General features: G+C 49.4%; 1 long non-coding RNA gene and 1 pseudogene across 1 annotated transcript; both read left to right on the forward strand.

Moving 5' to 3' along the window:
* The first annotated feature begins 19,810 nt into the window (after positions 1 to 19,810).
* Positions 19,811 to 110,435, forward strand: LOC140429748 (uncharacterized). Its single transcript, XR_011949181.1, has 3 exons — positions 19,811 to 20,214; positions 99,217 to 99,320; positions 110,177 to 110,435. It is a non-coding gene; the product is annotated as an uncharacterized lncRNA (long non-coding RNA).
* On the forward strand, positions 79,319 to 80,335 carry LOC140429741 (ras-related protein Rab-32 pseudogene; annotated as a pseudogene).
* Positions 110,436 to 144,179: the final 33,744 nt, after the last annotated feature.

Here is a 144,179-nt window from a genome sequence, read left to right on the forward strand (position 1 = left end):
CGAATGACATTTAAAAATGGTGACCACCCGCACCCACGCCAGAGGTTCAGTATTATACTCAGCATATATAAGTCGATCCCTGTTTTTGGAGGGATTTCTTGAGGCGTCAGTGGTCGATATATATGCCGATATCTATGATAGTCATAATTTCCTATTTATCTTTCTGTGCCAAATGCCAAAGAATGTCTTCATTATTTCATGCAATTTTAAATTTGACTGATCCTAGTTTAATTTTAAAATGAAAATGAAATGAAAATAAAAATCACTTCTTGTCACAATTAGGCTTCAAATGAAGTGACTGTGAAAAGCCCCTAGTCGCCACATTCCGGCGCCTGTTCGGGGAGGCTGTTACTGGAAAGATCAGGGGCGAAATTCTCCCCCAACGGCGCGATGTCCGCCGACTGGCGTCCAAAATGGCGCCAATCAGACGGGCATCGCGCCGCCCCAAAGGTGCGGAATGCTCCGCATCTTTGGGGGCCGAGCCCCGACATTGAGGGGCTAGGCCGGCGCCGGAGGGATATCCGCCCCGCCAGCTGGCGGAAACGGCGTTTGTTGCCCCGCCAGCTGGCGCGGAAATGACATCCCCGGGCGACGCATGCGCGGGAGTGTCAGCGGCCGCTGACAGTTTCCCGCGCATGCGCAGTGGGGAGAGTCTCTTCCGCCTCCGCCATGGTGGAGGCGGAAGGGAAAGAGTGCCCCCACGGCACAGGCCCGCCCGTGGATCGGTGGGCCCCGATCGCGGGCCAGGCCACCGTGGGGGCATCCCCCGGGGTCAGATCGCCCCGCGCCCCCCCAGGACCCCGGAGCCCGCCCGCGCCACCTTGTCCCGCCGGTAAATACCTACTTTAATTTACGCCGGCGGGACAGGCAATTTCTCGGCGGGACTTCGGCCCATCCGGGCCGGAGAATTGAGCGGGGGGGCCCGCCAACCGGCGCGACCCGATTCCTGCCCCCGCCCAATCTCCGGTACCGGAGACTTCGGCGACCGGCGGGGGCGGGATTCACGGCGGCCAACGGCCATTCTCCGACCCGCTGGGGGGTCGGAGAATGACGCCCCAGATCTGTGCAACCTGCGATCTTTTACAGACTTGGGTAACCTGACTGAAATTTATCTGACAGTGATGCCGAATGTTTTGCTGGTGTTATCGCTCCCAAGGTTCTCCAGCACTGGTCAATTTATTTTAGTATACATTGTGGGTACTTACAGCACTAAAGGTCCATCTCCGATGTCCAATAGCTCTCTCAGGCAGTTACATCAAAATGCTGCTACTGTCTGAAGTGGGTGCTATATACCCAGAGGATTCCAACAAAGCCCTTCATAAAATCAGTCCCCTATCAATGGAAGAAAAGTTTCAGGTAATCTGGCTTTGCCGATCCTATGGGATTCGACTTGTGCAAAGGTAGTAACCTTTGAATTGAGCATACTGCCTGTCACTTCAAGACAAAAGATGTCAAGGAAACTCCCATCATGAAATCTTTAGCCAGGTCCCTTGCTAAATGCTGAAGGCCCATTACAAAGGCCCAACAACTACTGGCAACATAGATTGAACCTAGCATATCCAAGTCTAGTTTGGTTTTCCAGTATTTTTGCTGTAATTCTGCTGAATTCAGGGGCATCCAAGCACACATAGCTATACTTATTCTTTGCAACCATACTGTGTGGACTATCAATAGCTTTCTGACATGGAGGTAGCTACAAGTTGCTGTTCAATTCTTGGACCTTCAGATCTTGGCATTTTTAGAGTCCAAACTAGTTTTTTTCTGTAAAGTGCTAATGACATTTAAAATATAATCTCGTGTGTTGTTACAAAGAAGAACAACAGGGAAAATTAGGAAACTCTTCGTTCACAAAAAAACAAGCTCATAATTGAAAAGTGACTAACAACAGAAAATTTAGAAATACTGGAGGCAAAGATACAATCAGCAAAATCTGAGGAATTAGAAAACAAAATGTTGCAGGTGCTTGGAATCTGAAGTTAAAATAGAGAAAAATGATAAACTTGAGTTAGTTGGCCCTTGTTGAAGACTACATTTTTAAAACATTTATGAAGAAACCTAGACACTTATTGAGCTGCTGTGCATTTGCAGAATTTAAAGAATGCTTATTGCTTTAAAACAAATACCTCGAACCATGGTTCCAACTATTTATTATCTGATTGGACTGTGAGCTGTTGATGTGCATTTCATAGATCATAGAATTTACAGTGCAGAAGGAGGCCATTTGGCCCATCGAGTCTGCACCGGCCCTTACAAAATGCACCCTACTCAAGCCCACGTATTTACCCTATCCCTGTAACCCCCACTTAACCTTTTTGGACACTAAGGGCAATTTAGCATGGCAAATCCACCTAACCTGCACATCTTTCGACTGTGGGAGGAAACCGGAGCACCCAGAGGAAACCCACGCAGGCACGGGGAGGACGTGCAGACTCCGCACAGACAGTGACCCAGCCCGGAATTGAATCTGGGACCCTGGAGCTGTGAAGCAACTGTGCTAACCACCATGCTACCGTGCTGCCCTTTTAAAAATGTATATTCTTTTTTTTCATTCTTTTTAAATGTAGCACTGTAGAGAGACCTTTTCCTCAGGAGAACCGTATTGGTGCACTATTTTAGAGCCTGTAAAAATTTTCTGTTTTTCAGAAAGAAGGAAAACAGCTCTTGAGTTCTGTTTATGTAAAACGTATCTTTTGGGAAAGCAGGCACTTGGGTTTGAATATAATTAAACAAAGCGAAATACAAAGTCTGCAATTCCAATTTTACTCATTATGGATAAACACATGGAGAGAAAAGTTGAGTAACTATATAAATGACCGCTCCTAGAAGCCAGCTACTCCTGCAGCATCTCTGTGCTTTGCTTTGTCCAAGTGCCTTGATAAGTGCAGCTCTCTCCTGCCACGTGTTTGATAGGTTCCGCTGTCTCAAATTTATATAAACGACAGATGAGTATGTGGAGTATCAATAGTTTTGAGGATGACACAAGGATTGGTGGTTAGCAGTGAGGTTGAATGTCTTGGGTTACGGGAAGATATAGACGGGATGGTCAAATGGGCAGAAAAGTGGCAGATGGAATTTCACCCTAAAAAGTGTGAGGTGATACACTTTGGAAGGAGTAATTTGACAAGGAAGTATCCAATGAATGGCCTGGGAAGTTCTGAGGAACAAAGGGACCTTGGCCTGTTTGTCCAGAGATCTCTGAAGGCAGAAGGGAAGGTTAATAGGGTGGTGAGTAAGGTATGTTGGACACTTGCCTTTATCAATCGAGGCATGGATTATAAAAGCAGGGAGGTTATGTTGGAGTTGTATAGAACTTTGGTGAGGCCACAACTGGAGTACTGTGTGCAATTCTAGTTGCCACATTATAGGAAGAACGTGATTGCCCTGGAGGAGGCGCAGAAAGGCTTCACCAGAATGTTCCCTAGGATGGAACATTTAAGTTATGAAGAGAGGTTGGGTAGGCTCGGGTTGTTTTCGCTGGAGCAGAGAAGTGGTGACCTGATCGAGGTGTACAAGATTATGAGGAGCATGGACAGTGTGGATAGGGAGCAGCTGTTCCCCTTAGTTGAAGAGTCACTTATGAGGGGACACAAGTTCAAAGTGGAGGGCAGGAGGTTTAGGTGGGATTTAAGGGGGGACCTTTTTACCCTGAGGGCACTGCCTGGTAGAGGTGGGATACTTCACATCCTTTGAAGGTACCTGGATGAGTACTTGGCACGTCATAATATTCAAGGCTGTGGCCAAGTGCTGGCAAATGGGATTAGGAGGCAGGTTAGGTGTCTTTCATGTGTCGGTGCAGACTCGATGGGCCAAAAGGCCTCTTCTGCACTATATTATTCTGTGATTCTGAAGATTATTCCCTTTTGCAGAACAATGCCATGTGTTGCACCCAGCTTTCAATGTAATTATGGAATTGCTATCTACCCTCAGTGCTGTGTGAGATCAGAAGAGAGGCTTGAAGGTTAGGGAAACAATGAGAAAGATTAGAAAGTGTCCTACTGAGCACTAGCACGTCCAAAAGTGCCAACCTATGTCCCTTATGGGATCCTGTAAGTACACTATTCCTCTGTTTTATACTTTGTAAATATTGCTAAGAGGCAATGGAGCACCCTGCATTTATTTAATATTTCTGTTGCAACATTGCAAAAGAAATATAAGGGCCTTAACATTATCCTGCACACATACACCACCCCCCAACAAACACTGTGTGGGTTAAAGATTTAAGTATGAGGTATATTTTCCCAGCACATGTCCACAGCCACTCTATACAGCAACGGATATTGGGATATCAGCGTGCCCTGCCTTGAAGAATTGTGATTAATATATTTAATTTGGTGTCTCACAGTGGAATTAGCTGCGTGATGTTGAGTGAAGCCTAAATCGCTGACACCAGGGAGAACCCCCTCACCTTTCCTTAAAAGTAGTGCCATAGAATCTTTCATGTTAATTTGAGCGGGTAGGTGAAACCTTGGTTTAACGCCTCATATTTTTTTAAAAAACACCTCTTGGAGTCCAGTGCTCCCTTGGTACCAGGCTGGCATATCAGCCTGGATTTTATGCTGAACTCTCGAGTGGAACCTCAAACCACAACCTTTACCTAAGCCTGTGTGCATATCATAGAATCCCTACAATGCCAAAGAAGGCCATTCGGCCCATCAAGTCTGCATGACCTTTTGAATGAGCACTGCCCATTTACGAGTGTCCACCCTGCCCTATTCTCATAATCCCATAACCTAACCTGGACGGACATTATGGGACAATTTAGCATAGCCAATCCACCAAATCTGCAAATCTTTCTGTATCGGCATGTATATATGGAGTAAACAAGTTATCTATTAATTTTTAAATAACATGCATGCACACAAATATTTTGTGCCAAATTGTCCCTCCACTAAATAAATTAACTTTTGTGACATCAACTAATATCATTTGGAACGGTCTAGAACTGCCAGTACACGGATGAATAAAATTATAATGGCCCTTAGCAGTGCAAACAATGCAACAACTCTACAGGTAATTTAACCTACAGTCACCAACAGCTCTTGCACATCAACATTGCCTTTTATGTTATACATGGGGCCATGTAAGCACCTGTGACCCATTACTAGAAAGGGGACAGCAAGTGTTAAGTGAGCTGCCAGTAATATAATGACATTACTCTCCAGATGGTGTTGCACTTGGTGGTGTGTGGGGCAATTTTTGCGGATCTCTGAAACAGGAATAAGCAGGTAATATTTTCAACTGAACCTAATACAACGACAGGATGTAAGATACTTTGCACAGCAATAAACCTGCAAATCCAAGGTAGTTGTTTTGCAGCTGAAGGATGACTTTCCTTTATTTGGGGCCTTAACATGAATGGCATCAGGTACAAAGAACTATTGAGCTCCTGTTGCAAAAGGGAAAATGCTGGAAAATCTCAGCAGGTCTGGCAGCATCTGTAGGGAGAGAAAAGAGCTACCATTTCGAGTCCAATGACTCTGACAAAGCTTTTATTTTTTGTTTCAGATTCCAGCATCCGCTGTAATTTGCTTTTTTTGAGCTCCTGTTGTAAAGTGGACAGTCGACAGTTTTGCATACAACAAAATTGCACAAAAATCATAAGTTTATAATTTGACGTGCTAATTTGTCATAGAATTTACAGTGCAGAAGGAGGCCATTCGGCCCATCGAGTCTGCACTGGCTCTCTGAAAGAGCACCCCACCCAACCGCACACCTCCACCCTATCCCCATAACCCAGTAACCCCACCCAACACTAAGGACAATTTTGGACACTAAGGGCAATTGAGCATAGCCAACCCACCTAACCTGCACATCTTTGGACTGGGAGGAAATCGGAGCACCCGGAGGAAACACACGGGGACAACGTGCAGACTCCGCACAGACAGTGACCCAAGCGGGAATTGATTTCATGCTAATGATCAGTTTTCAATAGCGTTGAATGAAGCAAGTGGCTAATTAGTAGAATGCCCAATCGTGCCTCAGTTCAGGTGAACATTAAAACTCCTGTGTGATTGAACAATTACCTGTCAGTCAGACAAATGCTAATTCTTCTTGAACATACGGAAGAGAAATTCCTGCATCTTCTGATTGCAATTTAGGTACAAGACGAGTAGTGGGGCTACTATCCCCACTTTTCACATCCCTGCTGCTGTCAAACAGGTAAGAAATGAGATGGACTACATAAAATCTACGGCACACCATTTAGCCCAATTAGTCTATGTCAGGGTCTAATTGTCTACAATTCTGCTCCTACTTCCCTATTCCTTCCTCATGAAGCCTGCCCTCCCTCCATTGGATCAGTGCTGTTCAACCACACCATGTGGCCGTGTGTTCCACGTTCTCAATAGTCTCCGTGTAAAAAAAATTCTACCTAAAATATTTATGTGCACTGTTAGTAACTCTTGTATTTGTGTCGTCTTCTGGTCTCAACCACAAGTGAAAAAAGTGATCTGTCCGTATTTACCCTGTTGAACCTCTTCATAATTTTTAAAGCTCTATATCAGTTTTAATCTATTTTGACAGTTGCATCCTCTCAATTCTGGCAACATCCTTGTACATTTTCCTGCATTTTTTCTCTGCCTCAATATCCTTTTTGTAATATGGAGACCAGAATTAAACACAGTACATGTGTGGCCTAACCAAGGTTCCACATAAATGTAATTTGACCTCCCTGCTTTTATATTCTATTCGTCCAGCAAAAGACCATCAAGCAAGGGAATGAGGAACCACAATACGTCCTATTTGACATACCCTGAGTATTAACTAAGTTGCAACTGTACACATGTTCAAACTGTAGAAACATATTTTATAACTTCAGTTACGTTTGTTTCTGACTTCCGGTTGCGGCGATGCACTGCTAAGCCGCACGTTTCGCCAGCTCCCGTTCTAACGGATTTTTGGGAGCCCCAACGGAATTTTTTTCGGACCAAACCCAGTGTGGGGTGACGAAGTAAGGAGTCCCCACTGGTGTGTATGGAAAGGATCGGTGGTAGTGGCCAGATTGCAAAGGATCCTTTGGAGCAGCGGCAGAGAAGGAAGAAGCAAGATGGTGGCGGATGGAGCCCAGACGACATAGGGCCCGGACCAGCAGGAATTCCTCCGACGGTGTGTGGAGGAATTAAAGAAGGAGGTGCTGGCGCTGATGTTATTGGCAATCGAAGGGCTAAAAGAAACGCAAAAGGCCCAGGCGATAGAGCTCCATGGGGTGAAGGCGAAGGTAGCTGAGAACAAGGATGAGATTCTGGGTCTAGCGGTGAAAATGGAGACGCACGAGGCGCTACATAAGAGGTGTATCGAAAGGCTCGAAATCCTGGCGAACAGCTCGAGGAGAAAGAACCTCCGGATTCTGGGTCTCCCCGAGGGAGTGGAGGGAGCTGACGGGGCTTATGTGAGCATGATGCTCCATTTGCTAATGAGAGCTGAGGCCCCCTGGAGGTGGAAGGGGCTCACTGGGTCCTTGCGAGAAGACCAAAGGCTGGAGAACCACCAAGGGCGATAGTGGTGAGATTTCACCGACAGAGGCTGTTTTGAGCTGGGCCAAGAAGGTACGGAGTAGCAGGTGGGAGAATGCGGTGATACAAGTGTATCAGGACTGGAGCGCGGAGGTGGCGAGAAGGAGAGCGAGTTTTAATCGGGCCAAGGCGGCACTTCACAAGAAGAAAATAAAGTTTGGGATGCTGCAGCCGGCGCGATTGTGGGTCACGCACCAAGATAGACACTACTACTTTGAAACGTCGGACGAGGCATGGACCTTCATCCAAGAAGAGAAATTGGACCAGAACTGAGGGACTGATGCTGTGGGGGAGATGACGATGTTGATGTACAGAAATGTAAATTGGGGAATGGGAGGTTCACAGTATCGGGACGATAGACGGGGTTTTTTCTCTTCTTGACGGGGGAGACACTGAGAAATGTGGGCGCCGGTGGGGAAAGGGACTGAGATGGGGAATGGGGGAGCTGCGCCATAGGGGGCGGGGCCGATCCAGGAAAGCGCGGGTTTTTTCCCGCGCGAGGGAGATGATGGCGGGAAGATAGGTGCAAGGAGGATGAGAGTTCCACACACGGGGGGGGTTCAAGGAGAGAGCGGGGGAAACGGGTCAGTTGGAGTCAGCTGACTTTCGGAAGCAACATGGGGGGAGTAACCATGCTAGATGGGGATCTAGCGGGGGAGGGGGGTCAACTGGGTTGCTGCTGCTGGGAGCAAGAGGGAGCTGGCAAGGAAAGAGGTGGTCGGGACGGGAGTGCACTGCCTGGGGGACGGGTGGGTGTGCGGGACCTGGGCATGGGACTGGCCTAGAATAGGGGATGGCTAGTCGGCGGGGGGGGGGGGGGCTGATCACGTGGAATGTGAGAGGCCTAAATGGGCCGATTAAGAGGGCCCGAGTGTTCGCGCACTTAAAAGGACTGAATGCAGACGTGGTCATGCTTCAGGAGACGCATCTGAAGGTGGCGGATCAGGTTAGGTTAAGGAAAGGATGGGTGGGACAGGTGTTTCACTCAGGGTTGGACGCGAAAAATAGAGGGGTGGCGATATTGGTGGGGAAACTGGTGTCGTTCGAGGCTGGGAATATAGTGGTGGACAACGGTGGTAGATATGTGATGGGGAGTGGTAGATTGCAGGGAAAGGAGGTTGTGCTGGTAAATGTATATGCCCCGAACTGGGACGACGCGGGATTTATGAAGCGGATGCTGGGACGTATCCCGGACCTGGATGTAGGAAGCCTGGTAATGGGGGGGATTTCAATACTGTGCTGGATCCAGGGTTAGATCAGTCTAGATCCAGGACCGGTAGAAGGCCGGCAGCGGCCAAGGTGCTCGGGGTTTATGGAGCAAATGGGGGGAGTGGAACCGTGGAGATTTGCCAGGCCGTTGGCCAAAGAGTTTTCCTTTTTCTCCCATGTTCATAAGATATACTCCCGGATAGATTGCTTTGTTTTGAGCAGGGCACTGATTTCGAGGGTGGCAGGAACGGAGTATTCGGCCATAGCCGTTTCAGACCATGCCCCGCACTGGGTGGATCTGGAACTAGGAGAGGAGCGGGAACAGCGCCCACTCTGGCGACTGGATGTGGGACTATTGGTGGATGAGGGGGTCTGTGGAAGGGTGCGGGGATGTATTGAGAGGTACCTGGAGGCCAATGATGATGGTGAGGTCCAGGTGGGGATGGTATGGGAAGCGCTGAAGGCGGTGGTTAGGGGAGAGTTGATCTCCATTAGGGCTTACAAGGAGAAAAAAGAGGGCAAAGAAAGGGAGAGATTAGTGGGGGAGATTTTGAGTGTGGATAAAAGATAGGCCGAGGCCCCGGACGAAGGACTATATAGAGAGAGGCGAAGACTCCAGACGGAGTTTGACCTGCTGACCACAGGGAGGGCAGAGGCACAGTGGAGGAAGGCACAGGGGATGAGATACGAATATGGGGAAAAGGCGAGCCGGCTGCTGGCCCACCAGCTTCGTAAGAGGATAACGGCGAGGGAAATAGGGGGAGTTAGGGATGAAATGGGAACTACGGAGCGGAGTGCAGGGAAGGTAAATGAGGTGTTTAAGACCTTTTATGAGAGGCTATATAGGTCCCAACCCCCGGAGGGAAAAGAGGGTATGCAACAGTTTTTGGACCAACTAAGGTTCCCGAGGGTGGAGGAGCAGGAGGTGGCAGGTCTGGGGGCGCCAATCGGGGTGGATGAGGTGACTAAAGGGCTGGGTAACATGCAGGCAGGGAAGGCCCTGGGACCAGACGGGTTCCCGGTGGAATTCTACAGGAAATATGTGGACTTGTTGGCCCCGCTGCTGGCGAGAACCTTTAACGAGGCCAGAGAAGGGGGGACTCTACCCCCGACAATGTCGGAGGCGACGATATCATTAATCCTGAAGCGAGATAAAGATCCGCTGCAATGTGGGTCATATAGGCCTATCTCGCTCCTGAATGTAGACGCCGAGTTCTGGCAAAAGTGCTGGCGATGAGGATCGAGGATTGTGTCCCGGGGGTGGTGCATGAAGACCAGACAGGGTTTGTAAAGGGGAGACAATTGAATGTCAATGTGCGACGGCTGTTGGGGGTGATAATGATGCCCCCAGCGGAGGGGGAGGCAGAGATAGTGGCAGCGATGGATGCAGAGAAGACATTCGATAGGGTAGAGTGGGTGTATTTATGGTAGGTGTTGAGGAGGTTTGGGTTCGGGCAGGGGTTTGTCAGTTGGGTCAAACTCCTCTATGGGGCCCCAGTGGCAAGTGTAGTCACAAATCGGCAGAGATCGGAGTATTTTCGGTTACATAGGGGAACAAGGCAGGGGTGCCCCCTGTCCCCATTACTGTTCGCGCTGGCAATTGGAGGGGATGACAGAGGTTATGCAGATATTGAGGGAGTTTGGAGAGTTTTAGGAATATAGGCTTAATATGGGGAAGAGTGAGCTTTTCGTAGTACACCCCGGGGATCAGGGAAGAGGGGTAGATGGCCTGCCGTTAAGGAGAGTGGAAAGGAGCTTCCGATATTTGGGGATTCAGGTAGCCAAGAGCTGGGGAACTCTACACAAACGCAATCTGACGCGGCTGGTGGAGCAGATGGAGGAGGATTTCAAGAGGTGGGATATGCTGCCGCTCTCACTGGCGGGCAGAGTGCAGGCGGTCAAGATGATGGTCCTCCCAAGGTTTCTTTTTGTGTTTCAATGTCTCCCTATTTTGATTATTAAGGCCTTTTTTAAGAAAATAGATAGGAGTGTTATGAGTTTCGTGTGGGCAGGGAAGACCCCGAGGGTAAGGAGGGGGTTCCTGCAGCGCAGCAGGGATAGAGGGGGACTAGAGTTGCCGAATCTGGCCGATTATTACTGGGCCGCCAATGTGGCGATGGTTTGCAAGTGGATGAGGAAGGGAGAGGGGGCGGCGTGGAAGAGGCTGGAGATGGTGTCCTGTAAAGGAACAAGCCTAAAGGCGCTGGTGACGGCGCCGCTACCGCTCTCCCCGAAAAGGTATACCACAAACCCAGTGCTGGTGGCAACCTTAAGGATCTGGGGGCAATGGAGGCGACATAGGGGGTGACGGGTGCCTCGGTGTGGTCCCCGATCAGGAATAACCATAGGTTTGCCCCAGGAAGGATGGACGGAGGGTTCCAGAGCTGGCATCGGGCAGGAATTAGGAGATTGAGAGACTTGTTTATTGACGGGGAGTTTGCGAGCCTGGGAGCGCTGGAGGAAAAGTATGAGTTGCCCCCGGGGAATATCTTTAGATACATGCAAGTGAGGGCGTTTACGAGGCAACAGGTGAGGGATTTTCCGCTGCTCCCGACACAGGGGATCCAGGATAGGGTGATTTCTGGGGTATGGGTCGGGGAGGGCAAAGTGTCCGAAATATATCAGGAGATGAGAGACGAGGGGGAGGCGCTGGTAGAGGAGCTGAAGGGAAAATGGGATGAAGAGCTGGGGGAGGCGATTGAGGAGGGTCTGTGGGCGGATGCCCTAAGTAGGGTAAATTCCTCTTCCTCGTGTGCCAGGCTTAGCCTGATACAATTCAAGGTTCTACACGGAGCACACATGACTGGAGCAAGGCTGAGCAGGTTCTTCGGGGTGGAGGACAGGTGCGGGAGGTGCTTGGGAAGCCCGGCAAACCACACACATATGTTTTGGTCGTGTTCAGCACTGGATGGGTACTGGAGGGGAGTGGCAAGAGTGATTTCAAAGGTGGTGAAGGTCCGGGTCAAGCCAGGCTGGGGGTTAGCTATATTTGGGGTAGCGGAAGAGCCGGGAGTGCAGGAGGCGAAAGAAGCTGATATTCTGGCCTTTGCGTCCCTGGTAGCCCGGCGAAGGATCTTACTCATGTGGAAGGAAGCGAAACCCCCCCCACGGCGTGGAGGCCTGGATAAACGACATGGCAGGGTTCATAAAACTGGAACGGATGAAGTTTGCGTTGAGAGGATCGGTTCAGGGGTTCTCCAGACGGTGGCAACCGTCCCTTGACTATCTTGCGGAACGTTAAGGGAAAATAGATTGTCAGCAGCAGCCCAGAGGGGGGGGGGGGAACCTGTTTTGTTCTGGAAGGGGGGGGAGCACTATTTTTTGTTACTTTGTTAGTTCACTATTTTATTTAAATAATGTTACTTATTAGTTATTGTGTTATCTTTTATGTTGATTTGTAAGGTGGAAAAATTGTGTTTGAAAACTTTAATAAAATAGATATATTTTTTAAAAGTTACATTTGTTTCTGAGTTTATTTCAAAATTCGACAATGATTTTTTGGCCATCATTAGACTTTTAATTGTAGATTTTTATTGAATTCAAATTTAAATATCTGCCATGATAGAATTCAAACCTGGGTCCCCAAAGCATAACCCTGGGTTTCTGGATTACTAGTCCAATGACCATACACTACGCCACCGAAGTGTCGATTGCTGCTGTGCTTTTTACTGAGACTACACTTCAAAGATATTTAATTGGCTCTGAAGTACTTAGGGACATTGAGTTCGAGTAAAGAGCTATACAGTGTAAGTTTCTTTATAAGGTGAGGTGGGGTACAGGGATAGGGTGGAGGCATGGGCTTAAGTGGGGTGCTCTTTCCAAGAGCCAGTGCAGACTCGATGGGCCGAGTGGCCTTCTGCACTGTAAGTTCTATGATTGGGTTTTCAAGTTGCTGTAGTAGGACATGAGCCCACCAACTCAGAGGCAAGAATGTTACTGTAATGACATATGTACATAGGTACGCCAGTGAAGGGTTAATTATTACATCTCCGTGTAATTCAAACACTAGAGGGCACCACCAGTATAAATATCAGACCTCAGGGTATGCTGGGTAGTTGGTAAAGGAGAAGTATTGATCATAGCACGAGGAGTAGTTTAGATTAGAGAGAGTTAACATGAGGTCATTAGTTAATACTAGATTATAGATTACTGTTTAACAGATTCAACCTTACTTTATTAGTAGTTATAGCTCAGTAATGTGCAACTTTATTTAATTAATTGTTATTCAATAAATTAGTTTTGCTTCAATCTAAAGATTGGTGGTTTCTTTATCATAACTCAGACCATTCTGGGTCAAAAGGCAAAGGATAACGACATATTACCACAAAGTGTAATAACAGTTACCACTGAGCCAAGACTGACAACTGGAGAAGGAATTATATACATAGACTGAGGGAGAGAGATTAGCAACTTGAATGACACCCTTGATGCTACATTCATTGAACATAATGAGAGTGTAAAGAGAAACAAGACTAGGTCATTTAACCCCTCAAGCCTGTTCTACTTGTAAAGCAATTCAACATTAACACACCTAGGACTGTTAGGAAAACAAAGGTAGTGTTAAGTGATTTATTAGTAAATATTAGAAACAAGGCAGTTTTAAGTGGGTTTAATTTAATGTTTCTAGGCCTGGAAGGGTAAAACCTATAGTTAGATTCATGCTGAACAAAGGTGTTTGTCTGTGTGGGGGTTGTTTTCAGTTCCAACTTTTTTTATTTGCTTGGAGAGGGTGAAGTAAAGGATAAGCAGGCCAGCAGAAATATGCGGGCGTTGCTTAGCAACTGGAGGCCCTTTTAAGGCAAAAAGCTTTTTTTGTTTTAGCTGGATATATTGCAATCTTCCTAAGGAACAAGTTACAGTCCAGGATATTGGGATGAAAAGAATGTCAAAGACGACTGGAGTTGAGAGAGACTAAGGTATTCAGATGAAATCAAGGAAGATTAAGCAAAGGGTTCTGAGTTAAAGAAACAATTGCAGTAACCAGATTTAAAGTGGGACAGCAGACTTCAAGGGTGAGAAATCGACAGACACTAACTTGGATTCAGAGTGGAGAGTATTTGACCACAGCCATCTTGTGTCTTTAACGGGTGTAGTGTTTTGAGACCATTGTAGTTTAAAATATACTTGGTAATCCATGTTAATCTTAAAATCTGTGTGTGTCTGTTAAACTAAAGAGGAAGTAATGGAGTATTGTATCATAATACAAGTTTTTATATGTTCAATCATTTTTTTCTTGTTGAAACTAATGGCCCTGTGACTGTTCCCTCACATGTTATAAAATAAAGTCTTTTGAGCCAGGGATCCATTCTGGGATTTTCCCGTCCAATTATATCATCAACTGGGATCATAACCCAACGTAAAAATAGAATAAGACTACTGGTGTAGCTAAGTTTATCTTGCTGTAATCTGATAATGGAACAAATTTCAGAGACCAATTATAGTGTCCTGTACTGTGATCCATCAGTTTTGCAGAGATTACATTTACCTGAAATGCACCGACAAGGGATTGTACCTGAAGTCTTCCTCATCTTGCATTCGCAGCCTGAAGGCAATCCGATCCGCAGAGAGGTAGGGCAAAGAAGTAGGTCCCTCAATCAGCCCTGGCCAGAACAGGGATCAAACGTCATGCTATTGTTGACACCAATCTAATCCATGTAGCTTCATGGGGGTAGCACAGTTGCTTCACAGCTCCAGGGTCCCAGGTTCAATTCCCGGCTTGGGTCATTGTCTGTGTGGAGTCTGCATGTTCTCCCCCTGTCTGTGTGGGTTACCTCCATGTGCTCCGGTTTCCTCCCACAGTCCAAGGATGAGCAGGTTAGGTGGATTGGCTATGCTAAATTGCCCTTAGTGTCCGAAAAGGATAGGTGGGGTTGCTGGGTTACGGGGATATGTTGGAAGTGGCTTTAAATGGGGTGCTCTTTCCAAGTGCCGGTGCAAATTTGATGGGCTGAATGGTCTCCTTCTGCACTGTAAATTCTATGATCTGGAGCTTTGAATAGTGATGGTAAAGGCTATAATTTTCTTGTTTGAGCAGGAACTTCTCCCATTCTTTCCAACTGCCATTGGGGCATGATTAGAAGGATTTACAAGTTGATTGAACCTGTTTGGCTGCATTATAAACTCACCTTCCTCCGTGATCAAGTCCTGGAGTGGGGCCTGAATCCCAAACATCTGGCTCAGGCTCCTGCGTCACAAAACCTCTCCTCATCCTTATATCTCGTCCAAGTGAGTCTTTGGGAGAGTTCATTCCAACAGTAGCTTTAATTCTGTACGTTATTTTTAGGATTAACTGTAGTTTATCAGAATAACGCAGCGGATCCACCTTTAGAGCTCAGTGTTAGCTATGCACCATCCACTATATCTCTCAGCTGAATCCGTTAGCATAATTGTAATTTTAGTGCAGCAACCATCATTAGGAATTGACATGGTTTCACATTTTCTTGGTGTATAAACTGAGAAATCATAATGCACATTACAAACTACTGGACAGTATGGATAAAACATTACATTCATTTTGTAAAGATTCTAGCAAAACTTTAGTGATTAAATATCTAAAAAAAAACTTGGGATTAAAAGATATTGAAGCCACTTCAGCAACAGCAGCCCCAAGAGCTCTAAGATGCTTATTGAATCCAATGCAATCTATTTCTCTCGCCCTGGAACTGAATTGAAAGAATATTCAATCCAGGACATTTTAGTTTCATCTGTTGTAGACAATGTGCCAGTGCCAGATTGTGAAATCGGAGCTGTTTGCTTTCTATGTATGTATGCATGTGCATTATATAGATAGAGAGAGAGAGAGAGAAATGATTATTCCCAAATAAATCTTTTGTGACATCTGAGAGGATTCATTATATTTGTTCCTCTCTTAAAATATCAGATTGCTTATTACATAGGATCGTCTTTTGTGCAGAATTCCATTCAGTAAGACTAGTTTGTTACAGTTCTATAAAATACGGCTGGTTGTGTGCCCGATTACAAACAAAGAAGTTAGTTGGAATTATTCAAATTGCTTGCCTTAATGAACTATATTTTGTATCTCTCCGTGAATGAGACATAATACAGTGGCGATGATAAAGCATGCAAACGAAGTTCAGGAGAAAGTAGAATTTGCCACATTTCACCGAATCTCAATTTGATTTAACTCGCCACTTGTAAAGACTTTTCAGAGTCCAATCGGTCCCATCTACTTCAAGAAGCTGAATTTAATGCATGTACTGTAACTACCCCCCCCCACCCCCGCCCATTGAATAAGGCATAGGCTGCATTTATTGATGCTGCAATACCAGGGGAAGGATTTCCTGCACATGTTTAGTGGTATAGTCAGCAACGTCCTACCTAGCTGCTAAATAATTGATTCCCTAATTCTTTAAAGATAAATAAAAAGTAAACACGGTACCATTGCGAGAAATAAAATGTAGCGGAATCACATTTGAAGGTAAATAATAAAGTAAGAAAGCTATTTAAAAATCAATAAACAAACAGATCTTGGATTGATCTTGGAGCTGGTCCTGACAAAGTGGGATCTCGCCTCCACCTCAGAATTTTAATTTATCTGATTTATGAGGTATTTTGGTTGAAAAATCACTTCTCCCTACCTTAGCTGCCCAGCTACATGACTATGGTATCTTGAGTACAGGTTGCTTCCACCAAATAAATACATAAAGTTAGCGAAATGGCAACTAGTTAATTTGTCAAACCGTGAAGTGTTCAAACCCTTATAACATTGGTGAATAAGTTACTTACTAAAAGCTTTTAAATTGAAAGTTTGAAATAGAGTTGAAATCTCTTTTTGCCAGCACCAACTTCAAGATAGATCTGGAAAAGTTCCAAAATTCATTTGTTATTGATTCGAAATAGCTTTCTAGTTTAATTATTTATCTTTGAATATAATTCCACTACTCTCTTATTTCTCCCAATATTGACAGATACACTTTTTTGTTATCTTTTTTTAAAATGGCACACATCAACCATCCTAGTGGAAGCAACACTGTGTGCACTGGTGAATGCAGGGCGGGCTGTATGCACATGTACAAATGGCCCTGGTGCCTGACTGGTCGGCTCAGGTGTTACAGTGAATCTGACATTTAAAGATAGACCCATGTAATTAGGATTTGGGGTGTTTAATGTGGTGGAGCGAGTACATACAAACTGTGAATCAGAGTTCATAAAATATTCTCCCCTCCTAAGCCTTCCTTAATGAACTGGCATTTATTTACCTCAGTACATCTCTACAGGCATCAGCAATCCTCTGGAATTTCCCCAAAGTAACCATTATTCAGCCTGATTGAGATTGCCAACAGGCTAATTGCCAGGATCCCTGTATCGGAATATGTCCTCGCGTGTTGTCCAAATATAGGTACAATAACTTTCCAGCAGGGATCACTGGACAGTAACCAGGTGCACCAGTCGCCCCCTTGCTAGTCCGGAGATAGTCCGGCCAATTGTAACAATCCTCTTGTTAACAGTGGAGGTGGCACGATGGCACAGTGGTTAACACTGCTGCCTCACAGCATCAGGGACCCAGGTTCAATTCCGACCTTGGGTGACAATTGATGCACGATCAATTGCACAGAGACGAGAGTTGAATACAACTGAGGCTTTATTATTCTAGATGTGTGGCCTCCTACAGCAGCTGCCGAAATGGCTGCTGTTTAGGGAGCACACATATTTATACTCTGCCTACTGGGCGGAGCCAGCAGGTAGGGACTACCACCGTACCTGTAGTACAGGGTCTTACCACACATCTTCTAATATGTACAACAGTGGTGATTAACCACATTCACCCCCTGTTAAAATTGAGTCCGGCGGGGGTGGTGGAGAACTATATATAGAGCAAGTTTAATATACAGAAGCGGGAAAAAAATATCTCTTTCTGAAGTTCAGTACGTGGCGTTGGGAGCGACGCAGTGGTGGCGGCGATTCCGGTGTTGGTCTGGTCCTCGGTGACTCCGGGAGTGTGCCAAAATCCTCTTCATCCTCGGGCATGGGCAGAGGGTGGACGGATGGTCCTGGGGAGGTTGCTGCTGGGTGTGCCGGGGGAGGGGAGGGGGGGGTGTTGGAGGAGCCGGGCCAGAGGGGTGTGTGTGTGGAACCTACTGGTGCCAGGTCTCTGAGGGAGACAGTATCCTGGCGGCCGTCGGGGTACGCTACGTAGGCATACTGGGTTAGCGTGGAGTAACTGCACCCTTTCAACCAATGGGTCCGCCTTCTGGAGTCGGACGTGCCTACGGAGGAGTACGGGTCCTGGAGCTGAGAGCCAGGTCGGGAGCGACACCCCGGATGTGGACTTCCTGGGGAAGGCAAAGAGACGTTCATGGGGTGTGTCGTAAGTGGCGGTGCATAGTAGCGACCGAATGGAGTGCAGTGCATGGGGGAGGACCTCCTGCCAGCAGGAGGCCGGGAAATTTCTGGACCGTAGGGCCAGTTGGACGCCCTCCAGACCTCCTGTTCTCCCTCTCCACCTACCCGTTTCCACGGGGGGTTATAGCTGGTCGTCCTGCTGGAGGCGATACCCCTGCTGAGCAGGAACTGACACAGCTAACCACTCATGAATGAGGATCCCCTGTCACTGTGGATGTAGGCGGGGAAGCCGAACAGAGCGAAGATTGTGTTGAGGGCTTTGACGACGGTGGCAGACGTCATGTCGGGGCATGGTATGGCGATGGGGAATCTGGAGTATTCATCGACCACACTGAGGAAATACGTGTTACGGTCGGTGGAGGGGAGGGGCGCTTTGAAATCCACGCTGAGGCGTTCAAAGGGACGGGAGGCCTTCACCAGGCGCGCGTGGTCCGGCTGGTAGAAGTGCGGTTTGCACTCCGCACAGACCTGGCAGTCCCTGGTGATTGCCCTGACTTCCTCGACGGAGTAGGGCAGATTGCGGGCCTTTATGAAATGGTACAACCGTGTGACTCCTGGGTGACAAAGGTTGTCATGCAGGGTCCGGAGTCGGTATACTTATGCGCTGACACATATACTTCGGGATAGGGCATCTGGGGGCTCATTGAACTTGCCGGGGCGATACAAAATCTCGTAGTTGTAGGTGGAGAGCTCGATCCTCCACCTCAAGATTTTATCATTTTTGCTCTTACCCCGCTGTGTGTTATTGAGCATGAAGGCTACCGACCGTTGGTCAGTGAGGAGAGTGAACCTCCTGCCGGCCAGGTAATGCCTCCAATGCTGTTGTTGCTTCTGCGATTCCTGAACCACACAGGAGTTCCAATCTGGTTTGGAACCTGTAGTGCCATCCAGTGGAAGGGGTAGCATTTTTCTACATTCACAGTTAGTTTCAGCACAGAAAAACTTGTAATAATGAAACATTCCAAGGTGCTAATTCACAGGAGCATTACTTTTTAAAATATTTTATTGAAGTTTTAATTTTATACAATACAAAATAAACAAATCTGTGTAGACCAGATCCAATTTACAAAAGCCAAACCTTATAAATAACCCCAAAACCCAAACTCCCTTACCCAATAACCCCAAACCCCCTTACCCTCTCAACCCCCTTTGCTTTTTTATTAATTTGAAGTATTTTTATTGAAATACATAGTTTGCAAAAGGTGATTGTCATGTATTTACATATGTATAGTTATTCCCCCCCCCCCCTCCTTTCCTCCCTCTTCCTGTTCCCTGGTGTCTTGTTGGCTGGCCCCTGTGTGTGCCCCCCCACCCCCCTCACTCTATTCGCTGTTGGCTTCAAACAGTTCCTGGAACAAGTTGGTGAATGGCTTTCGTGTCTTGTGGAAGCTCTCCTCTGACTCTCGGATGATGAATTTGATTTTCCTCAGGAGGGAAAATTCCGACAGGTCGGCCAGCCAGGCTGCAGATTTAGGTGTTGCTGCTGGTCGCCAGCCCAACAGGATTCTTCGGCAGGCAATTAGGGAATCAAAGACGATGGCATCAGCTCTCATCCCCATAAATAGTGTTGTGATCTTTATATGTGTATGCACACAATGGGTTAATGGGAAATCGGAAGATCACTAGTGGGCAGCACTGGCGGGTATAAAAGCCAGACGCAAGCAGCTCTCTCTCTTGGTGACTAGACTGATGAGAGCAGAAGCATTGATCTAGCTCAGGGCTACTAGTGTGGTCAGACATAGCTGCTATATATAAATTTTGTAACCTTTTTCCTGGTATTGATCTTAAAGTAAGAACTCATGCAGTTGTTAATTTGGTTACTCAATAAACCTTTCAATACCTCTGGACGATTTCGAACCTTCTTCACCAAGGTACAGAAAGCCTCTTCAACAACTGGATTGAGTAACGAATGTTACGCACAGTAGTTCTACCAAACACACTCCAGTAAGGTAACAAAAGATGGTACCAGGCTGGCTTTAAACGAACAATACTAGCTAGATTAGGTTAGAGAAAAATACAGAAACTAAAGTACCAACTGCTCGACTGTGGAAGACTTTGCAGCATTTGGATCCTCGACAAACAACCAATTCGATGGAACACGTTCAAGCTCCACGGCAGCTGAAAACTACCGGTAATTTAAATAGTAACTGGACAATGTTTAAACAACAGTTTCAAATATACATGGCATCTACTGACTTAAACACAGCCTCTGATAAGAGCAAGATTGTGCTGCTACTAGCAATGGTAGTTCAGCAAGCTGTAAACATTTATAACTCTTTCAATAATGTTGAAAATGAAGACAAGGGGACAGCACGGTGGCGCAGTGGGTTAGCACTGCCACCTCACGGCGCCGAGGTCCCAGGTTCGATCCCAGCTCTGGATCACTGTCTGTGTGGAGTTTGCACATTCTCCCCGTGTTTGCATGGGTTTCGCCCCCACAACCCAAAGATATGCAAGGTAGGTGAATTGAACACGCTAAATTCCCCTTAATTGGGAAAAAAATGAATTGGGCACACTAAATTTATTTTTTTTAAAAGAAAATGAAGACAAAGCTAAATTTAAAGTGGTACTTGCAAAATTTGAAGAACACTGTAAAATGCAGTCTAATGAAATGCTGGAAAGATTTAACCTACGCAACAGGTTCCAGAGAAATGGCAAGACAATCTCTAATTTTGTTACAGATCTCAGATTAATAGCACAAGGCTGTGATTATGCTGACTTAACAGACTCTATCATCAAAGATCAGTTTATCTATGGACTTTCCGATAAACACTTAAGGGAATCACTAATTCAACAAAATGATTTAACTCTAAAAATCACCATAGCAAAGTGCACAGCGCAAGACAAAAGAAACAGCAGCACCTTGAGTTTCTTCAGAAAATAAACGGGGAGAAATTCCTCCATGAGACGGAAGAAATTAAAATGGTGTCCTCTCCTCACAGGCATCTTCTTCCCGGCGCCGGCTCCGGTTCAAATATGTACCCGCATGCGCACAGTCAGAGACACGACCCGGCGAAATCCCATTCTGCACATGCGCAAGAATCTGCGCATGCGCACTTCGCAAAATACCGAACTCAGCCAGAGGAGAGATTCTTGCATGCACAATCGCTGCCTACGCATACGTGCTATCGCTGTGGCAACGCCCACTTAAAAGGGAAATGTCCTGCACAAGGGAAAAGACGTTTAGTGTTCCAAACTGAATCATTTCGCCTCCCAGTGTAAGTCAACAGCAAAATATCACTCTCCAATACAGAAACATGCAAACTTCAAGGTTCGCACAGTGGACACAATGGAAAACCAAACACTCGAAGAAATTTTTTCCAACCACAAAGATTTCCACTCCTGGGAGAACACATACTTCGTCGGAATAATAAATTCGGCAGAGGAACTTCAAGCGCCAACCACGAATCCTCAACATATTAATACCATTAACTCCAACAGTGACTGGAACGACACGGTGCAAGTGAACAACTTCCCAATTACGTTCAAGCTTGACACGGGAGCATCCGCGAACGTGATGACAAGAAAAGATCTCGCATCCATCCCAGGGACACACGAGATGATATCTGCTGCATGCAAGTTAAAAGACTACAATGGCAACCAGATCACCTCAAGAGGATCATGCCATCTACGAGTTGTCAATAAGAGGGTCACGAAAGGACAACAGTTCAAGATCGTGGATGAGAAAAAGACATCGCTGTTAGGTGCTCAAGCCTGCAAGGACTTAGGGCAGCACGGTGGCGCAGTGGTAGCACTGCAGTTTCATGGTGCCGAGGTCCCAGGTTCAATCCCGGCTCTGGGTCACTGTCTGTGTGGAGTTTGCACATTCTCCCCGTGTTTGCGTGGGTTTCGCCCCCACAAACCAAAGATGTGCAGGATGGGTGGATTGAACACTCTAAATTGCTCCTTAATTGGAAAAAATGAATTGGGTACTCTAAATTTTTTTATTAAAGTCTGCAAGGACTTGCGGCTGGTCCAGAGAATCTTCTTTTTAAAAAAAATATATTTATTAAAGTCTTTTAACACAATATTTCTCCCTTACAAACAATAACCCCCGCCCCCCACCCTCGTAACAAAAAAAAACGAGAAAACAGGCAGAGCAATATATATACATGGCAAAATGATATATTTACACAGCTTTGTACACTGGCCCTCACCCGTACGTGCCAGTTTCCCCAACACTTCATGTTATCTCTTGCTCATCCACCCTCCCAGGCAGTCCCCCCTTTCCCCGCCCCCTCAAGGTTGCTGCTGCTGCTGACCGACCTTCCTCTAACGCTCCGCGAGATAGTCTAGGAATGGTTGCCACCGCCTGTAGAACCCCTGCACAGACCCTCTCAAGGCGAACTTAATCCTCTCCAACTTTATGAACCCAGCCATATCATTTATCCAGGCCTCCAGGCTGGGGGGCTTCGCCTCCTTCCACATTAGCAAGATCCTTCGCCGGGCTACTAGGGACGCAAAGGCCAGAATGCCGGCCTCTTTCGCCTCCTGCACTCCCGGTTCGTCCACTACTCCAAATATTGCTAGCCCCCAGCTTGGCTTAACCCAGACTTTCACCACCTGAGATATTGCTTCCGCCACTCCTCTCCAGAACCCCTCCAGTGCCGGGCATGACCAAAACATATGGACATGGTTCGCCGGGCTCCCTGAGCACCTTCCACATCTGTCCTCTACCCCAAAGAACCTACTCAACCTCGCCCCCGTCAAGTGCGCTTTGTGGACCACCTTAAATTGTATCAGGCTGAGCCTGGCACACGAGGAGGAGGAATTAACCCTACCTAGGGCATCAGCCTACAGATCTTCCTCGATCTCCTCCCCCAGCTCCCCCTCCCATTTACCCTTCAACTCTTCTACCAGCGCTTCCCCCTCTTCTTTCAACTCCTGGTGTATTTCCGACACCTTGCCCTCCCCGACCCATACACCCGAGATCACCCTATCTTGAACTTCTTGTGCCGGGAGCAACGGGAATTCCCTCACCTGTCGCCTCACAAAAGCCCTCACCTGCATATATCTAAAGGCATTTCCCAGGGGTAACTCGAACTTCTCCTCCAGTGCCCCTAAGCTCGCAAACGTCCCGTCGATGAACAGGTCCCCCATTCTTCCAATCCCTGCCCGATGCCAGCTCTGGAACCCCCCGTCCATCTTCCCCGGGACAAACCGGTGGTTACCCCTGATCGGGGACCACACTGATGCTCCCATTGCACCCCGGTGCCGTCTCCACTGGCCCCAGATCCTTAGCGTTGCCGCCACCACCGGGCTCGTGGTATACTTTGTCGGCGAGAGCGGCAGCGGTGCCGTCACCAACGCCCCCAGGCTCGTTCCTTTACAGGACGCCATCTCCATCCTCTTCCATGCCGCCCCCTCTCCCTCCATAACCCACTTGCGGATCATCACCACATTTGCTGCCCAGTAGTAGCTCCCCAGGTTTGGCAGCGCCAACCCTTCTCAGTCCCTACTGCATTCCAGGAACCCTCTCCTTACTCTCGGGGTCTTATTCGCCCACACAAACCCCATAATACTCCTGCCTACTCTCTTAAAAAAGGCCTTAGTGATCACGATGGGAAGGCACTGAAACACAAACAGAAACCTCGGAAGGACCACCATTTTGACCGACTGCACTCTACCCGCCAGCGAGAGCGGTAACATGTCCCATCTTTTGAAATCCTTCTCCATTTGCTCCACCAACCTCGTCAGATTCAGTTTATGTAGGGTCCCCCAACTCCTGGCTATCTGGATCCCCAGATACCGAAAGCTCCCCTCCGCCCTCCTCAGCGGTAGGTCCCCTATCCCTCTTTCTTGGTCCCCCGCCTGTAATACAAAGAGCTCACTCTTTCCTACATTGAGCTTATAGCCAGAAAACTCCCCAAACTCCCTTAGAGTCGGCATGACCTCCACCATCCCCTCCATTGGATCCGCCACGTACAGCAACAGGTCATCCGCATATAGCGACACCCGATGCTCTTCTCCCCCTCGGACCACCCCCCTCCATTTATTAGACTCCCTCAATGACATGGCCAATGGTTCGATCGCCAGTGCGAACAACAGGGGGGACAGGGGGCACCCCTGCCTCGTCCCTCGGTACAGTCGAAAGTACTCCGACCTCCGCCGGTTCGTCACTACACTCCCCGTCGGGGCTCTGTAAAGGAGCTTAACCCAATTGATAAACCCTACCCCGAACCCAAACCTACGCAGCACCTCCCAGAGGTACTCCCACTCTACTCGGTCAAAGGCCTTCTCCGTGTCCATAGCTGCCACTATCTCCGCCTCTCCCTCCTCCGATGGCACCATTATCACGTTTAAGAGCCGCCGCACATTGGTGTTTAGTTGCCTGACCTTTACAAATCCCGTCTGGTCCTCGTGGATTACCCCCGGGTCACAGTCCTCGATCCTCGTGGCCAGCACTTTTGCCAGCAACTTTGCATCCACATTGAGGAGCGAGATCGGCCTGTACGATCCACATTGCAATGGGTCCTTGTCCCGCTTTAGGATCAAAGAAATTGTCGCTTCTGACATTGTCGGGGGCAGGGTCCCCTCCTCTCTTGCCTCATTAAAGGTCCTCACCAGTAGCGGGGCCAACAGGTCTGCGTACTTCCTGTAGAACTCCACCGGGAATCCGTCCGGTCCCGGGGCCTTCCCCGCCTGCATGCTCCCCAAACCCTTGCTCAGCTCCTCCAACCCAATTGGTGCCCCCAAACCAGCCACCTCTTGCTCCTCCACCCTCGGGAATCTCAGCTGATCTAGGAATCATCTCATCCCCTCTTCCCACGCTGGGGGCTGGGATCTGTACAGCTCTTCATAAAAGGCCTTGAATACCTCGTTTATTTTCGTTGCACTCCGAACCGTGGCTCCCCTTCCATCTTTGACTCCCCCTATTTCCCTCGCTGCCATCCTCTGACGGATCTGGTGTGCCAGCATCCGACTAGTCTTTTCCCCATACACGTAGGTTGCCCCCTGCGCTTTCCTCCACTGTGCCTCCGCCTTCCCTGTGGTCAACAGGTCAAACTCCGTCTGGAGCCGTCGTCTTTCCCCAAGTAATCTTTCCTCCGGGGCCTCTGCGTATCTCCTGTCCACTCTCAAAATCTCCTCCACTAACCTCTCCCTTTCCATACCCTCTGTCTTCTCCCTTTGAGCCCAAATGGAAATTAGCTCTCCCCTGATCACCGCCTTCAACGCCTCCCATACCACCCCTACCCGCACCTCCCCGTTGTCGTTGGCCTCCAAGTACCTTTCGATACACCCACTCACCTTCCCACACACCACCTCGTCCACCAGCAGTCCCACATCCAGCCGCCACAACGGGCGTTGGTCCCTCTCCTCTCCCAGCTCCAGTTCCACCCAGTGCGGGGCATGGTCCGAAACGGCTATAGCCGAATACTCTGTCCCCTCCACCCTCGTGATGAGCACCCTACCCAGAACAAAGAAATCTATCCGGGAGTGGGCTTTGTGTACATGGGAGAAGAAAGAAAATTCCCTGGCCTGCGGCCTTGCAAACCGCCATGGGTCCACTCCCCCCATCTGATCCATAAACCCCCTAAGTACCTGGAATGCGCCCCAACATGCGCTTCATGAATCCTGCATCATCCCAGTTCGGGGCGTATACGTTTACCAACACCACCCACGTCCCTTGCAGCCTACCGCTCACCATTACATATCGCCCTCCATTGACCGCTACAATAGTCTTGGCCTCAAATGACACCCGCTTGCCCACCAATATTGCCACCCCTCTATTCTTCGCGTCCAGTCCCAAGTGGAATACCTGTCCTACCCATCCCTTTCTTAGCCTGACCTGGTCCGCCACCTTCAGGTGTGTATCTTGGAGCATGGCCATGTCCGCCTTCAGTCCCTTTAAGTGCGCGAACACTCAAGCCCTCTTCACCGGCCCATTCAGGCCCCTCACAGTCCACGTTATCAGCCGGATTGGAGGGGCTCTCACCCCCCCCCCACGCCCCGCCGACTAACCATCTCCTTTTCTGGGCCAGTCCCGTGTCCACGCCTCCCTCACCCTCCAGTCCCCCAGAGGGGGGACCCCCGTCCCGACCACCTCTTCTGTGTCCCATTCCCTTTCGGCCAGTGCAGCAGCAACCCTTTCCCCCCCCCCTTCCCCCCCTCCCCTCCCCCCCCCCCCCCCTCCCGCTAGACCCCTGTCTAGCTTTTTTGCTCCCCCCATGTCACTCCCGTAAGTCAGCTGACGCCTGCTGACCCCGGCTTCCCCCGCTGTCCCATTGACCTCCCCACGTGGGAGTCTCCCAATCCATATGCATTCCTTCGTTCCCCTTCCCGCCTTCCCGCGCGCGGGAAAACACCCCGCGCTTTCCAAAGCCTGCTCCGCCCCCTCTGGCGCAGCTCCTGTCGTGGCCTTGTCTCTCTCCCCCAGCCCATGTAACATTTCCTGCGCGTGATTGACCCCCTATATACACCAACCATCACACATCAAACCCCAAAACATCCCCCCACCCTCACAAACCCTCAGTTAGAGTCCAACTTTTCGGCTTGTACAAAGGTCCACGCCTCTTCAGGCGTTTCGAAGTAATAGTGTTGTCCCTTGTATGTGACCCACAGTCGCGCTGGCTGCTGCATTCCGAATTTCACTTCTTTCCGGTACAACGCCGCTTTGGCCCGGTTGAAAACCGCTCTCCGCTTTGCAACCTCCGTGCTCCAGTCCGGGTATTTTCGGATCTCTGCATTGTCCCACTTACTGCTCCGCTCCTTCTTGGCCCATCTCAGGACCCACTCTCTGTCCGTGAACCGGTGGAACCTCACCACCATCGCCCTTGGCAGCTCATTTGCCTGGGGCTTCCTCGCCAGCACCCGATGTGCCCTGTCCAACTCCAGCGGCCTTGAAGGGGCCTTCGTGCCCATCATCGCCTCGAGCATCGTGCTCGCGTATGCTCCGGCATCAGCCCCCTCCACTCCCTCAGGGAGACCCAGGATTCGCAGATTCTTTCTCCTCGACCTGTTCTCCAGGTCTTCGAGTCTTCCCGCCCACCTCTTGTGTAGCGCCTCGTTCTGCTCCACTCTCACCGCCAGGCCCACGAGCTCGTCCTCGTTCTGACTGACTCTTTTCTGTACCCCCTGGATCTTAGCTTTGTGGGCCTTCTGGGTGATCCCGAGTCCTTCAATTGCCGAAAGCATAGGCGCCAACATTTCCTTGCACATCTCCTCGCGCTGCTCCTCGAAGCAGCGCCTGATGAACTCCTGCAGCTCCCCTTTGTCCCTGGCCGCCGCCATTTTGTTTTCTTTCCCTCGCTTCTCCCGTTGCTCCAGTGCCGCTCCTTTGGCCGTTACACTTCTGGTCCGTTTCATAGAAGTTGGAGGGGGACCCATGGCCGCCACCGGAAGCCTCGTCCCTGCTTCTTCAATGGCCTTGGTAGATCTTTTCACAGTTGTTCCCTCTGCTGCTAGAATTCACCTTTGATAGAGTCAAGTCAGATTGCAGCTTTAAGCTTGCCCTTCCCCCGCCTGCATGCTGGAAGAGGCTTTTGTCTAAACCTGCAGTTCAAGCCAAATCTTTTACTGTTTCTGCCGGGTCTGGTAGCCAAAAGACATAACATTCCTGGGGGACACTGTCAGGGGAATGCTGCAGTCTTCTTCCCACACCGGGAAATGTCAAACAAATGCCGTGGGGGCCCTGTAAAAGAGCCCAAAAGTCCGTTCCAAGCGGGAGCTACCGAATATGCGACCTAGCTCTGCATAGGGGCGGCACATGGCACAGTGGTTAGCATTGCTGCCTACGGCGCTGAGGACCCAGGTTCGAATCCCAGCCCTGGGTCACTGTCCGTGTGGAGTTTGCACATTCTCCCCGTGTCTGCGTGGGTTTCACCCCCACAACCCAAACATGTGCAGGTTAGGTGGATTGGCCACGCTAAACTGGCACTTAATTGGAAAAGAAATAATTGGGTACTCTTAAAAAAAAAAAAATTTAGGCCACTTTAGCTCAGTGGGCTAGGCAGCTGGTTTGTAATGCAGAACAAGGCCAGCAGCACGGGTTCAATTCCCGTACCGGCTTACCCGAACAGGCGCTGGAATGTGGCGACTAGGGGCTTTTCACAGTAACTGCATACTTGTAACAATAAAAGATTATTATTAAATACGATCAGCGAAGCTGGATATAGAAGTTTCCTGACCATCTCAGACCAGTTCCAAACCAACAAGAGGTTGTGAGTGCACAACAACAACTTAGCTTTATTGGGCAGCACGGTAGCCTTGTGGATAGCACAATTGCTTCACAGCTCCAGGGTCCCAGGTTCGATTCCAGCTTGGGTCACTGTCTGTGCGGAGTCTGCACATCCTCCCCGTGAGTGCGTGGGTTTCCTCCGGGTGCTCCGGTTTCCTCCCACAGTCCAAAGATGTGCAGGTTAGGTGGATTGGCCATGATAAGTTGCCCTTAGTGTCCAAAATTGCCCTTAGTGTTGGGTGGGGTTACTGGGTTATGGGGATAGGGTGGAGGTGTGTACCTTGGGTAGGGTGCTCTTTCCAAGAGCCGGTGCAGACTCGATGGGCCGAATGGCCTCCTTCTGCACTGTAAATTCTATGATTCTATGATAGCCGCACCCGGAAGTCCGGTCCAGAGAATCTTCATGCACACGAATCACACATCACGACTAGACGATGACATACAGCTGCTGCTCAGCGAGTATCCTGACATCTTTCGTGGCATGGGTACGTTACCTTCCAAATACAAAATCCTGCTCAAGGAAGATGCAAAACCTGTCATTCATCCACCTAGGAGGGTACCAGCTCCCTTGCGGGAAAGGCTAAAATCAGAGCTCCAACGCCTACAATCTCATGGCATAATATCAAAGGGCAGTAGATGTTGTCTATATGGACTTCAGTAAGGCCTTTGACAAGGTCCCTCATGGTAGACTAGTACAAAAGGTGAAGTCACACGGGATCAGGGGTGAACTGGCAAGGTGGATACAGAACTGGCTAGGCCATAGAAGGCAGAGGGTAGCAATGGAGGGATGCTTTTCTAATTGGAGGGCTGTGACCAGTGGTGTTCCACAGGGATCAGTGCTGGGACCTTTGCTCTTTGTAGTATATATAAATGATTTGGAGGAAAATGTAACTGGTCTGATTAGTAAGTTTGCAGACGACACAAAGGTTGGTGGAATTGCGGATAGCGATGAGGACTGTCTGAGGATACAGCAGGATTTAGATTGTCTGGAGACTTGGGCGGAGAGATGGCAGATGGAGTTTAACCTGGACAAATGTGAGGTAATGCATTTTGGAAGGGCTAATGCAGGTAGGGAATATACAGTGAATGGTAGAACCCTCAAGAGTATTGAAAGTCAAAGAGATCTAGGAGTACAGGTCCACAGATCACTGAAAGGGGCTACACAGGTGGAGAAGGTAGTCAAGAAGGCATACGGCATGCTTGCCTTCATTGGCCGGGGCATTGAGTATAAGAATTGGCAAGTCATGTTGCAGCTGTATAGAACCTTAGTTAGGCCACACTTGGAGTATAGTGTTCAATTCTGGTCGCCACACTACCAGAAGGATGTGGAGGCTTTAGAGAGGGTGCAGAAGAGATTTACCAGAATGTTGCCTGGTATGGAGGGCATAAGCTATGAGGAGCGATTGAATAAACTCGGTTTGTTCTCACTGGAACGAAGGAGGTTGAGGGGCGACCTGATAGAGGTATACAAAATTATGAGGGGCATAGACAGAGTGGATAGTCAGAGGCTTTTCCCCAGGGTAGAGGGGTCAATTACTAGGGGGCATAGGTTTAAGGTGAGAGGGGCAAAGTTTAGAGTAGATGTACGAGGCAAGTTTTTTACGCAGAGGGTAGTGGGTGCCTGGAACTCACTACCGGAGGAGGTAGTGGAGGCAGGGACGATAGGGACATTTAAGGGGCATCTTGACAAATATATGAATAGGATGGGAATAGAAGGATACGGACCCAGGAAGTGTAGAAGATTGTAGTTTAGTCGGGCAGTATGGTCGGCACGGGCTTGGAGGGCCGAAGGGCCTGTTCCTGTGCTGTACATTTCTTTGTTCTTTGTTCTTTGTTCTTTGTCACACAGCCGACTGACTGGATCTGCTTATTGCTGTGTGTCAAGAAGCCATCAGGTGACCTCAGAATCTGTATAGATCCCAAAGATCTGAACAAAAACATTCGCAGGGAACACTACCCCATCCCCGAGCGATAATGTGTGAAATGGCAAATTCTCGCATCTTCACCAAACTTAATGCTTCCCAAGGCTACTGGCAGATGCAGCTCGAGGATTCCAGCAGACTGCTGTACGTTCAACACGCCGTTTGGACGATACTGCTGTAACCGCATGCCTTTTGGAATCATCTCCACATCCGAAATCTTTCACAGAGACATGGAGCAGATGACGGAGGGTATTGAGGGTATATGTCGATGAGTATATGGTCAACGACAGAGGAAGACCACATTGCTCGACTAAGACAAGTCTTCAAAAGAATTCACCAATTTGGGTTGAAACTCAACCAATCCAAGTGCGCCTTTGCACGCTCATCGCTGACCTTCCTGAGTGACACTATATCAGCGCACGGGTTGAGGCCGGATAATGAAAAGACCTCGGCAATCCAGAAAATGCAGCAGCCAAGAGACAAGAGAGCTGTGCTCAGATTTCTTGGATTCATTAACTTCCTAGGCAAGTGTATACTGAACTTATCGACGAGGACGTCAGCATTACGAAACGTGATAAGGAAGAACACAGAGTTTGACTGAACTCCAAGGCACCAAGAAGAGTGAGTGGATCTAAAGCACCAATTGATGATAGCTCCAACTCTAACGTTCTTCGACCCAACGAAACACACAAAGATCTCCACTGACGCCAGTCAAGATGGAATTGGTGCAGTACTCCTCCAACAGCATGATCAATCAGACTGGGTACCAGTTGCATACTCGTCAAGAGCGATGACCGCCACAGAGTGCAGGTATGCACAGATAGGGAAGGCGTGTCTGGGGCTGATCACAGGTATAACAAAATTTCTTCACTATGTGTACGGTCTTCCCACGTTCCTCGTTGAGACTGATCGTAGACCGCTGGTCAGCATAGTTGAAAAAAATCTCAATGATATGACGCCTCGCCTACAATGCATGATGATGAAGCTGAGGCATTATAACTTCACACTGGTCCACACTCCTGGAAAAGACCTCATCATCGCTGACACACTGTCCCGATCCATTGACAGCTCACCACCTGCGTCCATTGACGATGTAGAAGCTCAAGTACAGTTGTGGAGAGAGACTCTCCCAGCATCTTACGAGAAGCTGCAGCAAATTCGTCTGGCAACACAAAAAGATGCAACCTTGCTCCAGGTCATGCATAACCTTCAGCAAAGAACGGTGCCGCAGTTCCAAAATATCAGAACTGAACTGTCAGTAGTGGATGGATTAATATTGAGAAATGACAGAATCGTCATTCCACTAACGCTCAGGTCAGATATGCTCCGCAGGATTCACGAGGGACATCTCGGAATCGAAAAATGCAAAGGAAGAGCAAGGCAATCCGTGTACTGGCCTGGGATCAATGAGGACATTACAAACATGATACTCACATGTGACACGTGTCAAAAACATCAACCGGCACAATGCAAGGAGCCACTCCAGCAGCATGGGATGGCTACGTCACCGAGGACCAAAGTTGGCATAGATTTGTTACACTCCATGGGTCAAAACTATTTTCTTATCATTGACTATTACTCCAACTTTCCGGAAGTAATGAAACTCCCGGATCTCACTCCTGCATCAGTTATCAAAGCCTGCAAGGAAACAGTCTCGAGGCATGGTATTCCACAAATAGTCATGTCCGATAACGGTCCTTGTTTTGTGAGCTCGGAGTGGACCGAATTCTCCAATAAATACAACTTTAACCACGTGACATCGAGTCCACACTTTCCCCAATCCAACGGCAAAGTAGAGAAAGGTGTGCACATTATCAGACAACTCATAAACAAGGCCACTGACTCGAATTCCGACATACAACTTGGCTCTATTATCATACAGCTCATCACTGTTAAGCTCAGGGCTATCACCAGCTAAAATGCTCTTCAATCAAGATGTGAGAACAACACTACCAGCATTATACTTCAGCAATCCGGATCACTCAAGTGCTTGACAAGCTACGACACCAACATCACAAACAAAAGCAGCACTATGATCAGCATGCAAAACCGCTGCAACCATTAGCAGTCAATGACATGGTCCGACTGCGACACCCAGGTGAGGTTGGTCCAACGCGGCAACATTTATACAACAAGCAGCGCCACGATAGAGAAAATGCTGGAAAATCTCAGCAGGTCTGGCAGCATCTGTAGGGAGAGAAAAGAGCTAACATTTCGAGTCCGATGACTCTTTGTCAAGGCCATCAGACTCTCAACGTTAGCTCTTTCCTCCCCTACAGATGCTGCCAGACCTGCTGAGATTTTCCATCATTTTCCCTTTTGTTTCAGATTCCAGCATCCATAGTAATTTGCTTTTAAGCAGCGCCACGATCATACATTATAAAGTCCGACGAAGGTGGGCTGTCTCCTGTACCCAATGTTCCTGGTCTCATGTTCCTGTACCCAGTGCTCCTGTACCCAGTGCTCCTGTTCCCAAAGTTCCTGTACCCAGTGCTCCTGTGCCTAATGTTCCTGTACCCAGTGCTCCCGTACCCAGTGCTCCCGTACCCAGTGCTCCCGTACCCAGTGCTCCCGTACCCAGTGCTCCTGTACCCAGTGCTCCTGTACCCAGTGCTCCTGTACCCAATGTTCCTGTACCCAGTGCTCCTGTACCCAGTGCTCCTGTACCCAGTGCTCCTGTACCCAATGTTCCTGTACCCAGTGCTCCTGTACCCAGTGCTCCTGTTCCCAAAGTTCCTGTACCCAGTGCTCCTGTGCCTAATGTTCCTGTACCCAGTGCTCCCGTACCCAGTGCTCCCGTACCCAGTGCTCCCGTACCCAGTGCTCCCGTACCCAGTGCTCCTGTACCCAGTGCTCCTGTACCCAGTGCTCCTGTACCCAATGTTCCTGTACCCAGTGCTCCTGTACCCAGTGCTCCTGTACCCAGTGCTCCTGTACCCAGTGCTCCGGTACCCAGTGCTCCCGTACCCAGTGCTCCCGTACCCAGTGCTCCCGTACCCAGTGCTCCCGTACCCAGTGCCCCTGTACCCAGTGCTCCTGTACCCAATGTTCCTGTACCCAGTGCTCCTGTACCCAATGTTCCTGTACACAGTACTCCCATACCCAGTGCTCCTGTAACCAATGTTGCTGTACCCAGTGCTCCTGTACCCAATGTTGCTGTACCCAGTGCTCCTGTACCCAGTGCTCCTGTACCCAATGTTCCTGTACCCAGTGTTCCTGTACCCAGTGCTCCTGTACACAATGTTCCTGTACCCAGTGCTCCTGTACCCAGTGCTCCTGTACCCAGTGCTCCTGTACCCAGTACCCCTGTACCCAGTGCTCCTGTACCCAGTGCTCCTGTACCCAATGTTCCTGTACCCAGTGCCCCTGTACCCAGTGCTCCTGTATCCAATGTTCCTGTACCCAGTGCTCCTGTACCCAGTGCCCCTGTACCCAGTGCCCCTGTACCCAGTGCCCCTGTACCCAGTGCCCCTGTACCCAGTGCTCCTGTACCCAATGTTCCTGTACCCAGTGCCCCTGTACCCAGTGCTTCTGTACCCAGTGCTCCTGTACCCAGTGCTCCTGTACCCAATGCTCCTGTACCCAGTGCTCTTGTACCCAATGCTCCTGTACCCAGTGCTCCTGTACCCAGTGCTCCTGTACCCAGTACTCCCGTACCCAGTGCTCCTGTACCCAATGTTCCTGTACCCAATGCTCCTGTACCTAATGCGCCTGCACACAGTTCTCCCGTACCCAATGCTCCTGTACCCAGTGCTCCTGTACCCAATGTTCCTGTACCCAATGCTCCTGTACCTAATGCTCCTCCACACAGTTCTCCCGTACCCAATGATCCTGTACCCAGTGCTCCCGTACCCAGAGCTCCTGTGCGTAATGTTCCTGTACACATCTCCCGAATCCAGTGCCCCTGTACCCAGTGCTCCCATACCCAGTACTCCCGTACCCAGTGCTCCTGTGCCTAATGTTCCTGTACCCAGTGCTCCCGTACCCAGTGTTCCTGTATGCATTAGGCACAGGAGCACTCGGTACAGGAGCACTGGGTACAGGAACATTAGGCACAGGAGCACTGTGTTCAGGAGCACTGGGTAAAGGAGCACCGGGTACAGGAGCACTGGGTACAGGAACATTAGGCACAGGAGCACTGGGTACAGGAGCACTGGGTACAGGAACATTAGGCACAGGAGCACTGTGTTCAGGAGCACTGGGTACAGGAGCACTGGGTACAGGAGCACTGGGTACAGGAACACTGGGTACAGGAGCATTAGGCACAGGAGCACTGTGTACAGGAGCACTGGGTAAAGGAACATTAGGCATAGGAGCACAGGGTACAGGAACATTAGGCACAGGAGCACTGGGTACAGGAGCACTGGGTACAGGAACATTAGGCACAGGAGCACTGTGTTCAGGAGCACTGGGTACAGGAGCACTGGGTACAGGAGCACTGGGTACAGGAGCACTGGGTAAAGGAACATTAGGCACAGGAGCATTGGGTACAGGCGCACTGGGTACAGGACCATTAGGCATAGGAGCACTGGGTACAGGAACATTAGGCACAGGAGCACTGGGTACAGGAGCACTGGGTACAGGAGCACTGGGTACAGGAACATTAGGCACGGGAGCACTGGGTACAGGAGCACTGGGTACAGGAGCACTGGGTACAGGAGCACTGGGTACAGGAGCACTGTGTACATGAACATTAGGCACAGGAGCACTGGGTACAGGAGCACTGGGTAAAGGAACATTATGCACAGGAGCACTGGGTACAGGAGCACTGGGTACAGGAACATTGGGTAAAGTAACATTAGGCACAGGAGCACTGGGTACAGGAGCACTGGGTACAGGAACATTAGGCACAGGAGCACTGGGTACAGGAGCACGGTACAGGAGCACTGGGTACAGGAACATTGGGTAAAGGGACATTAGGCACAGGAGCACTGGGTACAGGAGCACTGGGTACAGGAGCACTGGGTGCAGGAACATAAGGCACAGGAGCACTGGGTACAGGAGCACTGGGTACAGGTACATTTGGCACAGGAGCACTGGGTACAGAAGCACTGGGTACAGGAACATTAAGCACAGGAGCACTGGGTACAGGAGCACTGGGTAAAGGAACATTAGGCACAGGAGCACTGGGTACAGAAGCACTGGGTACAGGAACATTAGGCACAGGAGGACTGGGTACAGGAGCACTGGGTACAGGAACACTGGGTACAGGAGCATTAGGCACAGGAGCACTGTGTACAGGAGCACTGGGTAAAGGAACATTAGGCATAGGAGCACAGGGTACAGGAACATTAGGCACAGGAGCACTGTGTACAGGAGCACTGGGTAAAGGAACATTAGGCATAGGAGCACAGGGTACAGGAACATTAGGCACAGGAGCACTGGGTACAGGAGCACTGGGTACAGGAACATTAGGCACAGGAGCACTGGGTACAGGAGCACTGGGTAAAGGAACATTAGGCACAGGAGCACTGGGTAAAGGAACATTAGGCACAGGAGCACTGGGTACAGGAGCACTGGGTACAGGAGCACTGGGTACAGGAACATTTGGCACAGGAGCACTGGGTGCAGGAGCACTGGATATAGGAACATTAGGCACTGGGTACAGGAGCACTGGGTACAGGAACATTAGGCTGGTAAAGAGACATGGAAAACAGGCAGAAAGTGAATTAATGCTGATGGGTAATTTGTTGACTTTTGTATGCAGTGTGGCATCATTTATAACTTTGTATTTGAATGGTTATCTTTGTGGTGGCTTTTATTTTTGCATTTTGGGTGGACGCACACTGTGATAATCAGTAACAGAGGGAAGGTAAGGTATATGACTATTAGTGAATGTGGAATTGGCCTTGTGGTGCTGAGACAACTGGGGATGAGTTCTTCATGGACAGTGCAGATAGAAAGGGGCTTCTGTTGGTTGGCTCCCCCTACCTCTTCTGCTTTTCCTCGTACTCCTGCTTCCCAGCCTCTCTGAGTATAGCTGGTGGCAGGAGCTGCCCGTTGAGTCATGGAGCATGTAGCAGACCACCATGAGTCACTAGCTGGAAGTTGACACTCTAGAATCTCTTTCCGTTCAGTAGGGGACACAATAGCCATGTGACATCCACAAATCAACGTGCATCTTTTCAAGATAATAAGGGGTGGTTGATGTTTGGAACTCACTTGCACAAATGACAATCGATCCTAGATGCTGCACAAATGTTCATTGCTGCCATCACCTTCACAGCACTGGCAATGTGATCCTTACACTGAGGTTTTGTTTTTTCTTTCCATTTAGTGGAATATACTTTTCCTTCACTCTGTTGAACACCGTTCTATATTTTTCACATTGCCTTTCTCCATTGTTGTTCACCATATTGTTGTCCATTTATTTCCCCAAGTTGTTTCTCAGCCCTTGAAATCAACTTACTAACCTGATTTTTTCATTCTTATGTTCTTCTCTATCATTACCTTAAAGGGCATTATATTATGATCAGTATTGCCTAGATGTTGCCTCCTTTTACTTCTCTTAATTGCTCTAGTTTATTCCCCTTAATGCAGTAGCAAATCTTCCATTGTTGGGCTTTTTATATATTGGGTTAAAAGGAGTCCTGTACATTTGGGTTCAGGTCATGCTATGGTTCAGGTCATGCTATGGTTCAGGTCATGCTATGGTTCAGGTCATGCTATGGTTCAGGTCATGCTGTGGTTCAGGTCATGGTTGCCTGAACATTTCTGTTCACTATCCACTATTGAAAAGTGCACCTTTCTTTTCAGCTGCCTCATGCACCAATTTTCAGCTTTTCTAATTGAAGAATTGTCTACAGGAAGAGCAATTCGTGTCAGCAGCCCACTTGCATATAAATTAAGCCTGGTTATGAAAATGCCACAAGCCCCCTTCACAGCCTCTCCAACACAACCGGTGAGTGGCACATACACCCTGCTCACTGTCCCCACCTGATACCTGCCACATTCAAAAACCTCCTTTAGTGCAGCTAACAAAACCTATAACAATGCCATGTATTAAATGCCAAATCCTCCCATTTTGAGACTAATTGCGGCAGTAGGCATATTCAGCAGCGTCTTTCCCGCTGGCCTGAATGGCAGGATTCCTCACCAGATTCCACGCTTTTGACCTAATTTATTATGCAGAGGCATGTTCCCCTCTGAGTCACCTGGTGGGCTGACAGCTGATTTATCCGCCCGCCATTATCCTAGGATTCTCTGGGAAGCTAGGGAGGAGATTGCAGAGCCTTTGATCTTTGTGTCGTCATTGTCTACAGGAATAGTGCCAGAAGACTGGAGGATAGCAAATGTTGTCCCCTTGTTCAAGAAGGGGAGTAGAGACAACCCCGGTAACTATAGAACAGTGAGCCTTACTTCTGTTGTGGGCAAAATCTTGGAAAGGTTTATAACAGATAGGATTTGTAATCATCTGGGAAGGAATAATTTGATTAGGGATAGTCAACACAGTTTTGTGAAGGGTAGGTCGTGCCTCACAAACCTTATTGACTTATTTGAGAAGGTGACCAAACAGGTGGATGACGGTAAAGCAGTTGATGTGGTGTATGTGGATTTCAGTAAAGCGTTTGATAAGGTTCCCCACGGTAGGCTATTGCAGAAAATACAGAGGCATGGGATTGAGGGTGATTTAGCAGTTTGGATAAGAAATTGGCTAGCTGTAAGAAGACAGAGGGTGGTGGTTGATGGGAAATGTTCAGCCTGGAGTTTAGTTACTAGTGGTGTACCACAAGGATCTATTTTGGGGCCACTGCTGTTTGTTATTTTTATAAATGACCTGGAGGAGGGCGTAGAAAGATGGGTGAGTAAATTTGCAGATGACACTAAAGTCGGTGGAGTTGTGCACGGTGCGGAAGGATGTTGCAGGTTACAGAGGGACATAGATAAGCTACAGAGCTGGGCTGAGAAGTGGCAAAATGGAGTTTAATGCAGAAAAGTGTGAGGTGATTCATTTTGGAAGGAGTAACAGGAGTAACAGAGTACTGGGCTAATAGTAAGATCCTTGGTAGTGTGGATGAGCAGAGAGATCTCGGTGTCCATGTACATAGATCCCTGAAAGTTGCCACCCAGGTTGATAGGGTTGTTAAGAAGGCGTACGGTGTGTTAGCTTTTATTGGTAGAGGGATTGAGTTTCGGAGCCATGAGGTCATGTTGCAGCTGTACAAAACTCTGGTGTGGCCGCATTTGGAGTATTGCGTGCAGTTCTGGTCGCCGCATTATAGGAAGGATGTGGAAGCATTGGAAAGGATGCAGAGGAGATTTACCAGGATGTTGCCTGGTACGGAGGGAAGATCTTATGAGGAAAGGCTGAGGGACCTGAGGCTGTTTTTGTTAGAGAGAAGAAGGTTAAGAGGTGACTTAATAGAGGCAAACAAGATGATCAGAGGATTCGATAGGGTGGACAGTGAGAGCCTTTTTCCTTGGATGGTGATGGCTAGCACGAGGGGACATAGCTTTAAACTGAGGGGAGATAGATATAGGACAGATGTCAGAGGTAGGTTCTTTACTCAGAGAGTAGTAAGGGTGTGGAATGCCCTGCCTGCGACAGTAGTGGACTCGCCAACACTAAGGGCATTCAAATGGTCATTGGATAGACATATGGATGATAATGGAATAGTGTCGATGGGCTTTAGATTGGTTTCACAGGCCGGCGCAACATCGAGGGCAGAAGGGCCTGTACTGCGCTGTAATGTTCTATCAGCTGGCAGGTTCAAAGGTCCTGGCGCCACATTCAAATACCAATCCAGCACACTCATGCCACTCCCTCCAGCCCATCTGTCTTCACCAGACAGTGCAGGATGTCAGCAACCCAGAAGGAAAAGGCCAAACAGCCTCAAGAAGGAGTCTGTTCCTCAAATCAATCACCCTCCACCCCACCCCCAAACCCAGCACCTGCCCCACTTGGACCTTTACCCACTGCTCTGGACTCTTTGTCCACCCCCTTCCAGTGAACGATGTGGTATCCCTTAGCCCCCCTGTGCCTGTGAATTTTTGATGCAGCCTTGTCGGGGGCCAGCTTCCCTCCCTTCAGTCTTCCCTCTGCCTTCCATTGTTCATAATCCTTATCCACCTCCTTGCCATCATGAGCCTTCACCTTCCCCCACCACCACCCCTGTCCTGGCCCCCACTCTCCCTGCATAGCTCTCTCCTTCCATATTGCCCCCTTTGTCTTCGACAGGTCCCCATGCACCGCGCTGGCCCCTATCCTTCTCCAGTTTCTCAGATGAATAGTCTGCACGATGCAGCAGAGTATCGCCAATACCAATAGGCATTTTATCAAGTAGGACAGGGAGTACCAGGTTCTAAACCAGGCACACCAAGATGGTGTGGTGTCGCTTGTGACTGGGCTCTGGGTACTGTGGGGAAGTGAATCATTAACGGCTGGGGGGGGGGTTGAGGTCAGGGGGTTCGCGTTCGCGCGCAACCAAATGTCTATTAGGGTTATGAGCCATGAGGTGGATGTCCTCATGGTTCTTCTTCTTCTCTTCTCTTCTCTTCTCTGGTCCTGGAGCTTCTGGAATTCTGTGGAAACAAGCATAGTGTCTGTTACTATCTTGGTTTAATATCTCGTACGATAGCCTGTCTGTCCTTTAGTGCTAATTACTCCCTTTATAATTGGTCACTATGTGTGACACCCACGATTTTTTCCCAAAAACCGAATTTCAGGACAAGACACACTTACAAATACTGAACCAGTGCGAGCCGTCTCGCAGACTGTGCAATTTACCATCCAAATGTTTGAGGATGTAAATAGCAAAGGTTGGCAACCTAAGGGTCACTTGAAACAAAACAAAACTTTTTGAACAAAACGTGCCGAAATGAGGTGCGTATGGGCCGCGACGGGTACGATTTGGATGGAATCCCCGGGTAGGACGGCGACCAATGCCGTGTGTGCCCTACCCGAGCGTAGCTGACCAGAGGGGGGGTTCCCAGGCAGGGCGGGTCCCAAGCCGTTTCTCCACTGCCTGAGCAACCGACGAGAACGGGCAAGAAATGTAGTCATCGTGGGGGGCTGCCGTATTGGTTCTTCCTTCGCACCAGAAGGGCAGTTACGAACGGGGGTCTGTGTTTCTGTCGACAGACGAGTTCCGCTGAACTGGCGTCTGGGACATTAACAAGTCTCTGCGGACAAGTTCTCAGAGGTTTCGGCCGAAAGGGCGTAGGGCTGTGGGGAAATTTTTTTTCCGGTTTAACATACAACATTTAACAGTACAAGTACAAACAACATCAAACATGCTGCAGGTTCCATCAGAAAGGACACCGTTTCTCCCAAGCAGTTCCTTTTAAAACATCATCTGGACACCTCAGTTATCGGTTGCGAACAGGGTCGCAAAGGGGTTCTCGTTTTGGGAGTCAGACTCAAAGTCGTCATCTTCTCCCGGATGCCAAACTCCCAAGTGTATTAGGGCTGATAGGCCTGCTTGGTGTGATTTGGGATCGCTCTCGTCATTCCGGACAAGTCTGTACCAATTATCTCGGTGCCAAAAGGTGGTGTCTAATTCTGTGGGGACGGAATCGGGGTCGTCATTGTAGGTCGGTGGTGGGGTTTATTTAGGAAAGTGATCATGAAGGGATCACTCGAATCGTGGTAGGATTCACTGGGTGTCGGTCCTGTTGAATGGGGATAGTAGGGTGGCGTGCTGTAGCTATTGTCCGAGTCACAGTCGCTGTCGCTGCTGCTGTCTGTGGGCGTTCCGGGGCGGAGTGTATATTTCTGGGGTGGAGTCGAGGTTGAGTCTGTGGCTGGGCTGGAAGTGTTGGGGGAACGTAGGGTTACGTTGGCTGTGGGCGGGGCGTGGTCTGCTGTGTCGAGCATGACGTGGTGTGCGTGGTTAGACTGTGTTCCATATGCTTCATCTGGTTGATATGGAACCACGCAGTCTTTCCATTGGGGAACTTTATTTTGTAGACGGAAGGGCTTACTTTGTCCGCAATGGAGTACGGACCCGAATACTTAGGTGACAGGAATGTGCTGGGGTTGTATACGTAGAGCATGACTTGCTGTCCTACACTGAACTCAGTCGCATGCACTGTCTTATCGAAACAGGCCTTGCTCTGCTTCTTTCTTGTGCCCAATTTCACTGCGACTGCTAGCTGAGCTGTTTTAACATTCTCCACTAATTGTTCTACTGCTTTCTCGTGTGTGAGGGCCGTCACTTCGGGGCTGGTCAAATCTAATCCTAATAAAAACTCTGTGCCTTTCGTGGGGCGTCCGGTCATGAGAGTGTGTGGGGTGTAACCTGTGGAAGTTGAAACTGTATTTCGCAAAAACATCAGCGCAAAAGGGAGGACTGAATCCCAAGTGGTGGTGTTTTGCTGGACCATTTTTCTGTGGGTTGATTTTAGGGTCCGATTCATGCGCTCCACGATACCACTCGACTGGGGGTGGTTTGCAATGTGGAATTTTTGGGTAATGCCAAATATCGTGAGGACGTTCTTCATGACACGTCCCGTAAAATGGGAACCTTGGTGAGATTCAATGCTGCAGGGGAGTCCCCATCTCGTAACAATGTGCTGGGATAGGATCTTGGCTGTGGTCTTTGCCATGTTTGTTCTGGATGGGAATGCTTCCACCCATTTTGTAAACGTGTCTATCACCACGAGTACATATTTATAACCATTCCTGCAAGGGGGCAATGGTCCTATATAATCAATCTGGAGGTTAGTCCAGGGGCCATTAACGGGTCGGGTGTGACTGAGCTGAGCCTTTTTGGCGTATCTGTCCGGGTTGTTCTGGGCACAGATAAGGCAATTCTCAATTTAGTGATTTACATCGTCCTTTAAACTCGGCCACCAGCAGAGCTGCCTGAGGTGGGCTGTAGTGGGATCGATTCCCTGATGTCCATGACCGTCTTGGAATAAACAAATCAGTTGATTCCTGTCCTGTTCAGGAACCACATAAAGGGTGTCTTTTAACACCACACCATCATGTGTGGTCAGAGCATTTTTAAACCTCTCGTAGGGTGCTGGATAGTTTCCTTTCAAAATCTCCCTGAGATTGCTGTCCTGCTTCTGGGCCTCTACTAGATCCTCGATCCTAGTCTGTGAGACCTGAACTGCATTCACTGGTGCGCTTTCGGGAGGTGTCCAAAAATATCCATGCCTGGAACCTGCTTTAGCCAGTGCGTCGGCCTTTACATTTCCAGGGGGGCGATGGTGACTACGAACTTTGACTATTCCAAAAGTCCTGTTCTGTGCTCTCTCTAAAATGTGATGGAGCAATGGGGCTGAAGGGAGGGGTTTTCCGTCTGCGGAAACAAATCCTCTTGCTTTCCACAGGGGTAGGAATTCCGTGAGGCTGTTGCAGACATAGAGGCTGTCCGAATATATGTCTGCTGGGCTGGGGGAGGAATCTGGGTGTTCCACTATGTATGCGATGGCCGCAAGTTCTGCTGCCTGCGCGCCTAAGTGTCCTGGAAGTTTTAATGATATTTCTTCTAGGGTGCGTCCCTGCGCGTCCTCGACATAAATACAGCATCCTGTTATGCGCTTCCCTTCTAATATTGTGGAAGATCCATCCACATATATCCTTATGGGTTCGCACGTGCCTGTGTGCTTGGGGCTCTGGGTTGAACTACCTATCTTTCTGGGGGGTGTTTTAGCAATAAAGGGGCCTGTGTTGTGGTGTGGAGATATAATTTCACATTCATGGGGGGTTCCGGGGTACTGTAGGTTGTCGGCTAAAAAAGTGTGGGTCTTTGTCCTTTTAACAGTGATGTCCCGTCCCTGCAAAAGAAGGGTCCATCTGGCTGCTCTTATCTGACTAACTGTACCGTCCTTGAGTCGTCCGTCCAGTAAAAGTTGGGTGGGGATGTGTTCTGTGAGGATTGTGATGGGGTTCAGTCTGGTAATGTACAAAAAATACTGTACTGCCCAGAATACTGCGAGCAGGTGCCTCTCACAGGCTGAAAATCCCTGCTCCACAGCATCTAAAACTCTGGAGGCGTAAGCCACGGACCTTAACTGTTCGTGCCGTTCCTGGAGGAGCACGGCCAAAAGGGTATGATCTGTGCATGCTACCTCTATCGCATAGGGGGAAAGCGGGTCTGGAACTTGTAGTGTGGGGGCTGCTATGAGTGCTTGTTTCAAAGAATCCACAGCATCCGTATGCTGCGGAAGCCATTCCCAGGGGGCTCCTTTCGTTAGGAGGTCTGAGAGGGGCGCTGCCTGTTTTGTTATGTTTCCTTTGTAACACAAGAGGCTTCCTTGTGTTGCATTAGTCAAGGAAGGGCAAGACATGTAAATAACTTCAACGCATTTATTTACACTATGTACACTTTTATAACTTGAGTTCGACACTACTGCTAATCCTATTGTAGCTACCTAAACTGACTAACCAGCTGCTGTCTTCCACGTGGTGGGTGTAATATTGAATCAACCCTGTGCCTCTCCTCACTGACTGTCTCCACTGGCCAAAACTGCTGATCATGTGTGTGGTGTCCTTTATGTATGGGTTGGTGTAATGCCCCCCTGTGGTCGTGTCACCTCCTTGTGTATCGTGAATGTCCATTGGTCGCCTCCTATCTAACTTAACTGTTGGTTGAGTGTGTGTGTGTGATGTTTCTGGTGCTCCCTCTAGTGTCTGTCTAGCTTACATGCATTTACAGTGATGCACATCACCACACTGCCTTGCTGGCGAAACTGTCAATGTGGTTTCGGCAGTAGCCAACCAGTCCTAAAAACGACCGGAGGGCTGAAACGTTCGGGGGAAGGGGCAATTTAGCAATCAAGTCAATCCTTTTGTGCTCGATCTCGCGTTTACCGTGCGTGAAAATTGTACCCAAATATATCACTCTATTTTCCAAAATCTGGACCTTTTTGGGGGTAACTTTACATCCAATTGCTTGTAGGAGTTCCAGGTGTTCGGACAGAAGCTCAATGTGCTCTTCCTTGGTGTCTGTCTGCAGTAGTAGGTCGTCTACGTACTGGACCAGACATTCGGGGCGAGAGAATTTGGCTAAACCATTTGCCAGCTGTCGGTGGAAAATGGAGGGGGAGTTGCGGAATCCTTGTGGAAGGCATGTCCACGTGTACTGTTGGTTTTTAAAGGTGAAGGCAAATTTGTATTGGCACGCCTTTGCCAATGGAATGGACCAGAATCCATTACTGATATCCAAAACTGTAAAGTGTCGGGAATTGAGTCCCTGTTTGAGCATGGTCTCGGGACTTGTTGCTACCGTGGGGGCTGCTGCGGGGGTGACTTTGTTGAGTTCCCGGTAATCGATGGTCAGTCGCCATGATCCATCGGGCTTTCTCACTGGCCAAATCGGGGCATTATTAATAGAAGCTACTGATCTAAGTACGCCCTGCTCTAATAAGCTATCGATAACTTTTGCGATTTCTCCCTCTGCCTCTTGGGGAAATCCATATTGTCTTTGGGGTCTCGGGTCAGGTCCTGTGATTTGTACTGAACCAGTCATCCGGCCACAGTCGTGCTTGTGGGTCGTGAATGCTGTCCTGTTCTTCTGTAACGCTGCCCTAACCTGCTTGTCCGTGCTAATTGTCGTCGGGTTAAACCAAAATTCGCCTACTGCGCTGATTTTGTTGGCGTATTCACCTATTGTGAGCATTGCGGGGGCTCTTGCAGATTTTGCCATTTTCCAGACACACTGGTTGACTGGATCAAAGGACAGGTTGTGGGAATTCATAAAATCGATTCCCAGAATGTGTTCTGCTGTGTGGGGCAGGTCAACTAAGACTACGGGGTGCTTGGTGGTGATGTTGCCGATTTGAATGGGTACAGGGGCTGTGATGTGTCCCTGCTGTGAGTGTCCTGTAAAGACGCTGAGGGTGATAGTGGCTGTAGTGGGCCACGTGTCCTTTTGGAACATGGTGGAGGAATTTATTGTGGTGCGGGACCCTCCTGTGTCCCAGAGAAACTTGATGGGCTCTCCCCGTATTTTCGCTGCAACTACCGGTCGTCCGGACCTATCCCAAAGGGTGTCGCAGACCCAACTGGGGGAGCCCGAACACCGTCAGTCCGTTCCGTTCAGGCCCGCCTGGTCTGAACGGTTGCTCACACTATGTATGGGCTCTGTCTTATTCTTACTTAGAGTGCCTGTCTGCTGGGCTCTCTGTGGCTTTCGTGGGGCATTGCACTCTCTTGCAAAATGTCCCAACTGTCCACAGTTTTAACACTCCTGTGAGTTTGGTGGGGGGCTGTTCTTGCCTTCATTTACCCATGCGGGGTTCTAGTGTGTTGTAACTGCCTGTATATCTGCGTCGGCCTGCTTTTCTTTCGGGATTTTTAACTGCGGGTTTGTTTTGTACAGACTGCTCCCAGGTGCGGGACAATCTTTTTACTACCCACTTCTCATTATGAGCCTCCTCTGAGGGATTATAATTCACACAAGCTTTTTGTCCTGTTTCTGTGGCATGGGAGATAAGGGTGCGGGTCCATTTGGCCATGTTTTCTGGGGACAAATGGGCATGGTCTAAGTCCTGCTGAGACATGGATCCACAGGCGTCCAGCAAACGCTGTGGGGTGCTCGGTTTTCTTTTGCCTGCATTTATTGAGGCCATCTACAGGGTCACCCCGGTTATACCCAATCGCATCCAGGATCGCGGTATGCATTTTTGCAAGGGTGCCTCCTCCTACATTCTGTGGGTCGGGAAGGGCTGCTACGACCAAAGGGTCTAAACTCAAAATTGTGAGCTTCACGTGCTCTCGCTCATCCAGGCCGCACATGGTTACCTGCTGCTTTACTGTGGCAAAGAAATGGTGGCGGTCTGAGGTGGGGAGGAACGGTGTGATCTTATCGCACGCATCCCGTAATTGGGTCACTGTTAAGGGGGTGGTGTACAGAAATTCCGTATCGTCCGATGTGGCTGTGCGGTGGGTGGTGACTGGGTTCATTGGAGCCTGAACTATCTGCTTTGTGGGGGGTTGGGGCGCTTTTCTCTTTTGGGGCTTTCCCTGCGCACATGTTCCCTGACATATCTCTGTGCTGTCTCATTCAACTCTTCCCAATCAGGGCCATCTTCCTCATCCAATTTTGCTCCAAAGGTTTCCTGGAATCCTTTTTGAACTGAAAGCAGAGATTGCAGCTCTGCAATCTGCTTCCGGCACTTTGCGTGGTCTAGTGAGCTTTGTCTTTGCTCTGTGGTGGCAGCATGGTGTGCTCTTAACGCTGCCTTCAGGTCACTACACCGCCTCTGCAATGCTTCTACCTGCTTCTCGGTTTCTTCTCGTACCAGGACTGCACGTTGCATGTCCTGATAGGCCTTTTCATACTGTGACTGGAAGCTGCTTAAGTGCGCCAGACAAGACTGGTGTGCCCACTTGGCATTATCCACCTCTCCGTCTTTTGCTGCCAACTTCCTCCTTAACTCTGCGTTCTCTTTCTCTACCTCACTAGCATCGACCTTCCTCATTCAATATATGCCTTCTATCTCTTTCCGGAGCGTTCTGACGACCTCCTCTGTGCCTCGGAATTGTACCAAGCAGGACACGATTGCCATCGGCTTGTGAGCTTTCCCTGAGCTCTTCTTGTGAATCTCGCTCAGGTTCTCCCACCAAGTATGTCCTATACTCCCGGGACCTGTTTCCTCATTGCTACAGAATTCGCTCCAAAGGGGCCATCCTTTCCCTTTGAGGTACTTCCTGATTTCTTCCTCCCATACGGGACACTATCCTACTCTACTGCTGCTGGTCGCTGCGACCCCAAATTCTTCTGGGTTCATGAGACCCTGCATTGCCTGCATTGCCATCTTTCTTATCTGAATGCTTCTTTTAAATTTGGAACAGGGGAGCTAAGGCGGTGCTGTGAATACGGGTATGGCTTTCACTAATTTCTGAAATACAAACTCCCGACAGTTTTGTTGCAACAAAAAATCTATCAGTTTACCTTATAGCCCTGTTAGTTACGCATGCATTTAACACACTTCCGAATTATGAGGATTGAGCAGAACTGCTTGAACACTTGTGGTTTTTCTGTTCCCAATTGGATCTCTAATTCACATTTTTGGGTTCTCCCGGAGTGGTTAAGCCACTTCTAGTTCTGGTCCCATCAGATGTCGCCAGTAATATGTTGCTAACTTTTGGTTGGTTCAATTGGCTCTGTTTTATAACCTTTGCTCTCGAGTCGCCAGGTATCTTTCTGACACCGCCATAAGGTTCAAGTTCAAGTAATGAACAATAACTCAATACACTGATTCAAGATTCAAATCAAAGCACATTTATTATACACAGTAATCGCTACTCATGCATAAATTCTACTTCTAAGCTACTTCTACAACTAACAGGCCGATGCTTAGCTTCAGACTGGCCCACCAGGTCAGGGGAACAAATGGCCTTTCTTTCGGGTTCTGAGTCTGCGGGATTCAAAGTTGCTACGGATTGGTAGCTAGGAGCGCCAGTCTCGTAGCTAGTGTTGACTTAAGACTTACTGGATATCGGCGGTAGCTGAACCGGTCACTGTCAAGGGTTGGTTCGCGTTGCTGAGTAACCCGGTCAAGAAGAACGATTTGAACTTCGGGGCTTAATTTTATAGTCCCCAGGGGTTTCCCGCCTTTCGGGGCAGACCGTATACCTGGTTCCAAGTGATTGGACTTTGTTCCAATCGCTTGGTTCGATTTCTCCAATACTGGAGCGGTTCCCTGATCGATGGGCAGTCTTGAGGTGTCTGTTAACCTCTTTTGCGTTGGCTCCTGCTGGCGCCGGGGAGTCTGGCTTAGCTTTGTTTGTCCCAAATGTTGCGATTGTTCCCGGGGATCGCTTATTAGTATGTAGATGGCTGCTACATTATTATGCAGATGGCTGCTTGTATCAAAGAACAACAAAGAACAAAGAAATGTACAGCACAGGAACAGGCCCTTTGGCCCTCCAAGCCCGTGCCGACCATGCTGCCCGACTAAACTACAATCTTCTACACTTCCTGGGTCCGTATCCCTCTATTCCCATCCTATTCATGTATTTGTCAAGATGCCCCTTAAATGTCACTATCGTCCCTGCTTCCACCACCTCCTCCGGTAGCGAGTTCCAAGCACCCACTACCCTCTGCGTAAAAAAACTTGCCTCGTACATCTACTCTAAACCTTGCCCCTCTCACCTTAAACCTATGCCCCCTAGTAATTGACCCCTCTACCCCGGGGAAAAGCCTCTGACTATCCACTCTGTCTATGCCCCTCATAATTTTGTAGACCTCTATCAGGTCGCCCCTCAACCTCCTTCGTTCCAGTGAGAACAAACCGAGTTTATTCAACCGCTCCTCATAGCTAATTCCCTCCATACCAGGCAACATTCTGGTAAATCTCTTCTGCACCCTCTCTAAAGCCTCCACATCCTTCTGGTAGTGTGGCGACCAGAATTGAACACTATACTCCAAGTGTGGCCTAACTAAAGTTCTATACAGCTGCAACATGACTTGCCAATTCTTATACTCAATGCCCCGGCCAATGAAGGCAAGCATGCCGTATGCCTTCTTGACTACCTTCTCCACCTGTGTTGCCCCTTTCAGTGACCTGCGGACCTGTACTCCTAGATCTCTTTGACTTTCAATACTCTTGAGGGTTCTACCATTCACTGTATATTCCCTACCTGCATTAGACCTTCCAAAATGCATTACCTCACATTTGTCCGGATTAAACTCCATCTGCCATCTCTCCGCCCAAGTCTCCAAACAATCTAAATCCTGCTGTATCCTCTGACAGTCCTCATCGCTATCCGCAATTCCACCACCTTTGTGTCGTCTGCAAACTTACTAATCAGACCAGTTACATTTTCCTCCAAATCATTTATATATACTACAAACAGCAAAGGTCCCAGCACTGATCCCTGTGGAACACCACTGGCCACAGCCCTCCAATTAGAAAAGCATCCTTCCATTGCTACTCTCTGCCTTCTATGACCTAGCCAGTTCTGTATCCACCTTGCCAGCTCACCCCTTGCCAGCTCATCCTTGCTACCCTTCTTAAACAGAGGAACAACATTGGCTATTCTCCAGTCCTCCGGGACATCCCCTGAAGACAGTGAGGATCCAAAGATTTCTGTCAAGGCCTCAGCAATTTCCTCCCCAGCCTTCTTCAGTATTCTGGGGTAGATCCCATCAGGCCCTGGGGACTTATCTACCTTAATCATTTTTAAGACACCCAACACCTCGTCTTTTTGGATCTCAATGTGACCCAGGCTATCTACACACCCTTCTCCAGACTCAACATTGACCAATTTCGTCTCTTTGGTGAATACTGATGCAAAGTATTCATTTAGTACCTCGCCCATTTCCTCTGGCTCCACACATAGATTCCCTTGCCTATCCTTCAGTGGGCCAACCCTTTCCCTGGCTACCCTCTTGCTTTTTATGTACGTGTAAAAAGCCTTGGGATTTTCCTTAACCCTATTTGCCAATGACTTTTCGTGACCCCCTTCTAGCCTTCCTGACTCCTTGCTTAAGTTCCTTCCTACTTTCCTTATATTCCACGCAGGCTCCGTCTGTTCCCAGCCTTTTAGCCCTGACAAATGCCTCCTTTTTCTTTTTGACGAGGCCTACAATATCTCTCGTTATCCAAGGTTCCCGAAAATTGCCGTATTTATCCTGCTTCCTCACAGGAACATGCCGGACCTGAATTCCTTTCAACTGACACTTGAAAGCCTCCCACATGTCAGATGTTGATTTGCCCTCAAACATCCGCCCCCAATCTATGTTCTTCAGTTCCTGCCTAATATTGTTATAATTAGCCTTCCCCCAATTTAGCACATTCATCCTAGGACCACTCTTATCCTTGTCCACCAGTACTTTAAAACTTACTGAATTGTGGTCACTGTTACCGAAATGCTCCCCTGCTGAAACATCTACCACCTGGCCGGGCTCATTCCCCAATACCAGGTCCTGTACCGCCCCTTCCCTAGTTGGGCTGTCTACATATTGTTTTAAGAAGCCCTCCTGGATGCTCCTTACAAACACCGCCCCGTCTAAGCCCCTGGCACTAAGTGAGTCCCAGTCAATATTGGGGAAGTTGAAGTCTCCCATCACCACAACCCTGTTGTTTTTACTCTTTTCCAAAATCTGTCTACCTATCTGCTCCTCTATCTCCCGCTGGCTGTTGGGAGGCCTGCAGTAAACCCCCAACATTGTGACTGCACCCTTCTTATTCCTGATCTCGACCCATATAGCCTCACTGCCCTCTGAGGTGTCCTCCCGCAGTATAGCTGTGATATTCTCCCTAACCAGTAGCGCAACTCCGCCTCCCCTTTTACATCCCCCTCTATCCCGCCTGAAACATCTAAATCCTGGAACGTTTAGCTGCCAATCCTGCCCTTCCCTCAACCAGGTCTCTGTCATGGCAACAACATCATAATTCCAAGTACTAGTCCAAGCTCTAAGTTCATCTGCCTTACCCGTAATACTTCTTGCATTAAAACATATGCACTTCAGGCCACCAGACCCGCTGTGTTCAGCAACTTCTCCCTGTCTGCTCTGCCTCAGAGCCCCACTGTCCCTATTCCCTAGTTCTCCCTCAATGCTCTCAGCTTCTGACCTATTGCTCCCGTGCCCACTCCCCGATGCTGTCTGGGTTTTTGCAGAGTTTAATACACAGCAAACCTGCAGCTGCTGGTTTCTGCCTGTGTTGGCTGAATTTCCCTTCAGCCTTTGCTGTTCTCCATTTTAAATCGGGACTTGGCCAACCCAGGTGGCTACAGCTCAGTTCTGCCATTTTGCAGTCTGTGTTTTGCAGGTTTTTAATTTCAGTTTTTAAAAGAACCTGGCTGGTTTTGCTGAGAGTAGTTTAACAGTGCCTGGCTGTTTTGCTGTGAGCTGATTAAAAAGTAGAAAGCCAGGTTTGAGAAAGCAGTTTGGGTGTGTCTGTGGGTTTCCAGAGAGCTGCATGAAGAAAAGCAAGGTGCTGGAGCTGAAATCAACCAAGCTAATATATCTCTGCCATTCTACAGAAAATATATATATACGTTAACCTGATGTGATACTGTTTAAAGATGTTAAGTCTCTTGGAAGTTTGAAGGAACATTTTAAGGAAGTATTTACTGTTGCAATATTTTCTGAGTTATCTTTGAAGTAAGGGGTGTTAAGAGATCCAATGTTTATTTAAGATGTTAAGTTAAGTTCATGGAATAAACAGTGTTTTGTGTTTAAAAACCCACGTGTCCACAATTGTAATCCCACACCTAGGGAAAAAGCCGCGTGCTTGGAAAAGCAACAAATCCATTAAAGGGAGAGGCTGGTTGAACTCCATGATACATTTTGGGTTTCTGAAAAGCCTCGCCCATAACACTAGCAATAGCTACCACACTTAGCACATGTATCTGTTTTGGGAGTATTGTTGGCTTAGAATAGAATCAACTGGTGTTTCAAACAGGATTCTCCTGGCACTGGTTTGCTTGGAGTGAACACAGCTTCCTGCTGTGTGTAGCTGTGATCTTGGACCAGCTCGGCTCAGCTCAGCTCCCCAAATCCTGCCACTGATATATTGCTTTTCTTTTGGTCTTTTCTTGTTTGAACTACTTGTCTTAAAAGTCCTCTAAGTAATATGTCTTACATGAGCTCGTCTTTTTAGAATGTAAATTCACCCTCATCTTCTCTTTTGAACTTTGGTCACCTGTTCTTTAGCTCCTGTAATTTTATACCCCATTGTTATCCACTTCTCCTAGGTAAATGCCTGTTTGCAATGTGGACAGGCTGGTTCGCCAGAGTCCTCAGTCAATCTATCTCCCTAACCAATTCCCATTTAAAAGCAGTTTGCTGTCTTTTAATCAGAACGCATTCCCAATTATTGGATTCCTTCATTTTCATTTTACCACAACCTCTTGACAAAAGGCCCATCTGTCATCCTCTATATAAGATAAAAATTCTATACGATAGGAGAGAGTAGACCTAAAGCTCTATAAAGTGATCAAGAAATCATGGCAGGATGCAGCCGTTGGTGTGAGATGGAGGATTTGGAATTTGTAATATGTAGAGTCAGGTGACCGTAAAAATCCAGGCTGGGATTCTCCGAGCCCGCGTCAGAGAATTGCCAGTCACGCCGGAAATTCCCGCCACACAGCTCCGACGCCGGGACGCGATTATCCGGCGACTGGAGAATCGGCGGCAGTTGCGCGCACACGTTCGATGCGGCGTCCGTTGGGGGCCGTTTTCAATGGCCCCCTGGGGGCAGCACGGTGGCGCAGTGGGTTAGCCCTGCAGCCTCGTGGCGCTGAGGTCCCAGGTTCGATCCTGGCTCGATGATTCCCCGCGATCGACTGGCCGAGTTCCGCCGGCGTGGTTCCAACCTGGTACCACCCAGTGGGAGCTCAGACCCACGGCTGCGGTGGCTGACCTGGTGGGGGGGGGCGGGGGATCAGACTCGGGGGGGCGTGAACGGGTGCTACCCGATCGGCGCGCACACACGATCTGGAGGGGGCCTACCTGCTTCCGCGCGGGCCTGCTGTGTGGCTCCGCCATGTTTCGTGGCACGGCCCGGAAACGGCCATCACACACATGCGCCGGAGCGGAAACGGCCACCACATGAATGCGCTGGCACGGAAACGGCCACCACGCATATACCCGAACCTGTGCCGGCAGTGCAGGGCCGTGTTTCGGCGCCGGAGCAGCGCGCAGCACTCCAGCGCAGTGCTGGCCCCCTGTGACCCACTGAATCACTGGGCCAAGAGGCCCGTTGACGCCGACATGAAACACTCCGGTGTTTACACCGGTGTCAACACTTGGCCATGATTTTGGAGAATCCCGGGCCTGGTGTTTGCCAGAGCAGGGGGTTGTGAGGGGAAGCAGCCACAGATTTAACCCCCATGGCTCAGGCCAGGAAAAACTGATCCAAATTCCTCATTAATATTGGAAGGCTTCTTGTACAGGGGTGTCTGAGAGTACACCCCAATTCCCACTAAGTTTACATTTTTACCATGTTACTTCAATGGGAATGAAAAAAATACAGGCCAGTATAAAATTAGCTGCTGATTCCCCATTACCCATTTTCCACCATGTCACAACAGCAACATTAACCCCCAATCTCTTTTGATTTCTTCTCATTTTATCATTTTTGTTGACGCAGAATTATTTTACCCAGCTCCGAAGAAGAGTCATTTTGGACTCGAAACATCAACTATGTTTCACTGCCCACAGCTGCTGCCAGACCCGCTGAGTTTTTCCAACACTTTCTGTTTTTATTTCAGATTTCCAGCACCTGCAGTATTTTGCTTTTGTTCTTTTTTCCATTGTTCATAAAGCAGTAACTTTGAGAGCAGCTTAGTGCCTCCTCCTGAAACCGAGCGTGTGAGATGTCAAAAATAGTCAACATTCATGACATCTGACTCCATCCACTAGGTGGCACTGCAGATTCCAAATCAGATTGGAGCTCCTGTGTGGTCCAGGAATAGCAGGTGAGCTTAAAGGCGGGATTCTCCATTTCTTTTTAAAAAAAATATATTTATTAAAGTTTTTTAACACAATTTTTCTCCCTTACAAACAATAACCACCCCCTCGTAACAAAAAAAACGAGAAATCGCGCAGAGCAAGATATATACATGGCAAAATGATATATTTACACAGCTTTGTGCACTGGCCCTCACCCGTACGTGCCAGTTTCCCCAACCCTTCATGTTATCTCTTGCTCATCCACCCTCCCAGGCAGTCCCCCCTTTCCCCCCCCCCCCCCCCCCTCCCAGGACGTCCCCTCCACCACCTCCCCCCCCCCCCCCCCCCCCCAAGGTTGCTGCTGCTGCTGACCAACCTTCCTCTAACGCTCCGCGAGATAGTCTAGGAACGGTTGCCACCGCCTGTAGAACCCCTGCGCAGACCCTCTCAAGGCGAACTTAATCCTCTCCAACTTTATGAACCCAGCCATATCATTTATCCAGGCCTCCAGGCTGGGGGGCTTCGCCTCCTTCCACATTAGCAAGATCCTTCGCCGGGCTACTAGGGACGCAAAGGCCAGAATGCCGGCCTCTTTCGCCTCCTGCACTCCCGGCTCGTCCACTACTCCAAATATTGCTAGACCCCAGCTTGGCTTGACCCGGACTTTCACCACCTGAGATATTGCTCCCGCCACTCCTCTCCAGAACCCCTCCAGTGCCGGGCATGACCAAAACATATGGACATGGTTCGCCGGGCTTCCTGAGCACCTTCCACATCTGTGGATTCTCCATTTCAGGGACTAAAGTGTTGACGCCAGGATCGATTCGGTGAACTTCTCCAACAACAAAATTGGCGCCGGTCCTGGAGCAATTCATGATCTGTTAAAGGACTAGCACCGGCGCCACGTGGAAATGGAGTGATTCCAATGAAAAACGGTGTCCGTTGAGGTTGGGATTGCCACTCGAGAGGCTGACAAACTGCAGCCGCATATTAGCACTCCACTCCCCCCACACACTCATCCCAGCCAACAAGATGGCAGCACGGAGAATGGTACCCCAGTTGGCGGGTGCAGAGTTGGAGACCTTACCGAATGCTGTGGAGGAGGGTCAGGCCACCCTGTTCCAAGGTTGGGAAAGAGCCTGCCACCTGCCCCCGTACACCAGGCCTGGGCGCAGGTGGCAGAGGTCGCAGGCCCCACCGCAAGGACCGGACAGCAGTGCAGAAAGAAGCTGCAGAACCTCCTCAGGGCGGCCAAGGTGAGTAGGCAGCACTGTGCCCATGGCACCAACCCCCGTCCCAAACAGCCATGACCCCATCCCACCCTGCACTATATGCCAGGACCCATACCGACCACCATGGCCGGGTGCCCTGGCCATGAAAGCCACCAGCTGCCTACCTCCTGTACTGCCCGTGCCCGACTGCCTAACACTGTGCACTTCCTGTCTCATCCCCCCGCCCACCCATGGCCCAGAAGAAGGTGACGCATAACCACAGAGAGAGAGAGAAGACCAGAGAGGACCGCCAGACCTGTGGCCGTTCACCATCTCTGAGCAGCGGGCACTGGACCTGGCCGGGGGGTCGGAGAGACAGCAGTTGTCGAGAGGTAGATTTGCATCAAGCAACTGAGTGAGCCCCCACTGAGTTGCGGTTTCCCATGGCATGCATGGCACAACCCCCCCCCCCCAACCACCCCCAGACCACCCCCTCACAAACCCCACACCACCTCCATACCTTCCCCACTCAACCCCCTCACAACCTGCACACCACCCTCACACCACCCCCTCAGCAGACCCACACCTTTCTCCACACCACCCCCACTCCACCCCCTCACCACCACCCCAACCCGCGATTCAATCATGCGTCATGTCTTGGGTACTGCAGGATGACCTGGCGACGAGCGGGCCCGTCTGGCGTGTCTCCCCCCCACCCCCCCCAGGACCCCAACCCCAAGCAGATGCCAGCGACGAGGAGGTAACAGACAGTGACGCGAACATCAAAACGCCAGCCCGAGACACTCCGGAGCTCCGGTCCGAGGATGACGCTGGCTTCCCCACACAGCTGTCTCCAGCACCCTCCACCATCCAGAGACACTCACCTCGGTTGGGCACTTTAGTGAAGAGGCTCCTGCGACACTATCTGGCACACACCATACACATCAGATGGAAGTAGACACCCCTGACAGGGTGGACGGTCGGAGGATGGCCTGACCCCAGGAACTAGCTGCCGTCCAGGCGGATCTCAGGCTTCTGGGAAAGATGGTCCCATCTATAATGGAGATGCTGGGTGGCACAGTGGTTAGCACTCCTGCCTCACAGTGCCATGGACCCAGGTTCGATCCTGGCCCCGACTCACTGTCCGTGTGGAGTTAGTACATTCTCCCCGTGTCTGCGTGGGTCTCACCCCCACAACCCAAAGATGTGCAGGCTAGGTGGATTGGCCACATTAAATTGGAAAAAAAGAATTGGGTATTCTAAATTTAAAAAGAAGAAAAATGATGGAGATGCAGACACAGAACCAGGGACCACATGAGGGGCTTTCAGCAACCATCCAGGTGCAGTTGGAGGAGTCCAGTCATGTGCAGCAGCAGGGGGCAGAGCTGACAATGTGTGCCACCCAGCCAAAACCGCAGGGATAGCATTCACGGTGAAGGTATCGGCCATGGGTCAGGATGTCCAAGGCCTAGGGCACTCTGTGCGGGCGGTGGCCGTGGCACAGGACAGGGCGGCACTGTCACAGGCAGCTATGTACCAGGGCCACCTGGACATTGCAGCAGTGTTCCAGAGTTTGGCCCAGTAACAACGGGTTATGGCTGATGACGTCGCCAGTGTTGCCCGGGTGCTGGCTGACCTGAGCTAGTCCCAGAGGAAGGTGACACAGGCACTGAGTGATATGGCACAGTGCCAGAGGGAGGTGACCCAGCCCCTGTGCTCCATGTCCGGGGACGTGGAGACCCTGGTCAAGTCGAGAGCGGGTCTCCAGGACTGGCGACGCCAGGTGGTGGGGGGAGCCCCAGGAGTTTGCTCCAGTCACAAACCCATCCCACTGAGTAGCCCAGGGGTCATCAGGCACTCCAAGGGAGGAGGACGTGATGGGGCCCGTGCCGGTGATGGGGCGAGGAAAGTGTAGAATGGGTGGTTCGTGCCAGAGGCCAGGCCTCCTAATCGGTGAACCTGGAGGCAATTAGAGCGTCCCATGCACAGCAGCCCTGGCGCACACATTGTGCAGCCTTCTGTGCCTGCCCGGGCCCCATGCCCTGCCTATCTCCCGCATCCTCGTCGTCGGACGAGGCCCGGTGTTCATCCCCCTCCTCCAGTACGTCGCCCTTCTACTGCGTCAAGTCGTGGAGAATGCAGCAGGCCACCACGATGTGGGAGTTCCTCCTAGCGCTATACTGGAGGACCCCTCCAGAGCGGTCCCGGCCCCGAAACCGCATCTTCTGGGCACTGATGCTCTGCTCAATTACAGCCGTGGTCGCTGCATGGCCGTTGTTGTAGTTGGTCTCCACATCAATCAGATCGGCGTCATCAGCCTCGACCACAGTGGATAACCCATGTCACCCAAGAGCCAACCCCTCACCCGGGGGTGTGCCTCAAAGGTGTCGACAACTGTCAAGTGTACCAGGATGAAGGCGCCGTGCACAGTGCCTGGGTATCGGGCGCAGACATGCATGATGTGCAGATCATAGTCAAACAATAGCTGTACGCTCATTGAGTGGAACCCCTTTCAGTTTGTGATGACCGACCTGTCATGGGCCAGTGCTCGTAGGGGGATATGTATCCCGTCAATCACCTCGGTGATTCCGGCGATGGATGCACACCCCACTGTCCGGGCATCCTGCTGGGCTCGGTCCACATTGAAATCGATCTGTTGATCGAGCATAAAGGGCCTCCGTGACGACGTGGATGCATCTGTGAACCGAGGTCTGTGAGATCCCAAACAGTCCCCACTCGAACCTGGAAGGACCCCATGCCAGTGGTACTCTCTATGACCCTCAACCAATGCACTCCTGTAGGGGCTTCTGTGGTTGTACCCCTTGCGTGGGCAGTGTGATGTCCTGCCGGTGGGTGGTGCCCGGTTGCGGAGGGGGGGGGGGGTCTGGTGGGGTGGAGGGGGGGTGGAATTCGCGGGTGGTAGGGTGGGGGCATCCATACGACTGGTGTCACTCTGTGCAATCACGGTGGGCGGTCAGTGGGGTGCGCAGCAAGATGGCTGCCTTGCAGGCCGCGGCAATGGCGGTCTGTGCCTGGACAGTCCAGTCCTGGAATGGTGGAACGCCACTGTGAACAAGTCCTACCTCCTCTCTCTCCCTCCCTCAGCAGCCACAGCGCCTGTTTCCCAATTATTGAAACCACAAGTGAAACCTGCCATTGGTAATTCTTCCTGGTGGAGGCGGAGTACCGTGGATGCCCCAGAATATACCAGATCAGGCCCGCTAATGATAATGGCTTTTACTGTCCATGCAGAGTAGAACGCATGACGCCGCTATTGAGGCACCAGAGCATGGCATTCCGTTGGGCACCCGGCACCGGTCACAATTTTCGCCTCACGAGTGATTCTCTGCCCAATCGCGTTTCACGATTCCGGCGTTACTGGACAGAGAATCCCAACCAATGAACTTGAGGCTGCACAAAAACCTGATGATGCACTACCCAGGACTTGCTTCAGGGGGCACCATACACAAGGAGAAAAGTAGAAAACACTTGCAACGTCTGTCCTGTTCATTTTGGGAGTTACTGAGAATGAATACCTGGAGATTGTTACCTTTACTTTACCACAGGTGAGTAGAATTTGTCTCTGTAATGATCTGTTCAATTTAGTGGAACAATCTTTCTGAATGACCAAATGTTGTACCTGAGCAGGAAGGTATGAAGGCTGAGTTTTCATTGTAACTGTTAGCAAAAGGGTTGCTACAATTGTCATTGCAGTCCTTGAGAACATCATAAAGGGAGTGAAAAAGAACAGTTGACTTTGTCGATCTGGCCCAGGCGTTCGACTAGCTTGGGCACAAACTCATAGTGAAAGCATTACAGAGAAATGCTACTACCGCAGATTTCAGAAAGATGGTCACTGACCTGTACACCGGTAAAACTACCATGGTCGAAGGTAACAAAACCAAGACCGACAAAATAAACATTGAGAGGGGTGTCAAACAAGGAGACCCGCTCTCGCCAATCCTGTTTAACATAGCTTTGGATCCACTGATATACTCCCTGGAGAAGGCCAACTCGGGGATCGCCATGCCCCTGGGAGACAGACGAGTCAACTGCTTTGCTTTGGCCTTCGCGGATGACCTCACGCTTCTGAGTGACTCAGACGCAGGGTGGAAAAGAACCTGAAGCTCCTCCAGACGCTTTGCTCTTCTATGGGGTTATCGATTACCGCTGCTAAGGCCAAAGGCTTCCACTTCACCTACAAGTCGAAGACCTTTTTATACAATCATAACAAAAACTGGAAGCTCGGGAAGGAGCGGGGAAGTACCTGGGAGCCCAAATAGACCCATGGGCCGGCGTGACAGAAGGGGAGTGGTCGGAGAAGCTCAAAGCCTGGACTTGTGCTTTGCAGGCGGCGGCGGCGGCTCTCCAACCAGCACAGAAGTTGGAGACGTCGCCAGTGTTGCCCGGGTGCTGGCTGACCTGAGCTAGTCCCAGAGGAAGGTGACACCTCTGGGTGTCACCAGAAAATCGAAATCCTTAAAACTCATGTCATCCTCAGGATGTATTTTCATCTGAGCCTATCCGAGGTATCACAGAATACGTCCGTAAATTGGATCAAATCGTCCGGAACACCACAAAAGAACTCCTACACCTCCCCCCGCACGTCACCGACAGACTCCTGTATTCTAACAACAGGAGCGGCGGACTGGGTATGCCTAAACTCGGAGTGCAGATTCCATCCCTGATCATTCGCAAACGCGAAGCACTTGAAAGGTTACAGACGTGGTCATAAGAGCGTCCTTCCAGTACCGGGACGAAAGCAATACTGACACCATCGGAGGGCTGCGTATACTCAAGGTCCTAAAGGAAATCGAGGATTTCCTTCCCAACTCGTCAGATTGTGACCTGGACGGAGAGGACCCCGGAGATCTTGTAGTGGCAGCACTACCCATGTTAAGAGACCAGGACCGGCCCAGGGAGAAACCCATAAACAGGTACGCTGCGTGGAGAGAGCGGGAGTTCGAGAAGTGGAAAAACCTGAGCAGCCAGGGTGCTGGCATTTCATATTACCAGAACGACAAGGTCTCCAGCACATGGATAAAATCTTTCCATCAAATGAAGTCACACCGACTTATCAATAACATGTTGCTCCACACTAATTTATATCCTACACGGTCTACCCCTATCAAGGGGACGTCCAAATTCACTTAAAGCTTGCAGAAGGTGCGAGACCCCCAACGAGATGCTCGCACATATTTAGGGTGGCTGCCCGTTCGTTAAGGTGGCTAAAACGCCACAACAAGATCCTAGACCAGCTTTGCATGTACGTTTCCAAGTATGGCTGGACATCATATCTGGAGCCCAGGCTCGTGGCCAAAGACAGAACCCTCTGGAAACCTGATGTTATTTTCAGGAAGGACCAGAAAATAGCAGTGTTAGATGTCACAGTTCATTACGAAGACAACAACATGTCTCTCGAGAAGGCGTGGGAAGAGAAAATGCGTAAATATATACATCTTGGATTGGAGATCATGGAATTGACGGGCGGCTCTGAGCCTAAACACTTTGACTTTGTACTGGGTGCAAGAGGCAAATGGCTGGACTTAAACAACAGCCTGTTTCAATTCCTAAATATTCAAAGATATAAGTCTTCGCCCAGCAGGTACCCCGGCTTGCAATATCCCTGACGCTGGAATTGTTGCAAATCTTTAGCGACAGGTGAGTGAGACGGGTGCCTTCCACATCTCCCAGCTACGAGCTGGAGACGACAAGCCGGCCCTCAATACCTGGGTATGGCATTCTGACCATCGAAGGTTAAGAGGTACCAACACGGGTGCTATGGTACAGCATGCTACGATTATCATCAGAGGGCACATACCAACAAGAACAGCCCTACTCCACGCTTTCCTTGCTCAGAACACCAGGCTCAGCTACACAGAAGAGTCAAACTAATACCAGTGTCCCCGGAACACCAAGTGGTAACTCATACGAGATCAGCCCCAAGGGTGCGACATGAATGACTCCCTACCTGCCGTCCTCACATAACAACAGTATGTCTCCATGGCTGTGGCAATGCTAGAGGTTTCAATCACGTCGACGAGCGACGTAAAGACTCGGAAAAGGCATTTGCGTGAGTGTATTGAAATAGCCAAATGCCTTGTCATCTAATTAGTGGCGCGCATGAATGGATGAATGAGATTGCCACTGTCCCTACCTACTATCTAGCGAAAACATAGGCAAGGGAACAGGCATGGCAGAATCAGCAGGGAAAGAAGATCCTGTTGAGCTTGACTCTAGTCTGGCACTGTGAAGAGACATGAGAGGTGTGGAATAATTGGGATGTTCCGGCCGCCGTTGAAATACCACTACTTACCCGGTGAGGCAGGGAGGCAAGGCCTGAGGGGCTCTCGCTTCTGGCCAGATGCGCCTGGGCAGCAGGTGAGGAGTTTGACTGGGGCGGTACACCTGTCACACCGTAACGCAGGTGGCTTAAGTGTCCTGCGTATCCCCGGACTAGCAAGGGGGCGACTGGTGCACCTGGTTACTGTCCAGTGATTCCTGCTGGAAATTTAGTGCATGTGTATTTGGACAACACGTGAGGGCAGATTCCAATAGAAGCCTCCTCCCCTATTTAGGTAGCCTGTTAGCATTCTCGATCCAGACTCAGCCTGAAAAATGTTTGGTGTGGTGACATTCCAGAGGATTGCTGATGCCTGCAAGGATGCACCGTGGTATTAGTCTAACCAACAATGATTAAATGTATTCCTGAGATACCATCACATGACTTTCCCTCATGCTTCAGACATTTGTCGGTCAACACAACCATCCTTGTGATGCACTGCCTCCCTGTGCGAATTGAAAAACAAAACAACTCATTACCCAATTGACTGTCAGACAAAGAGCCTTTCCTTTCCCCTATGTTAAATATTTTATTATCTGGTAAAGAGAATTTTCCAAAGAAAATGACAAAATTAACTGTTTCTCCAGGGTCGCACACAGCAGTGACCAGGAAATTGACCGTCAATTCCTGGAGACTCCCCTGGCCAATCCTGGAGGGTTGCCAACCCGAGCTGGTACATACATGAGTTCCTTAAGGGAGGCAGAAAAAACTTTTTGATTTAATCAACCAACAGACTTTTCTTGGAGTCCATTAAGCATTAATAAATGGAAGCTGGGAATTACTAGCAGCCTTTGGGGTATGTGTTCCAATCAGACTATTTGACTAGTGTGTCAATGTTTTCATTATTTTAACCTTGTTAGGAGTTTTCTATAGGCCCCCCAATAGTAGCAGAGATGTGGAGGAACAGATTGGGAAACAGATTTTGGAAAGGTGCAGAAGTCATAGGGTAGTAGTCATGGGTGACTTTAACTTCCCAAATATTGAGTGGAAACTCTTTAGACCAAATAGTTTGGATGGGGTGGTGTTTGTGCAGTGTGTCCAGGAAGCTTTTCTAACGCAGTATGTAGATTGGCTGATCAGAGGAGGGGCAATATTGGATTTAGTACTGGGTAATGAACCAGGGCAAGTGATAGATTTGTTAGTGGGGGAGCATTTTGGAGATAGTGACCACAATTCTGTGACTTTCACTTTAGTAATGGAGAGGGATAGGTGCATGCAACAGGGCAAGGTTTACAATTGGGGAAGGGTAAATACGATGTTGTCAGACAAGAATTGAAGTGCATAAGTTGGGAACAGAGGCTGGCAGGGAAGGACACAAGTGTAATGTGGAACTTGTTCAAGGAACAGGTACTACGTGTCCTTGATATGTATGTCCCTGTCAGGCAGGGAAGAGATGGTCGAGTGAGGGAACCATGGTTGACAAGAGAGGTTGAATGTCTTGTTAAGAGGAAAAAGGAGACTTATGTAAGGCTGAGGAAACAAGGTTCAGACAGGGCGTTGGAGGGATACAAGATAGCCAGGAGGGAACTGAAGAAAGGGATTAGGAGAGCTAAGAGAGGACATGAACAATCTTTGGTGGATAGGATCAAGGAAATCCCCAAGGCCTTTTACACGTATGTGAGAAATATGAGAATGACTAGAGCGAGGGTAGGTCCGATCAAGGACAGTAGTGGGAGATTGTGTATTGAGTCTGAAGAGATAGGAGAGGTCTTGAACGAGTACTTTTCTTCTGTATTTACAAATGAGAGGGGCTATATTGTTGGAGAGGACAGTGTGAAACAGACTGGTAAGCTCGAGGAAATACTTGTTAGGAAGAAAGATGTGTTGGGCATTTTGAAAAACTTGAAGATAGTCAAGTCCCCCGGGCCTGACGGGATATATCCAAGGATTCTATGGGAAGCAAGAGATGAAATTGCAGAGCCGTTGGCAATGATCTTTTCGTCCTCACTGTCAACAGGGGTGGTACCAGGGGATTGGAGAGTGGCGAATGTCGTGCCCCTGTTCAAAAAAGGGACTAGGGATAACCCTGGGAATTACAGGCCAGTTAGTCTTACTTCGGTGGTAGGCAAAGTAATGGAAAGGGTACTGAAGGATAGGATTTCTGAGCATCTGGAAAGACACTGCTTGATCAGGGATAGTCAGCAAGGATTTGTGAGGGGTAGGTCTTGCCTTACAAGTCTTATTGAATTCTTTGAGGAGGTGACCAAGCATGTGGATAAAGGTAAAGCAGTGGATGTAGTGTACATGGATTTTAGTAAGGCATTTGATAAGGTTCCCCATGGTAGGCTTCTGCAGAAAGTAAGGAGGCATGGGATAGTGGGATATTTGGCCAGTTGGATAACGAACTGGCTAACCGATAGAAGTCAGAGAGTGGTGGTGGATGGCAAATATTCAGCCTGGATCCCAGTTACCAGTGGCGTACCGCAGGGATCAGTTCTGGGTCCTCTGCTGTTTGTGATTTTCATTAATGACTTGGATGAGGGAGTTGAAGGGTGGGTCAGTAAATTTGCAGACGATACGAAGATTGGTGGAGTTGTGGATAGTGAGGAGAGCTGTTGTCGGCTGCAAAGAGACATAGATAGGATGCAGAGCTGGGCTGAGAAGTGGCAGATGGAGTTTAACCCTGAAAAGTGTGATGTTGTCCATTTTGGAAGGACAAATATGAATGCGGAATACAGGGTTAACGGTAGAGTTCTTGGCAATGTGGAGGAGCAGAGAGATCTTGGGGTCTATGTTCATACATCTTTGAAAGTTGCCACTCAAGTGGATAGAGCTGTGAAGAAGGCCTATGGTGGGCTAGCGTTGATTAACAGAGGGATTGAATTTAAGAGCCGTGAGGTGATGATGCAGCTGTACAAAACTTTGGTAAGGCCACATTTGGAGTACTGTGTACAGTTCTGGTCGCCTCATTTTAGGAAGGATGTGGAAGCTTTGGAAAAGGTGCAAAGGAGATTTACCAGGATGTTGTCTGGAATGGAGAGTAGGTCTTACGAGGAAAGGTTGAGGGTGCTAGGCCTTTTCTCATTAGAACGGAGAAGGATGAGGGGCGACTTGATAGAGGTTTATAATATGATCAGGGGAATAGATAGAGTAGACAGTCAGAGACTTTTTCCCCGGGTGGAACAAACCATACAAGGGGACATAAATTTAAGGTGAATGGTGGAAGATATAGGGGGGATGTCAGAGGTAGGTTCTTTACCCAGAGAGTAATGGGAGCATGGAATGCACTGCCTGTGGAAGTAGTTGAGTCGGAAACATTAGGGACCTTCAAGCAGCTATTGGATAGGTACATGGATTACGGTAAAATGATATAGTGTAGATTTATTTGTTCTTAAGGGCAGCACGGTAGCATTGTGGATAGCACAATTGCTTCACAGCTCCAGGGTCCCAGGTTCGATTCCGGCTTGGGTCGCTGTATGTGCGGAGTCTGCACATCCTCCCCGTGTCTGCGTGGGTTTCCTCTGGGTGCTCCGGTTTCCTCCCACAGTCCAAAGGTGTGCAGGTTAGGTGGATTGGCCATGATAAATTGCCCTTAGTGTCCAAAATTGCCCTTAGTGTTGGGTGGAGGTGTTGCATTTGGGTAGGGTGCTCTTTCCAAGAGCCGGTGCAGACTCGGGGGGCCGAATGGCCTCCTTCTGCACTGTAAATTCAATGATAATCTATGATTAATCTAGGATAAAGGTTCGGCACAACATCGTGGGCCGAAGGGCCTGTTCTGTGCTGTATTTTTCTATGTTCTATGTAAGTGTTACCTGGTTTTTTAAGTGAGGTCCTCATCATCGGTTACATCTGAGAGAGTTTGTTCAATAATTCAACGAATATTCATTTAATTAAATTAGCACACTATATTAAATGGATAAGTAGCATCTCCTCATCACTGAAACACACGGGCCACCACAAGTGCCAATAAAATAAATCTTATACTAAAATACGCTGCGATATGAATTCCCTCACCATTGCCTGCAATTTTTTTATTATATGTGTGGCTGGGAAGCAGTTATACTTTGGTGTAGAGTTTAACATTCATTCTACCATTTCAGCTGTCGCAGTGTTGAATGGTTGTGAGCAGGAATGGATCTCTCTCTGGGGCAGAAGTTCAGGATACTCTTTAAATAGATAAACCAAAAATATTTCACATTTTCTCTTTGTGACAGCCCATGGTGGGGCACTGTAACTAAAACAAAACCTGAAAGGAAATTTAATTAACCAAACCAAAATATCATTCCCCATGCAGCCCACCCCCTTGACGGCCACCAGCCTCAGAAGGCCTGAAGTGTAACAGTGGACACCGCGCACTCCCACTGCAAGGCCACGTGGCCGTGGTAGAATAAGTTCAGTATATGGACGATGCTCTGAGTTGGAGAGCCACAATTTGAGCTATACCTGCATTGAATGAGCTGTTGTACCATAATCAGCGCCAAAAATATAAAGAAGAATATTGCACACTTGGGCACAGTTGTGTGTTATAATGTGAAACATCAATTCTCCGATCCCCCGCCGGGTCGGAGAATTGCCGGGGGGGGCTGCGTGACTCCCGCCCCCGCCAGCTGCCGAATTCTCCGACGCCGGCGATTTGGCGGGGGCGGGCATCACGCCATGCCGGTCGGCGGCCACTGGCAGCGGCACCCCCCCGGCGATTAGAGTTGGTACTTACCAGTGGGACCTGGCGGCACGGGCGGCCTCCGGGGTCCTTGGGGGGTCGCGGGGGGATCTGGCCCCAGGCGCTGCTCCCACGGTGGCCTGGCCCGTGATCGGGGACCACTGATCCGTAGGCGGGCCTGTGCTGTGGGGGCGCTCTATTCCTCCGCGTCGGCTGCTGTTGTCCTCCACGATGGCCAATGTGGAGAAGATCCCCCCTTGCACATGTGGTGGGATAACGCCAGCACACGCTGACGCTCCCGGGCATGCGCCAACTTGCGGAGGCCCTTCGGCGCCGGTTGGCATGGCGGAGTGGTTTGCGCCACGCCAGCCAGTGGGAAAGGGGCTTGGTGGTGGGCCCCGATTGTGGGCCAGGCCACCGTGGGGGCACCGCCCGGGGCCAGATCCCCCCGCGCTCCCCCGAGGACCCCGAAGGCCGCCCGCTCCGCCAGGTCCCGCCGGTAAGTACCTACTCTAATTTACGCCGGCGGGACCGGCCGAAAACGGGCGGCCACTCGGCCCATCGCGGGCCAGAGAATCGCCAGGGGGGGGCCACTGCCAGCGGCTGCCGACCGGCGTGGCTCGATTCTCGCCCCCGGCACCGGAGTATTCCAGTGGGGGCGGGATTCATGCTGCCCCACCCCCCCCAGCGATGCGCTATAATTTTCCACAGGTTCCAGGGGGTGGTCGGCATTCAGCAATTTACAGTTCCGAGGTTCAATTTACACCCAAACTGCACCAAAATGATTTAAATAAATTTGCCCCAGGAAACTTGCATTTAACTCTCTCAGCTGGTGAACGGTATAAGTTACAGGCTCAACAATGCTGTAACCAGGAATACCAGACAGTGAGGACATATAATTTGTTCGCCTTAAGAATTAATCTGGGTAATATCCTGAATTTTAAAACACCTGCACATTAGCAATTCAAGAATCTGTATTGGTGTCAAATTTTCAATCGTACCTCTTTTTGAAATGCATTCAGCACTACTGCTCTTACTGTTCAAAGATGTGCAGGTTAGGTGGGGTTACGGAAATAGGGTGGGGAGTGGGCCTAGGTAGGGTGGTCTTTCAGAGAGTCGTGCAGACTCGATGGATCAAATGGCCTCCTTCTGCACTCTGATCCTCTGGTTCAATCTTGCAGTTCCACAGCTTCACAGTCATTTGTTTTTTCCTTTGTAATATATTTAGAAAAAAGTATAAGAGGCAGGAGTAAAGCATAAAGCTCATCGAGCCAGCTCTTCCATTCAATCTGACCATGGCTGACCTTGGGCTTTAACTCCATTTTCCTGCCCACTCCCCATATGCCTTAGACTTTAACAATCTGTCCACCACCAAACACATCTTCCCTTCACTTCCTCTGTCAGCATTCCGTACAGACCGTTCCCTCCGAGATAATCTAGTCCACTCCTCCAAGTTACTCAACACCTCTCCCGTCACCCATGACACCTTCCCATGCAATCGCAGAAGGTGTAACACCTGCCCCTTTGCCTCTTCCATGCTTAACATCCCAGGCCCAAAACACTCATTCCAGGTTAAGCAGTGTTTCACTTGCACCTCTTCCAATCTGGTCTATTGCATTCGCTGCTCCCAATGTGGTCTCCTCTAAATCGCAGAGACCAAACGCAGACTGGGTGATCACTTTGCTGAGCACCTTAGGTCTGTGCGCATTCAGGACCCTGACCTTCCTGTTGCTTGCCATTTCAACACAAGACTCTGCTCCCATGCCCACATGTCTGTTCTTGGCCTGCTGCAGTGTTCCAGTGAAGTTTGATGCAAACTGGAGGAACAATATCTCATCTTCCGGTTACAGCCTTCCAGTCTCAACATCGAATTCAACAACTTCAGATGATTAGCTCCACCCCACCTCAACCCCTTTGTTTTTATCCCATTTCATTTTAACTGTCTTTTACCATTTCTTTCTTTATTGTCTTTCTTTATATATATTTACCCCCCCCCCCCCCTATCTTATCCACCTTTCCTTAGCTTTTCTCCCCTTCCCCTCCCCCCACATCTACATCTGTCACAGTTCACCCTCTGATGTTAGTTTCTCTGCTGTTTGGCCTTTCACACCTTTTGTTCTCTCTGGGGACTGCCATTAGCACCCTGTTCCCTTGGTTTCTGTGGCTGGTAGCACCCTGACCCCTTGGTTTCTGTGGCTATGACCCATCTTTCATTCTCTCACGCCCCAGTATAAATATTTCCAACTTTCACTGTCTTTTAGCTTTGACAAAGGGTCATCTGGACTCAAACCGTTAGCTCTTTTCTCTTCCTACAGATGCTGCCTGAGATTTTCCAGCATTTTCTCTTTGATTTTAACAATCTGTCTATCCCAGCCTTAAATGCATTCAATGATGGAGCATCCACAACCACCTGGGATAAAAAATTACTAAGATTCACAAACGTTTAAGTGAAACTTCTCCTCATCTCCGTCCTAAATGATCAACCCCTTATCCAGAGATCATGCCCCTGCATTTTAGATCTCTCAACCAATGGAAATATCTTCTCAAAGTCTCCCCTATCAAGCCCCTTCAGAATTTTGTAGGTTACAATGAGATCATTTCTCATTGTTCTAGACTCCAGAGGATATAAGCCCAATTTATTCAGCTCCTCATCATAGAACAACCCCCTCATCCCAGGGACCAACCTAACCCCAACTTTCATTGTACCATCTCCACATATATCCTTACTTAAATGCAGAGACCAAACCTGCACACAGCATTCTAGCTGTGGTCTCACAAAAACCCTGCACAATTGCAGCAAGACTTCTTCACTCCAGTAGTCCAATCCCATTGAAATAAAGACTAACATGCCCTTTGCCTCCCTATTGCTTGCTGCACCTGCATGCTAACTTTCTGCATTCCTTGTAGGAGCACATCTTTTATTGATTTCTAGCTGTGCAGAGTTTGTTTGGTGAGTATTTGTTGGCCAGGTAATGTGACTTGGCAGGAAGACCAATGCTGCCATTTGTGCCCCATGAAGTTCCAAGGTTCTTTGAGCATCAACACTCCTATGTTTCACACCTTCTAAAAATAGATTGGATTTTTGCATTCCAAAATTCATCAGATTTGGGTTTGCAATGAGGAAGAGGATGAACTTCCCTTTGTGTTGCATTTAACATTTCTCAGAAACACCTCAGAGCACTTTGCATACAGTAAATCATTTTGAATTGTTATATTTATTGCCAATCATTAGGGAACATGTACCAAAATGATAGTGAGGAATGTTATGGTGGCTAAGAAACTGGACCAGAACCATAACTTTTTAAAGTTTTACGACGGTGCGGAAAGATTGATTTGTTCCAGGAGTGAGAATATAAGAATTAGAGCTTGGTTATTTTATAAATAAACTTTACTAAAACAGAAGAAAAGAAAACATTATTTACACTTTTAAACGTCAACTCTAACACTAACAGATTGCATATAGTTTCTTAACCTTAACACACTATTTCCCATTAAATCGCACTTTGACAAAACATGCAGCACTTATGCCACTTACATGGGCAGACAAAGGCATTTACAAAGCAATTTTTCTTCTGTTGGGGACATTCGTTCAGAACTCTTTCCAAAGCCTGCTTCGGTGGCAACTTTCATGACCTCTCTCGGTCGATTTCCAAAACTTTCTCTCCCTGTTTAAGCAGTATCCTTTTTCTCTCTCTCTCTAAGCTCCACCTAGCCCTTCAAACAAAGGTTCTCTGGGTTGTCAGACTTGAAGCCATCATCATTATCTTGGTTGTTTGATTGCCCACTCCTGTTTATACAAAAGAACAGAGCCATGCTATTATATGCAACTAATCTCCCATCGACAGGCAAAGAGGCCATCAGACTCTGTAATGGGCTAATGGTTAGTATCCCAAAGGACAATGGATCTGGGCATCCTGCATATTCCCACTAATGAGTTTACGTCCGAATGGGACAATGTAACTCAATCAGGTGTCGACATACCCCTCTGACTCTGTGATAGTAGGTTTTTTACCCCTCAGTCTGTTTAACCCTAAATTGCCTGCTACATCTTGGATCTCATTTCTGGACCCAAGTTCCTAATATCTCCCTTGAGTAACCAAGGGAGCACGGTAGCACAGTGAGTAGCGCTGTTGCTTCACAGCTCCAGGGTCCCAGGTTCGATTCCCACTTGGGTCACTGCCTGTGTGGAGACTCCACGTTCTCCTTGTGTCTGCGTGGGTTTCCTCCGGGTGCTCCGGTTTCCTCCCAGAAGTCCTAAAAGATGTGCTGTTAGGCGAATTGGATATTCTGAATTCTCCCTCTGTGTACCTGAACAGGTGCCAGGATGTGGCGACAAGGGGATTTTCACAGTAACTTCATTGCAGTGTTTTTGTTTTTTAAAATAAATTTAGAGTACTCAATTCATTTTTTCCAATTAAGTGGCAATTTAGCGTGGCCAATCCACCTAGCCTGCACATCTTTGGGTTGTGGGGCCAAAACCCACGCAAACACGGGGAGAATGTGCAAACTCCATACGGACAGTGACCCAGAGCCAGGATCGAACCTGGGACCTCGCGGCCTTGAGGCTGTAATGCTAACCACTGTGCCACCGTGCTGTCCTTTCATTGCAGTATTAATGTAAGCTTACTTGTGACAATAAAAATTATTATTATTATTACATAAGGGAAAATGTACCTACAAAATGATAGTGAGGAAAAAAAGAGAATTAATTCTTACTGCAGCGCTTCGCGATGTCTTGAAAATGTAATAATGTGAGATAACTTACTCTGAATAAGTATAAGTTATTTCTTATATTTATAAATATAAACATATGGGGCGTCATTCTCCGACCCCCCAGTGGGTCGGAGAATGGCCGTTGGCCGCCGTGAATCCCGCCCCCGCCGGTTGCCGAAGTCTCCAATGGGAGAAAAGTCGGCGGGGCGTTAATGGCGCCGTTGACGTCGGAGAATGGCACGGGTCTGCGCAAGGCAGCCGATTTTGGGCCTGCCGATATTCTCCCTTCCGGATGGGCCGAAGTCCCGTCGACGTGATGACCGTTCACGTCGACGAAAATCAAACCTCCTTTTCATCGGCGTGACCCTGTGCTCCAGGTTCACGCCGACCAGCGTGGAGGTGAGTGATGGCCTGGGGGGTTGGCTCTGGGCAGGCGATGGCGTGGCCGCAGTCTGAATGTGTGGGGAGAGGTGTGTCTCGGGTTGTGTGTGTGTGTGTGCGGCGGGGGGTGGTGGTTAGAGTGGGCTGGGCTCCGGGGGAGTGCCGGGAGGGGGGTCCGTGCCGGGGAGGAGGATGGGGGGTCCGTGCCGGGGAGGAGGTTGGGGTCCGCTCCGAGGAGGAGGATGGGGGGGGGGGTCTGTGCTGGGGAGGGGGAGGGGGATGGGGGGGGGGTCCGTGCCGGGGAGGAGGTTGGGGTCCGTGCCGGGGAGGAGGATGGGGGGGTCCGTGCCGAGGAGGGGGATGGGGGGGGGGTCCGTGCCGGGAGGAGGTTGGGGTCCGTGCCGGGGAGGAGGAAGGGGGGGTCCGTGCCGGGGAGGAGGTTGGGGTCCGTGCTGGGGAGGAGGATGGGGTCCGTGCTGGGGAGGAGGGTGGGGGGTTCCGTGCCGGGGAGGAGGATGGGGTCCGTGCCGGGGAGGAGGGTGGGGGGGTCCGTGCCGGGGAGGAGGATGGGAGGGGGGGCCCGTGCCGGGGAGGAGGATGGGGTGGTCCGTGCCGGGGAGGAGGATGGGGGGGGGGCCGTGCCGGGGAGGAGGATAGGGGGTCCGTGCCGGGGAGGGGGATGGGGGGGCAAGTGAGTTGGTCCACCTGGCCAGGTGCCAGCCTCCAACAGTTGGACCCATGCGGTCCATGCCACCTGGCTGGGGGGAAGGAGGGGATATGGGCAATGATGACATGTCGCCGTCATGTTTTCCGATCATCCAGCGATGTTGGCCGCCGTGGCGGCAGCCGCTAATGTCCATGTGGCCCTGGATGAGGAGGAGGAGGAGGAGGAGGAGGAGGAGGAGGAGGACCGTGCCAGAGAGGCGGCGCAGGCTGCTGCAGAGGGGCAGGCGGCAGCCGCCCAGGCTGGAGGGACACCTGACCGACAGGACGAGGAGGGGGAGGAGGACGTCGCGGCCCCACGGCAACGGAGGCACCCGAGGACGCCCCGTGTGTACCGGCCCCGGCAGTCATACCAGGACCTCACGGACCGGGAATGCAGGAGGAGACTCCGGATGAGGCGGGAAACCGTGGCACACATCTGCCACCTGCTGGCACACCTGTCACCGCGTGGCACTGGCGGGGGACACCCTCTTCCCGTGTCCGTCAAGGTTACGGTTGCCCTGAACTTTTATGCAACGGGGTCATTCCAGGCACCGAGTGGGGACCTGTCCGGCATATTGCAGACATCGGTGCATCGGTGCATCCGGGCAGTGACAGATGCCCTATATGCCATGGTGCACCGCTACATCCGCTTCCCTGTGGACCCGGCCAGCCAAGATGCCCGGGCCGTGGGCTTCTCTGCCTTGGCCGGGTTCCCCATGGTCCAGGGCGCGATCGATGGGATGCACGTCGCCGTGCGGCCACCTGCAGATAACAGGGCCGTGTTCACCAATAGGAAGGGGACCTATTCGATGAACATACAGGTGGTCTGCGACCACCGCATGATGATCCTGCAAGTCTGCGCCCATTACGCAGGCAGTGTACACGACTCATACGTGTTGTCGCGGTCATCCATCCCCGGCATGTACGAGGGACGCCATCCCCGGCTGAGGGGCTGGTTGCTGGGCGACAGGGGCTACCCATTGCGATCGTGGCTGATGACGCCTGTACGGAGGCCACGCAATGAGGCGGAGAACCGCTACAATGATGCCCATGTAGCGACAAGGGGAGTGATAGAGAGGTGCTTTGGCGTGCTGAAGATGCGTTTCAGGTGCCTGGACCTCTCTGGGGGCACCCTCCAGTATCGGTCAGATAGGGCCGGCCGCATCATTGTGGTGTGCTGCGTCCTGCACAACATAGCCCAGCAGAGGGGCGATGTGCTGCAGGCAGAGGAGGGCGGAGTGGAGGAGCAGCAGGAAGAGGCACAGTCCTCCCCAGATGAGGGGGATGGGGGCAATGGTCAGGGCAGACGGGCTAGACACAGGCGGGTGGCTGTCCATCGTTACCGGCTGGCCCAGCGGGCACGGGACAGGCTGATAGCCGCCCGCTTCACTGACTAGATGGGCGTGGGAATCGGGTAGTATGGCCACAGACCGCACACCATGGCAACAGCCGACCACCCACACCCCCCACCCATCCACCCACCTAGCACCCTCACCCACCTCCCCAACCCCACCCACCCCACCCGCATGCACACCACCCCCCCCCCCCCATTGCCGATCCACCTGCGGCACAACGGCCGGGCTCACACAGTTGCGGGTGGACACGTGTCTATTGCAGGCCATGGAGGATGATGACAACCCGCCCTGCGGTGAGCCCCTGGCTCTACATCGTTGAACTATGTCTGACCCATGGCCACAGTACCACCATCCACCCGGACCATCCCTGCATGCGGCTGTGACACTGCAGCGCACGGTCCGGTCCTCTGCCCGGGGGGATGTTGATGGCAGCCCAGGGGGAAGGGGGCAGACTCACTTGGGGCTGAGGTAAGACCACCCCTCACACACACACTTGCGCTCAACGTACATGACACCCCCGCACGCTTTGGACAGAGCACAAAGGCAGCTTCTGTAGGTGTAACATTGACTTTAATAACCAAACGAGTTCATGCACGTGCCCTAGCCCCTAAAACTCATCTGTGCCCTGCACCCGTGCCAACTTACTCAGTGTTTAATTGTTTAGCCTTACGGGCCCTTTGACTACGTCCACGTGGTTCCCCAGACGGTACAGCTGAACTGGAGGTGGACTCCTGTGATTCCTGCCCTCTGACACTGGATCCCTTTGGCGGCCGTTTCCTGGGGCGTCCTGGCCTAGATGGGCCAGGCTGCGGCCCGGGTGACTGGGATGGCGAGCTGCCAGCCTGTCCTACCCGTTGCCCACCCGATGCACCTGGGACGGAAGGGGGGGAGTCCGAGGTGTCGCGGTGTTCCCGGACCTCCCCTACAGGGGGACCCGGGACGGACCACACCACCTCCTCCTCCCTCGGGGTGCCCGATGGCCCCCAGGCCTCTACATGGGTGGGGGATGCGAACGGACTGGCCATCCGACGCCCCCCCGGCATCTGGCGCTGCCAGTCCTGGAGGCCCGTGCTGGTATCGACAGGGGTCTGCAGGTTTGCAGCCATGGAGCCCAGGGGGTTGCCAAACCCTGTCTGTGACAGTGCGACGCCGGCTCGCACATGGCCACTGGCGCCGATGCCCTCAGCGATGGCCTGCAGAGACTGGGCCATGGCCTGCAGAGACTGGGCTATGGCCTGCTGAGACTGGGCCATGATGTTGAGCGCCTCTGCCATCTGGCGCTGGCACTGGCTCATGGCCTCCTGTGAGAGGGCAGCCAGGTCCTGGGCCACAGACGCCACCTACACGGAAAGCTCCAGGCCTCGCAAACCGTTCCCCATGTCTGACACCGTCGCACCCATTGCCTCCACCGCGGACGCCACCCGTGCGGTGTCAGCCTGGGTGGCACGCATGACCGGGACCACTTCCAGCTCCTGGACGTGGGTGGACTCCTCCACCTGCGACTGCAGCCGCCGCAAGCCGCCCGTCACCCTCTTCGCTCGTCTCCGGGTCGGTGGTTGCATCGGATCTATGTGTGGGTGTGGTAACTCCAGGAACCCGGGATCCATCTGGGCGGCAGATGTTCGCTTGGGCTGGGCTGCCCTCCGACCGCCCGGCCCCTCTGCTTCTCCTACCTCCACCTGCTGTACCGGGACGGCTGTGTTGTGCGCACCAGTGAGTGTACCAGACGCCTCATCACTAAAGTGCCGAACCGAGGTGAGTGTTTCTGCGATGGTGGAGGGTGTTGGTGACAGCAGTGGTGTTGTGTCGTGCTCTGAGTCCCACTCTGAGTCCATGGCACTTTGGGGTGGGGGTTCGTCTCCACCCATCCACTCTGAGTCACTGTCCGGTATTTCGTCTTCCTGGGTAGTGCTGTCCCGGGTAGGGGTGTCCTGGGTAGTGCTGTCCTGGGTAGTGGTGTCCTGGGTAGTGGTGTCCTGGGTAGTGGTGACCTGGGTAGTGGTGTCCTGGGTAGTGGTGACCTTGGTAGTGGTGTCCTGGGTAGTGGTGTCCTGGGTAGTGGTGTCCTGGCCGGATGTGACGGGGGCCTGTGGCTGCCCCCCTCGTCGCTGGGTGGCACACGCCTGCGTCGTCGCTCCCGCACGTGACGGGGGTGTCGTCTCCCTGTTGCTCCAGGTCTCTCCGTCTCCCGTGGTGTGCGAGGGGAATCCTGCGGGCGTCGCATGCCGGAGGGTCCGGGTCTCTCCGTCTCCCGTGGCCTCCGAGGGGCATCCTGCGGGCGTCGCATGCCGGAGGGTCTGGGTCTCTCCGTCTCCCGTGGTGTGCGAGGGGCATCCTGCGGGCGTCGCATGCCGGAGGGTCCGGGTCTCTCCGTCTCCCGTGGTGTGCGAGGGGCATCCTGCGGGCGTCGCATGCCGGAGGGTCCGGGTCTCGCCGTCTCCCGTGGTGTGCGAGGGGCATCCTGCGGGCGGTCTGCATCTGCGGGGATGGGTGCCTCGACTTTTGCTCCTGCGATACACAATGAAGCATGCATGGTTAGACACGCAGGCAGTGATCAGGTGATATGGGGGAGGGGGGATATGGGGGAGGGGGGATATGGGGACGGGCTGTCGGTGGCTCACTTGCTAGTACGCCCCCGACCTCTGCATCAGCAACCTCCCGGTCCTCGGGTCCGCCAGCCAGTTCCAGGGCCCTTTCCTCGTGTTCGGTCAGTGGCTTCTCATCAGCGGGGCCTCCTCCAGTCCTCACATGCTCCCTATTGTTGTGTGCGCGCTTCTCCTGTGGCGGGGGGGTGGGTGGGGGTGGTGGCAGGGGTAAAAGGCAACAGTGTTAGGCAGGTATATGAATGCACGCCATCGGTTGCGCGTGCATTGCAGAGGTTAAGGTTAGGGCTGGATTCACTTGGGGATATGGGGGAGGGGGGATATGGGGGAGGGGGGATATGGGGGAGGGGGAATATGGGGGAGGGGGGATATGGGGAGGGGGGATATGGGGAGGGGGGATATGGGGAGGGGGATATGGGGGAGGGGGATATGGGGGATATGGGGGAGGGGGGATATGGGGGAGGGTGGATATGGGGAGGGGGATATGGGGAGGGGGGATATGGGGGAGGGAGAATATGGGGGAGGGGATATGGGGTAGGGGGAATATGGGGTAGGGGGGATATGGGGGAGGGGGAATATGGGGGATGGGAGGATATGGGGAAGGGGGTGATATGGGGAGGGGGATATGGGGAGGGGGGATATGGGGGAGGGGGGATATGGGGAGGGGGATATGGGGGATATGGGGGAGGGGGGATATGGGGGAGGGGGGATATGGGGGATATGGATATTGGGCAGGGGGGGGGGAGGCTCACCCTGGCTGCTCTGACGAGGTTGTTCACCTTCTTGTGGCACTGGGTGCCTGTCCTTGGTGTCAGGGCCGCAGCAGTGACGACCTCTGCCACCTCCCTCCACAGACGCCGGCTGTGGTGTGGGGCAACTCTGCGGCCGTGCCCGGGATACAGGGCGTCCCTCCTCTGCTCCACTGCGTCCAGGAGCGCCTCCACATCCCGTGACTGGAACCTCGCGGCTGAGCGGCGGCCAGCCATCCAGTCGGGTGTTCCGGTCGGGTGTTCCGGTCGGGTGGGGGGGAGCAGCGCGGCCTTATGAGCCGTCACGCCGTGCGGCGTGTATGACGCTGCACGGCGTGAACCACGTGCGCAAGCGCGGATCCCGTCACGTCGCTGCTAGCCCATTTCGGGCCGGAGACTTTTGAACCATTTTTCCGACGTGACGCAAGTCAGATTTGCGCCGTTTTTTGCGCCGATCGGCAGACTTTGCGCCGATAACGGAGAATTTCGCCCATGGTTACAGATACTAAAAAATAACATCTCCGAACAAGTATTTCAATAGTTGAGGTGAAAAATCTGAATGATACATAAGGTAATAGAAGTAGTACATTATTGCTGTAATTCTTGTTGGCAATTTCCATTAACCTTGAACGTGAACTCAGTTGAAGTGGTGTTTGTGTGGCTGCCGCGATTATCAGTGTCAATTTGTTCAGTGATGACAACATTGCTTTATGTACTCAGCTTGCCTTCGTAAAGCTAAGTGGTGCTAATTTTCAATTGCCAGCCAAATCCACCCTTTTCTTGCCTGATAAACAGGCCACTGGCAATTAAAAATAGATGGGGTGGCGAGGGCACCTTGACCATCCCATTAACAACCAAGACCCCCTGACACAATCTTCTGGCAGGTCTATAAATGGATGGGCAGCGCTGCACCTAACTGTTTCCACCAGGGGGTTACTTAAGTATACAGATTGAGGTCTTAAATCAACTGTATTTCCAGTGACAAAGGTACGTAGCAGGGGAAGCGGTTGAGTAGTGGCATTGTGACTGGACCCATCAGATTCACTCATGTCCTTTAGAGAAAGAAATCTGCCACCCTCAGCTGGCCTGGCCTACATGTGACTCCAGACGCACTGCAATTTGGTTGACTCTTGGGCGGCATGGTGGCGCAGTGGTTAGCACTGCTACCTCATGGCGCCAACGACCCGGGTTTGATCCCCGTTCCAGGTCACTGTCTGTGTGGATTTTACACACACTCCCCATGTCTGCATGGGTCTCACTCCTACAACCCAAAGATGTGCAGGGTAGGTGGATAGGCCACCCAAAAGTGCCCGTTAATTGGGAAAAAAAGAATTGGGTACTCTAAATTTTTGAACAAGCACTATGGGTGACTCCTAAACGTCCTCTGAAATGGCTGAGCCAGTCAGTTCAAGTGATGGGCAATAAATACTGTGCAGCCAGCGACACCCCCATACCACAAATACATTTTTTTTAAATGTGCCATCCGGGCACTAAATGTCTGAAGCGTTGCGCAGGTCAAAGAGACACAGCCTGAGTGAGTAAGACACATCCAGAGTGGAAATTTGAAACTTGGTAATTTGGTGCAGTGAGGTAACCAGGAAAGTTTCGGGAGCCGTTCGGAGGAGGAGGAGCAGTCTCTGCGTGAGTATAAAGACCTACTTTAACCTGGGGGTCGTGGCCTAGTTTCGGGAGCCGTTCGGAGGAGGAGGAGCAGTCTCTGTGTGAGTATAAAAACCTACTTTAACCCGGGGATCGTGGCCTAGTTTCGGGAGCCGTTCGGAGGAGGAGGAGTCGTCTCTGTGTGAGTATAAAAACCTAACGGTAACTTCCTGTTTTCCACCTTTTTTTTTCAAAAGTGACGTCAGAGTGAAGCTGTGATCTGATTGGTTGATAGCAAATCAAATTAATTAATTAATTAGAGATGGCTGGTCAGGTGATGTGCTTGAGCTGCTTGATGTGGGAGCTGGCAGATACCATTGCGAGCTGCAGCGACCACATGTGCAGTAAGTGTTGGCTGCTCAAAGATCTTCGGCTCAGAGTTGATGAGCTGGAGTCTGAGCTTCAAACACTGAGGCACATCCGGGAGGGGGAGACTTACCTGGATACTGTGTTTCAGGAGGCAGTCACACCTGTCAGAGTAAGTAGTTTAAATCCTGCCAGTGGCCAGGGACAGCAGGATGTCATAGAATTATAGAATTATCATAGAATTTACAGTGCAGAAGGAGGCCATTCGGCCCATCGAGTCTGCACTGGCTCTTGGAAAGAGCACCCTACCCAAGGTACACACCTCCACCCTATCCCCATAACCCAATAACCCCACCCAACACTAAGGGCAATTTTGGACACTAAGGGCAATTTATCATGGCCAATCCACCTAACCTGCACATCTTTGGACTGTGGGAGGAAACCGGACCACCCAGAAGAAACCCATGCACACACGGGGAGGATGTGCAGACTCCGCACAGACAATGACCCAAGCCGGAATCGAACCTGGGACCCTGGAGCTGTGAAGCAATTGTGCTATCCACAATGCTACCGTGCTGCCCATCACTGTGACTGCAAGTCAGGCAGGAAAAGGGAACCAGCAGTCCGGATCTCAGGAGCCTCAGCCCTTGACCCTGTCCAACAGGTACGAGGCACTTGCTCCCTGTGTGGATGGCGAACAGGGCTGCAGGAAGGATGAGTCAGCTGACCAAGGCACCATGGTTCAGCAGGCCATTCAAGGGGAGGGAGTAAATAGGCAAGTTGTAGTTGTAGGGGATTCTATTATCAGGGGGATAGATAGTATCCTTTGTGAGCAGGATAAAGAGTCCCGCATGGTATGTTGCCTGGCCGGTGCTAGGGTGCGGGACATCTCTGACCGGCTTGAAAGGATACTGGAGAGGGAGGGGGGAGGATCCAGTTGTTGTGGTCCATGTCGGTACCAACAACATAGGCAAGTCTAGGAAAGAGGACCTGTTTAGAGATTAGAAAGAGCTAGGATTCAAATTAAAAAACAGGTCCTCAAGGGTCATAATCTCCGGATTACTGCTCGAGCCACGTGCAAATTGGCATAGGGAGGCAAGAATAAGGGAAGTTAACACGTGGCTGAAAGAGTGGGGTGGGGTCCGCGGGGCGGGGTTGGGGGCGGGTCCGGTGGCGGGAGAAGCAGTGAGGTTGGCGGATCGTAGCTGCAGATGGCGGAGGGTTTGGAGAGTGGCCCCGGCAGCGAGCATCTGTTTAAGGTGCTGGCGATCGGGGAGCTGGGGGTGGGCAAGACCAGCATCATCAAGCGCTACGTCCACCGCCTCTTCTCCCGCAATTACCGCACTACCATCAGCGTGGATTTCGCCCTGAAGGTGCTGCCCTGGGATCCCAGCACCTTAATCCGGCTCCAGCTCTGGGACATCGCAGGTCAAGAACGATTCGGCAACGTGACGAGGGTGTATTATAAAGAAGCTGTTGGTGCATTCATAGTCTTTGATGTATCCAGAAGCTCGACATTTGATGCAGTTCTGAAATGGAAGAGCGACTTGGACAGTAAAGTCAAGCTGCCCAACGGGGAGCCAATCCCTGCCGTGCTCTTGGCAAACAAATGTGATGAGCAATGGGATGATTTGGAGAATAGCCCATCGATGATGGATCGTTACTGCGAGGAAAATGGCTTCATTGCGTGGTTTGAAACCTCAGCAAAGGAGAACATAAACATTGATGAAGCAACACGGTTTTTGGTGAAGAATATTCTGGCCAGCGATTTTATCCATCTGTCTGAAAACAGGGACATGGATACAGTTAAACTAACAGAGGAGCCTGTAGAAGCTGAGAACAAGGCTAGCTGCTGCTAACATACTGCCCTTCCCCCATTTTACTTGGAACTTCAGCAACCACAATCTCCAGGTGGTCTTTTTTCGGCTACACCAAAGGGAGAAGACTGCTAAAAGAGACTAACATACTTTCAGCTAACAATTATTTAAACAGGAGTTTTCTGCTTTGTTTTTAGTTAGGAATGGAATGGGAAGAAAAATACTTCACGTTGTCAAATTTTCTGTAATCTTTTTGAAATGCCATTAAAATAATGGTTCAGCCTGCTAATTGTTGTACAGTGTCTAACTCTCCCCTCTGTATTCTGAGGCACCTGATACCATCTGTTGTCTAATAACAAGATTGGAGTTACTTCCATTAAAAGATTTTGGATTCTGAAAAAAAGAAAGAAAGAGTGGTGTGGGAAAGAGAGGTTCCTTTTCATGGGACACTGGCATCAGGGGCGAAATTCTCCCCCAACGGCACGATGTCCGCCGGCTGGCGCCAAAAACGGCACCAATCAGACGGGCATCGCGCCGGCCCAAAGGTGCGGAGGGATTTCCGCCCCGCCAGCTGGCGGAAATGGCGTTTGTTGCCCCGCCAGCTGGCGCGGAAATGCGGTGCATGCGCGGGAGCGTCAGCGGCCGCCGACAGTTTCCCACGCATGCGCAGTGGGGAGAGTCTCTTCCGCCTCCGCCATGGTGGAGGCCGTGGCGGAGGCGGAAGGGAAAGAGTGCCCCCATGGCACAGGCCCGCCCGCGGATCGGTGGGCCCGGATCGCGGGCCAGGCCACCGTGGGGGCACCCCCCGGGGTCAGACCGCCCCGCGCCCCCCCCCAGGACCCCGGAGCCCGCCCACGCCGCCTGGTCCCGCCGGTAAATATCAGCTTTGATTTACGCCGGCGGGACAGGCAATTTCTGGGCGGGACTTCGGCCCATTCGGGCCGGAGAATTGAGCGGGGGGTCCCGCCAACCGGCGCGGCCCGATTCCCGCCCCCGCCCAATCTCCGGTACCGGAGACTTCGGCGGGGGCGGGGTGGGGATTCACAGCGGCCAACGGCCATTCTCCGACCCGGTGGGGGGTCGGAGAATGACGCCCCAGTTTTGGGATGGGGGGACCTATACCGTTGGGATGGTCTCCACCTGAACCGAGCTGGGACCAGTGTTCTGGCGAAAAGAGTAACTAGGGTGGTCAATAGGACTTTAAACTAGAGGTTGGGGGGGAAGGGAAAGTCAGGGAACCAAGAGGTGAAGTAATCAGTGGGAAGCATAGCTGCTTAGGAATACAAAAAAACACGAAAAGACAGAACTCAGGAGAGGTTACGATAGTCCCCATCTCACAAAATATGACAAAGTGTATGGAAAGGCTCAGTAAACCAAGGTCCACCACACTAAGAAAACAAAAAGGGACGGTCAATAGGGAATTAAAGGTGCTATATTTAAATGCGCGCAGTGTACGGAACAAGGTCGATGAGCTTGTGGCCCAGATTGTGATTGGCAGGTATGATGTGGTAGGCATCACAGAGACGTGGTTGCAGGGGGTTCAGGACTGGCCTTTAAACACCCAGGGATTCACAACCTATCGAAAAGACAGAGAAGTGGGCAGAGGGGGCGGGGTTGCCTTGTTAATTAGGAATTAAATTAAATCAATAGCACTAAACGACATAGGATCAGATGATGTAGAGTCTGTGTGGGTAGAGTTGAGGAACCACAAAGGCAAAAAAACCATAATGGGAGTTATGTACAGGCCTCCTAACATTGGTCAGGACCAGGGGCACAAAATGCACCACAAAATAGAAAGAGCATGTCAGAAAGGCAAGGTCACAGTGATCATGGGGGACTTCAATATGCAGGTGGACTGGGTAAATAATGTTGCCAGTGGACCCAAAGAAAGGGAATTCATTGAATGTTTACAGGAGGGTTTTTTGGAACAGCTTGTGATGGAGCCCACGAGAGAACAGGCCATTCTGGACTTAGTGTTATGTAATGAGCCAGACTTGATAAACGATCTCAAAGTAAGGGAACACTTAGGAGGCAGTGATCATAATATGGTAGAATTCAGTCTGCAGTTTGAAAGAAAGAAGGTAGAATCAGATGTAAAGGTGTTACAGTTAAATAAAGGTAACTACAGGGGCATGAGGGAGGAACTGACGAAAATCGACTGGGAGCAGAGCCTAGTGGGAAAGACAGTAGAACAGAAATGGCAGGAGTTTCTGGGAGTAATTGAGGACACAGTACAGAGGTTCATCCCAAAGAAAAGAAAGGTTATCAGAGGGGGGATTAGGCAGCCATGGCTGACAAAGGAAGTTAGGGAATGCATCAAAGCAAAAGAGAAAGCCTATAATGTGGCAAAGAGTAGTGGGAAGTCAGAAGATTGGGAAGGCTACAAAACCAAACAGAGGATAACAAAGAGAGAAATAAGGAACGAGAGGCTCAAATATGAAGGTAGGCTAGCCAGTAACATTAGGAATGATAGTAAATGTTTCCTTAAATACATTAAAAACAAACGGGAGGCAAAAGTAGACATTGGGCCGCTCCAAAATGACGCTGGTAATCTAGTGATGGGAGACAAGGAAATAGCTGAGGAACTAAATAAGTACTTTGCGTCAGTCTTCACAGCAGAAGACATGAGTAATATCCAAACAATTCAGGAGAGTCAGGGGTCAGAGTTGAATATGGTAGCCATCACAAATGAGAAAGTGCTAGAGAAACTAAGAGGTCTAAAAATTGATAAATCTCCGGGCCCAGATGGGCTACATCCTAGAGTTCTAAAGGAGATCGCTGAAGAAATAGTGGAGGCGTTAGTTATGATCTTTCAAAAGTCACTGGAGTTAGGGAAAGTTCCAGAGGATTGGAAAATCGCTGTTGTAACCCCCCTGTTCAAGAAGGGAACAAGAAAAAAGATGGAAAATTATAGGCCAATTAGCCTAACTTCGGTTGTTGGCAAGATTCTAGAATCCATCGTTAAGGATGAGATTGCTAAATTCTTGGAAGTGCAGGGTTGGATTAGGACAAGTCAGCATGGATTTAGTAAGGGGGGGTCGTGTCTGACAAACCTGTTAGAGTTCTTTGAAGAGATAACAAATAGGTTAGACCAAGGAGAGCCAATGGATGTTATCTATCTTGACTTCCAAAAGGCCTTTGATAAGGTGCCTCACGGGAGACTGCTGAGTAAAATAAGGGCCCATGGTATTCGAGGCAAGGTACTAACATGGATTGACGATTGGCTGTCAGGCAGAAGGCAGAGAGTTGGGATAAAAGGTTCTTTTTCGGAATGGCAACCGGTGACGAATGGTGTCCCGCAGGGTTCAGTGTTGGGGCCACAGCTGTTCTCTTTATATATTAACGATCTAGATGCCTGGACTGGGGGCATTCTGGCTAAGTTTGCCGATGATACAAAGATAGGTGGAGGGGCAGGTAGTATTGAGGAGGTGGGGAGGCTGCAGAAAGATTTAGACAGTTTAGGAGAGTGGGAGTAGAGATAACCCCGGTAACTATAGACCAGTGAGCCTTACTTCAGTTGTGGGAAAAATCTTGGAAAGGTTTATAAGAGATAGGATGTATAATCATCTGGAAAGGAATAATTTGATTAGAGATAGTCAACACGGTTTCGTGAAGGGTAGGTCGTGCCTCACAAACCTCATTGAGTTCTTTGAGAAGGTGACCAAACAGGTGGATGACGATAAAGCAGTTGATGTGGTGTATATGGATTTCATTAAAGCGTTTGATAAGGTTCCCCACGGTAGGCTACTGCAGAAAATACGGAAGCATGGGATTCAGGGAGATTTAGCAGTTTGGATCAGAAATTGGCTAGCTGAAAGAAGACAAAGGGTGGTGGTTGATGGGAAGTGTTCAGACTGGAGTCCAGTTACTAGTGGTGTACCACAAGGATCTGTTTTGGGGCAACTGCTGTTTGTCATTTTTATAAATGACCTGGAGGAGGGCGTAGAAGGATGGGTGAGTAAATTTGCAGATGACACTAAAGTCGGTGGAGTTGTGGACAGTGCGGAAGGATGTTACATATTACAGAGGGACATAGATAAGCTGCAGCGCTGGGCTGAGAGGTGGCAAATGGAGTTTAATGCAGAAAAGTGTGAGGTGATTCATTTTGGAAGGAATAACAGGAAGACAGAGTACTGGGCTAATGGTAAGATTCTTGGCAGTGTGGATGAGCAGAGAGATCTCGGTGTCCATGTACATAGATCCCTGAAAGTTGCCACTCAGGTTGAGAGGGTTGTTAAGAAGGCGTACGGTGTGTTCGCTTTTATTGGTAGAGGGATTGAGTTTCGGAGCCATGAGGTCATGTTGCAGCTGTACAAAACTCTGGTGCGGCCGCATTTGGAGTATTGCGTGCAATTCTGGTCGCCGCATTATAGGAAGGATGTGGAAGCATTGGAAAGGGTGCAGAGGAGATTTACCAGAATGTTGCCTGGTATGGAGGGAAGATCTTATGAGGAAAGGCTGAGGGACTTGAGGCTGTTTTCGTTAGAGAGAAGAAGGTTAAGAGGTGACTTAACTGAGGCATACAAGATGATCAGAGGATTGGATAAGGTGGACAGTGAGAGCCTTTTTCCTCGGATGGTGATGTCTAGCACGAGGGGACATAGCTTTAAATTGAGGGGAGATAGATATAAGACAGATGTCAGAGGTAGGTTCTTTACTCAGAGAGTAGTAAGGGCGTGGAATGCCCTGCCTGCAACAGTAGTGGACTCGCCAACACTAAGGGTATTCAAATGGTCATTGGATAGACATATGGATGATAAGGGAATAGTGTAGATGGGCTTTAGAGTGGTTTCACAGGTTGGCGCAACATCGAGGGCCGAAGGGCCTGTACTGCGCTGTAATGTTCTATTAGCAGGGGAGACCCGGGGGCACAGCCTTAGAATAAAAGGGAGTCACTTTAGAACAGAGGTGAGGAGAAATTTCTTCAGCCAGAGAGTGGTGGGTCTGTGGAATTCATTGCTGTGAGGAGGGAGTTCCAGGATTTTGAGCAACACTGATGAAGGAATAACAAACCGCCTCCCAGGCTTACATTACTCAATACCACCTCATCGGAGGACTGCAATAGGCTGGAGAACAACAAAGTCAGGCACTGGGAGCTTGTGCTGGCTTACTGTATGATCATATTTTATTTAATTCTAGGTGTGCGGAGTTTGTTTGGTGAGTGATTATTGACCAGGTAATGTGACTTGGCAAGAAGGCCAATACTGACCTTTGTACTATATGAAGCTCTAATGATAGTGGATGGACTACGACTGATGTTAGGAAGGACTGTGGAAACTGAGATGACTTTGCTGTCGCACTCCTTACCTTGAAGAGCCCATGGCTGAAAGGATGGATTGCCGTGACTCCTCCCCATCTCTCCCCGCAGCCCCCCCCCCCCCCCCCCCCCCACTCCACCCCCCACCCCTCTCTCCTTCCTCCTGCACAGCCTCCGTGGGAGAGGAGATGGTCATTCTGGTACCTGCTTGATACAGGCGTGTGCAAGAGATTGATGATGTTAACTTTAGCTGCTGTAGCCTGTACCGTACCAGAGGTGTAAAAGCTGTGAGGAATAATCACCGGCACAGCTGCAAGCCAGGCTGTGCATGACTGGTGCTGGGCTGCAGATATGGGGTCTCCAATAACATGGGAAATGCCCCCCCAGGTGCCATTTCACCTGGTCCACATTTGGTGGGTCAGTATTAAATGATGCTGAGTCGAGGCCTCACTGGGGAGGTCGTTAGCTCCCGGGCGCCCAGGGAATTCAGTGCATGCATATTTAAATATAGAAACATGGAAACAGAGGAAATAGGAGCAGGAGGAGGCCATTCAGCCCTTTGAACCTGTTCCGCCATTCATTATGATCATGGCTGATCATCCAATTCAATAGCCTAATCCCACTTTCCACTCCCCCCATATCCTTTGATCCCCTTTGCCCTAAGTGCTATATTTAACAGCTTCTTGAAAACATACAATGTTTTGGCCTCAACTACTTCCTGTGGTAATGAATTCCATCAGCTCACAACTCTCTGGGTGAAGAAATTCTCCTCATCTCAGTCCTAAATGGTCTACTGCGTATCCTCAAACTGTGACCTCTCGTTCTGGATGCACCCACCATCGGGAACATGCTCCCTGCATCCACCCTGCCCAGTCCTGTTCGAATTTTATAGGTTTCTATGAGATGCCCCTCTCATTCTTCTGAACTCCAGTGAATATGATCCTAAACGATTCAATCTCTCCTCATACGTCAGTCCCGCCATCCCAGGAATCAGACTGGTAAACCTTTACTACACTCCCTCTATAGCAAGACCGTCCTCCCTCAGACCAAAACTGCACACAATATTCCAGGTGCGCCTCACCAAGGCCTGTATAATTACAGCAAGGCATCCCTGTTCCTGTACTCTAATCCTCTCACAATGAAGGCCAGCATACCATTTGCCTTCTTTACCGCCTTTAAGCGCGGGAGATTTAAAAAGCACAGGAGCTGCGAGTCAAAGCGGAGATTTTAAAAGATCGCGGCCTAGTTTCGGGAGCCGTTCGGAGGAGGAGGAGCAGTCTCTGGCAGGGAGAGAACCTGAGAACATCTAAGACCCTCAGAAGGTAAGAAGGTAAGTAAGTGATTTTTACTCATTTTTACTTTTATACCTTTTTCAAATTGTGTGTGTCGGGGGGAAACTGAAGTGACATTTCAGAAAAGCTGTGACCTGAGTGGCTGGTTGGGAATCTACACTAAATTAAAAAAATTAAGCATTGGTAACTAATTAAACATAATTACTTAATTATAATTTAGAGGAGTATCTAAGCCAGAGATCGGAGAGGACTATATTTAGCTTTCGCATTTATATTAGAAATCTAGTGCTAGGAAACAGATAGTTAACAGTAACTTTTTTTTTTTTTTTAATTTTAAATAGATTTTTTTTTAATTTTAAACTTTTAATTTTAATTAATTGACGCAATGTCAGTTAGAGGGATGCAGTACTCTGACTGTCAGATGTGGCAGGTCCATGAGGCTTCCAGCGTCCCGGGTGGCTTCATCTGCAGAAAGTGCACCCAACTGGAGCTCCTCACAGACCGCATGGTTCGGTTCGAGCAGCAATTGGATGCACTGAGGAGCATGCAGGTGGCGGAAAGCGTCATAGATCGCAGTTATATAAATGTGGTCACACCCAAGGTGTAGGCAGAGAAATGGGTGACCACCAGAAAGGGCAGGCAGTCAGTGCAGGAATCCCCTGTGGTTGTCCCCCTATTGAACAGGTATACCCCTTTGGATACTGTCGGGGGGGTAGCCTATCAGGGGAAAACAGCAGCAGCCAGAGCAGTGGCACCACGGCTGGCTCTGATGTTCAGAAGGGAGGGTCAAAGCGCAGAAGAGCAATAGTAATAGGGGACTCTATAGTCAGGGGCACAGATAGGCGCTTCTGTGGACGTGAAGGAGACTCCAGGATGGTATGTTGCCTCCCTGGTGCCAGGGTCCAGGATGTCTCCGAACGGGTAGAGGGCATCCTGAAGGGGGAAGGCAAACAGGCAGAGGTCGTTGTACATATTGGTAGTAACGACATAGGCAGGAAGGGGCATGAGGTCCTGCAGCAGGAGCTCAGGGAGCTAGGCAGGAAGTTAAAAGACAGGACCTCTAGGGTTGTAATCTCAGGATTACTCCCTGTGCCACATGCCAGTGAGGCTAGAAATAGGAAGATAGAGCAGCTAAACACGTGGCTAAACAGCTGGTGTAGGAGGGAGGGTTTCCGTTATCTGGACCACTGGGAGCTCTTCCGGGGCAGGTGTGACCTATATAAGAAGGACGGGTTGCATCTAAACTGGAGAGGCATAAATATCCTGGCCGCGAGGTTTGCTAGTGTCACACGGGAGGATATAAACTAGTATGGCAGGGGTGTGGGCACGGGAGCAATAGGTCAGGAGGTGAGAGCATTGAGGGAGAACTAGGGAATAGGGACAGTGGGGCTCTGAGGCAGAGCAGACAGGGAGAAGTTGCTGAACACAGCGGATCTGGTGGCCTGAAGTGCATATGTTGTAATGCAAGAAGTATTACGGGTAAGGCAGATGAACTTTAGAGCTTGGATTAGTACTTGGAACTATGATGTTGTTGCCATTACAGAGACCTGGTTGAGGGAAGGGCAGGATTGGCAGCTAAACGTTCCAGGATTTAGATGTTTCAGGCGGGATAGAGGGGGATGTAAAAGGGGTGGCGGAGTTGCGCTACTGGTTAGGGAGAATATCACAGCTGTACTGCGGGAGGACACCTCAGAGGGCAGTGAGGCTATATGGGTAGAGATCAGGAATAAGAAGGGTGCAGTCACAATGTTGGGGGTTTACTACAGGCCTCCCAACAGCCAGCGGGAGATGGAGGAGCAGAGAGGTAGACAGATTTTGGAAAAGAGTAAAAACAACAGGGTTGTGGTGATGGGAGACTTCAACTTCCCCAATATTGACTGGGACTCACTTAGTGCCAGGGGCTTAGACGGGGCGGAGTTTGTAAGGAGCATCCAGAAGGGCTTCTTAAAACAATATGTGGACAGTCCAACTAGGGAAGGGGCGGTACTGGACCTGGTATTGGGGAATGAGCCCGGCCAGGTGGTAGATGTTTCAGTAGGGGAGTATTTCGGGAACAGTGACCACAATTCAGTAAGTTTTAAAGTGCTGGTGGACAAGGATAAGAGTGGTCCTAGGATGAATGTGCTAAATTGGGGGAAGGCTAATTATAACAATATTAGGCGGGAACTGAAGAACATAGATTGGGGGCGGATGTTTGAGGGCAAATCAGCATCTGACATGTGGGAGGCTTTCAAGTGTCAGTTGAAAGGAATTCAGGACCGGCATATTCCTGTGAGGAAGAAGGATAAATACGGCAATTTTCGGGAACCTTGGATAATGAGAGATATTGTAGGCCTCGTCAAAAAGAAAAAGGAGGCATTTGTCAGGGCTAAAAGGCTGGGAACAGACGAAGCCTGTGTGGAATATAAGGAAAGTAGGAAGGAACTTAAGCAAGGAGTCAGGAGGGCTAGAAGGGGTCACGAAAAGTCATTGGCAAATAGGGTTAAGGAAAATCCCAAGGCTTTTTACACGTACATAAAAAGCAAGAGGGTAGCCAGGGAAAGGGTTGGCCCACTGAAGGATAGGCAAGAGAATCTATGTGTGGAGCCAGAGGGAATGGGCGAGGTACTAAATGAATACTTTGCATCAGTATTCACCAAAGAGAAGAAATTGGTAGATGTTGAGTCTGGAGAAGGGTGTGTAGATAGCCTGGGTCACATTGAGATCCAAAAAGATGAGGTGTTGGGTGTCTTAAAAAATATCCCAGGGCCTGATGGGATCTACCCCAGAATACTGAAGGAGGCTGGAGAGGAAATTGCTGAGGCCTTGACAGAAATCTTTGGATCCTCACTGTCTTCAGGTGATGTCCCGGAGGACTGGAGAATAGCCAATGTTGTTCCTCTGTTTAAGAAGGGTAGCAAGGATAATCCAGGGAACTACAGGCCGGTGAGCCTTATTTCAGTGGTAGGGAAATTACTGGAGAAAATTCTTCGAGACAGGATCTACTCCCATTTGGAAGCAAATGGACGTATTAGTGAGAGGCAGCATGGTTTTGTGAAGGGGAGGTCGTGTCTCACTAACTTGATAGAGTTTTTCGAGGAGGTCACTAAGATGATTGATGCAGGTAGGGCAGTGGATGTTGTCTATATGGACTTCAGTAAGGCCTTTGACAAGGTCCCTCATGGTAGACTAGTACAAAAAGTGAAGTCACACGGGATCAGGGGTGGGCTGGCAAGGTGGATACAGAACTGGCTAGGTCATAGAAGGCAGAGAGTAGCAATAGAGGGATGCTTTTCTAATTGGAGGGCTGTGACCAGTGGTGGTCCACAGGGATCAGTGCTGGGACCTTTGCTGTTTGTCGTATATATAATTGATTTGGAGGAAAAGGTAACTGATCTGATTAGTAAGTTTGCAGACGACACAAAGGTTGGTGGAATTGCGGATAGCGATGAGGACTGTCAGAGGATACAGCAGGATTTAGATTGTTTGGAGACTTGGGCAGAGAGATGGCAGATGGAGTTTAATCCGGACAAATGTGAGGTAATGCATTTTGGAAGCTCTAATGCAGGTAGGGAATATACAGTGAATGGTAGAACCCTCAAGAGTATTGAAAGTCAAAGAGATCTAGGAGTACAGGTCCACAGGTCACTGAAAGGGGCAACACAGGTGGAGAAGGTAGTCAAGAAGGCATACGGCATGCTTGCCTTCATTGGCCGGGGCATTGAGTATAAGAATTTGCAAGTCATGTTGCAGCTGTATAGAACCTTAGTTAGGCCACACTTGGAGTATAGTGTTCAATTCTGGTCGCCACACTACCAGAAGGATGTGGAGGCTTTAGAGAGGTGCAGAAGAGATTTACCAGAATGTTGCCTGGTATGGAGGGCATTAGCTATGAGGAGCGGTTGAATAAACTCTGTTTGTTCTCACTGGAACGAAGGAGGTTGAGGGGCGACCTAATAGAAGCCTACAAAATTATGAGAGGCATAGACAGAGTGGATAGTCAGAGGCTTTTCTCCGGGGTAGAGGGGTCAATTACTAGGGGGCATAGGTTTAAGGTGAGAGGGGCAAGGTTTAGAGTAGATATACGAGGCAAGTTTTTTATGCAGAGGGTAGTGGGTGCCTGGAACTCGCTACCGGAGGAGGTGGTGGAAGCAGGGACGATAGTGACATATAAGGGGCATCTTGACAAATACATGAATAGGATGGGAATAGAGGGATACGGACCCAGGAAGTGTAGAAGATTGTAGTTTAGTCGGGCAGCATGGTCGGCACGGGCTTGGAGGGCCGAAGGGCCTGTTCCTGTGCTGTACATTTCTTTGTTCTTTGTTCTTTGTTTGTTCCTGCATGCTTAGCTCCAATAAATAATCTTTATTATTGTCACAAGCAGTCTTATATTAACAATGCAATGAAGTTACTGTGATAATCCCCGAGTCGCCACATTCCGGCGCCTGTTTGGATACACAGAGGGAGAATTCAGATTGTCCAATTCACCTAACAAGCACATCTTTCGGGATTTGTGTGAGGAAACTGGAGCACCCGGAGGAAACCCACACAGACGCAGGCAGAACGTGCAGACTCCACACAGACAGTGACCCAAGCCGGGAATCAAACCCAGGACCCTGGCGCTGTGAAGCAACGGTGCTAACCAATGTGCTACCATGCCGCCCTATGACTGGTGTACAAGGACACCCAGGTCTTGTTGCACGTTCCCCTCTCCCAATTTATGGCCATTCAGATAATAGTCTGCCTTCTCGTTTTTGCTGCCAAAGTGGATAACCTTCCCAGTATGCAAATTATACAGCATCTGCCATTCATTTGCCCACTTGCTCAACTTGTCCAAATTACTCTGGAGGATTTCTACATCCTCCTCACCGTTCACCCTCCCACCCAACCTGGTATCATCTGCAAATGTGGAGATATAACATTTTGTTCCCTCATCTAAATCATTAATATATATTGTGAATAGCTGGAGTCCTAGCGCCGATCCCTGCGGTACCCCACTAATCACTGGCTGCTAATTTGAAAATGGCCTGTTCATTCCTACTCTTTGTTTTCTGTCTGTCAACCAGATTTCTATCGATGTTAATATACTACTCCTCATCCCATACGCTTTAGTTTTATACACTAATCTCTTATAAGGGACTTTGTCAGAAGCCTTCTGAAAGTCCAAATATACCACATCCACTGGCTCCCCCTCATCAACTCCACTCATTACATCCTCAAAGAATTCCAGTAGATTTGTCAAGTATGATTTTCCTTGCATAAATCCATGTTGACTCTGTCTAATCCTGCCACTGTTTTTGAAGTGCTCTGCTATAAAATGACCCAGTGGCTCATTTAAATATGCTGATCTCGATCTCGCCCAGTGCTGGTGAGATTCAGATCGCGACATCTCGCGAGATTCAGTTAAATCTCACAAGATGTCTCTCGTGAGATTCAACAGCCTCGTCGCGACACCAAGTCAGACGCGATGAGGCCGTTAAATCGCACCCAATGTTTCAGATCTAGGTAATCCTTCTACAGGATTTCTATTTGCCCATTCTATTCCTGTAGCGCAACAAGTTTATTCTTCTTTGTGCCTATCCAATTTCCTTTTGAAAAATCAGCAATCGTCTCCGCATCCATTAACCTCACGGGCAGCAATGTCCAAACCATTACCAAGCACTGCATGAAAAAAATTCCTCACATTCTCCCAGCAGTTCTCGCCCAAAATGTCGAGCCTGTGCTTCCTGGTCCTTGTACCATCAGCTAACGGAAACAGCTTTTCTTTGTTCCTCAACTCTACAACAATTCTGGTAAATCTCCTCTGCACCCTCACAAGGAGCTTAAACCTGAGTGAAGTGTAATGAACAGAACTGCACAGAATACCCTACTTGTGATCCAATCAGAGTTTTGTACAAGTTCAGCATGGATTCCCTGCTTTGGTGACTGATGCCTATAGTTGTGAAGTCCAGGATCCCATTTGCTTTGCCAACTGCTCATTCAGTATGTTTATCACCTCCAAAGATCTATGTGTAATGAACCCCTAGGCCCTCTGTGCCGGTTGCCCCCGAAGGAATGGGCCTGCTCATGAGGTGTGAGCCTATTGTTTAAATGGGAAATACAGCACGTGAGGAACCTTCCAGTTTCAGGTGGAGCTGCTGTAGAAAGGACAGAAGGCTCAATTCAATGTGGCAGTGCCGTCCCAGAGCTGAATAGGCATGTGAGGCTTTGAACACATTTTCAGGGTCCTTTTGCTGTAGAAGCACCATTAAATCATTACATCAGGAATAATTCTCTATAATTTGTTTGCTTATAGAAAAATCAGTCTCTTGTTCTCATACCAATTATATACTAAAGTACCAATTTATGTTTTTCTACCTATTATGCCAAAGGTTGTCTCACAGCTCAAGATGTTGCAATGTGTTTTCCCCAGTCTAAATAAATAGCTGAAAGATTTAAAAATACTTTGCAAACAAATGATGAAAGAATGCGTGTTTCTGAGGTAGACAGTCTTGCTTTGTTGGTTCACATTCAATCCCACATTGTTCTGCAAAATAACTTGTTCAAATAGATCAAACAGAACCTAACTCTGAGACTGAGTGCTCTTTTATCAAAAGAAACATGGCAGAGAAATTATTAGAGCCTGTGTTGCACCTCCTTATTTTGGTAGCTCAATATTAATTTGCTAATGCAAATCGATCAATTGAGATCACATACGGTGTTGCTTACAGGAGGGTGAAAATTGCTTCATGAATCACAAGGGTGTGCATCCGAAGTGTACCTTTGACTCAGTGGTAGCTTACTTACCTCTGAGTCAGAAGATGAAGGGTTTCAGCCACGCACCCAGATAGTCCTACCAAGTGTGGACAAGAATACAGACTCTCATTGTTTGGCTGAAATCTAGTTACCCAGACAAAAGTGACAGTATATTTGCCTCTGAGTCAGAAGGGTTCTGCACCAGACAGGAGAAGGAGGTAGGTGTGCAGGCTCCAGGTATTTGAGCCAGTGGGATTAATGACATCCGATCGGTGCAGGTTTCTCCTCTCCCACCATCAGGAGTAGACAGTGCTCTATTGCCATGGTTGAAGCTCATCTAGAGAAAAGAAAACCGAAGGTAAAAGCGTCAAAGGAAATCAGTGGAATATTACCTCAGCACTCCTCTTAGTGGTTCAAATATTCATGGACATGAATTTAGCCAGGCCTTGCTCCGAGCAGAACATGGATGTATCTCTACATCAATGTATTGTACAGGAGAGTTCCTGCTTCCTAAGCAGCGATCACCATGATTTTACATTACGTAAATCCACCATACCTCTATTATTTGACCTGCAAAAATGTGCAAAGATGACAATTGTCAGCAGTCACATATACCCATTGAGCACGGATCAAATAAGGTTTGTGGCTGTCCGAGAACCTTTGCTGAATGGACCATTGGAGTATTAACAGGGGCTTGTGCCTAGACAGTTAGCAGACATGCTACAATGCAGCCTGACTATAATTGCCCATTTTGTTGTCATTTGATGCATGCTGCACAACGGAACTCAATGAGGTGTCACCACAGAGCAGTCAGAGGGGGAAAGCAACAACCAGAAGCAACCTGGAGATGGTTCTGTTCTCATTATGGTATTGAAATGCTATAATCAAAGTTGTTGTCTATTCTTTGTATTTCTTGTGTTCCCTCACTATCAGCCTTGCAGTAGAACAGGGGCACTTTAAGAGATCGATCACGGATCGGTCGTTTGCGTGTCCAAACGGGCATGTGTAACATAGCAGCCTGTAGTGTTAACATCTTCTAATAAAGTTCTTAGTTTACTTCAACCGCTGAGGCCTGCAGACTCAATTTTAAAACTACCACATAAAAAATGGCGACGAGGTAGACGATTAGCATTTGCAGGTACCTGAACAAAAAGTCGAACAGGGTTTGTAGGCACCCAGAAAGAAAAATAAATAATTAAGATCGTCGCCACATGAAAGCTGTAGATGGGAGGGCCAAACAATGGTTGCAGCCATCGGAGGAATCAAGAAATCACTGAGGAATCTAAAGAAAACAACTTTGGAAAGAAGCTTGCCACATGCTCTGCCTGGAATGATCCATAACAGTACTGGGAGCACCATGAGCAGCAAGTACCCTGCAAAAACTGATTTAGAGTTGGGGGTGATGTAAAACACAAAAGGAAAACAGACTGAACTCAGGCTGAATACACAACAACTTCGATTAAAGCCTTGTTTTTGAAGGAAGGGAAGCAAGGTAGTGCTAAAAATTTGTTGCACAATGTGCACACACATGTCCTTCCATGGAGAAGAATGTTGGGAGTTTGTGGCGCCGTGGAACCATTTGATGACAATATAGAGTGATGGACGATGGAACTCGTATACAGAGAGATTCAATTATTTTGTTCAAGCTAACAATATATCAGTAGATATAAAACCCCCAAATGTCCTGACCATAATGGGGGGGGGGGGGGAAGGAACATTTAGCCTCCTGAGGAGTCTGATCCATCCGAAATAGCCAGTCATGAAAACCTACAATGAAATAGTGGAAATATTGCAGGGCCACCGTTCACATAAATCTTTATTCATCTCAGAAAGCTTTAGGTTTCATAAGTGCAGCCAAGAAAAAGGTGAAACGATTGGACAGTTTGTATCTACACTGAAAAGACTGACTGAAGACTGCTAATTCGGAGATATGTTAAATGATACGATCAGTGATAGATTAGTCTGTGGTTTACGAAATGAAGCTATTCAAAAGCAGTTGTTAACAGAAAGCAACCTGACCTTAAAGAAGGTTTTGGGAGTTGCTGTATCCATGGGATTAGAAGCCACCAAAATTGAACAGTTGAGTTTGAGTACAAAGATTCACAAGGTGTCGGTCGAATAATGAACACAGGCACAGATTTTCACTTGCCACGGTTGTGCAAAAACCGAGCACTCAGCAGCAAATTGTTGGTGCAAAGGCATCGGGCTGGATGCTCCGTCCCGGCAGCCGGCGAATGGGGTTTCCCATTGTGGACACACACATGACGTCAGGGCGTGAGTGTGCTGCCAGCAAAGCGGAGGATCCCGCCGACGGAGAATCCCGCCCATCAGGTGCCAAAATTGTGGCAGAAAGGGTCTCATTGAACATGCCTGTTGGAAAAAGAAACAAGCTTCAGGCAAAAGTTGCAAAAAGCAAGAGCCGAATAAATCAAATGGGAAACTGAATAAAGGAGAAAGTGTCCGCCTAGTACAAAAAGGACATGAGATGAACTGTCATTAAAGGTACTGACTATTGCTGGTGAAACAACTGTTACTGGATCACTCCATCACTGGACAGTCAGCCAGTGAAGGTGGAAGTGGACGCTGGGGCAGTCATCTCATTGGTACCAGAAACTGTTTATCAAGAAAATCTCTGACATCTCTGAAAGCCTTGAAGGTTGTGCTAAAAACCTACACTGGAGAAGTGGTTCCGTTCAGGGCCCTATTGATGTAACAGTGCAATTAAATGGACAGGCAACAGATTTGTCCTTGCACATAGCCAAAGGAAATGATCCAGCACTAATGGGAAGAACTTGGCTGGAGAAGGTCAGATTAAATTGAGCAGAGGTAAATCTCATGACAGATCCCAAATCAGATCTACCTAAAATCTTGAATAAATAAGCCATTGTCTTCAATGGTGAGCTGAGAAGCCTGAAGAATATCTCAGTAAAACCGAAGATCAAGGAAGAAAGTCAGACAAAATGCTTAAAGGTTAAGTCAGCGCCAGACGCAATTAGAATGGCTGGTCAAAACAGATGGCTTTCGTTAATTGTATGGAAATAGGGCTTAAGTGGTGATAATTGGTTTCTCGCCATGCTACAGTGAGTTCCCGATTTCCCATACGGGAGCGGACCGGTTGCATTGCAACCTGTTTTGCGCCTGGCACGGTTCTAGTTTTTGGCCTCTTCCGCTATCCACTAGCCTTGTTTTGCTTGAGCGAGAGTGCAATGAGGCCAGAGAATCGCTCCCACGGTATATTAAAACAAACTTCATTACTAACACAGTATTGCTAACTTTAACATCATAAGGACAAAAAGCTTTCAAGTACCAGTTAAACAATGCTTAACAATCAAAATAACAATGCTAACCGCTATCTTTATCTCCCCTCAAACAACACCTACCTCAGAACAAAATCCACTTTTGAAAACAGTTAGCAGACGCGGGAATACTTGGTGTAAAAAGGTGTCTTGGATAGACCACTTAAAAAGAGAGACCCTTCAGGAACCAGCTGCAGATTTCTTGCCTGCCTCAACTACTGTTTAAACTGCCAGTATTTGAAATTGCTTCTATCACAGGCAAATCTTTAACTCACTGTCTTGGATCGGGCGTCATTCTCCGACCCCCCGCCGGGTCGGAGAATGGCCGTTGACCGCCATGAATCCCGCCCCCGCCGAAGTCTCCGGTACCGGAGATTGGGCGGGGGCGGGAATCGGGCCGCGCCGGTTGGCGGGACCCCCCGCTCAATTCTCCGGGCCGGATGGGCCGAAGTCCCGCCCAGAAATTGCCTGTCCCACCGGCGTAAATCAAACCTGGTATTTACCGGCGGGACCAGGCAGCGTGGGCGGGCTCCAGGGTCCTGGGGAGGCGCGGGGCGATCTGACCCCGGGGGGTGCCCCCACGGTGGCCTGGCCCGCGATCGGGGCCCACCGATCCGCGGGCGGGCCTGTGCCGTGGGGGCACTCTTTCCCTTCCGCCTCCACCACGGCCTCCACCATGGCGGAGGCGGAAGAGACTCTCCCTACTGCGCATGCGCAGGAAACCTTCAGCGGCCGCTGACGCTCCCGCGCATGCGCCGGGAAACTGTCAGCGGCCGCTGACGCTCCCACGCATGCGCCGCATTTCCGCGCCAGCTGGCGGGGCAACAAACGCCATTTCCGCCAGCTGGCGGCGCGGAAATCCCTCCGGCGTCGGCCTAGCCCCTCAATGTTGGGGCTAGGCCGCCAAAGATGCGGAGCATTCCGCACCTTTGGGCCGGCGCGATGCCCGTCTGATTGCCGCCGTTTTTGGCGCCAGTCAGCGGACATCGCGCCGTTGGGGGAGAATTTCGCCCCAGCTGCTTCTGGTCTGTCTCTAGTCAAATCTTTAACTGAACTGTTTTGACAGAAACTACTAATCAGTCCACAGACAAATCTAAACTTCACTGTATTGAGAGCGACTGTTTGTCTAGACCGACCCTAATCTTTTTAACATTTTAAACTGAGGTAACTGCTTCTACCCCTCCCATTAACTACATCATCTTACTAAGCAATGGGCTGGATTTTCCAATCCCACGCCGGGTCGGAGAATCGCCGGAGGCTGGCGTGAATCCCGACCCCGCCGGGTCCCAAAGTCTCCGCCACCAGAGATTCGGCGGGGGCGGGAATCGCGCCACACCGGTCGGCGGGCCCACCCCTGCCGATTCTTCGGCCCGCGATGGGCCGAAGTCCCGCTGCTGGAATGCCAGTCCCGCCAGCGTGGATTAAACCACCTTTTGAACGGCGGGACAAGGCAGCGCGGGCAGGCTCCAGGGTCCTTGGGGGGGGGGCACGGGCGATCTGGCCCCAGGGGGTGCCGCCACAGTGGCCTGGCCCGCGATCGGGGCCCACCGATCCGCAGGCGGGCCTGTGCCGTGGGAGCACTCTTTTCCTTCCGCCTTCGCCATGGTCTTCACGATGGCAGAGGTGGAAGAGACCCCCTCCCCTGCGCATGATCGGGGATGACGTCAGCAGACGCTGACGCTCCCGCGCATGCGTCGCCCGGCGAAGACCTTTCGGCCCCGGCTGGCGTGGCGCCAAAGGCCTTTCCTGCCAGTCGGCGGAGCGCAAACCACTCCGGCGCGGGCCTAGCCCCTCAAGGTGAGGGCTTGGCCTCTAAAGGTCCAGAGACTTCCGCACCTTTGGGGTGGCCCGACGCCGGAGTGGTTCCCGACACTCCATTATGCCGGAACCCCCTGCCCCGCCAGGTAGGGGAGAATCCCGCCCAATGTCTCTAATTATCTACTCCCCAGGGAACCTTCTTAATATAAACAAAAGTCCATTAGCCCAAACGTTTAAGATGCTTTAATTGCACCTCTGTCTCCAAAGGGTCTACTGCCTTTCAAAGCAGGGTTTTTAAAAACATAACTGCAGCAGTCACATACTAAACCAGACTTTTAATCTGTACTGTACAAAATACATATAATACAGCGGCCCGTAACTTCCAATTATCGGCGGAGAGCCACGAGCCAGCAATACTGAGAGAGGAAAATGCACACACACCTGCCCTAAGAAAGCGCGACAAACCTTCCTGCTTCGGTAGCAGCCTCAGGCCTCCAACGTGACAATCTGCGGAGGCCCCAGCGCAGCGTAGTTTTAATGTAGCCACGCCCCCTTGTGACGCAGCATCTTTGGGAATGCCCATTGAGGGCAGGTATTTAAGCTGCAGATTTATATTGAAGACAACAGGCAAAACATATAACAAGTATTTTAAAGGTATGTAGAAGTTTCTTTAACTGTTTTTATTTGTTTTTTTTATACAGGCATTGCTGTTGTTATTGATTCTTTTAAAGTAATTTTTATTTTTATGATTAAAGGTGATTACTATTTATAAGTGAACATCGGTTTTGTTATTTGTTTAAATCTGTGAAACTATTTAAATCTGCTCTATGTTATTATATAACTGTACCTGTGGCATATTTAAAAGTGTTTGTATGTTTTAATTTACATTTTGGTCATAACATTTTAAAAGTGCCCCAGGAATTTTTGTCACTGTCCTTGTAACATCTGATTTTTTAAAATTTGTGATTATAGAATCATGAAACCACTACGTGCAGAAGAAAGCCATTTGGCCAACGAGTCTGCACCGATGCTCCGAAAGAGCACCCTACCCAGGACCACGCCACTTGGGCGGCACGGTAGCACAGTGTTTAGCAACGTTGCTTCACAGCTCCGGGTTTCCAGGTGTCATAATATCCGCTCATGTATATAATGAGATGCAGATAGACAGTGATTGACACACAGGATAACCAATGAACACACACGACACATAACAACCAATCACCAGACAGGTCAGCACCACTATAAAGCACACAGGGCATTAAGACTCTCTCTCTACAGGACACAGCTACTGAGATAGTAAGAGTGCACAAGCCAGTGGGCACTATCACCATGAGGTAGAGAGTTAGTCTGGTCAAGCCAGTAGGAGGTTATCAGTTAGATTGATAGAGTGTCAACTCACAGCAGACTATGTACAGCAATCAGGAAGTTCAATAAAACAGTGTTGGACCGTCTCCTGTGTCAGAAGCCTGTTCTAGTTTCACTGCATCTAGTTGCAGTCAATGTTGAACCAACTTACTTAACACATCACCAGGTTCAATTCCTGGCTTGGGTCACTGTCTGTGCAGAGTCTGCATGTTCTCCATGTGTCTGTGTGGGTTTCCTTCGGGTGCTCCGGTTTCCTCCCACAAGACATGCTGTTAGGTGAATTGGGCATTCTGAATTCTCCCTCTGTGTACCCGAACAGGCACCGGAATTAGCGACTAGGGGATTTTCACAGTAACTTCATTGCAGTGCTAATGTAAGCCTACTTGTGACAATAAAGATTATTATTATTAATTGGATACCCAGTGGAAATCGCGTTGGAAACTCAATCTCACCCCAGAGCGATTCTACATCCACTTCTGGGCTGGCAGACAGGTGCGAAATTCAGTCCATAAAATTCATCTGTACCTCAGCACCATTTCTCTCAACTCATCCACTCACCGTTATCCGGCTGCTCGTAAACATTCAGTCCACAATGTGCCAAAGTTTCCTACAATAAAACGCTGGGAAAGAGCAGCACGGTGGTGCAGTGGTTAGCATTGCTGTCTCACGGCGCCGAGGTCCCAGGTTCGATCCCGGCTCTGGGACACTGTCCGTGTGGAGTTTGCACATTCTCCCTGTGTTTGCGTGGGTTTCGCCCCCACAACCCAAAGATGTGCAGGGTAGGTGGATTGGCCACGCTAAATTGCCCCTTAATTGGAAAAAATGAATTGGGTACTCTAAATTTATTTTAAAAACGCTGGGAAGACCAAAGCCATTGGGGCAGATTCTCCATCGGCCGACGTTGGTATCGGAGTCCACGATGCGGCAGAGAATCAGTAAATCGGGATCTGCGCGAGGCGTTGGTAGGCGCCAATCCGAACGTGATGCTCCGATCGGCCGCTGCCGCCGGAATCAAGATTCACGACCCTGTGCCAGCGGGAGCATGTCTTAATGACCCATTTGAATCCATTTAGTGGGCCTGGCGCCCTATGCTCCAGCCCTTCGTGATTCTCCAGTCCCCAGAGGCAGAAATCACATGGGTGTGGATCACCTGTGGCCTCTACCAGCTTGACCCTGGTGATGTGGACCTCGCGGTGGGCCAAGGGGTAACCCCTTAGGGGAGTTGCACCCAGAATCTATGCAAGGCCATTGTCCCCCCCACAATGCATTACCTGCCCACTCTTCCTCTACAAGACCCCTTGGCCCCCCCAGACCTCTGTAATAGGGCCCCCAGGGACACCACGAATAGGAAGATCCCGCAGCAGGGTGCCCATGAGTAGGGCGATCCCCTGGGGATCGCATAAATAGGGAGCCCCTCCAGGACCCCTGAATAGGGACCTCCACAGAGTCCTCCCTAACTAGAAGTCACATGCTTGATTGGAATGGACTTAGTGCTTGGAATAAACATACCTCTCTTTGATGGGGTTGATATTTGTAAACCTTGGGTTTAATCACTGATCCATGAAGGGTGATGAATGATTCAAGGCTGCAGCTGGTTTGTGGAAGCTGCCCACTAGTAGAAAGTTAGGAATGGCTCGCAGTTAATGGATCGGTAGGGTTGAAACACAGCTCACAGCTGTTCTTCTTCAAGGAGTGGATACATGAAACTTCCAGTAAGTGTTCCAGCTGTAATTACTTTCACTGCCCTTATCCATATTGCTCTCTAGCTTCCAGACAGGGGTCTCCTTTCTGTGAGGGGGGTGTCTGAGGGGGAGGGGGGGGTTCTCTGTGGGGGATCTCTATGGGGTCTCTGTGGGAGATCCCTGTAGTTCGGGAGATCCCTGGAGGCCTCCTTATTGCAGGTATCCCTGGGGGGGCCTCTCTATTAAAGTGATCCCTGGGGGTGTCTCCTTATTGCTGGTGTCCCCAGGGGGTCTCCATTTTACAGGGGCCTGGGAGGGGAGTGGACGAGTCTCCCCTGTACTTTGGGGAAGGGGGGAACCCAGGCAATCCGGGGGTGGGGGCTGCTTTGTGGTACGAGTGGGGTTTCGGGATGATTTGCAGTGCGGGGGCGGAGGTGGCTGGCCGTGGAATTTTGTTATCGAGCCACCCGCTTAAAATGGCAGCCCAATTGTGAAATTCCCTTGGGAATGCATAAATTTGCATTTCATGGTATATGGAATTGCTTCCCAATTTGCTCTCCCAGGGGATATAAAACTGGTGCATTTCTCCTCTGGGGGAGAAAGTGGGCAGGATTCTCCGCATGTTGACGCCGATTTAGTCATCAACATTGGGCAGAAAATCCCCTTTTCCCACCGAATTTGGGGCGAAGCCTGTTTTCGGATTCTCCGCCCCCTCCAAAACACCATCATCGGGGAGTGTGTCACACGCCGTTGGGACGGCCTCAGGACGTTACCTGAAGGCCCTCCCCCGATGCACCACCCCTGATTGGCCGAGTTCACTTGTGCTCTCAGTTTTCGTGAACCTGGCGTGGCGGCTGCGGATGTGTCCAGCGCCGCCGCAGTCGGGGGAGGAGGAGAGCCATGCCGCTGGCCAGGGGGGGGCTTCGGCGGGGGCCTGGGGGGACTGCTGGGGAGTGGTCCGGGGTGGCGAGGGGCGATTCAGGTGGGCACAATCTGTCAGGTCAGGCCCGTACGCGGCCACCTCCATGTTGTACGGCGCGACCGCTGCAGGTCGTCACCATGTGCGTAAGCGGCCATGGACCCAGCAATTCGCCAGCCATTTATTTTGTGAAGGCCATGAGTTTTAGGTGGCGCGGCTGCTAGCCCCTCACCGATCAGAGGATCGGTGCCGTCGCTTCGCCAATTCTTTCATCATAGAACTAGACACATACTCCGGATCTAGCCGCAAAATTGGAGAATCCAGCCTATAGTCTCCCAAGCGGAGAATGGCACCTGCCACAATCTCCATCCCTTCCCCACCATTCCCATGCCTCTTCCTGTCTATGGTTGAACCAGACTGGTCCACAATCTTGGCATCCAGTCTGATCTTGAGGTGAAATTCTCGCCTCTCCAGCACCAAAGTTACCGCCTTCCACCGTCACACTTCCTCCTAACTCGGCCATTCTAATAGTCTCCTGACTCCCAGCTTCCATAAACTTGAGCTTATCAAAATCTCTGCAGCCTCTATCTTAACTCATACAAAGTCCTATTCACCCATCATCACTTTGTCACCTCTCCTCTTTAATACCTTCCTCTGTCCCAGCTTTTAGTAGCCATTCCTAATGCCCTCTTCCCTTATTCGATGACAATTTTTGTCAGGTTACTCTCCTGTCGAGCACTTTGGGGTGTTTTATGAAGTCAAAGGAGATACATAAATCCAAGTGGCTGTTGTTGCTGCTGCCTTGTGTTTCTGTTGAGCCTTTTTCTTTAGAAGTCACTCTTCACAATCATACCACATTTTGTCTCAGTTATTTATCTCCACCAGCCTTCACTGCAGAATGCGCTTCATAAAATAAATAATCACAACACAAAAGTCTATACCCATTGGACTAATGTCTGAATATTAATATGAAATTCCTTTATTTTAAGTAAATGGACACGGCACAATCTTTGAAGCCATTTTAAAACTTCACTGTTGACTGATTTAACTTGTGCAAAAATAGCTGAATGTACACAGGGTGTGCTGCATGTTGTATTATTTGAAGTACAGAATCCAAACTATGGGAGACAGGGGATGGCAATTTAGCACAGTTACGCAATTCTGCAAACAGAGGACAGAGTACACGGTGCTTTACTGCACTGAGTCGATGCTATCAACCTAATGGTACGTTATCAGTGCGAAAATATAGTCTGGTCATTGTATCCAAACACTAACAATCCTGTTGTTTACATAATGCTAATGATCTGGGTGCCTGGGTTCAAATCCCACCACAACAGCTGGTGGAATCTAAACTCCATTGAAAAACCTGGAATTTAAATCTCATCTCAGTAAAGGTGACCAGGAAACTATCATTGATTGTCGTAAAAACCCAGCTGGTTCACTAATGTCCTTTAGGGAAGGAAATCTGCCATCCTTACCTGGTCTGGCCTACATGTGACTCCAGACCCACGGCAATGTGGTGGACACTTAGCTGCCCTCTGAAATAGCATAGCAAGCCACTCAGTTCAGGGGCAATTAGGCAATGGGCAACAAATGCTGGCCTTGCCAACAACATCCACATCCTACGAAAGACTAAAGAGAAAAAAACATTGACAGCCACTCCTCAGACCATGGGCAGAATTGTCTGGCTGTTGCAATTCACTTGTCCCATCGACAGTGCACCCCCGCCCCATGGGTTTCCCGGCAGCGTGGGGAGGCTTCAGTGGGAAATCCCATTAACAAGCGGTGGGAAGAGAGAATACCGCCTCTAGCAAACGGCACCATGCCGAGTAACACATGGCTGGGGGCCCGGAGACTCCAGCCCCATATAACATTAAGATACATTTGGGTGCGATGTGCAGGCCACGTTGTGCCCAAAAGGCGACCCGGCATGGCAAGTAAATGCTGGGAGATCCCTCTTCCGGAATCTACCCGGCTCACCACACATTGCGAGGACAAACACAATCTCATGAAACTTTGCGATCTGAATCCCGCCCATTGTGGGCTGGATCACTATTTTGCAAATCTGCATATTAGAGTGAGACAGCTCGTATCACTCTAATATGCATTCCCCAAGGTTAGGATCTAACTCCTTCACCTCGGAGACCTTGGGCAAGTGCCGTTCAGTGCTGGTCCCACAAATGGGGGCCAGATGGAACAGAACTTGTGGAGGTCTCCAAGGGGATCAGAGGCCCCCCCAGGTGCTTGACCTCTGAGCAGGATGGCACCCGGGCATTGCTAGTACCACCTGGGCACCTTGGCAGTGCCACCTGGGTGCCAGCTTGGCAATGCCCAGGTCGCACTTGCAGGAGCACTGGCAGTGCCAAGAAGCCTGGCTGGGGATTAGGCCTGGTGGGGAGGACCTCCTTCTAGGTGAGTTGGAGCTTTGGGGGATGGGGTCGAGAGATTGAGATGCCATTTATAAATAGCATCTCTCTTCCTGCACCTCAGTGCAGGAAACGGGACTGAGTGCAGCCTCGGTGGGGCGTTCGTCGCTGAGGCCCCAAATTGAAACAGAGTTCTGATAGATAGTGTGGTGTTTTTCGGGACTGCAAGTGCTGGGAAGCACCCGGCTAAACACACTCGCGTTCCAATTTGGTTAGATCGTGCCCTTGATCTTTATCTGCCAACTCCCGGCTAACCATAACCTGCGGAGAATGTACTGCAACCTGTCCGTTGTAACAATCTGTGTCTTTCTGTGCACCCAGCAATCACCAGGCTCAGAGTTTACCTTTACAGTTGTGCCAGCTACATCTTGCGCTACACCATGTAAATATAGATAAAAGCCAATGACCCTGACAATTTGATCTAATCTTGGGTTTAACACTGCCATTATCTTGCAGCATTGGGGGCGGGATTCTCCGAAATGGAGGCAGAGTGTTCGCGCCGTCGTGAACGCCGTCGAGGTTCATGACGGCGCGAAACGGCCCCTATCCCGACCGATTCAGGGCCCGATAATGGGCTAGGAGCAGCGCCGCGTCATTTACGCGCGCCAGGCCTTGGCGCCGCGTAAAGGCGGCGCCGCATACATGACGCGGCCGGCACCGCATAACTGGCGCCAACCCGCACATGCGTGGTTGCCGTCCTCTCCGAGTCCACCCCGCAAGAAGATGTCAGACGGATCTTGCGGGGCTGCGGAAGAAAGGAGGTCCTCCTTCAGAGAGGCCGGCCCGACGATTGGTGGGCACCGATCGCGGGCCAGACCCCATTTCAGGCCCCCCCCGGTGCAGGATCCCCTCTCTCCCCCCCCCCCCCCCCCCCAGCGTTCCCGCGCTGTTCCTGCCGGCAGCGACCAGGTGTGGACGGCGCCGGGGGGAACCCGCCGTTTTGGGCTGGCCGTTCGGCCCATCCAGGCCTGAGAATAGCAGGGGTGCCGGAGAATCGCCATTTTGGGTGTCTCGGGCGATTCTCCCCCCTGCGCCGCGCGGATGTCGACGGGGCCATTCTCGCCGCTTGGCAGAATCACGGGAGGGCGTCGGACCGGCGTCGCGGGAAAATTTGGTGACCCAGGCGATTCTCCCAACCGGCGCGGGTGTTAAATGTCTCTGGTTGAGCCTTTGGGTAAAGGTGTGAGCATGTAGTGCTCACTACTGCTGGGATATTCAATAATAACACAGATTGGAGCTGAACATTGATTCCGATCTGCAAATACATTGCTGCTGCACTTTTAATGCTAACTCTTGGTTGCTAACACAACGTTAGGATTAGAATAAAAAACCAACAAGTGTACATAAATACTAGAATTTCCACCAACAACAAGAGAAACTGGACGAGGTTAATGGACAAGACTTCTTTTATTTGAGCAGCAGTACTCTGAACAGAGTAATATATGAATGTTACTTCCCTTAACATTCTTGCACAGGATGTGGGCATCAATGGCTGGGCCAGCATTTATTGCCCAACCCTAATTGCCCTTGAGAAATTGGTGGCCGTGATGAGCTGCCTTCTTGAACTGCTGTAGTCCCTGAGGTGTAGGTGCACCCATTGTGCTGTTAGAGAGAGAACTCCCTAACGTTTTGGCTGTTAGCCCAGCAACAGTGAAGGAGCAATGATTTGTTTCCAAGTCAGGATGGTGAGTGACTTGGAGGGGAACCAGCGAGTGGTGCTGTTCCATGCACCTGCTGCCCTTGTCCTTCTAGATGGTAGAGGTCATGGGTTTAGAAGGAGCTATCAAAGCAGCCTTTTTGAGCTACTGCCATCCCATTTAAAGGGGTAAATATCCGAGCGGAGATAGCGCTGGCCAGAATTCTCCAGCCATTCATTGGCAGCGGGATTCTCCGGTTTCCCAGCAGCATCCACCTCCCGCGGGTTTCCCGGCGGCATGGGCGGCTTCAATGGGAAATCCTAATGACACTGGCGGAAGCAAAGAATCCCACCGCCAACAAAGGTGCGCAGCCTCCCACCACTGAGAAACACCAGCTGGGAGGCCAGAAAATCCCGCCCAAAGAGTGTCATAAATGTCATAGAAATTACAGTGTAGAAGGAGGCCATTCGGCCCACCGAATCTGCACCGATCCTTGTAAAGGGCACCCTACTTACACCACCTCCACCCTATCCCCGTAACCCAGTAACCCCACCTAACCTTTTTGGACACTAAGAGCAACTTACCATGGCCAATCCACCTAACCTGCGCATCTTTGGACTGTGGGAGGAATCCGGAGCAACCGGAGGAAACCCAGGTAGACTCAGTACAGACAGTGACCCAAGCCGGGAATTGAACCTGGCACCCTGGAGCTGTGAAGCAATAGTGCTAACCACAGTGCTACTGTGCCGCCCATAAGTGACCCATAGTTTAGCAATACCTCCCTGTAGGTTCTCCTCCAGGCCAGAGGAACAGCAGGAGGTCCAGTTCCCCAGTGGTGACAGCCGGAGGCCCTCCCTTCTGCACCACTTTTAATCAACGGTGAGCCCATTACTTAACATCAGCTACACTCTGGTCTCCGCCCACTCCACCATGGCCAATTCCATCCTTGAGGTCCATTGCCGGGAACTGCTGTTGATACAGCCATGAACACTCCACAGTGATCCTGAATTGGAAGCCTTCACCCTCAATCACCTTTGACCTTCCCTCCCTGGCCCTCAACCCTCACTCCGCCATCTTTGCCCTGCCTATGGTAACCTTTGACGCATTCCCAACCCCCTTGACCTGCTAACATTGAGCCTCAAGCTTCTCCCAGGCACAATAGGACTGTCCCCTGTTACCCTTGACTTTTCATTCATCATCCTCAACCTCCCACTATCATGTTTGCCCTTCCCTATGTTACCCTTGACTCTCAGGACTTTACCTTCCCTTGAGCATTTGATCTCTCCATATTGACCTTCACTGTACAATCCAACTTCTTCCCTCTGTTCCCCATGAGACTTTGTAGGTTCCCACCTCTCTCCTTCTGTCAGCCATGCCCTGTTCCTCTTTGACCAACACCATCCAACCTCAGTCATCAATGCTTCCTCTCCAGTAGTTGAAAGAAAAGAAGATTCTACTCACAGCAAACCCACCAAGAAGACGACCCTGCTTGCTGCATGCCATGCTTAAGCAGTCATGAATCTGAAGGTACGTGTTTCTCAGTCCACTGGTGATTCAATTGGAAAGGTATGCTTCATTCTGGTATGGTTGCTTTGTAACGAGCATGCTTGACATGACAATGTATTAAAAAGAGGTTCCGGTGGTTGCCATCAATCTGCCTTCAATCCACCACCAAGCTGATAGCATAGTTTCATTTCATTGTTTGGGAAACTGACCTTTGGCCTCCTGCACAATTAAGTGCCCCCACCAACCTCATTTCCCATTCCCGGGAGCACAACAAGAGTCTCAACCTCCAACAAAACTTCTATTTTGCCATCAATGAGGAGGAATGCAAGAGCAGCTTGGAACAGTTATCTCTCTGAGTGCTGTCATGCGTGGCACTCTTTAAACATATCTTCAGTATGATAGCTGAACCGCTAATTCAAACCAAGGGCAGGATTCTCCGACCCCCTCCGGGCCCCCCCGCCAATTCTCCGGCCCGCGATGGGCCGAAGTCCCGCTGCGGAATGCCTGTCCTGCGGCGAGAATCAAACCACCTCTCTTACCGGCGGGACAAGGCGGCGCGGGCGGGCTCTGGGGTCCTGGGGGGTGCTGGCCCGCGATCGGGCCCACCGATCCGCGGGCGGGCCTGTGCCGTGGGGACACTCTTTTCCTTCCGCCCTTGCCATGGTCTCCACTATGGCGGAGGCGATGAGACCCCCTCCACTGCGCATGCGCGGGGATGCCGTGAGCGGCCGCTGACGCTCCCGCGCATGTGCCGCACGGCAAAGTAAGTTTTGCGCCAGCTGGCCGGGCACCAAAGGCCTTTCCCGCCAGCTGGCGGGGCGGAAATCAGTCCGGCGCGGGCCTAGCCCCTCAAGGTGAGGGCTCGGCCCCTCAAGATGCGGAGAATTCCGCACCTTTGGGGCGGCGCGATGTCGGACTGATTTGCGCCGTTTTTGGCGCCGGTCGGCGGACATCGCGCCGATTGCGGAGAATCCCGCCCCAGTTTTGTAATTTTATTCCAACTGTCAAACTAGTTGGCTGCATTGTGCTCACTGCTGAGTGGGCAGCTTGAATTGCTACCACAAATTTGGGGTCGATTCTCGGGTCCGGCAGCCGCGTGCATGTCAGCCGCGCACCATTCGATTCTGCCTTCCCGCCGCTTGTCAATGGGATTTCCCATTGTGAACGTCCCACCCCACCGGGAAACCCACGAGCGGCAGTGCACTGCTGGTGGGAAAAGTGAATGGCAATGACTGGAGAATTCCAGACGTTATTTGTAAATCAGAAATCCAAGAAATATCCACCAGCTGAAAACCCCCCAGCTATTTGGCACAAAACAGTGAGAATAAAGATAATGAAAAGTACATTCCTACTCGTGTTTAATTTAGTATTTCTTTTTTTATTCTTTCACGGGATGTGAGCATCGCTGGTTAGGCCAACATTTATTGCCCATCCCTAGTTGCCGTTCAGGAGGTGGTGGTGAGCTGCCTTCTTGAACCGTTGCAGTCCCTGAGGTGCAGGTACACCCGCAGTACTGTTAAGGAGGGAGTTCCAGGCTTTTGACCCAGCGACAGTGAAGGAACGGTGATATACTTCCAAGGACAACTTCAGAGATAAGCTCCAGAACTGTTGTTAATTGTCTGAAATAAATGTCCTCCTGGTTTCATTTTTCGCACAATTAGACGATAGTTGCATCGACTATATTTACATTGCAGAGAGCAATGGAGATTGGGCCAATGAATATATTCAAGGTTGAGCGAGACAGATTTTGATCTGTGAGGGGGTCAGGTTTATGACAGGCAGGGAAGTAGAGTTACAGCCACAATCAGATCAGCCATTATCTTATTAAATGGTAGGGTAGGTTCGTGGGGCCGAATGGCCTACTCCTATTCTTATTTCTGATGTCCTTATGTTTCTCTGTTCTTAATTTCCCACTTAGATAGCTCACTTGAGCTCTGTGTGGGCAGATCATCTGCCATCTTTCCCACCTCTGGCAAGATGGAAGGAATATGTCAGACATGCCACCTTGCGGTACCATTGAGCCAACCTTCCCGCCATACGCTACCAGAGAGTGTGGCGAAGGCAGGTTCAGTTGAGGTTTAGAAGGATAAGGCGGGGGAATGGCACTAAGTAAATTGCTCATCCAGGGAACCAGTGCAGACACAATGGGCCGAATGGACTCCTTCTGCACTGTAACAATTCCGTGATTCTGTAAATATATTTACCAGCTGAAAATTTACCTTGCAGCATTTTCTGAGGTAAATCTGTCAGGCCCATCCTCATGAGGACAACCAGAATGTGACCCCCTCACTGCCAAACTTACATTTCCTGCTGCTCACAGGTTGCTGTGATGGCTTAAGCATTGAATGTGATCTCTGGAAGGAACCTAATTATCGTAATGAAGTGTTTTTGTTCTAGGACTAGGTGCAGAAGCCACATAATTAAGGAGACAAGCGCTGAGTAATCTTGAACACCATCAGCAAAGCGCCACTTTAAATATTCTGTGGGCTCCAGTGACAATTTACCCGAGTATAGGAACGAGAAGAAACTTAATTATCTGATAAAATCAAGACGGGAAAGTCTGCCGTTCCACACAGACAAAGAACACTGTTATGAGGGTCGCACTTGGTTTTGTTGCCTTTGCTGTTATTAAAAGGTTGTAAACCTGAAGCACAAATCCTTCTTGAGAGTTCTTTGTAAATTACATTTACAGTGTTGCAATTTTGCTAAATATACTAATTTCAAATTGCAAGTTGCAATTTTCTTTGTACAATCTTATTATGGATATGAATTGGAATGTGGAAACATTGCTGGGAGATTATTTCTCAAACATGCAGATCAAACTAAAGGATTAATTCAAATTATTGCCATTTTTATAACCACTCACGTCTACTGTTTTACTTGTCTTTTCCCAAGGTCTGAAATTAAAATATTAATTTTGCCTTGTAAAAGATAATCCAGTAAATACATTGTTTCTGGGGTGTAGCATCTGCCAAATTATTTTTATAGCTAAGTTTAACTTTTAAAAATGACTTTGTTTATTTTCAGTCGCAATTGTCTAACTCCTCCTGATAATAACGACCCTATTCAGAATATTATCTTATCTTATACTAGTCCTTCTCACGCTCTGTCCTTAATTTCTACACCCCACCGCCACCCCCACCCAATCCCATTTCATGTCCTCAATTATTCCTTTCACATTTATTGTCTTTCTTTTTTAATATGTTTTCTTGGCTACGGGATGCAGCAGCATAGAAAATAGGAGCAGGAGGAGGCCATTCAGCCCTTCAAGCCTGCTCCATCATTCAACATGATTATGGCTGATCCTTTATCACAACAGCACACTCCATTTCCCTGTTCACTAATTTCACATCACAAGAACTTTCATTCATACAGCACCTTAATGTTAAAAAATCCCACGTTTACAGGAGCATTGTAAGGCACAATTTGACATTTTTTTAAAATTTGTTCTTGGGATGTGGGCGTCACTGGCTGGGTCAGCATTTGTTGCCCATCCCTAATTGCCCTTGAACTGAATGGCTCGCTAGGCCACTTTAATGGGGGGCGGAAGTTAAGAGTTAACCTCATTGCTGTGTGGGTCTAGAGTCTGTTGCTGCTAACGTTAGCCTTAGTTTAATTGCTCTGTTCTATCACCTTTGCTCTTGAGTCGCCAGGTATCTTTCTGATACCGCCACCTGGTTCAAGTCCGAGTAATGATCAATAATCCAACACACCGTTTAGTAAGAGTTAAATCAATGCACATTTATTATATACAGTAATCAATACTTATCCATAAATTCTACGTCTACGCTACTTCCTACAACTAACAGGCCAATACTTAACTTTGGAAATGGCCCACCAGGTCAGGGAAACGAATGGCCTTTCATTTGGGTTCTGAGCCTGCGGGATTCGAAGCTGGTACAGATCGATAGCTAGGAGCGCCTATCTCGTAGCGAGCGTTGAAGTAAGACTTACGATTTGAGCGGCTGTTGCAGAAGGTCAGCAGAAGGGTCGCAGGAGGGTGGCAGAGAGGAGAAGGGTCAATTTGAACTTGGACTCTATTCTTATAGTCCCCAGGGGCCTCCCGCCTTTCGGAGCGGACCCTGTACCTGGTTCCAAGTGATTGGACTTCGTCCCAATCACTTGGTTCGATATTCTCCAATGCTGGAGCGATTCCTTGATCGATGGGCGGTCTTGGGATGAACGTTCACCTCCCTTTCAGTAGGCTCCTGTTGGCGCCGAAAAGTCTGGGTTGGCTTTATGTCTAAAATGTTGCACATTGTTCCCGGGGATTGCTCATTAATATTCAGATGGCTGGTGTTTTGTTGTGCTGATGGCTGCAGGTATCGATCTTGTCTGGCCTTCCCAGAGGCGAATACACAGTTTTACCTGCAGCTGCTTGTTTTAGTCCTGTTGGCTGATTTTCCCATCAGCCTTTTCCGTTCGCCATTTTAAATCGGGGTTGGCCATTCTAAATCTGGAGTTAGCCATTTTAACTGGCTACAAGTCACATGTAGGCCAGATGGGTAAGAAGGTCAGAATTCCTTCCCTGAAGGACATTAATGAATCAGATGGGTTTTTATGACAATCGGCAATGGTTTCATGGTCATCATTCGACTTTAAATTCAAATTGCACTATCTGCCATGGCAGGATACGAACAACGAGATTCCAGAGCATTACCCTGGGGATCTGGATTACTAGTCCAATGACAGTGCCACAATGCTACTGCCTCCCCTGAACCACCCAGGTAATATTAGGAAATATGTGAATGAGGGTTTCAGCAACAGATAGGCTGAGGCAAGGGCAGAGACTCAAAATGTTTCAGAGGGAAAAATAAACGGTCATAGGGATGATGTGAACATTTGGTAGGAAACTCATTTTGAGGTCAAATAGGACACCAAAGTTGAGAATAATGTGGTTCAGTCTCTCAGGGAAAAGGATAAAGTCGATGACAAGGGAAAATAATTTTTGACAAGGATCAAAGATAATGGGATGGATTCTCCATTTCAGTGGCTAAATGCTGGCTCGATGGAGAATTCACGGGCGTTTTACAACCCCAAAATTGGCGGCGACCCCTCACTGATTCCGGGACTGGTGAGGGGCTAGCAGTGGCACCAGGTGAAACTCCCGGCTCCTGCGCTGAAAACGGCCGGAGAATGGCCGGGCCGGACATGCACGGCGACAACCTGCAACGGCCGTGCTGTACAACATGGCGCTGGCCGTGCACGGACCCGACCTTCCATCCGCGACCCCCCAGCCCAACCCCTGGCCAACCCCCACCAGTTCCCCAGCCCTCGTGGAAGCCCCACCAGCCAGCGGCACAGATCCTGGACACAGACCGCAGCCGCCACACCATGGGCGTCATTCTCCGACCCCCCAGCGGGTCGGAGAATGGCCGTTGGCCGCCGTGAATCCCGCCCCCGCCGGTTGCCGAAGTCTCCGGTACCGGAGATTGGGTGAGGGCGGGATTCTGGCCGCGCCGGTTGGCGGGCCCCCCCGCTCAATTCTCCGGCCTGGATGGGCCGAAGTCCCGCCGAGAAATTGCCTGTCCCGCCGGCGTAAATTAAAGTACCTATTTACCAGCGGGACAAGGCGGCGTGGGCGGGCTCCGGGGTCCTGGGGGGGGCGCGGGGCGATCTGACCCCGGGGGTGCCCCCACTGTGGCCTGGCCCGCGATCGGGGCCCACCGATCCGCGGGCGGGCCTGTGCCGTGGGGGCACTCTTTCCCTTCCGCCTCCGCAACGGCCTCCACCATGGCGGAGGCGGAAGAGACTCTCCCCACTGCGCATGTGCGGGAAACTGTCAGTGGCCGCTGACGCTCCCGCGCATGCGCCGCCCGGGGATGTCATTTCCGCGCCAGCTGGCGGGGCAACAAACGCCGTTTCCGCCAGCTGGCGGGGCGGAAATCCCTCCGGCGCCGGCCTAGCCCCTCAATGTCGGGGCTCGGCCCCCAAAGATGCGGAGCATTCCGCACCTTTGGGGCAGCGCAATGCCCGTCTGATTGGCGCAGTTTTGGGCGCCAGTCGGCGGACATCGCGCCGTTTGGGGAGAATTTCGACCCAGGTTCCCGACCGCTGAAACCACTCGTGTCCCGCGCGGTCGGGAACTCAGCCCATCAGGGGCGGAGCATCGTGGGAGGGCCTGCCGATGATGCGCCAATGCTATTGCAACGCCGCGTGACGCGATGAAACCATTTTGAAGGTGGCGGAGCTTGGCTGACCGGCGTCAAACCGGCGCCAGCCCCGATTTGGGTGTCGCAGTCGATTCTCCGCATGATCGGCGATTACGATATCGGCGTTGGGGAACGGAGAATTCTGCCCAATTGATTGGCCTTTCCAGCCTTTCCTGCTGGTGGATCTTCCGTTGGAGAAATCCCGCCCAATAGCTTCAGTCTTCCCCATATTAAATTGGAGGAATTTTCATAGCACAGTGGTTAGCACTGCGGCTTCACAGCTCCAGGGTCCCAGGTTCGATTCCGGGCTTGGGTCACTGTCTGTGCGGAGTTTGCACATTCTCCCTATGCCTGCGTGGGTTTCCTCCGGGTGCTCCGGTTTCCTCCCCCAAGTCCCGAAAGACAAGCTGTTAGGTAATTTGGACATACTGAATTCTCCCTCTGTGTACCCGAACAGGCGCCGGAATGTGGCGACTAGAGACTTTTCACAGTAACTTGGTTGCAATATGAGAAAACGGAGCGGGTATGGAAGGGACCATAGGCAGAGCCCGAGGGCAGCAAAATATACATGAAATTAATTAATGGAAGGACAGGATAAACCTTTCTGTACAATAAAGTAAATTAACGCGGTTAAGAAAAATGTATATAAATGTTTATAAATGTGGAAAATGCCTATAACAAGATTTCAAAAAAAAATTATGACTGGATATTGGACAAGCAATCTAACAATTTAGAGATCGTGAGGTTGTTGAGCAAGCTGGAGAGGAGGTGGTATTATCAGTGTACATGTGAAAATGGTTGGTAAGTTTTCAGATGGCGTTGCTAAAGGACAGCAGGTTGATGAGAAGGAAAAGAGAGCCAAGAATTGTTCCTTGGGGGACACCACAGGTAACGTACTGGAGCAGGAAGAGAAACCATTGCAGGTTATACTCTGGCTACTAACTGGGTGATAAGAATGGAACCAAGCAAGTGCAGCCTACCCACCTGGTTGGTAGCGGAGAGGCATTGGAGCAAAACCTAATGGTCAACTGAGTCAAAGACAGCAAACATGTCAGGAAGGAGAGGAGCTTACCTTTGTCACAGCCAACTAAGATGTCGCTATTGACTTGCAAGAGCCATTTTGGTACAGTGGCAAGGGCAGATATCTGGTTGGAGAGATTCAAGGACTTCCAAGAAATACTGGGTAAAAGGTAATGCCAGTGATTCTGGTTCTTGGTGTAGGGTATAATACAGCTGGCAGGAATCCAAAAATAAACTTACCAGATTCATTAAGACTGCACAGAAATAGGAGTAGGCCATCATGCCTTGTCTGTTCCACCATTCAATCAGATCATGTTTGATCTGTATTTTTCCTCCATTTACCTGCCTTGGTTCTAGAATCCCTTAATATCCTTGCCTATTATTATTATTATTACTAATAAAAAAGTAATCAATCTCAGTTTAAGATTTTTCCGTTCACCCCAGCCTCACCAGCATTTTGGGGAAGAGAGTTCCAAATTTCTACTGTGTTTTGTCGGGGAAAAATCCCTCCAAACATCACGATCCCTGAATGGCCTAACTCTAATATCAAAGTTGTTCCGGACTATCCCCTCACCAGAGGAAATAATCTTCCTCAATCTATCCATTAAGTCTCTGAATCCTATTAAGTTCCTCAATTTAAACTAATATTATAAACTTAGTTTCGAAAATAAAAATCTGGCCTCTGCAAACCGCCTCATAGTTTAATACGCTTAGCTCTGGTATCATTCTGATGGATCTACACTGCACCCCTTCCAGTCCCCAGATGTTAGTAAAGGGAACTATGCAGGATTGACCGGGCTGGATGTGCCTTCATCATTGCTGACACCTTGGACATGGACGAACAGACCATTCAGTTTTGTTCTTATTATTTTTGGACACAGTTTGGCATAACTGAGTGACTTGCTGGGTCATGTCAGAGGTCTGTCAGGAGTCAACCATGTTGGTGTGGGACTGAAATCACATAAAGGGTGGTGTGGTGGTTATGTCATTGAACTAGCTATTTAGGTGTCCAGGCTAAAGTTCTGAGGACATAGGTTCAAATTCCATCAAAGCAGCTTGTGGAATTTATATTCACTTTTCAAAAATCTGCAACAAAGTTAGCCTCAGTCATGGTGACCATGAAACAATTATTGATTGTTGTAAAAACCCACCTGCTTTTCAAATGTCGTTCAGGGAAGGGAATCGGCTGCCCTTAGCTGGTCTGGCCTACATGTGACTCCAGACCTACAGCAGTGGGATCGACTCTGAACTGCCCTCTCTGTTCAAGACAATTAGGGATGGGACAAGAAATGCTGATGTTGGAGCAATTTCCACATCCAATGACAGAATAAAAAAACGCTGGGCTGGATTCCCGTGTCTTGCGGCAGCGGAGGTAGCCCGCCAGTGGCTGGTGGCGGGACCTTTCAGTCCTGCTGCTGTCAACGGGTTTTACCATTGTTCCCAACCCCTGCCACCGGTGGATCCATGGCGGGATGCCGCTGTCGGCGGGACTGGAAAATCCCACCAGCGGGAACAGCCAGAAACCTTTGGCCACTGGGTCCAGGTTTCCTCATGGGCAGATTTCCTCATGGTGGGATTTGAGCTTCGGTTACGATTATTAGCCCAGGGCTCTGAATTCCCAGTCAAGTAAAATAACCCTGACATTCCAGTATCATAAATGACTTGAAACCACTCTGGCAGCTCTCGCAGGGAAAGAGTTACAGTGTGTTTGGTTTTGTTGAGTGTCTTGTTTAGAGGCAAACACAAGAAGATAAATGATTACAACATCTACACTTTGTTTTGTTTACTCTGAACATCCAAAAAGACCAATTGTTCACATGAGAATTTATTTTCCAACCTTAGTGGCTACGTTTTTGGTTTACTTAACAATTAGACTTTGTGACCTTAAAGCTAGACAACTCTAACTTATCAGCAAAATAAAGTATCGAGGATTACATGTCAAAACGTCCCTGCCCTTTGAAACAGTGTACTGGTCAACTTACAGTGAGCTATGTACTAGAGATCTGCTAAAGTCCAAAGCCTCTCACAATTCTGTCATGTTATCTGTCACAGATCAACACATTGATCAACACATCACATCATTGAACATACAGTGCAGAAGGAGGCCATTCGGCCCATCGAGTCTGCACCAACCCACTTCAGCCCTCAATTCCACCCTATCCCTGTAACCCAATAACCCCTCCTAACCTTTTTGGACACTAAGGGCAATTTATCATGGCCAATCCACCTAACCTGCACATCTTTGGACTATGGGAGGAAACCGGAGCACCCGGAGGAAACCCACGCAGACACGGGGAGAACGTGCAGACTCCTCACAGACAGTGACCCAGCGGGGAATCGAACCTGGGACCCTGGCGCTGTGAAGCCACAGTGCTTTCCACTTGAGCTACCGTGCTGCCCTAAAAAAAAAGATTCTTGATAAAAGCATTTTATGAGTATGTTTGAAATTACTAACAAAAGCTCCTAAAGGCAGGTTATTGGCATCAAGCCAAACAAAATCAATCCCATTCCCCTTACCAAAAGAAAGTAGTGTAACTGTCAATTATAAGGCAATTGATGAACATAACAATGTCTGGATATGAAAACAGTATGACAAACACTGAAATAAGCATCTCGGGTTTTCCCTCCTAGCAGAAATGGAATGCAGCTCATTCTGTGATTGCTCCCAGAGCAATCAACAACTGCCAATGGGCTAGCACAGGCGACACATGGAATACAATCGATTCCAATGAAAAATGGTGTTGAATTCGCCTGGGTCAGGATTGACACTCAACTCATACATAATGAACACAGCAGCCACATTAATGCAAAAGCTTGTCTGTACTCAGATGGTCAGTTCTCTGTCAGTGGACAACTCCTGAGACAATGTTGCCCCATAGTCAACAGTCCCTTGAAGGACAAACCAGTCATTTAGTGTTTTTGAAGCATCTTCACTTTCAAAACCAAGATGCATAATATTTGGCTTGGGAAGCTTCCACTCACTAGACTGCTGAATAGACCTTGAATGTTAAAGTCAGCCATTTAAAAGAACTGCACTCGATAGGTATTATGCCGTACCTAAAAAATAATTGCATTTAAGGAAGATGCACAGTGCAGGAGGTGTAAATCAAGTAAATTAATGTTATATTATTGTTGCACTCTTTGCAGTTTTATCATGCAAGCTGAACAGTCTAGTTAGTCGAAGGCTAAGAATTGATAAGTTGCATCATGGAGGAGCTTTACAGCACCAATAAACTTGCTTTAACTGCTCCAATAGAAATTAAAGTGGTGCTGGAAATACAGACGGAATATTTGAATTTAGTTTAGTTCGAAAATTCTGAAATGTTTGGCAGTTCCATTTATGCATTCTCCTTTATATCACAGATCTTTGTACAAGCAATGAAGCTTCAGACTCAGTGTACTCAAATGCTTCATTGAAAGCAGATTTCACTAGTCTTACAATATTATGATTCCAACACCAATTCAATAATCAAAGTAACAGAATTGCGTTTTTTATGGGAAAAAAATCTGCGACATGTGATCCTCTAAAAATTGCTAAAGAAATTCTGTACCAATTATAATAAAGCCAATCAGTAGCCTGGCTTAGAATATGTTCATAAAGAAGAGATTTACATTTAAGTAATACCTAGAACACTCAAATCTTTCAATGTGCTTCCCAGTTAATTAATTAGTTTGAAGTGCATGTCATCTGTCATTCAGGTAAAATAGAGTCATACTCAATTGACTCGAGTGTCATTTATATAATACAAAAAATGACAAATGGTCTCTACCAATGAAGGAAGATGAGATGTGGAGATGCCGGCGTTGGACTGGGGTGATCACAGTACGAAGTCTTACAACACCAGGTTAAAGTCCAACAGGTTTGTTTCGATGTCACTAGCTTTCGGAGCGCTGCTCCTTCCTCAGGTGAATGAAGAGGTTTGTTCCAGAAACAAATATATAGACAAATTCTGAAATGCATTACATTCATCCCCCACCATCTGGCCTGCAAAATCCTACCAACTGTCCTGGCTTGACACAATTCACACCTCTTTAACCTGGGGTTACCCCATCTCTGGATCTGTAAAGATTTAATCACCTGTTAATGCTCGCATTCCAAGCATTGTATGGCAGCTTTGAATTGGTCTATATATTTGTTTCTGGAACATACCTCTTCATTCACCTGAGGAAGGAGCAGCGCTCCGAAAGCTAGTGACATCGAAACAAACCTGTTGGACTTCAACCTCGTGTTGTAAAACTTCGTAATGAAGGAACAGAAAGCAAATATAAAATCTAACAATCAAGAATCAGCAATCATAAAATCCCTACAGTGTAGAAGGAGGCCGTTCGGCCCATCGAGACTGCACGGGCCCTTGGACAGGGCACCCTACTTTAATCTATGCCTCTACCCTATCCCCATAACCCCACCTAACCTTTTGGACACTAAGGTGTAATTTAGTATGGCCGACCCATCTAACCTGCACATCTTTGGACTGTGTGAGGGAACTGGGGCACCCGAGGAAACCCACGCAGGCTCAGGGAGAAAGTACAAACTCCGCACAGACAGTTACCCGAGCCCGGAATTGAACCCGGGTCCATGGAGCTCTGAGGCAGCAGTGCTAACCAGTCTGCCACCATGCCGCCCGAGAAATCTCAAAACAGCAACTTTAAAGGGGCTTTTCACAGTAACTTCATTGAAGCCTACTTGTAGACAATAAGCGACTTTCATTTTCATTTCATTTCATAAAATTAATAGCACAGAAAAGAAACCAGGCGAAAACTCAAAATATTTTTTGAAAATATTTTTGTTACTATCTGTTAGTATCTCAAGGGCATGTACTAAAATAAAGTTTGCATCATAACAAACACTCAAAAAACGAAATCATTAAATTGAACTGGTGGCGAAGTGTTACAATTCGCTCAGGAAGTCCGAGTTGCTGTGACAACATGCACATCTGGATAGCAAAGGCACCGATGTTCTTTCCATCAAATGGCTGACCGGGAATCTCACCTGCTCTTATCACCTCTGTGTGTTGGACGGATTTTCATATTAATAATCAACCTGTTTGGCCGCATTATGAGCACAATTTCCTTGGTCATCAAGTTCTGGATGGGAAGTGGACTCAAAGCTTCTGTCACAGAAGCTGGAACATAAAAACATAGAAAATAGGAGCAGCAGGAGGCCATTCAGACCTCAAGCTTTCTCTGCCATTCAATATGATCATGCCTGATCATTTAACTCAATAGCCTGTTCCTGCATCCCCCCCCCCTCCCCCCCTGATATTCTTTGATCCCTTTAGTCCCAAGTGCCATATCTAACTCCTTCTTGAAAACATATAGGGCAGGATTCTTCTTTTCAGCGACTAAGTGCTGATGCCGGGACCTAACAAAAGGACTTCTATGGCAGCACAATCGGCGCTGCTCCCAGAGCAATCAACAACTGCAATGGGCTAGCACTGGCAACACATGGAATACAATCGATTCCAATGGAAAATGGTGTCGAATTCGCCTGGGTCAGGATTGACACTCAAGAGGCTGTAAAGCTGCAGCAGCATATTAGCACTCCGCTCCCCACACACACTCAACCCAGCAAAGAAGGTGGCAGCACAGACAGCAGGACCCCAATTCGCGGATGCAGTGCTTGGGACACTGATGAATGCTGTGGAGAGACAGACCATCCTGTACTCTGGGGTGGGAAGGAGGTTGCCACTCATTGCCATACACCAGGCCTGGGCGCAGGCAGCAGAGGCCATGAGCTCTGAGGTTCCCACCACCAGGACCAGACAGCAGTGCCACAAAAACTGCACAACCTCCTCAGGGCAGCAAGGGTGAATAGACAGCACTGTTCCCCTGGCATCCACACAACTGTAACCTCCCCCCCCCAGCCAGAGGGAAACCGGACCCCACCTGCCAGCAGTGCACACACACCCCACCCTGCACCACATACCAGCCACCCATACCGGCCGCAACGGCCGGTGCCCTAGCCAAGAAGGCCACCAGCTACCCACCCCTGTGCTGCTTGCGTCTGACTCCTTAATACTGTACGCTTTTGGTCTCCCCCCCCACTGCCAACCCCCCCCCCCGCCCCGCCCCCCCCCCCCCCCCCCCCCCCCCCCCCGCCACCACCCCAGGTGAAGGCGGCCCACAACGGTATAGGGAAAAGACTGGAGGGGGACCGTCAAACTTGCTCGCCCTCACCACAGTGGAGCAGCGGGCACTGGAGCTGTTTGATGGGCCCGGAGAAAGGGCAGTCACCGAGGTGGAGGTTGGCATCTGGCAAGCGAGTGAGACCCAGCTGCGCTGCGGTTCCTCATGGCACGTGTGTCATCACCCCGCCACCACACCTACCCCCCACCACACCACATCACACCCCACCCCACACCACCCTGAGACCACCCATCCACCACACCCACCATCCCAACCCACGATCCAATCATGCGTCATGTCTTCTGTCTTGCAGGATCTCCTGGTGATGAGGCGGGCCCTTCAAGTGTCCCCTGCTCCGATCCAAACCCTAACACAAATGGATAACAACAAGGAAGAGGACGGACAGAGATGAAAGTCCTCGAACCTCTGCCCAAGACACACTGGAGCATCAGTCCTGGGACGACAATGATGTCCCAACACAGCTGTCTCCAACACCCTCCACCATCCCAGAAACACTCACCTCGGTTGGGCACTTTAGTGAAAAGGCTCCTGAGGCACTATCTAGTGTGCACTGCACTACATCAGGTGGAGGTAGGAACCCCTGAGGGGGCGGACAGTCAGAGGGTGGCCCAACCCCAGGGATTAGCTGCTGTCTGGACTGGTTTTGGGTTCTGGAAAGGACGGTCCCATCGATAGTGGAAATGCAGTCACAGAGCCAGGGACGACATGAGGTACTGTCAGAAACCATCCAGTGTCTGCAGGTGTAGTTAGAGGAGTTGAATCTCCTGCAGGGGCAGAAAGTGGTGCCAACCATGCGTGCCACCCAGGCGCGAGATACAGTTTGACTCATTGGAAATAACAAAAATTCAGTTGCTAATTAAACAAATGGAACATGATAAAGAATTAAAGCAGCTCGAATACAAAAGAAAGAGAGAGGAAAGAGAAAGAGAAAGAGATAGAGAGAGAGAGAAAAAAGAAAGAGAAAGAGAGAGAGAGGGAAAAGAGAGAGAAGAAAGGAAAACAGAAAGAAACAGGAAAGTCCAGTGAAGAGTGGTAAAGTGGTAGTAGGAGTAATAGAGAAACTATCTTGTCCAGGAATACAGTTTATCTTGGGTAATGATATAGCTGGATCGCAGGTGGGAGTGATGCCTACTGTGGTTGATAAGCCAGTGGAAAATCAGACAACTGAAGTGTTGAAGGACGAATATCCTGGGATTTTTCCGGATTGTGTAGTAACCCGGTCGCAAAATCACAGGTTAAGACAAGAGGATAAATCAAAGAGTGAAGATGAAGTTGAAGTGCAATTATCAGAAACGATTTTTGATCAGATGGTTGAAAAAGAACAAAAACAGGTGGAGGATGAGGCGGATATTTTTAGTTCAGGAAAATTGGCGGAGTTGCAACAAAAAGATATAGGGGTCCTCGGGGGGGGGGGGGGTCGCGGGCGGATCTGGCCCTGGGAGGTGCCCCCACGGTGGCCTGGCCCACGATCGGAGCCCACCGACCCGTGGGCGGACCTGTGCCGTGGGGGCACTCTATTCGTCCACGTCAGCTGCCGTGGTCCTCTGCGATGACCGACGCGGAGATGAACCCGCCCTGCACATGCGCTGGGATGACGCCAGCACACGCTGGCGCTCCCGTGCATGCGCCAACTCGCGCCGGCCGGCGGAGGCCCTTCAGGTGCAAAGCCCTTTCCCCGCCGGCCGGCGCAGCGCAAACCACTCCGTCGCTGGTGTAGCCCCTGAAGGTGCGGAGGATTCCTCACCTTTGGGGCGCCCGACGCCGGAGTGGTTCACGCCACGCCTTCGCGTCGGGTGCCCACCTCGCCGATTCCCGCAGTATCCCGCCCATTGAAATAAACCGGATGTATCAGAAAGCATACACAGAAGAGGAATCTGAGTGTATACCAGAGTGTTATTACCGTAAAAGTGATGTCTTGATGAGAAAATGGAATCCGTTACATATGCAGGCGGATGAAAAGTGGGAGTCAATATCTTTTGACGATAATGGATGTGTCTACTAGGCTTCCAGAGGCAATTCCAGTGCGTAATATTACAGCTAAAAGGATTGTGGAGGAGTTATTTAAATTCTTCACTAGATATGGACTACCCACAGAAATACAATCGGATCAAGGATCAAATTTTACCTCAAGGTTATTCAAAGAAGTTATGGATAGCTTAGGAATAAAACAATTTAAATCAACTGCGTACCATCCAGAATCTCAGGGAGCATTAGGAAGGTGGTATCAGACATTAAAGACAATGTTGAGGACTTATTGTCACGATTATCCAGAGGATTGGGATAAAGGAATTCCATTTGTACTGTTTGTAATTAGGGATGCACCTAATGAGTCAACCAAATATAGCCCTTTTGAACTAATTTTTGGTCATGAGGTAAGAGGACCACTTAAATTGATTAAGGGAAAATTGGTGAGTGAGAAATCGGAAATTACACTATTGGATTACGTGTCAAATTTTAGGGAACGATTAAATAGAGCAGGTGAATTGGCTAGACAACATTTAAAAGTTGCACAAAATGTGATGAAACGGGTCGCGGACAAGAAGTCCAAAGTTCCTAGTTTTGCCAGTGGAGATAAAGTTTTAGTGTTGTTACCAGTGATAGGTGAACCTGTAAAAGCAAGGTTTTGTGGACCGTATCAGATTGAAAGAAAATTAATTGAGGTGAATTATGTGGTAAAAACACCAGCTAGAAGGAAAACTCACCAAATGTGTCATGTGAATATGTTAAAAAGGTTCTTTGAAAGGAAAGGAGAGAAAAAGGAGGAGGTTTTAATGATTCTAACTCAAAGTGACGAACCAAATCCAGATGACTGTGAATTTGACAAACCTCAAATTAAATTGGAAAACGAGGATGTTCTTAAAAACTGGAATAAATTGTTGAGTTACCTTCCAGAGGAAAAACAGACTGACCTGAAAGAGTTATTGATATCACATGGGCATATTTGTGGAGATAAATTGGGAAGTACTAAAATGGCTATACATGATGTAGATGTGGGAAATGCTGTTCCAATCAAACAACATCCATACAGACTTAACCCTTTAAAATTGGCACAGGTTAAAAAAGAGATTGAGAGTATGCTTAAAAATGGCACAATTGAAGTGGGTTGCAGCCAATGGAGCTCACCCATAGTGATGGTGCCTAAACCAGACGGTGCCCAACGGTTGTGTGTGGACTATAGAAAGGTTAATGCAGTTACAAGAACGGACTCTTATCCTATTCCACGTTTGGAGGATTGCATTGAGAAAGTGGGACAATCAGCTTTTATTTCCAAACTGGATTTACTTAAAGGTTACTAGCAGGTACCTTTATCCGAAAGGGCAAAGGAGAATTCAGCTTTTGTGACTCCAGATGGTATATACCAATTCAAAGTTATGCCATTTGGCATGAAAAACGGCCCAGCCACATTTCAACGGTTAACTAACACAGTCGTTTCAGGATTACCCAATTGTGCAGTATACATCGACGATCTGGTAATTTTCAGCCAGACATGGTCAGAACATTTGAAACATCTGATGGAGTTATTCGACCGACTTCAGGAGGCGAGTTTGGTGATAAACCTAGCCAAAAGTGAATTTGGAAAGGCCCAAGTCACTTTCCTTGGCCATACAATCGGACAGGGTCGAATGGTCCCACGTGATGTGAAAACAAAAGTTATTGGGGAGTTTCCGATACCCTCGACACAACGGGAAATAATGTGATTTCTTGGTATGAGTGGATTTTACCGGAAATTTGTACCAAATGTTAGCAGTGTGGTCGCCCCACTGATGGACTTGCTCAAGAAGCGTAACAAATTCCAGTGGACAGCGGAGTGTCAACAGGCATTTGACGGCCTGAAGGCTGTGTTAACCACTGCTCCTGTGTTAGCCATCCCAAATTATACGAAACCATTCAAAGTGGCTGTTGATGCGAGTGATGTGGTGTAGGTGAAATGCTTCTACAAGACGACGACAAAGGGCTAGAGCGGCCTATTGGTTATTGTTCAAAGAAATTGAATTCTCACCAGGAAAAGTATTCCATGATTGAGAAGGAGACTTTGAGTTTGGTGCTGACTTTGCAACATTTTTACATTTATGTGACCAGCAATCCGTCTGACACCGTTATATGTATTGATCATAATCCGTTGACGTTTTTGGAGCGATTCCGGAATAACAATGCAAGGCTGTTTTGCTGGAGTTTATTGTTACAGCCATTTCATTTAAAAATAGTACATGTGGCAGGACGAGAAAACGTGATAGGCGATGCTTTGTCACGAATGTGATGAACGGAAGGAGTTTCAGTTGGAGGAAGAAGAACGAAAAAAAAAAATGGACTATATTATTATACCTGTTTGCGTGTGTTGTTTTATGAAACAAAAAAGTATATTTACTGTGTGCATTTCTTAAAGGATAGTGAAAAGGTGAAAAATGAAACCATCTTGAAGTTGATGGTTTATTTATTTTTTCTTGGGGGGAGGTGTCATGTGAGCGTACCTTTAAGAAATGGGTGTTTATAAATGGGTGTATATATAAGTATCTGTAGTGAGAGTACCTTTAAGAAATGGGTGTTTATAAATGGGTATGTATATAAATATCTGTAGTGATAGTACCTTTAAGAAATGGGTGTTTACTACTGCAGTGATGTCAGAGAATGGATGGAGCTGGGCTGTCTGTCAGCTTTTTACTTTCGTTTTAGGCTGTTTACTGCAGGGTGTGTTTTAGTTTCATTTTCAGAGCTGGATAGCTGCAGTCACAGCCAGAAGGTGTATGAATCTCTCTCTGTAATCTAAAGACTGTAAATCGATCCTGGTGATTTAAAACTAATAACATTAGTGACTTTAACCTGATGTGCTTCTGGTAAATGTGTTTTAAGTCTTATGGATGTTAAAAGGAAAGCTTAAAGGATTACGTAGTGTTGTATTCTTTGGGCGTTGTATTTGAATTGATGGTTGCCAAGATGTTCACTGTATGTTTTAAAAAGGTTAACTTGAGTTCATAGAATAAGCATTGTTTTGCTTTAAAAATTACTTTTCCATTTCTGCTGTACCACACCTGTAGAGTAGGCCAATCTATTAAAAGTTGTGGGTCAGGTGAACTCCATGCTACACTTTGGGTTTTCTAAACCCTGGCCCATAACAACAGTCACAGGGTGATGTGGCACAGTCCCAGAGGGAGGTGGTCCACTGCCTGTGCTCCATGGCTGTGAGCATTGAGACCTTGATCAAGATGGGACTGGGTCTCCAGAACTGGCAGTGCCAGATGGTAGGGGAGCCTCAGGGGTTAGCCCCGCTCACACCCCCATCCCCAGGAGTAGCCAGAGGCCATTGGACACGCCAAAGGAGGAGGGGTGATGGGGCCATGCCACTGAACCCCGCAGGGGTGGTGCCAGAACAGCTCAGTGCCTCGGACTACCCCCCCCTTCCTGTTCCTGATGCAGCCGATGTGCAGCAGGCAAACAGGGTGGCACAGTCACTGACTGGTGTCGCACAGACCCAGAGGGAGGTGGTCCACTCCCTGTGCTCCATGGCCATGCGCATTGAGATCTTGGTTGAGACGGGAGCAGGCCTCCAGGACTTGCAGTGCCAAGTGGCAGGGGAGCCTCAGGGGTTAGCTCCTCCATCTCCAGGAGTAGCCGGGAGCCATCGGGTTCAATTCAAAGTCCCATAACAAGCACGGTTAGCCACGTGTTTTTGGTGCATGCAGCGCCGAGAAACACATGGCTATTCAACGCAATTCATATTGTATAAGGGGTATCAGCGGGGAATGCACAACCAAGGCCACACATAGCCCCGTTTAGGATACTGGGGAGCTCTGCTCAATGGAACTCCCCAGTATAGTAAGCGATCAAGCCGTCATTTGTAATTGGTATTCCCCATCTCCGAGGCCTCCAACGTGATCCCTGACCTCCCCCCCAGCCCAAATGCATTATGGGATGGTGCGTGCCCCACTACTCCCTCCCAACACCCATGTTGGGCTCCCCAGTCCGATCAAACGTGCGCCAAAATGCCAGTTGGACACCTTAGCAGTGCCAACCTGGCACTCTGGTAGTGCCCATGCAAGTTGGCAGTGCCACCTGTGCACCTTAGCAGTGCCAGGCTGGCACCCAGGTGGCACTTGCAAGGTGTCAGGCTGGCATTGCCAAGGTGCAAGGCTGGCACTGTCAGGGTGCCCAGGTGGGGCCAGCAGTGCCAGGGCACCACACTGCCCAAAGGGCATGCAGCTGGGCATCTCCAACCCACTGGGAAACCCCTAAGAGTCCCGTTCCATCTGGTCCCCTTGGGGACCAGTGCTGTACGGCACTCGCCCAAAATCTACGAGGCAAAGGGGATGAATCCCAAAGCTTCAGGAATGTGCACATCAGAGTGAGGCTAACTGTCTCACCCTAATGTGCAGATTCAAAAACTTTTAGCAAACTCATGGAGCTTGTCACGAATCATTCCGACCCTAAACCATTACTGATTGTACAGAGATACCAGTTCAACACAGCCAGATGAACACTGGGAGAATTGGTCACGGAATTCCAGGCGCGCCTCCGCAAGCTGGCTGAGAATTATGACTATGGCCCATCCCTCCCAGAGATGTTGAGATATCGTCTAAGGTGTGGCATTTATAACATGGCCCAACAGAAATTGTTGGCAAAACTAGCCTTGGATCAAAAAAGGGCCATAGAACTATCACTTTGCCATGAAAACATGGAAAAGGGGATCCAGGAACTCCAGGGCTCCATGGACTACGATGTACACAGCGTTGGCCACCTCCCATTCCAACAGGTAATGCCCCCAAGAGCAGGGCCTATGACACCCAGTCATGAGCAACGCCATGGTTAGACCCGTTGGCCAAGAACCACCACAGCCCGACGATACGTCCTCCCTGAGGACAAGAAAGAGAACTCATAGCAGTCCTGCACTTGCAGTCACAGGAATCCTGGCAGTCGAGGGTACCAGAATCTACAGCAAATGCGTCTCCCCTCTTGAGTAGCACAAGCACCCCGAACCAGGGCTCTACATATTGCCGAGACCGATGAGGATGATTACAATCAACTAAATTGTATTACGGCACCAAAAGTAGCCCCAATTGAGATAACCCTCCAAATGAATGGTCACCCCTTGGTCATGGAAATCAATACCAGGGCTGCTGTCTCAGTCATTGGACAACATACATTCCAGAAACTTTGTTTGGGGATCCAGGATCTGGGTCTAAAGGACACTCTAGCCCGTCTGATGACCTATACCAGAGAGCCATTGACAATTATTGGGACTTCGGTGATTCTGGTTACCCATGGAGAACAATCAGTTCAACCACCACTGATAAGAACCTGGGCCCAGCCTTCTGGGCCATGACTGGCTTCAGAAGCTCTGCCTACATTGGCAATTAATCTTTTGAATGGATGCAGGCGCATTGTATGAGGTCCTGGAAAAATACCCGGAAGTCTTCCAGGAAAGCTTAGGAAAGTTAACAGATACCACGGCTAAAATTTACATTGACCCAGATGCCCAACCCAAATAATTTAGGGCCCATCCAGTCTCATAAAGCCTGCTACCAAAGGCAGGTGACAAGCTGAACCAACTGGAGAACTTGGGGATTATAAGCCCAGTCCTATTCGGAGAATGGCAACACCAGTGGTCCCCGTGCTGAAGCTGGACAAGTCTGTCCGCTTATGTAGCGACTATAAAATGATAGTCAACAAAGCTTCCTGTTTGGAAAGGTACCCCATGCCGCATGTGGAAGACCTACACGCAAAATTGTCTGCGGGCCATTCTTTTATGAAGCTGGACATGAGCCATGCGTATCTCCTGCTGGAGTTAGCCATAGCGTCCAGAAAACACATAACCATTAACATTCCACAAGGGGTAATACGAGTACACCCATCTCCCCTTCGGGGTGTCAGCCGCATGTGCAATTTTTAAGTGGGTAATGGAAGCCATTCATCAAGGCCACCCCAGGGTGGTTGTTTACCTGGATGATGTACTCATTACAGGAACCGCCGAACAGGAACACCTGGACATCTACAAGAAGTCGTTTGTTGATTCTCAGAAGTGGGTGTCCACTTGAAGAAAGGCAAGTGTGTCTTTCAGGCAAAAGAAGTTAGATACCTGAGATACCAGGTTGACAAAGATGGGTTGCACTCTACCTCCGGTCGAGGAGAAAATCTGAGCCATCAAGCGGGCCCCAACAACCAAGAACACGACAGAGCCAAGGCCGTTCCTAGGTTTCATCAATTATAACGGAAAATTTATTCCAAATCTGCCAACCATACTATCACCTCTGCACGCACTCCTAAAGAAACATCAAAAAATGGCCATGGAAGGTACCACAAGAAGAAGCATTTGCCAGAGCAAAGCACCAGCTACTATCCTCCAATGCATTATGACCCGTCAAAACTACAGGTCCTCACATGTGATGCTTCCCCATATAGCACTAGGCAGTGTTGTCCCATCGACGGAATGATGGGACAGAGCAGCTGATAATTATATTACATATCAAGAACCCTGGCTTACACAGAGCACCATTACGGGGTCAGTTGAAACAAAACTGCCATTTTTAAATTTAATTATCGAACCACGCTGTCATGATATGCTGACATGCAGATAATGATATACAGCCAGGCACCAAATGAACACAGAGAACAGGACATGACCACTGAGCAGGCAGGACACTCAGGGGTGGTATCTCACTATAAAAGGCACGAGGCACTCACACTCCGCCTCTTTCCACTGATGAACATCTACAGAGTGAGTCAGGGTGTATGTACAGTATCGCACCTCCAGCACGTGGCTAAGAGTTAGTCTGATTCAGTCAGACAGAGTAACCACACTTAGGTTAGTAGAGAGTCAAACTCATAGAGAACTGTGCTAACTGTGCTACTGGTTCAATAAATCAGATTGAACTAACTTCAAGGTCTGGAGTATCTTGCAGCCTGTGTTATCCCAGAGTACATAACACATCATGATACCAGGAGACTGCTTAATCTAGGTGGTTTAACTCAGTCTGTTCCCTGACAACCAGCGAATGCATCCCGGCACCATGGAGAAGATTCAGGATCCTCACCAGCTCAGGACCTCCGGCAATCTAATTGCTACCTGGCGGACATTCAAGCAGAAGTTTCTGCTGTAGATCGAAGCTTCAGACCTCATGGGTGTGTATGATGCAAGGAAGATCGCGCTTCTCCTCTCAACAGCGGGTGATCAAGCCATCAAACTCTTCAACTCTTTTCACTTCACCGAAGGCCAGGACAAGACAACGTTTCAGACCATCCTGGACAAGTTTGACAGTCACTGTGAAGTGGACACCAATGAAATCTTCGAGCGCTACATATTCAAACAGCGTCTACAAGGTAAAGATGAATCTTTCAACTCCTTCTTAACTAACCTCCGCCTGCTAGCGCTGTCCTGCAACTTTGGTGATACTGCTGACTCCATGATCAGAGACCAAATCGTTTTTGGAGTTCACTCTGATCCTCTGAGAGAGCAGCTACTGAAAATCAAGCATATGACCCTGCCAGTCGCAATTGAAACATGCACTGTGCATGAGCACGCCAAAAATCGCTATGCCCAGTACAAATCGGCTGAAAATGAGAAACTTGCTTCCCACGAGGCAGAGAGTGTGCAGGCCATCTCCCGGAAGCAGCGCCTCAGCATTGATGAAAGCAGCCATTTTGCGCACTTTTCCCGGGGCCCCACGCATGCGCGATGCGAAAGGGATAACAAAGCGGCCGACACCCTCACTGTGCATGTGCGACGACACGTGGAGCGCCAGGATGCTGACGTCATGATGTGCTCAAACTGCGGCAACGCTCACTTAAAGAAACACTGCCCTGCAAGAAGCAGGCGATTTTTAAACTGCGGGGAGCCTGGACACTATGCAGCCTTATGCAGGTCTGCACCACCAGTCGGGCCAGCGCTCCCAATTCCGACGACGGCGCGTTCAGAGGGCGCAACAACGATTACAGGATTCTGATCCTGGCAGCACAACGGATCCAGAGGAAGAATGCCTGAACTCCGCCTACTGTGTGGGCATCATTACCAAATGTGAATATGACACATCCAACTCATCACAAATTCAATCCATCCTCGCTGTGGATTCTGCGGATGAATGGCGTGCGGTGATGCAGGTCAACCACTGCTCCATCCAGTTTAAGCTGGACACAGGTGCTTCTGCCAACCTCCTCTCACAGGCAGATTTCAAACGCATCAAGAAGGCCCCCAAGGTCCTTCCAGCAGCCTGCAGGCTCCTGGACTACAACGGAAATGCCATCCCGGCACTGGGATCCTGCCATCTACTCGTCTCCAATTGGAGCACCCATGCTCGGTTACGTTTTGAAATTGTCAAGCCAGACAGGGCATCCCTACTTGGCGCGCATGCCTGCAAGCAGCTGAACCTCGTGCAGCGGGTTTACACAACGACATCCTCCAATGTGGATCTTCAGGCCGGCATTGACGACATCCTCGCTCAGTATCCGGACGTGTTCGACGGGATGGGCACGCTGCCATATCGATACACGATTCTGCTACGACCTGATGCCAAGCCAGTGGCCCACGCACCACGCCGGGTCCCGGCTCCGCTGAGCGAGCGCCTGAAGGCACAGCTCAAGGATCTTCAGCAACAGGGCATCATTTCCAAGGTAACCGAACCGACTGACTGGGTCAGCTCGATGATATGTATTAGAAAGCCTTCGGGAGACCTACGCATCTGCATTGATCCCAAGGATCTCAATAAGAATATGGGGCAAAATTCTCCTACCCGCCCCGCCAAATTTCTGCCCCGACCGGCCGGCGGGAGTCTCTGTAACACCGGCCGGTCAATGGGGTTTCCCATTGTGGGGCAGCCCCACGCCGTCGGGAAACCCCCGGGCGCCGGCAAAACGGAGACTCCCGCCGGCGGAGAATGACGCCCATGATGCGTGAACACTAACCCATCCCGAAGCGGGAGGAACTCACCAGTGAGATGGCACACGCACTTTTTTTCACCAAGTCACATGGATTTTGTCCAGCAGAAGGCTCTGCACCTTCAACACACCTTTTGGCAGATACTGCTATAATCGCATGCCGTCTGGCATTGTCTCGGCATCGGAGATCTTCCATCGCATCATGGAGCAGATGATGGAAGGCATTGAAGGGGTTCGTGTGTACGTGGACGACATCATCATATGGTCCACGACCCCTGAAGAGCATGTTTCCCGTCTCCAGCAGGTATTCCGCCGTGTCCATGCCAATGGCCAGAAGCTGAACAGGTCCAAATGTTGCTTTGGCATGTCGACACTCAAGTTCCTAAGTGACCAGATCTCTCAGCAAGGCATGCGCCCGGACACAGACAAGGCCAAGGCCATCGAAGCCATGAAGGTCCCTGAAGACAAGAAGGCGGTGTTGCGCTTCCTGGGCATGGTCAATTTTCTGGGCAAGTTCATCCCAAACCTGGCCTCACACACCACGGCCCTACGAAACCTGGTGAAAAAGTTCACTGCTTTTGAGTGGAAGGCAGCACATCAGGCAGAGTGGATGGAGCTGAAAGCCAAGCTCACCACTGCACCCATCTTGGCATTTTTCGACCCAGACAGGGAGACGAAGATCTCGACAGATGCGAGCCAGGATGGCATCGGCGCGGTGCTGCTTCAACGCGATGACACTTCATCCTGGGCACCTGTAGCTTATGCATCGAGGGCCATGACGCCCACCGAAACAAGGTATGTGCAAATAGAGAAGGAATGCCTGGGTCTTCTCACCGGCATTCTTAAGTTTCACGACTATGTCTATGGCTGCCGACATTCACTGTCGAGACGGATCATAGGCCTCTGGTCCACATTATCCACAAGGACCTGAACGACATGACGCCTCGGTTGCAACCCATCCTCCTCAAACTCAGAAGGTACGGCTTTGACTTAGTGTACACGCCTGGCAGGAGCTCATCATCGCTGATGCATTGTCCCACTCCATCACCTTGCCTAGTGAACCGCTGGAAATCATCCGGCAGATTGAATCACAGGTGCAGCTGTGTGCTAGCACCCTCCCGGCGTCTGATGAGAAGGTGGTTCGTATCTGCGAGGAGACAGCCATACACCCACTCTTGCAGCGTGTCATGCACCACCTCGCCAATGGCTGGCAGAAAGGGCAGTGCCCTCAATTTTACAATGTAAAGGGTGACCTGACGATGATTGATGGTATCCTCCTCAAGCTGGACCGGATTGTAATTCCACTCAGTCTCCATAGCCTGGTGCTCCGCCAAATCCATGAGGGACACCTGGGCGTCGAGAAGTGCAGACGCAGAGCCAGGCAGGCTGTCTACTGGCCAGGTATTAGCCAGGACATAGAACATAGAACATAGAACATAGAACGATACAGCGCAGTACAGGCCCTTCGGCCCACGATGTTGCACCGACATGGGAAGTCAAAAAACAAAAGCCATCTAACCTACACTATGCCATTATCATCCATATGCTTATCCAATAAACTTTTAAATGCCCTCAATGTTGGCGCGTTCACTACTATTGCAGGTAGGGCATTCCACGGCCTCACCACTCTTTGCGTAAAGAACCTACCTTTGACCTCTGTCCTATATCTATTACCCCTCAGTTTAAGGCTATGTCCCCTCGTGCCAGCCATTTCCATCCGCGGGAGAAGGCTCTCACTGTCCACCCTATCTAACCCTCTGATCATCTTGAACATGGCCCTCAACTGTGCGACCTGTCAACGCTTCCAGGCAGCGCAGAGCAAGGAGACGCACCAGCAGCATGAGATCGAGACCTCCTCGTGATCCAAGGCTGGCATCGACCTCTTTCGTGCGAATGGTCGTGACTACGTGTTGATGATTGACTATTTCTCCAATTACCCTGAAGTCGTGAAGCTCTCAGACCTCACATCTCGGACCATCATCAAGGCCTTTAAGGAGACGTTCTCCAGGCATGGTATCCCACTCACTGTCATGAGTGACAAGGCCGTGCTTCAACAGCCACGAGTGGTCTATGTTTGCCAAGTCATACCATTTCAAACATGTTGCTTCCGGCCCACACTATCCGCAGTCCAATGGGAAGGTTGAAAAAGGGGTGCACATTGTGAAACAGCTCATCTGCAAGGTGTGGATTCTGCTTCTGACATCTACCTCACGCTGTTTGCGTACAGGGTGACCTCACTGTCCACTGGCATGTCGCCGGCTCAACTCCTGATGAACAGGGACCTGCGGACGACACTCCCAGCCTACACTTGCCCAACCTGGATCAACTCCTGGTGCTGCAGAAGGTGCAGCAGCTCCGAAACCAGCAAAAGCAGGGCTATGATGCTCATGCCACTGATTTGCCAGTGTTATCCCCGGCGGACACTGTCAGGATCAAGATACCGGATTGTGGCTGGTCTGCTCCAGCTGTCGTTGTTCGACAGGCTGCGCCCCGCTCGTATGTTGTACGTATGGCTGATGGTTCTGTTGTGCGACAAAACAGACGGGCACTGCGCAAAGTTGCCTGCCCGCAACCACATTCTTCTCCGTTTCCTTCTGTTGTTTTGCCACCTCCTGATACCTCGATCTACGAGGCCACCAGTCAGGCTTCCATCCCGCCTGTCAAGGCCCCGTCGTCCCCACCACCACCTCTCCGGCGGCTGACAAGGATCAGACGCAAGCCCCAGAGACTGGACTTATGAACATTTGATTTGTTTGCTATGTTCTGTTTTCTCGCATTATACAGCTGCCTTCACATGTAAATACGTTCACATATGTCACCGCTTGTAAATATGTTAATATATGCCACCCCATGTAAGTACGTTCCCATATGCCAACAAAACATTTTTAAAAAGGGGAGATGTCATGATATGCAGACATGCAGATAATGATATACAGACAGGCACAGACAGGCAGCTAATGAACACAGAGAACAGGACATGACCAATGAGCAGGCAGGACACTCAGGGGTGGTATCTCACTATAAAAGGCACGAGGCACTCACACTCCGCCTCTTTCCACTAATGAACATCTACAGAGTGAGTCAGGGTGTATGTACAGTATCACACCTCCAGCACGTGGCTATGAGCTCATCTGGTTCAGTCAGACAGAGTAACCACACTTAGTTTAGCAGAGAGTCAAACTCATAGAGAACTGTGCTAACTGTGCTACTGGTTCAATAAATCGGATTGAACTAACTTCAAGGTCTGGAGTATCTTTTGGTTAAAGCTGCATCCAGTTGCAGCCTGTGTTATCCCAGAGTACATAACACAACACATGCCGCATATTACGAATGGGGTAGCACCGGCAGACCAGGTGATGGGTAGATGGCCCTGGACCCATTTTAAGCTTGACATTTCCCAACCTTGGTGGGAAGGTGGAAGAGAGAAACAAGGGGTGCGATCTTCCGAACAAATTTCCAAGTGTTGTAATGGGTGGGAATTGAAACTGGTCCCTGTGTTGAAGGGTTCGGTCACTCAGTGGCAAAACACATAAAGGTTCCAACATACTGCAGAACCACAATGCGATTGTTAAGGAATTGATGCATCAAAGGCCAGGTGTATTGGAGTCAAAGGCTTTTTTTCTTGTTTTAATTTTTATCCAATTTCAATTACTTCACAATCCATCCCCATTGGAACTCGTGGGCTGGAATTTTCCAGTCATTGCAATTCACTTTTCCTGCTGGCAGTGCCCATGGGTTTTGCAGTGGCATGGGGTAGTTACAATAGGAAATCCCACTGACAAGTGGCGTGAAGGTAGAATCCCCTCGCCAGCGAAGGGGACACCGCCGAGAAACACGGAGCTGGGGGATCGGAGAATCCCGCTCGTGGTTTTCATCGTGTATTTTATTTTAAAACTGAAATGGGTTCTATGTGAAGTGCTCCTATTGCATAAAGAATTAACAGCTAAGTTGCAAACTTGTTTGCGTAAAGGCTGAAAACACTGGAGAAATTCAAATCTTTGGTCAACGTTATTTTAAAAACATCAAAATGCTGGAAATACCCAGCAGGCCGGGCAGCTCAGGTGGAGAGAGAAACAGAGTAAACGTTTCAGGTCACGACCTTTCATCGGAACTGGGGAAATTAGGGAATGTAAGAAGGATGGGGATGGTGGAAAAGAACAAAACGGAAAGATCTGTGATAGGGCTGAAGCTGAGAGGCATTAAATGACATAAGGGTTGGTGGGGCAGAGCCAAATGGGAATGACAGGGAAAGAAAAAAAGATGCGTCCAGAGGATACGTAAATGGCAGAATAATAAACAGCTGCCATCCAAAACAAGAACAAGAAAAACAAGCCAAATACCAAAACCTGCCGAATTCTCCGGCACCGGATATTCGGCGGGGGCGGGAATCGCGCCGTGCCGGTTAGCGGGCCCCCCCGCGCGATTCTCCGGCCCGGATGGGCCGAAGTCCCGCCGCTAAAATGCCTGTCCCGCCAGCGTAGATTAAACCACCTACCTTACCGGCGGGACAAGGCGGCGCGGGCGGGCTCCGGGGTCCTGGGGGGGGCGCAGGGCGATCTGGCCCTGGGGGGTGCCCCCACGGTGGCCTGGCCCGCGATCGGGGCCCACCGATCCGCGGGCAGGCCTGTGCCGTGGGGGCACTCTTTCCCTTCCGCCTTCGCCACGGTCTCCACCGTGGCGGAGGCGGAAGAGACTCCCTCCACTGCGCATGCACGGGAATGTCGTCAGCAGCTGCTGACGCTCCCGCGCATGCGCCGCCCGGAGATGTCATTCCCGCGCCAGCTGGCGGGGCAGCAAAGGCCTTTTCCGCCAGCTGGCGGGGCAGAAATCCGTCCGGCGCGGGCCTAGCCCCTTAAGGTTGGGGCTCGGCCCCCCAAGATGCGGAACATTCCGCACCTTTCAGGCGGCGCGATGCCCAACTGATTTGCGCCGTTTTGGGCGCCAGTCGGCAGACATCGCGCCGTTTCCGGAGAATTTCGCCCCAGGTGTCGGTCCTCAAGCTTTTGTTGAGCTTTTCTGGAACAGTGCCACGGGCCAAGTAGAGAGATGTCAACATAGCTACGAGGTGAAGAATTAAAATGGCAAGCCAGCGAACGCTCGGGATCATCCTTGCGGACAGAGTAGAGGCGTTCAGCAAACCAGTCACCCAGCCTGCATTTGGTCTCCCAAATGTAGAGGAGGTCACATTGTGAGCAGTGGGTGCAGCATACTAGAGTGAAAGGACTGTACACATAAATTGCTCCTTCATCTGGAAGGAATGTTTGGGGCCTTGGATGATGAGGAGAAAGGAGGGAAAAGGGTAGGTACTACATCTCCTGTATTTGCAAAGGAAAGTGCCGGGGAAGGGAGAGGAGGTATTGAGGGTGACTGAGGAGTGGACCAGGGTATGAGGGAGGGAATGGTCTTTTTGAAATGCTGAAAGGTGAGGGGTAGATGTGTTTAGTGGTGGCATCACACTGGAGGTGGTGGATGAAATGTTGAATATGGAGGCTCGTGAGGTACAAAATGAGGATAAGAGGAGTTTTTTTTTACGGGGTGTGGGCGTCGCTGGTTAGGCCTGCATTTATTGCCCGCCCCTATTTGCCCAAAGAAGAGTGAGTTGTCTTCTTGAACTGTTGCAGTCCAGGGGGTGTAGGTCCACCCACTGTTAGGGAGGGAGTTCCAGGAATTTGACCCAGCGACAGTGAAGTCAGGGTGGTGAGTGACTTGCAGGGGAACCTCCAGGTGCTGGGGTTCCCAGTGAACACCAGGGAAGGGGAAGGGGTGAGAGCAGAAGTGTGCTGGACATGGTCCAGGGCCCTGTCAACCATGGTGGAGGAGATCGATTGAGGGAAAAGGATGATGTATGGAAGGCTGCATCATGAGAACAGATGATACAGAAATGGAGAAATTGGGTGCAGTGTGTGAAGTCGGCTTCTAATCATTATTTACTGATTATCCCTAGGAAAATGAGGAAGGGAAGAGTCTGAAATGGACCGTGGGAAGGCGAGAGAAGGATGGATATTGGAAGAAAGTTGGTGTTTTCTAATTAAGGGAGTGAGTAGGAAACGGCGCCAATACAATCATCAATGCATTAGAAACAGGGTTAAGGGAGGGGGCCAAGTAGGACTGGAATAAGACACAAAAAGACAGGCATAACTAGGACACATGCTTCAATCAATACATAGGTCTTTGCTAAAAAAATGTAAGAGTTTTAAACTCTGAATTAGTAACCATAGCAACACCTTTTATTTGGCAGGACTGAGTTGAGTTAAAAGAGAAGTTGTTCAATGAGAGAACAAGTTTAGCCAGGTGGAGAAGGGCGGTGGTGGATGGAAACTGGTTGGGCCTCCATTCAAGAAGGAGGCGAGAACCCTCATGTCGCGTGCAGCTTGGGGTTGAGGTTTCACCTACACAGACATTGTAGCTCTGCTGATATTTTGCCATAAAAATGGGTGAGGAGAGGAACGTAAAAGGTCTTTCCCTCTGCCGTGCAATTGGGAGAAACCGAGTCAACTGAGCCCAGAAAACTACTGAATCAAGTGTTGCAATGTCAGCGGAAGCATTGTTGGCAGCCAGCTTGCCAGGCAATACATGGTGCTTAACCTTCAGGTCATGTCTACTTAAAATACAAAGTAGGGACTCAGGGCCTATGAAGTGCAAAGAACTTCTTTAACAATTCTCAGTGAGACAGGAAATAATGCAAGTGGACATTAGTATATGAAGTGGCACATTCCTCCACTTAATCCAGGTCCAATCAGACTGACAATGAAACATGAACAATGATGCCGCACAGAGAAAGCCATTGGCTCCCACAGGCCTTCGTTTTGAAACTTCCTTATGGAATTCAATATGTATGCAAAGTTGTTGGCTGGATGCGTGTATAGAGTATGTTCTTATTGCTACATCTGCTGTAAATTCCTGCACCTCATTACTAATTCTGCTCAGGTTTCCTGTCTCCAGGTGGTGTAAAGCATGTCACTGTGATTGGTATGCACAGCATGTTAGCAGCACGGTAGCACAGTAGTTAGCACTGTGGCTTCACAGCATCAGGGTCCCAGGTTCGATTCCTGGCTTGGGTCACTGTCTGTGCGGAGTCTGCACGTTCTCCCCGTGTCTGTGTGGGTTTCCTCTGGGTGATCCGGTTTCTCCCCACTAGTCCCGAAAGATGTGCTGTTAGGTCATTTGGGCATTCTAAATTCTCCCTCTGTGTACCCAAACTGGCGCCGGAGTGTGGCGACTAGGGGCTTTTCACAGTAACTTCATTGCAATGTAAGCCTACTTGTGACAATAAAGATAAAGATTATTATGAATAGGTAGGAGTTTGCCACTCTTTTGGAAAAAAAGAAGGACATTGAGAAAGTTCCTATGTATGGATTGCAGCGCTGAAATTATTATTAGCCCACACCCAGTTCTTCGATGGATTGGTCTCCTGTGTTAACCAGAATCCTTTCCTGAGTGGAGAGAAAATGGAGATGTTAGCAAAAACAAGGACATGTAGAGAACAGGAACCACTACAACCACCAACTTTGGCAGTGAATTCCAGACTCCCAGCACCCTCTGGGCGAAAAAGATTTTCCTTATGTAAGGAATGTTGTGAATTTTCTGCTCAAAGATATTTAGGACCAATATCAGAAAATGTATCTTCGTATGGTGAATGTTTTCCAATCAAGTAATGGTGGTGGATTAAGAAATAATTGGATGCTGCAATGAGATGAATGAGATGAATGGGGTACTTAAAGATGGATAAATTAAAATGAGCCAATTGGCCTTCCTCTACATTAGTTGTCTTTTGATCAAGGACGGATAGGTTATCTAATAAATCAATCACTTCCCTCCCCCCTCCCCTCCCTTCATCACCTTCACATAAGGAAAATCTTTTTCACCCAGAAGGTGGTGGGAGTTTGGAATTCATGGCCTAAGTTGGTGGTTGAGGCTGAAATGCTCAACTCATTTAAAATGGTACCTGGATCAGCATCTGAAGTGCTGCAACCTGCAAGGCTATGGACCAAGTGCTGGAGAATGTAGCTAAAATGAATGGCTAGTTTCTTTATTATCTTTATTGGCCAGCGCAGGCACAATGGGCTGAATGGCCTTTTTCTGCACCATAACCTTGCTCTGGTTTTATGGTTCCTTTCCATTCGCCAGTTGGACATTCACAATGTACAAGTGACCATAAGCACTCTGCACCTTGGACAGAGGCCAGAAATTGAGTGAGTGACATGAAGGCACAGAGCAGTATTCGCGAACAACTTCCCGCATTTTAATTTTATTAATGAAATCAAATAACCACAGGAATGAATGGATCCAAAATGAAACCGCCAAGTTGATGACAGATCCTCACAATTCAGCAATTGAGGTACTTCCCCAGCAAAAATAATAATATAATGATGTATTTACGACGGTGATAATTATGCAACAAAAATAGAAGGATGTAGAAAATGTTCATCACCAATTGTGGCTTGGGATACACCCCACCTACTGAACAGGATGACGCCTAGACCAGAGACACGAGAGTGAATGTCTGGATTACTTTCTTTGAAACATAAAGTGTCACTATTGCATCACAGCTTTTGAGAAAAAAAACTGCAGTCAGGCCAGAGTATAAAGGAAAAATAATGGGAGCTTGTCAAAAAGGTACAACGATAATCATGGGCATTTTAATCTGTATATAGATCAGATAACTCCGATGGGAAAGGTAGCCAGATGAGGAATTCATAAAGTGTTTTCATGATAATTTCTTAGGTCGGCACGTTCTGGAGCCAACCAGAGAACAGGTTATACTAGACCTGGTATTGTGCGCCAAGATAGGATTAATTAATGATCTCATATCGAAGGCATGCCTAGGCAGCAGCGATCATAATATGAAAGAATTTTACATTTGGCTTGAGGAAGAGAAGTATGGTCATGTGACCCGTAGGGCCAATCGGGCCAGAGCATGCGAATCCTGGGGCTGAGCGTGGGTCTTACTGTTAGTTAGGAGTTTGGAACCGTGAAATACGGCAGCCTTTATCTCACTCTCTGCAAATAGTTATGTGTCTTAATAAACCGTTTACTCGTTCATCTATTTGGCGGTCGCCAGTCTTTCAAGATACTGTATTTGGTGACGGGGATCAATCAAAGTGTCTACCTACTGCTATAGAAATTGGGAGAGCAGACATTGTGTGGAAACCTTTCTTTTGAAACAAACTCATTCAGCAGTCTGGGAGTGTCAAAATGTGCTTTTTTGGGAAACATGAGCCATTCAATCCTAATACGGAGCAGTGGGTGCCAAATGTCTAACACCTGCGCTATTTCTTTAAGGCCAATTAAATTGAGGGAGATGAGAAGCAGTGGGTATTCCTATTAACAGCCTGAGGGGCCCCAAGCTATAACCTGATTAGGAGTCTGACTTCTCCAGATGCCCCCAGCTCCAAAGACTTTGAGGAGCTTCTGGAATTAGACAAGTGGCATTATCATCTGAAGCTCGTGGTGATAATGCAATGATATAAATTGAATTTGATGAGAACGGCCCCAGGGTAGACGATAGCGGCATTCGTGGTGCACTTAAAACAAACGGCTGATCATTGCGAGTTCAGAACTGCACTCAACAACATGTTGAGCGAAAGACTAGTCGGTGGTGTTAATGGTAGCACGGTAGCACAATGGTTAGCACTGCTGCCTCACAGCACCAGGGATCCGGATTCAATTCCAGCCTTGGGGGACTGTCTGTGTGGAGTTTGCACATTTTCCTTGTGTCTGTGTGGGTTTCCTCCATGTGCTCCGATTTCCTCCCACAGTCCAAAGATGTGCAGGTTAGGTGGAGTTACGGGTATATGGCAGGGAAGTGGGCCTAGATAGGGAACCAGTAAATAGCAACTCAGACTTCAGTACACAGTTTTGAGAATAACCCTGAAGTATAAACAACATTAAGGTGGGTATGAAGACTCCAATTTCAATTGAGGTAATGGTAATTGGTTAGCCACTCAGAATGGAGGTGGACATGGGTGCCTCCGCCACAGTTGTAGGTGAACAAACGTATTGTTATTTCAGGGTCCAGCCCCTGAAGTTAAGAAGCACTGGGGAAGCTTTAACGATCCTGGGAACAACCTCAAGGCCCATGAGCTACCAGCGCCAGTCAGCACAACAACCCCTAATAGTAGTGGGGGGCCAAGGGCCAGGTCTTGGGCTGAGATTGCCTCTGCCAAATTAGATTAAATTGACTAGAAATCTTCAAAATTAACGAAGGAGACTTTCATGCGGTCTTAACAAAATACCAGGCGGTTTTCCAGGATGAGTTAGGCAAGATAAATGGCCTGAAAATATGGTTTACCTGGATCCTGAGGCCAGGGCCGAGTTTTACAGAGCCCGATCCATCCCCTCTGTCTTACATGAGAAGGTTAAGCCTGAACTCAAGTGGTTAGAAGAATTCGGCATCATCAAGGGTGGTACGGTGGAACAGTGGTTAGCACTGCTGCCACACAGCACCAGGACCCGGGTTCAATTCCGGCCTTGGGTAACTGTCTATGTGGAGTTGCACTTTATCCCCGTGTCTTCATAGGTCCCATCTGAATGCTCCACCGTTTCCTCCCACAGTACAAAGATGTGCAGATTAGGCAGATTGGCTATGCTAAAAAATTGCCCCTGTGTGTCCAATGATTTGCAGGTTAAGTGAATGGGCAAAATACTGGCAAATGGAGTATAATGTGGGAAAATGTGAAATGGCCCATATTGACATACTGATATTAATAATAAGCATATTATCTAAATGGTGAGATTCTGCAGAGCTCTGATTCAGAGGAATCTGGGAGTCCGAGTGCATGAATCTCACAAGGTTGTAAAGAGGTACAGCAAGTAATTAGGAAAGCTAATAGAATACTATCATTCATTGTGAGGGGAATTGGAATACAAAATAGAAAGGTTATGTTTCAGTTGTACAGGGCACTAGTGAGACCACATCTTGATTATTACCTACAGAATTGATGTCCTTATTTAAGGAATGATGTGCATGGTTTGGAAGCAGTTCAGGGAAGGTTTACTAGACTAATACCAGGAATGGGCAGGTTTTCTCATGAAGAAAGGTTGCACAGGATAGGCTTGTATCCACTGGAGATTAGAAGAGTAAGAGACAACTTTGTTGAAACCTTTAAGGTCTCGAGGGGTCTTCACAAGGGTGAATGTGGAGAGGATGTTTCCTCTTGTGGGAGAATCTAGAACTGGGGGTCACTGTTTAAAAATAAGGGGGTCACTCATTGAAGACAGAGATGAGGAAAAATGTTTTCTCTCCATTGGTGCTGATTCTTTGGACTTCACTTGTTCAAAAGGCAGCGGAAGCATAATCTTTGAATATTGTTACGGCAGAGCTGGATAGATTCCTGACAGACAAGGGGGCGGGGGGTGGGGATGGTTATCAGGGATAGGTGGGATGTTATTGAATGGTAGAGCAGTCTTAAACGGTCGAGTGGCCTACTTCTGCTCCTAACTCGTATGCTCATAAATAATGGTTGCACGATATTGCTCTGAATCTCGTATCTATTGTTGGCTGTTGTCTCCTCAGTTTCTAATTATTTGCATGTTTATACATGTTCACCTAATAAGCTATTTTGATTGTTCTTTCACATTATCTGTAATCTAAATATAGCAAACCAGAATTCCATTAACTCACAAAACCACATGTTATATTCGCAACAGCCATTGTCAAAACCTCCTTCTTGGTTGATGGGGAAATCTGTACCTGTCGTCAAAACTACACCAACAGCAGAGGGAACTTCTGCACGTGTGTTTTTTTGCTTTTTAGTGCTGCATTTTACACTTCAACTGCAGACAGAATTAGTGATCAGGTGATAATTGCACCAGAATTTCTTCTGTTTACTGACCTAATTAGCAGGAAATATTTTTCAAATTGACAATGCCGAGATGTGGTTGTGTGCAACCAGGAGCAACGTTGGATCAAATTCAGCCAAACGGAACATGCACACGGAAACACTTCAATTATTTTCAAGGAAAAGCTCTGCTGTGGATTAGTCCATATATACAGTAAACATACCACCCATATATACAGTAAATAATATCCATACATACAGTAAATAATACTATCCATATATACAGTCAATAATATTATCCATATATACAGGAAATATACCACTCGTGTATTTAGTGAGTAAATATATATGGTTGACTCTTAGCTGCTCTCTGAATAGTGTGACAAGCAATTCAGTTCATGGGGAATAAGGATGAGCAACACATGCTGGCCTTATCAGCGA

The sequence above is a fragment of the Scyliorhinus torazame genome, chromosome 1 (genome assembly GCF_047496885.1).
Source record: "Scyliorhinus torazame isolate Kashiwa2021f chromosome 1, sScyTor2.1, whole genome shotgun sequence".
Taxonomy (NCBI): Eukaryota; Metazoa; Chordata; class Chondrichthyes; order Carcharhiniformes; family Scyliorhinidae; genus Scyliorhinus; species Scyliorhinus torazame.